Genomic DNA, 112,705 nt, shown 5'->3' with positions numbered 1-112,705 from the left:
TCAGTTTTCGTGGAATTGGCAGTTCGGCTTCCCCGGCCTGAGCCGCGGACTCCGTCCTGCGCCGGCCGCCTCAGCCCTCGGACCCAGCCTGGCCGCCGCAGCAACGCGGCGACACACCCACGTGTTGCAAGCAACCTTTGGACGACCCTGATCCAACCGGCTTTTGATCGGGTTTGGCTCTCAGCGCTCACCCCGCAGGACGCCGCGGCCGGCCCGGCCCGCTCCGGGGTCTGCCCCTGCCCTGGGGCCTGGGCACGCGCCGGCCGCCCGCGCCCTCTCCGGTCTCAGGTCGCCCCAAGTCCCGGGACCCTCCGGCGGGCCGGGCCGGCGGGGGCGGGAGCTCCGGGCGCGCCCGGCCCGGTCCCCGGGCCCGCAGGCTCGACCCCTCCGGCGCCGGCTCGCGACAGCCCCCGCCGAGCACCCCCGCGCCCGCCTCTGCGGCCGCGCCCCCCAGCTGTCCGCGCCCACCCGCCCGGCCGGCCGCCCGCAGGCCCGACTCCGCGGGGCCGCACCGCGCGGGAAGCAAAACCTCCCCGCGGCGGACGCCCCCGCGACGCCCCCGCCTCTCGCGGGTGTGGCCACGCGGGGCCGCGCGGGGGTGCTCCGGCGGCCCGGACCCAGGACGGGGTCGGACCGCGCGGGGTGGGAAGGGGCCGCTCGGCAAGCGCACGTCAGCGCCCCGCCCCGCCCCTCCCGGCCACGCCCCCTCCCCCGCCCCGCCCCGCCCGGCCCCGCGAGCGCGCCGGCGGAAGCGGCCGGGCCCCGGGGCCTGCTGGGAACTGTAGTTCTCGGAACCGGAAGTGGGCGGTGCGCGCTGACCCGGCGGCGGGGCCGTCCGAGGTCCGTCTCCGAAGCCCGTCCGACGCGGCCGACGCCTGCGTTCCGGAGAGACGCGCCGGGACGCGGCTGTCAGCGGAGGGCGACCCGATGCGGCCCGAGGGCGCGGCCGTGGAGCTCGGCGGCCGGGGGAGCCCGCCCGAGGAGAGCAGGTGCGCGGTGCGCCGGGGGCAGGGGACGCCGTCGGGGGGCAGCGGACGGCAGCCGCGGTGGGCAGGGCCGCGGGCCTTCGCCGGGCGCGCCCCGCCGCCCTGCTGCGTCCCCGGCCCGCAGTCAGGCCCGTCCCCTCTCCCCGCTGCCTCCCCGGCCCGTAGGAGACCCGTCCCCTCCCCCTCTACGTCCCCGGCCCACTGTCAGGCCCGTCCCCTCTCCCCCCTGCGTCCCCGTCCCCCACTGCCTCTGTGTGTCCCCCGCCCACAGCCGGGCCCGACCCCTCTCCCCCCTGCATCCCGTCCCATAGTAGACCCAACCCCTCTACCCTCTGCGTCCCCGGCCCGCAGTCAGGCCCGTCACCTCTACCCCCTGCGTCCCCCGCCCATAGTCAGACCCATCCCCGCTGCCCCCGTGTGCCCCGGCCCCGTAGTAGACCCGGCCCACCAACCCCCCTGCATGCCTCTGACCTGTGGTCAGACCCATCCCTCTTACCCCTGCCGTGCCCAGCTGTCAGTGACTGTCCCCCCACGCCCCCTCCTGTGCCCCGGCCCAGTCAGATCCATCCTTCCTACCCCCTGCCTTTCCCATCCCATAGTCAGACCCGCCCTCCCCCTCCCTCCTGTCATGCCCAGCCCATAGCCAGATCTGTTCCCCCTCCCCCCTGCATGCCTGACCTGTCGCCGCACCATCCCACTTCTGCCCTGCCCGCCCATAGACCCATTCTGCCTCCCCCCTGTCCTGCCCCTGGCCTGTCTTTGGGTCATCCTGCCTCCCCACAACACTCCCAAGCAATGCACGTTTCTGTACACGGAACTGTTGTCACTTTTAGAAGTTGGGAGATTTACGATAAAAACACAGTAACAACGGTTTGACTGGTGACTTTGGTATTTCCTGGCGCTTCCTTGGTTATTTCACTAGTAACTCTGGTTTTAACCTCGGAAGGCTATGGGATGGGAACAGGATAGAGCAGGAATGTGTATGTGGGAGTTTTGCTGGATATTTAAAAAATGAATAAAAATAAAAATAGATGGAGTTACTAGAGGCCAGAGACTGAAGATAACCCCTCGTTATGTCTGTCATCTGCTGTACAAAGCCTGGATTGAAAGACTTTGGGGCTTCCTTTGTGAAATCTATTAATGATAATGTTCAGTGAAGCAAACTCTTACTTCCTTTTTTATGTTTCAGTTTCTGCTTGTATGTATTGGCTATTTTTCTCCAGATGTCTTTGAAATGCTCCTTACATATGTGTGAGACAGGGATATTCTCCGAGGCAGATGGACTTGCACATGGACGCCCTTGGGCTTGATACCCAGTATCACAAAGAAGAAAATTCAAAGGTTCCATATAAATTCTAATAAACTCCTGATGGTGCTCACGGGACCATATGGGATGCTGGGAATTTAACCCAGGTCGGCCGTGTGGAATGCACATGCCCTACCCACTGTACTATAACTCCAGCCCCTGGATTTTTTTTTTTTTTAAGTCACACTAAGTCAGTATTTAGGAAATGGAGGATTTAGAAATCTTTTAGTTTTTCTCTACCAGTTCATATGGGAGAGACAGGGTCAGAATTCAAGTGGAAATTTCCTCCCCAACTAAGTGAACATCTCATTGGCTTACTTATTTATTGGTTTTTAGCAAATTCTTATTTACCACATGCCAGGCACTGCCTATGAACCTTGTATTAACTAACTGAATTCTCATATTGACGGCATGAGTTAAGTACTGTTATGATTACCACTTATCACATGAGGCACTGTGACATGGATAGATGGACAAATAAAGTGCCAGGCTCACAACCGTTATGGTGGAATCAGAGTCAAACTCCAGAGTCTTCATTTTCAATACTGACACTTGCACTTTCATTACTTCTTATGTGCTTAGCTACTGGAACAAAGAAACGTATGAGTTCGGGTATTTTTTTGTGGGGGGGCACACCCAGTGGTGCTCAGGACTCAGTCCTGGCTCTGTGCCCGGGAATCACTCTTGGTAGACTCAGGGAGCCATATAGGATGCTGGGATTGAACCTGGTTTGACTGTGTGCCAAGCAAATGCTCTACCTGCTGTACTATTGCTCCGGCCTCAGTGATGAACATTTTGAAAAGGAATGTGTAGGAATCAGTTCTGTAGCATTCTTTGCTTGTCATACAGATGAGCAGGACCGCCCTGTGCAGGTGTCATTTCTCCGTCCTGGTTCTTCCGTGCCTTCCTGGTAACTGAGAAGCTGCAGTCCACATTTCCTGCCAGTGTGGCATCACCCCCGAAGCGCCTCATTGCTGTGGCCTGTCCCCTGTTGGCAGCTGCTCAGAGTGTGTTGCTTCATGAGGTGGAGTGGCCCTGATGGCCTCCTCAGCTACTAGATAGGCATCTGGTAAACACGAGCCTCTGCCTGAGAATCAAGGGAGTGTGTCTTGGTCCCTGGAGACCTCACCTTTATGTGGTCAACAAAATAATTCAGAAAAAATCTTGATGGGATGGGATCATGTATATGTATGGGTACAACTATTGCACGCGTTTCTGAAAGCGATTGGTCTGATGGAGCTGTACAGACTAGCATTTTGTCTGCATCTCTGCTTGGCTTGGCTCCTTCTGTCCAAGCGGCGAGAATAATGCCTTCTTGGCTGCAGACTGAGTAAGATGATGTGCATGGAATTCTCACAGGGCGCCTGTTAGCTCTTAAAATAAGGAGAGTATGCGCTCATTCGGTTGCTGTTTGTAATGGTATAGCTTGAACTTTTTTGACTTAGTACTCCCCTTTTTCAGGAAAAAAAAGGACTCAGTAACCACCCTCTCCTTGAAATTTTATATATCTATGTATATATATATATATATATACTTATAGGGTCCCTTATGTTTTCAATTAGCTAGTTATCACCAGCAGAAAACTGCAGTGCTTAGGGGTGGTATTTAGTTTTCCCTGGAATTTCCTAAGTTTCTTTTGTTAGAGACTGTCTGGTGAGCCCTGAACAGTGGTAGGAATGGTGCCCTGGCAGTTCTGTCTTCTGGGCACCCTTTAGTTATGCACTCCTGAGCTTGGAGCACAGCTCCATGCACAGTTTCTGGTGTAGTGATAGAAATAGTCAGGATATGAGTATTAAGATAATTAAAAGGAATTTTTATTTTTGGTGTGTGTGTTTGGGGGGCACACCTAGCAATGCTCAGAGGTTACTCTTGGCTCTGCACTTAGGAACTAGTCCTGGCAGTGCTCAGGGACCATATGGAATGCTGGGGACTGAAGCCACGTCAGCTATGTGCACTCTGGCCCTTTAAGATAATTTTTACTATCCCCCAAATGAGCTCATATCATTCACCAAAACTTTTTCTTTCTCTGTTCTGTATTTCAGTTAATAGCATTTCCCCCTCCATCAGTCAAGCTAGAAGCCAGAGTGTAATTTGGTACTTCCCTCTTTATCATTTCTGATTTTTGAGACCAGTGAGATTGGTTCCTGAATAAATCTCTCTCTCTCTCTCTCTCTCTCTCTCATGTATTTTGGGCTACACCCGCAGTGCTCAAGGGTTACTCCAAGCTGTGCTCCAGAGTTTCTCCTGGTGGTGCTCAAAGGTTACTCCTGGTTCTGTACTCAGGAATTATTCCTGGCAGTGCTTAGGAGACCATATGGGACCCTGGGTATTGAGCCTGGATCAGCCGTGTGCAAGGTAAATGCCCTACCTGCTACACTGTCATTCTAGCCCTTGTTCCTGAATTTTCTCTTGAGGCTTCCCTCCCCACTACCTCCATTTCCTAAATACTGACTTAGTGTGACTTAAAAAAAAAAATCCAGGTGCTGGAGTTATAGTACAGCGGGTAGGGCATTTGCCTTGCATGTGGCCCACCCAGGCTAAATTCCCAGCATCCCATATGGTCCCCTGAGCACCATCAGGAGTAATTCCTGAGTGCAGAGTCAAGAGTAACCCCTGAGCATTGCTGAGTATGACCCAAAAAGAAAAAAAAAATCTAGGTCGTAGTATTTCTTCAGGCATGATCAAATGTAGGTTCTTAAAGAAGAACTTCTTCCATCTGAGGGTTCTGCTTCTTCTTCATTTTCAGGTAAATTTATCTGTAGGATAATTCTTGGCCTTTTTTAGCAGATCTGCCCTACCCTATGCCACATACCTTCCCGCCCCTCTGAAGTTGTAATCTCCATAGATGCAACAAAAGCAAAAATTCTGGGTTTGACTCTTCACGTTAACTGGTGTGAGTTTCCCTACTCTTGTAACAACCAGAGCATCAGGAGGTAGGTACGGGGACGCTGCTCACTCAGGCCTGGGTTCTGTGTCCAACCCTGAACCTTGGGGTAGGGGAATGCTTAGAATTTCACGGACCATATTCAGCGGCAGAGAATGTTTTCCCAATGCAAAATCAAAGTTGTTACCAAAGGATAGGGGCATAAATTCTGGGTCTCTATAAACAATATATTCACTGAAGACTCTAGTGTCCCTCATTATAGTCTGATTACCCATCTGAATTTAGCTCTGTTCTAGACAGCCTCCCTTCTTCAAGCTCAGTACCATGCAGTAGTTCCTTACTGTTAAAGAAATAGCCTACGTCTCAAACACCACTGGTTGTGGCCCTGCGGGACCATCGCACTATTGGGGAGGCCTCAGTAGTTCCCGAGCGTCACTGGGGTCATTGTGGTGCTCCCTGAATCTGTGGACCCAAGCAGCGTCATCTCCCTGGGCCCTAGCAGTGAACCGTCTGGCTCACTTGACTGAGCATCTCTAAGTGTGGCCCCTGCATTTTCTGTGTGTTGTTTGGAAGTACCACCACCACCAAAATTATAATAAAGAATTATAGTAAATTATAATAAAGAAGCAGTAGTCAAAACTCATTCAGTCTCTTCAGAGTTTTAGTCTCACTGAAGTTCCAGCCACAAAACCGTAGCTTCACTTACACACCCGTTGTGTCTGTACCATTCTCATTCTTGTTCTTCTACGTTCCCTGCAGTCCTCCTCCTTTGCCTGAGTGCCTAATCACCCTTTACATGGGTCTCCTTTCTAAATATCCCTGCCCTACTTCTCTCCATTCTTACGTTTTTCACTTCGTAGCATGGTTGTCTAAGTGCTCGATTTTCCACTGTGAATGTCCTGAGATGAGACTCTTCTTAATAACCAACCTTTGTTAACCAATCGACAGTTCCATGCCTGTGTTCAAGGTGTAGAATGAACAGTCCGGTCTTGTCCATAAGTTGGGCGTGGGACAGTGTAACTGTTGGCCCCTCCCTCCCCCATTCATTTCACTTTAATCATTTCTGTTCGCCCTTCTAGGGGTTGACGGTTCATATAGAATTAGTAGCAATGCAGGAGATCCACATGGTTGTTTTTTTTTTTATTTTTAAATTTTATTTTCATAAGGTTGTTCACATTAATTGATTACATTCAGTATTTCAACACCAATCCCACCACCATTACACCTTCCCACCACCATTATTTTGAATTTGCCCGCCAGTGTTCAAGCCTGCCTGCCAAAGGCAGATTCTAGTTATTTTATTTTCTGTTGCTTATTATGAATATCATTTTGCGGCCACGCACTCCTGGGATTCTGTGTAAGTGACCAGGGCCCAGACATCTCTGTACAGGCCTAGTCCATGCTGAGATTCATCTGGGAGTCTCTGGATCAAGGCCGGGACCCGAGGGGGCGGGCGGGGAGATGGGAAGGGACTGGTCTGGCATCTTCATACCTGGGTTTTTCTTCTGGAAGTTTGTGGCCATCGGGGGTTATCTGCAGTGGCGGAGAGGGGACCCTGCCCCATCTGTGGAGAGACCTCCGGGGGGTGTGTCCCCTGGGATTCCCTGCTGTGTCTCTGGTCCACATGATTTTTGAGCAGTCCATTTTAGATTTTTTTTAGTGAGTTCAAATATTCTCCACTCCCTCACTTCCCCCCCACCCCATATACACACAGGAGGATGTATCCATGCAATGTGTGGGGGAAATGCTATTGCTAGAACCTGAGGTAGTGGATCCTGAGTGATTCTTTCTCTCTGCCGGCAAGCTCAGACTCCAGCAGGCTCTGGCACGCAAGGCACATCCCCGGAAACGTCTGTGTTCCCCCCTCACCTCTGTTTCTTTTTTTTAAATATCTACTTCTTCCAATAAATGACTTTATTCTTACTCTTTTAGGTTTTGTTTTGTAGCCTTTCCGTAAGTTTCACCAACCTACTTAGATGGCTGAGAGGTAGATCATCTCTGTCCAACGTGGTGCCCACTGCCCATATGTAATAATTATTAAGTTTAAATTGATGGAAACAAAATAGAATTTAAAATTTCAGCTCTTTAAGTCATGCTGCTCAGATTTTAAGTGCTTAATGCCAGTACCTAGTGACTGTCATAATATAGCACAGATTTTCGTCATCATATAAAATTTAATTACAGTCTTAAATCTGAAAATTTCAGGAAACAGTAACATAACTATATATTTTCAGTTCCTCTGAATTAGACTTACTTGAAATTTAGCACATACTAAATATTTTATATTTTATAATTGATGGGCTGGAGCGATAGCACAGCAGTAGGGCGTTTGCCTTGCACGCAGCCAACATGGCCGACCCGAGTTCGATTCCTCCGCCCCTCTCGGAGAGCCCGGCAAGCTACCGAGAGTATCTCGCCCGCATGGCAAAGCCTGGCAAGCTCCCCGTGACGTATTCGATATGCCAGACACAGTAACAACAGATCCCGGAACCGCGCGGCCGCATTTGCGGCCGCGCGACATCTTATTACCTCATTCCTACTTTGGACAAACTTGCAGGCTATCCGAATGTAGCCTGCCCACAGGGCAGAGTCTGGCAAACTCCCCGTGGCCTACCAAATATGCCAAATACCAGTAACAATGATGGTTTTCATTCTCCTAAAGAGCCGTGAATATAATCTCAGGGTTAGGATGAAAGAGACGTTACTGGGGCCTGCTCGAGGCAATCGACGATTAACAGGATGATGAAATGAAAAATGAAAATGAAAAAAGTAACAACAAAGTCTCCAATGGAGATGTTACTGGGCCCACTCGAGCAAATTGATGAACAACGGGAGGACCGTGATACCGTGATAATTGATAGCATATATGATAGTGTAATTTAATATGTTTTAAAATATAATATGGCTTGGAGATCTACGCCCCAGGTCCCGCACACCTGGGTTCCTCTGCCGGTTCCTTCATGCGTGAGGCTCGTCCGAAAGTGTGGCGAGTGGCCTTAAGCATGGCTGTGGCTGGAACCGGAGGTCTTCAGCTGCCGGGGCTCTGCTCAGGGTGGGGAGAGAAACTCAACCCACCCTCCTCCAAGGGGCACCGATGAGGACCACCAGGCGCGAAGGCAGGAGACTCTGCGCTGTTCTCTTCCGGAAGCCGGTTTTATAGTCACTGGGTAGCCATTGATGGGATTACACGGCGCTGGGGGGCAGTTGGTGGGTGTAACGCCTACATACTGGAAGATGGGGGATCTGGGTGGAGGAGGCCCAGTCCAGAGCCGAGCAGGCTTGGAGACCTACTCCCTGGTTCCCACATACCTGGGCTCCCCTGCCGGTTCCTTCATGTGTGAGGCTCATCCAAACGTGTGGAGAGTGGTCCTAAGCATGGCTGTGGCTGGAACCGGAGGTCTTCAGCTGCCGGGGCTCTGCTCGGGGTGGGGAGAGAAACTCAACCCACCCTCCTTCAGGGGGCCTCAGTGAGGATCTCCAAGCCTGCTCGGATTGGGACTGGGGCCTCCTCCACCCAGATCCCCCATCTTCCAGTAAGTAGGCGTTACACCCACCAACTGTCCCCTGGCACCGTGTAATCCCATCAACGGCCAAGACCCAGAGACTATAAAACCCTGCTTCCGGAAGAGAACGTCACAGAGTCTCCTGCCTCCGTGCCTGGCTGTCCTCACAGATCTTGTGCTTTTCCTGCTGTGCTGTCTCCCCACCCCCCACCCCTTTTTGTGGTATCTCTTCTCCCCTGTGGGACAGTGAAGAATTCGTTCAGTTCCAGGGGTCACAGACACCAGAGTTTCAAGGGTCGTGCTGGGCATATAGGGGCCACCAGGGATTTGAACTCATGACTATATAGGATAGGTACGAAATCACTGCAGTATTCCATCAGACCTCTGCTAGATTTTAGAACTGAAGAGGCAATTGAGTTGTGATTTGATATGACCTTGATTGGATGGTTTCTTAAGGTCTCTACGATAGCCTCCCTGTCAACCCTTATTTGCTCTTTATTGGGAGGTGGGGAGCAGGTGGTTAGGCCTCATCTGGTGGTTCTCAGGAGCTATTCCTGGCTCTCTGCACAGGCCAGTCACTCATGGCCATGTTCAGGGGACCATACGTGATGCTGGGGAGGGAACCCAGGACAGCCATTTGCAAGGCAAGAGTCTTTAATCTCTGTACAATCTCTCTGGCCCTGAATTCTCTCATTATTTCTTGATTTATTCCACAATTTTTTTTCTTTTTTGGGTCACACCCGGCGATGCACAGGGGTTCCTCCTGGCTCGTGCACTCAGGAATTACCCCTGGCGGTGCTCAGGGGACCGTAGGGAATGCTGGGAATCAAACCTGGGGTCAGCCGCATGCAAGACAAATGTTCTACCCGCTGTGCTATTGCTCCAGCCCCACGAGTATATATTTTGAATCTAGTATCTGTTTGGTCTTAATTCTGTCATCCTTTAAAAGTAGCACTGTCCTCTCATTGTTCATCGATTTGCTTGAGTGGGCACCAGTAACGTCTCCATTGTGAGACTTGTTGTTACTGTTGAAAACACCACGGGGAGCTTGCCAGGCTCTGCCAGGCATATTGAATACACCACGAGCTTGCCAGGCATATTGAATACACCACGGGAAGTTTGCCAGGCTCTGCCATGTTGGCGGGATACTCTTGGTAGCTTGCTGGACTCTCTGAGAGGGACAGAGGAATCGAACCCGGGTCAGCTGTGTGCAAGGCAAATGCCCTATCCACTGTGCTATTGCTCATCCTTTAAAAGTAATTTTTGTAATACTCTTTTGCTGTTTCATTCCTTCTTAGATTTTTCTGTTTGTCTTTATTTTGGCGGCCACTCTTGGCTATGCCATATGTGGTGCCTGGGATTGAACTCAGGTGGGCCATGTGCAAGGCAAAGGCCATACCCACTGGACTATCTTTTCAGCCCCCCACAGAAGCTTTTAAGGTAGTCTTGCTTTAGTTCTAATGATAGTTACTTTTTTTGTTTGATTTTTAGAGGAGTGAGGGTTATGTTTTGGGCCACACAGGTGGTGCTCAGAGGCTAAATTTGGCTTTGTGCACAGGAGTGACCCTTGCTGATGCTCAGTGACCAGATGTGGTGCCAAGATTTGAAGCAGTTTTGGCTGCGTTCCGGGCAATTGCCTTTCCCTCTGTACTCTCTCTTTGGCCTCCTAAGAATGGTTATGTTTTACTTGAACATAGCACCCCCTAAAACAGGCTACTGAAGCACTGTCTTCCTCCAATGATTTTTTAAAAAATTTTATTGTCAAAGAGTTGTTCACAGTAATTGATTACATTCAATAGTTGAACATCAATCCCACCATCGTTACACCTTCCCACCGCCATTATTTTGTATTTTCCCACCATCCAAGTCTACCCCAAAGGCAGATGATAAATAATTTATTTTGTATTGCTTGTTATGAATAATTGACTAAAAATGATACAAAAAGGTTTTCTTAGAAAAAAAAGTATGTGAAAATTGTTGTATCTCATCTTGGAGCCATTAAGCCCCTGTGATGGATCACTGCCATGTTGTTAGAGTTTGCGTCTTGTGTGCTAATGCACACACACACACACACACATATAACATGTTTTTTTAATGAGGATAGGTTGTCTTCTATGTTACACTCCATCAAACGTGGTGTGCTGCTCTTGGTGTATCAGCGGCTTAATTGTATGAGAGGTCACGCTGCCACGTCTCCAGTGTTTTTGCTGTTAAAGTGGTGAAGCATGATTTACATTGTCTGATACTTTGACACCCAGACAACATAAGATGTGACTAGAAGGTGATGATATTAGCTTTCTTAAATAATTTATACAATTTGCCTTACTTTTTTTTTTATAGAAAAATCATGTATATTTCTTCCATTCTCTCAGGTAAAAGTATTTGAGTTTCTGTTATATATGAGGTTTACTTAGGGGCAGGAGAAGTGGTGCAGAGGGTAGGGCATTTGCCTTGCACGTGGCTGACCTGATTTTGATCTCTGGCATCCCACGTGATCCCCTATGCACCACCAGGAGTAATTCCTGAATGCAGATCCAGGAGTAGCCCCTGAGCACTGCTGGCCATGGCCCCCAAACCAAAACCAACAGACAAAAACCCTCCAGACATACAAGGTTTGTTTAATATGAGGAAGTCTTTTCTTACTTTTCCTATTTCGGGAAAACACCATGAGAATAAACAGGTCTTGGAATTTATGCTCACTAAGAGAATATTTAACCCTAGTTTAAATGTAAAGAAAAGTTTTGGATGTGGAGAAGTACTGTGACCAGTCTTAGTTATATTAAAGACTACCCAATCCAGGGCTGGAGCCATAGCACAGCGGGTAGGGCGTCTGCCTTGCACGCAGCCAACATGGCCGACCCGAGTTCGATTCCTCCGCCCCTCTCGGAGAGCCCGGCAAGCTACCGAGAGCATCTCGCCCGCACGGCAGAGCCTGGCAAGCTCCCCGTGACGTACTCGATATGCCAGACACAGTAACAACAAAGTCTCCAATGGAGACGTTACTGGGCCCGCTCGAGCAAATCGACGATCACCGGGAGGGCCTTTACCTTTACCTTTTACCCAATCCAAGATAATTTTTGGCAGAATTTTCTCAGAAGATGGATGAGTGATAAAGAGAGGATTTTTCCCTCTGGGTTTAGATGCATTTATTAGAACTGATCTAATTTATGAGCATGATCTAATTTAAATGGATTTATAAAATTTATGCCATGGAAATTCAGAGAGGAAAAAGAAGAAAGAAAACAATATGAATGGCATTGTTTTTTCCTTTTTAAAAATTATGTATATATGTTATTTTGATGAATCACCTTGAGAGATACAGTTGCAGACTTGCAGGCTTTCGTGATAGCGTTTCAGTCAACGTTCGAGTACCATCCCTCCACCAGTCCCGTTCCCCACCCGTGTTCCCAGTGTGGATTGTTTTCCCCTTGGTCTGTGGTGCTTTCTACATACAGTCAGTTTCACTCCAAGGAAACTGAAGTTTCAGGAGTTTGAGGTGCTACCCAAGTCTACACAGCTTGCTTGTGGAAAGCTAGGGTTCAACATCAGTCTGGTCTTTCTGTAAAGCTTTTCCTCTTTTCGCTGCCTGGCAGCCTCTCTGTGTGTTAAGCTAGAAAGGCTGTGAATGGGCCGAGAGGTAACTGAGGTGAGCGCATGCCTCCTCAGGGTCTCCTGGGCACTGCCAGGAGGAACCCCAGGCACAGAGCTGGCAGGAGTCCCCACCCAAGAGAAAAAAGAAAAGTTATGGTAGGTATATCGTCCCTGCCTTAAAAAAGCAAGCCCTGCCTGCTTGAAAAGAGTCATTAGGAGAATTCGGAAAGGTCTATATGAATAAAGTCATGAAAGGCGTGAATTTGGCATATTTGTATTAGAGTGTGGTTTTAAAAAGAGAGCACTTAAATTGAGGAAAGTTTGTTAATACAGGAAGTTGATCATTGCGTTGTCAGTTATGAGAATTTTTAAACTCCATGCTATGTAAGTTTATGTTTCTTTGGTGGTTAGATTTCTGACAAGTGATTTTCCCTCTTTTGTAAAATCTCATTGTTGAACAGCAGTATATTTGATGCCATTAAAACTTAGTTACAGGGCTGGAGCAATAGCACAGAGGGGACGGCGTTTGCCTTGCACGCAGCCGACCTGGGTTCGATTCCCAGCATCCCATATGGTCCCCTGAGCACTGCCGGGGTAATTTCTGAGTGCAGAGCCAGGAGTGCCTCCCCCCACCCCCCATGCGTTGCCGGGTGTGACTGAAAAAGCAAAAAAAAGAGTACAGTGGGCAGGGTCCTTGCTTTGCATGCAGCCAGCCAGGTTTATTTCCTGGCACCTCATATGGTCCCTGAACCCAAGAGAAGAGATCCCTGAGCACAGAATCAGGAGTAAGCCCTGAGCACTGCCAAGTGCGAACCAAAAAGAAAAAGTAAAATTTAGCGTGGAAGTGGGGGACTTGCTGAAAAGCCTGTAGAACATGTTTTGCCTATGGGAGACCAGGATTGGATTACTAGCACCACATGACCCCCCAGTACTGCTGGGAGTGACCCCCATAGCTGGCAGGAGTATCCTTTGGGCACGGCTGGATGTGTCTCAAAACCAAATTGAAATGAAGAAAAATATTTGGAGACCAGAGAGGTAGTACAGTGGGTGGGTCCTTCTTACCTTGCAGGCAGCTGGCTCATGTTTGATCCCCATACCATATACAGTCTCCCAAGCACTGTGAGGAGCAGCCCTTGAATTCAGAGCCAGTACTAAGCCTTGAGCACCACTGGGTATAACCCAGACCTCACCAACAAAAAGAAAAATTTACTATGATTGGTAAGGAAGTGGTTCAATAGATAGGAAGTTTCACAGCCTACCTACAAATATTGTTTACATTCCAGACAGTAAGATTCTGCTCTCTGCCATGAGAAGGAGACCTGTCAGAGGTTAGAGAGAGAGATTCAGTGACTGAGAGCTGAAAGACTATGGAATAAACTCCAGTGTGTTTTTCTCTAATCGTATTATTTATTTAAAAAGCACCATCAGGGGATGGAGCAATAGCACAGCGGGTAAGGCATTTGCCTTGCACGAGGCCGACCCGGGTTTGATTCCCAGCATCCCATATGGTCCCCCAAGTACTGCCAGGGATGATTCATGAGTGCTGAGCCAGGAGTAACCCCTGAGCATCACTGGGTGTGACCCAAAAAGCAAAATAAATAAATAAATAAATAAATTGGAAAAAAAAGGCACCATCAATATTTAATTATGCATTCAACAGGTTAAATGCTATGTAATTTAAAGCAGAATATATGGAGCCAGATAAGAGAAAAATTAAACAATAATTAAATGTGGTCGTCTCTCGTTCTCTCATGCTACCATTAATGATTTCACATAATTATGTTTTTCTCTACTTTAAGAAGAAACCCATTGTCTCTATCCAGGAAGTGCTTTTGGCATTCAAAGTCCCAGGTGCTTGCCTAAGAGCTCTTGAGTTTCAAAAAAACTTTGTATTGTTTTTCAACTTCTTATTTGCTAACTTTGTTTAGTTTTTTGATCACTTATTGTAAGCTTCAGGGAAGGTTTATACTTTAGCATAATACCAGTTAGCTTTGGAAACTTCCTAATAAAATTTTTTAATTTATTTTTTTGTGGATGTGGAGTTTGGGTGAGCAATGCTCAGGGGTTACTTCTAGCTCTGCAGTCAGGAATTACTCCTGGCTGTGCTCAGGGGACGATAAAGGATGTTGGGTTGGCCACATGCAAAGCCAGGTCCATGCCTTCTGGACTATTTCTCTTGCCCCACCTAATAACTTTTAATGATTTTATGATACTCCATTAAGTAATATCATAAACCTCTTCTCATATGTCAGTGACCAAGTCATTACCTGAATTGGGAAAGCCTGAACATCGGCTCTGATCTCAGTTTGATGCCATAGAGTAGAAGGGTGCCAGTAAATTGAAGCCAATTCTGTTTTGTCACAAAAAGAATATTGGTGCTCAAAGATACTCCAAATGTATATTTCTTATATGGAGTCTCACTCTCCAATTGCTCATACTTGCAATTTGTACTTGTTTTTAATAAGTATGATTAGTAAATCATAATTTATTTATTTATTTTTTGCTTTTTTGGGTCACACCGGCAATGCAGAGGAGTTACTCCTGGTTCATGCACTCAGGAATCACTCCTGGCAGTGCTCGGGGGACCATATGGGATGCTGGGAATCGAACCTGGGTCATCCATGTGCAAGGCAAATGCCCTACCCGCTGTGCTCCAGCCCCCATACTTATTTATTTTTAGTTGTTAGTTTTATGGTGTAACACTTTCAAAAATAACATTTGCAACTTCCTTGCCTTAACTTTGAGTGTCACTTCTGATTGTGATGTGGCAAGCCTAAGAAGACTGAGTTGGCATTTAGGAAAACTTTTTTTCTCAGGTCTCCTTAATTGAGTTGCATAAGCAATCCTGGTATCTCGTGTGTGTGTGTGTGTGTGTGTGTGTGTGTGTGTGTGTGTGTTGGGGGGGGTCAAACAGTGCTCAGCCTCACCAGGTGGTGATGCTCAGCGGGGCCAGGCCAGGAATGGAACTCAGAAACTGATGTACTCAAGACACATACTCCATACCTCAGTGCGGTCTCCCTGACTGCCCGCTCCTCTTTGGTAGGGGAATATAGTCAAAATCCCACCTGAACAGGTAGACATTCTGAGATTGGTTTTACTGGTTATTAGTGAAAGTGACTCAGATAGAGATGGTTTATGCTGTCCCTCACCACTCAGCCTTGGGTTTTCTTTGCAGTAAGATAGATTCATAAAAAGATTTGCCTTTAATTTGTAGTGTGTGTTGGGGGCGGGGTCAAACAGTGCTCAGCCTCACCAGGTGGTAATTAAACTTTAATTTGATTAAAGAAGAGCACTATATATTTGCAGAAATGGCTCTGCAGAGGGCTGCTTTATATCTTCGCTTCAAATGCTTTGTCTGTGGCCTCATTGAAGGTTAATGTGAACACAGGGTAAAGCCATCCAAATCATGACTACCAGACAGGTTTAACCTAGCAAAGATTCACCTTTCTAAAAATGTGATTAAGAAATGGGGAAGGACTGATTTCTTTCTTTCTTTCTTTCTTTTTTTCAATTAGTGAAACACCATGAGGTACAGTTGTAGGCTTACAAACTTTCGTGCTTGGGTTTCAGTTATACAATGATTGAGTACCCATCCCTCCACAAGTGCCCATTCTCTGCCACCAATGATCTCAGTAGCCCTCCCACCCAGGACTGATTTCTTGTAGTGTTTACTTGCATCTTGATTTCAGGTATGAATGAATTAATCCATGTGTATGAGCTTCAGTTGAATACTGTATTTCAACTTTATTAAAATGGTCACTATGTCAAGAGACTAAAGGATCGTAAAAATATAGACACTAAAACAGATTTAAATCTACTTTTCTTCTACATGGACATATACCAAATCTATGTGCTTTGGTATATCTTAGAGTAAGAATCCCCTTCTTTTATACCTTTGATATTGAAAGGATATTTTGTTATGGGGAAGTTACATTCTTTAGCTTTGTCCAGAAGAATTTATTAGTAGAGTTGAAAACTCAAGTTTCTAGGATTTTAATCCTGCTTCTATAATTTTTGAATCAAATTCTTAGGATAATAATGTACCTGGAAATCCATTTTCAGGATTTATCATGATGGTCTTTGACAGTTAAACTTGTAAAATCAATACAGAACGATTCAGAGATGCAGTGTTACCAGATCAGGCCTCAGGCTTATCAGCTTATCGTTACCAGTTAGAAGTAAAAGCAGCTCCAATCGGACCAAGCCACATCAGTGCCAAGAAAACAGAGGAGAGAGTCACGCAAGGAAAAGCTTGCCGTCAGTCAGCCTCTGTGATGGCAGTATTTCACAGCACAACAACAAATTTAGTCTTTTACTTAGTCTTTTATTTAAAAGACTTTTATTTCGTCTTTTATTAGTCTTTCATTTAAAAATGTAGTCTTTTGTTCTCATAAGGCTGTTCACAATAATTCAATATTCTAACACCAGTCCACACCATTACATCTTACCAGCACCATCATTTAGAATTTTCCCACTGAAACCCAAACCTGCCCTAAAGGCAGATCCTAAATAATTTATTTTGTATTGCTTATTATGAATAATCTTCTAAAAACGATCTAAAAAGTTTTCCTTAGAGGAAAGTTTATTAAGATTGTTGTATCTCACTTCGGAGCCATTAAGCCCTGGTATAAGAGATTACTAACACATTATTACAGGTTGAGTCTTGTGTGCTAATATATAAATATATATTTTGATCGAAGTTGGTTGCCTTCTACTTTACGCTCCATCAAATGTGGTGTGCTACTCTTGGTACATCAGTGGCATAGAGTATGAGATATCACGTGGCCTCAAATGTGGCCATGTGCTCCAGAAAATTAAAATTTTAAATAGGGTGATACAGCTGCAAATTTACTTTTAATGTCCTCAATTCTGTACATCTTAGTTACCTTATTTCTGACTGCTGTAGAAGTATAACTGGAAAATGGCCACAGAGTTCACAGATGTTCCACATTACCAGTCATCAGAGAAATGCAAATCAAAATTGCAACAAGATACCTTCTGAAACCTGGTAGAGAACTTCCGTCAAAAAGACAAGAGATAATACTCTCGGTTGAGGATGTGAAGGAACAGGAACCCTTGTGACTGTTTGGAGGAGTGTAAATTTGTATAGCCATTATGGAAAATGGAATGAGAGTCTTCAGAATATGAAAATTAGAATGTTATCTGAGTGGGCAGTTCTTCTCTGGCATGTCTCATTATATTGAACTTCAGTTATTATACCTTGTAAATAATGCTTTTTTTAAAAATTTTTTTAAAATGTAGACTAATGCTATTTACTCAGCCATTGATTAAGCTGATTGAATTTGGCATGAACTCCACATTACTTTTTTTTTAATTGAATCACTGTGAGATACAAAGCTTTCATGTTTGAGATTCAGCTGTACAGTGATCGAACACCCATCCTTCCACCAGTGCACACTTTCCACCACCAGTCCTCACCCTGCTTCCATGGCAGGCAGTTTCCCCAATACTCTCTACTTTTGGGCATTGGGCTGGAGCGATAGCACAGCGGGTAGGGCGTTCGCCTTACAAGCGGCCAACATGGCCGACCCGAGTTCGATTCCTCCGCCCCTCTCGGAGAGCCCGGCAAGCTCCCCATGACGTATTCGATATGCCAGACACAGTAACAACAAAGTCTCCAATGGAGACGTTACTGGGCCCGCTCGAGCAAATCGACGATCAACGGGAGGGCCTTTTTGGGCATTATGTTTTGCTCAAATTTTCCCACCACCATAGAAGCCTGCCTGCCAGGGGAAGATGCTAGATCGTTTATTGTCCATTGTTCATTTTGAATATCTTGTGTGCTGCGGCCGCACTTCTAGAATCCTAGATTGTAAATGGTTGGATTCCAAAGACATTTCTGTAGCGCACTAATCCATTTTGGGATTCAATTAAGAGTCTCTGGACCAGGACTGTTGGTGTGCTAAGATGGCGCCTGGGGGCACATTGTGGGTGTGACAGCCAGGCCAGCGAGCGGCAGAGCCCGGTGCTCTGTGGCCATGTGGCATGGAGATCTAGTCCTAGAAACCGCATGCCTGGGTTTGCTTGTGGAAGTGCTTGATCGCCAGGATTCCATCTGGAGCAGGGAGAGAGCGCAACTGCTCCGTCTGGGGTGCCCCAGTGAAATTGGCTCAGTATGGGGTCTGGAGAGCTCTCCGGCTCTGTGGTGTCTTCTGGGACTCACTGCTGTATCTCTGGCTTTTGATCTCTTTCTAGATTTATTTCACAAATGCCAGTGAATTGCTATGAAGGCCTTGACCTTTTCAGCAAGTGGAAAGACCTGCTCGGTCTCCACAAAGCTAGGATATCCTAGACAATAGAATGAGACCTTGATGCAGCAACCAGGTAGGCAAAACTGCAGGTGCTCGCTGGCAGCGTTCGGGACTCCCTCCCAGAAGCAGAATGCGGATTTGCTCTCTAGTCAGTGCTTCAGATGTGCTGTTGTCCAGCACCTTACCCAGAGGGGCAAGGGGAGGTGTTTAGCATGTGCCTTTACTGGCTCTCGTTTTGACTCCTAAATCAGCTGTGACTCATTCATATTTCAGTGGTGCTGCTGGAGACCCCAGCCTAGAGTAAGGACTCCTGAGCCCAGATCAGGGGAATGGCACAGCAGCAGCTGCTGATCATGGTGAGCGCCTCCTCAGTGACACAAGACCTCAGTGCCCCACACACGAGGCAGTACTGCCCTCTGCTGGTTGCTTTCCGGGCGCCCTTAGAGTCCTCGCACTTCGAGGTGCCTTTGCCTGTCAGCCAACTCTATTCCTGTGCATCTGCTGCATCTGTTCAGAGCCTACATTGTCTGCTCCACAGGGAAACATTTTGCATAATCAAGAGTTGAATTATTTTAAGGAAGTAAAAGAACTTCAGATCACCCTGCCTTCCCTGGTGGATGGCAGTGTATCAAGATTGCCACCCAGAGTTTAAAGACAGTCTCACTCTCATAAGTGAGACTGGGGCTGGCATTACTCTACCATGCTAGGGATTGAATTTAAGACTGACTTACATAAAGCGTATACTCTACCACTTGAGTCCTATCCTTAGTGTCCATCTTGGTTGTTTTTGCTTTTTCCCCAAAAAATATTTTTGGGATGTCTCTTTTATACAACAACTTAATCTGTTTGGTTAAGTTGGGGATGGAGCTGGGGATGGAGCTCCAAGCCTTTTATACATATTAATTATGCACTCTACGTCTTTTTTTAATTTTTAATTTTATTTTCATAAAGTTGTTCACAATAATTGTTTACGTTCAACATTTCGACACCAATCCCACCACCGTTACACCTTCCCACCACCATTATTTCAAGTTTTCCCACCAGCACCCAAGCCTGCCCCATAGGCAGATGCTAGACAGTTTATTCTGTACTGCTTGTTATGAATAGTAAGCGATGTTGGGTGGCTGCGAAAGTGGCTGAGCATTCATGGAATTCTAAAATCTTTTAAATATTTGGGGTCCAGAGGCATCTCTGCGGCATGCTGCTCTCCTTTGAGATTCATTTTTGAGCCTCTGGATCATGGCTGCTGATGCGCTTAAATGGCACCCAGAGGCAGTTCTTGAGCGTGACTGCCAGGAAAGCGGAAGCACAGGGAGATGGGGGAGGCCAACCATCCCTGACTCCAGCAAGCCTGGAGTTTTCAGTCCCTGGTCCCGCATACCTGGGTTTTTCAGCAAATTCATTCTCTGAGCCTGTGAAAGTAGGCCGTGAGCATGATGGTGATTGGGTTCTAGAGGCTTGGGCTCCCAGGGTTCATTTTGGACACCCCCCTCTGAGGTGCCCTTGTGAAATCAGCCTGGAGCAGGGTGGGGAGACATCTCTGCAGCATGCTGCCCTCTTCTGAGATTAATTTGTGAGTCTGAATCTTGGCTGTCAATATTCTTAAATGACCTGATTTGATCTCTTTTGAGATTTATTTATGGGTCTCTGAAGCAAGGCCGAGAGATGAGCTTTATACCTAACTTTTGGCTGTTTAATTTCTTGGGAAACTTGGCCCCACGATGTTGGGGTTTGGCCAGAGGCACAGTTGTTTTTGGTTGTCAGGAAGCCTGAAGGCATCATCAGGCTGCTGATGCACTCGCCCTGCGGGTACCGGTGACCTGCTGGTGGCTTGTACCTCCATGCACTCTGCTTCTGAGCTGCACCCACAGCTCCCTTAGATGACACTTTATTGAGACGTTAGTCCTTTCATTTTGTCTGTCTTTGCCTTTACTGTACTTATTTATATATTTTAACTACTCGAAGGAGGAGTTTGGGCCACAGCCAGCTGCGTTCAGGGGTTTTTGGCTCTTTGCACAGGGATTACTCCTGGCTATGCCGGGGAACATATGTGGAACAGGTGATTGAATCAGAATCAGCCACATGCAAAGCAAATACTTTATCTTAGTCACTGTGAAATTAGAAGTTTTCATGACTGGTTTTAGGCATGCAGTGTTTCAACACCTCTTCCTTCACCAGTGTCTACTTCCTTCCCTTCACCAGTGTCCCCTCCATCCCCATTTGCCCCCCCCCACCAGTCTGCTCTTATGACAGCACCTTGGTGTGTGTCTGTGTTGGTGTGTGTCTGTGTGTCTGCACTGTGCCGTACAGCACTGTTGCTGACAGGGATTCCTGCATGACCCTTTGCCGCCTTTCAGCATCGCCTCCTCCTGGCTGAACACGTCCCTCCACCATGACTGTCCAGTCCCCAGACCCCTCAAGTTGTCGTGGTTCCTGTTGAATGCCATTTCTCACTCTCTTATTTCCATTTTCTTTTGGTATTTGTTATTCTATCATTTTGTTTCTTTATATCCTAGGTATGAGAGAGAGCATTCTCTGTCGGCCTCTCTTCCTCTAATTTCACTCACTATGATAATCTCCAGGTTCCTTCAGTGGCAGCAAATTGTATAGCTTTTTCTTTTCTTATGGCTGGGTAATATTCTGTTGTATATATGTACCATAGTTTCTTTTTCCAGTCATCTATTTTTGTACTCTTGGGTTGTTTTCAGATATCTATTGTGTATAACGCTGCAAGGAACATAGGGGTGCAAATGCCTTTTCACAGTTTTGTTTTTGACCCTGGAAGGGACAAAAGATCCAGGAATTGGATTTACTAGGTCAAATGGAAGCTCAATTCCTAGAGTTTTTAGGAATATTCATGTTGTTTTCCAGAAAGGCTGGGCAAGTTGACATTCCTACCAGCAGTGGATAGAGTCCCTTTCTCCCTTCCTTCGTGCCAGCACTGGTTGTTCTTGTTTGTTTTTGATGGGTGCTGTGACGTGATATGAGATATTACTGTTTTGATTTGCATCTCCTTGATGATTAGTGGTGCAGAACTTTTTTTTTCATTTGCCTGAAATGAAAAATAATTTCTCCCATTTTGCGGGTTGGCTTTGTACCCTGGTCATCACTTCCTTTGTGGTATAGAAGCTTCTTAATTTAATCTAGTTTGAGTGCTATCTTTCTAGTCCCTTTTCTTTTTTAATGGCTCAAAGAGATTTTTATTTTCCTAAAGACTATTAAAACTTTTACCATTGTATTTAGGTAGCATGTTGACAGTAGTATTAATGTTTATGATCCTTTTCTTTGCGTGGGTGAGGGGCACACCCAGCAGTGCCCAGGCCTTACCTGGCTCTACAGTCAGGAATTACTTATGATGGTGTATAGGGGACAGATGGGATGCCAGGAATCAAACCCGGGTCAGACACATGCAAGGAAGATGCTGTACCTGCTGCCCTACCACTCAAGCTCTTTAATGTTTATGATCTTGATATCGCCTCTTGATAGTGTGTCTATCATGTCTCACCACCATCAAAGTTCTCCAGACCCTCTGCCAATGACGTAGTATTTATACCTCCTCCCTTTTGTCACTTACTCCTACTTCTCCTGTCATGACCTAATATAATTTATAATCCTTCTGCATCACTTACTCCTCCATCTCCCTGCCATTTGGTAAGCTAAATTTGTAATCCAAGGCCAGTAGCTTGTCACTGTTCAGTGCTGTACATTCCCATGTTTTATTTCTCTACGTACTGCAGATGGAAATATATATATATATATATAGAGAGAGAGAGAGAGAGAGACAGAGAGAGCGGGAAACATATATGGGGATATATATATATGTATTTCAGAGAGCCCGGCAAGCTACCGAGAGTATCCCGCTCTCACGGCAGAACCTGGCAAGCGACCCATGGTGTATCCGATATGCCGAAAACTAACATTAACGGGTCTCATTCCCCTGACCCTGAAAGAGCCTCCAATACGGCAGCGTTGGGAAAGACGAGTAAAGGGAGGCTGCTGAAATCTCAGGGCTGGCATGAATGGAGACATTACTTGTGCCCACTCGAGTAAATCATGAACAGTGGGATGAGACAGTGACAGTGACTGCAGATGAGTGAAGTCATCCAGTTTTTGCCTTTCTCCCTGTGATTTGTCTGCTTAACACAGTATCCTTCTGTTTTATCCAACTGACGGTAAATTGCATGATCTCTTCTTACAGATATATGTTATTGTGGACACATACCAGAACTTCTTTATCCAATCATCTCTTGCTGACATCTGGGTTGCTTCCATATCTTGGCTACGGTGTTAAGCATTGAACATAAGTATACATATTTTCTTTTCAATAAGGATTTTTGTATTTTTGGCATAGATACCAAGAAGTGTACTGACTAGGTCATATGGAAGCTTTTAGGAGAATTCCTCATACTGTTTTCCCTAGAGGCTGAGCTTAAGGCAGTCTCACCAACAGACATTGACTTTTTGTAAGTGGTCAGAAAAATCTACAGAATGTTCAAATGAGGTTTGTTTTGAGTGCTTATAGAATTAGAAAGGATTCTAATCCGGGCCCTCCTAATCCTGTATTTTAACATTATGTAAATTAGCATGGTGACATTTCCTTGAAGAAATGGTCATCACTCCCCTGATAGTCCTTGAAAAGAGGAAGGTTATTCTAATAGAAATTAAAAGACAAAGTGTTGAAATACAACATTGATGCCCCCAAAGAATTTGACACTTCATTTCCTCATGTTTTCTTTATCTAGTTTTATTAAGTGAATTTATTTATTTTCATTCAATTGCGGGCTGGAGCGATAGCACAACGGGTAGGGCGTTTGCCTTGCACTGGCCGAGGCGAGTTCTAATGATTCCTCCGCCCCCCCTCGGAGAGCCCAGCAAGCTACCGAGAGTGTCTCACCCACACGGCAGAGCCTGGCAAGCTACCCATGATGTATTTGATATGCCAAACACAGTAACAACAAGTCTCATGATGGAGACGTTACTGGGCCCGCTCGAGCAAATTGATGAACAACAGGAGGACCGTGACCTGACTCATTTAATTGCATTTGGTTTTGAGTTTTTATTTGTATTGTAAACTGTGTTGGAAAATAGCTAAGAGGAACCATGAAAATCATCTTAAGGTAGTTTTGCACTAATGTCCTTCAAATGATTCAGGAGAATAAGTCAGTAGTTCATTGATTTTAGGGTATAACTATAAGTGGCTCAGTTGATGTGTGTATACATGTAGATTTATATGCAGATATATAAAGTCACTTTGAATTGCAAAGTTATAAAGTTATTCGTGATTGAGTTTATATATAAAATAAGTTACAGAGTTATTTATAATTGAATTTATATATCACTTAATCACTTAACTTCCCGTTAGTTGGCAATTTGCTCGAGCGGGCGCCAGTAACGTCTCCATTTGTCCCTGTCGCGTGCTAGTGTAGCCCAATGGCATCTGTTCGCTCCGGGAACATGAAGGGCCTCAAACCGATCATTCATGATCTTGATGAAGAAGTCTGACCATCTGGTAGGTGGGCGGCCACGCAGTCTTTTGACATCCCGTGGAATCCAGTTGGTAACAGCTCTAGTCCAGCGGTCGTCTCTAAATCTCATTAAAAGACGACCGCTGGACTAGAGCTGTTACCAACTGGATTTATATATACATTGCTTTATAATTGCAGAGATACTGCACCCAGTCCTTCCCCCAGTGTTCCAGACCCCTCCAACGCTATTCCATAGTTTTCCCACATGACACACCTTTAGTTCCAAGTCCCGTTGATCATACTTCAGGCTTTGTTTCACTCTGTCTCTCTCTCTCATTTCTCTGTACTCCACATGTGGGTAAGAGCACCTGGTGTTTATCTTTCGGACTCACTTCACATCACAATACCTTCCAGTCCATTCAGGTTTCAGAAAATTGCAAAATTTCATTTTTTCTCGTAGCTGAGTAGTAGTCCATTGCCACAGTTTCTTTATCCACTTGTCTGTTGCCAAATACTTGGGTGGTTTCCAGATTTTGGCTATTTTACCTATGGTGTTGTGACCATAGGTGCATATGTGTCTTTTTAGATAAATGTTTTTGTATTCCAGGAGTGGAACTGCAGGATCTTCTGGAAGTTTGTTGGTAATGTTTTTTTTTTCTTTCTTTCTTTCTTTCTTTTTTAATTTTTGCTTTTTGGTTCACACCTGGCGATGCACAGGGGTTACTCCTGGCTCTGCACTCAGAAATCACTCCTGGCAGTGCTCAGGGGACCATATGGGATGCTGGGAATCGAACTTGGGTTGGCTGCGTGCAAGGCAAACGCCCTACCCGCTGTGCTATCTCTCTAGCCCCTGTTGGTAGTGTTTTGAGAGATATCCAAACCATTTTCTAGAGAGCCTGAACCATATAACAGTCTTATCAACAGTGACCGAGAGTTCCTTTTGCACTGCAGCCCTGCCAGCATTGATCATTTTGGTCTTTTTCATATAGACCATTTCAGTTGAGATACTTTTGTCTCAATTTTATTTAAAAATCATGGGTTCATTTTCCACTAGTTGAACCTCTCTCTCTCTCTCTCTCTCTCTCTCTCTCTCTCTCTCTCTCTCCCCTTCCCCCTCTTTATTTCCTGAATCAATTTTTTTAATTAGTGAAACACCATGAGATACAGTTGTAGACTTAGAAACTTTCGTGCTTCAGTTTCAATTATACAATGATCAAGTACCCATCCCTCCACTAGTGCCCATTCTCTACCACCAATGATCCTAGAAGCCCTCCCACCCCCACACCCCACCCCCCCGTACCCCACCCCGCCTCTGTAGCAAGGCATTCCATTTTGCTCACTCTTTCCTTTAGGGTGTTGTAGTTTGCAGTAGAGGTTTTGAGTGGCCATCGTGTTCGGTCTATGGTCTACTTTCAGCATGCATCTCGCATCCTGAGCAAGTCCTCCAAGCATCCTTTACTTGATGTTCTCTTCTCTATCTGAGCTGCCCCCAGCCTGTGAGGCTGACTTCTAAGCCCTGGAGCAGAACTCCTGGTACTTATCTCAATTATTCTTGGGTGTTCAACTCCCATTCTGTTACTTTATATTCCCCAGATGAGTGCAGTCTTTCTATGTCTCTCCAATTCTTTCTGGCTCATTTCACTTAGCATGATACTTTCCATATAGAACCACTTGTGTGTAAATTTCATGACTTCATCTTTTCTTACAGCTGCATAGTATTCCATTGTGTAGATGTACCAAAGTTTCTTTAACCAGTCATCTGTTCTTGGGCACTCGGGATTTTTCCAAGTTTTGGCTATTGTGAACAGTGCAGCAATGAACATAGAAGTGCAGATGTCATTCCAACTGTACTTTTTTGCCTCTCTGGGATATATTCCCAGGAGTGGTATTGCTGCGTCAAATGGGAGCTCAATTTCTAATTTTTTGAGAATCGTCCATACTGTTTTCCAAAAGGGCTGAACCAGTTGGCATTATTTCCTGAATCAATTTGTTATGCTTAATTTTTAATAAATTTTAAATTGTGGACATAAGCCTGCCAAATAGCTCAGCGCATATAGAACTTAATCTTGGTCTCTAGTGTTTCATTCCCCCTTAGTACTACTGGATGTGCCCTTGTGCCTCCACATTGCTGAGGTAACCTTTATAAAATAATGATAATTAAAATACATGAACACATTTTTATTCTTATTCTTAATCATTGTGTGCTAGCATTTGTACTTGTTAACCTGATATATATAGTGAAGGCCAAATGTGGCAGGAGATTTATGGTTTTAAATACATGATCCATTCTTTATCTGTATTGCCTGTGTACTGTCATTTTGAGGAATTTATCTTAATGAGTCCGACTTTCAGAAACACAGGGTTATACTTACGTATGAAAAGATTCCTAATAGATGGAGGATCTTACCAAGTCAGGATTATTATTATGCCAAGTAAAGGTGAGGGTTTTTTTGTTTGTTTTTTTAAATCATATGGTACCTTACAACTTCAGTCTTCTCAGATTTGGGTCGTAGGCCCAGTAAAAAATTAAAAATGAATAGGAGAGAGAATGTGAGGACATAGGCATAGAGGCTTTTTGGCTTGACTTTCTCTGGCACCATCAGAATCCAATGCAGCCAAGTTAACTGACCAATGTGTGGTTGGTGTCTTTGCAGGAGGGAGCACTGGCAGTTGCTCGGTAATTTGAAGACGACCGTGGAGGGTTTGGTGTCAGCCAACAGCCCCAATGTCTGGTCCAAGTATGGCGGCCTGGAGCGACTTTGCAGGGACATGCAGAGCATCCTCTATCATGGGCTCATCCGCGACCAGGTATGAAGATCTTCTTTTGTTTTGGCCAGATTCCCTGAATCTTTTGTTGGAAAGAAATAGTTGCATTAAGTTTTTAGTAGGGAGAAGATGATACTGCTAATTTATTTTAATTTGTTTTTGTTTTGGGGTCACACCCAGCGATGCTCAAGGGTTAATCTTGACTCTGCACTCAGGGATCACTCCTGCCAGTGCTCGGGGGACCATGGGGGATGCTGGGGATTGAACCTGGGTCAGCTGCATGCAACGCTAGTGTCTTACCTGGTGTATCATGCTGACTCCAAATGCTACTAATTTGAATTTATTAGTGTTGGTCTGTGATCCAAGAGGAAGGATATGAGTTCAAGCATGGGTGCAATTGGTGGCTGACGGCCTCCCAACAGTGACGGAAGGACAACAGACAAATGGACAAATGGGGCCACGGGCTAGTTGGTAGTCAGTGACTGTTTATTCAAGTCTAACAGTGTTATGTAGAAATCATGAAGGGTGGGGGTACACATACCATAACAATAAACAGAGGTAAAGCCGCTCCTTCAGGGGAATCTCTTCTAGGAGATTAGCTCAAGGACAAAATCTCATCTCTGGATTCAGCACTCCAAATTACTAGGAGATCTGCTCAAGGGTGGGATTCCATCTAGGGTGTATTGCTTTTTCCTTTCCTCAACTAGTAATCCATTTAAAAATTCATAGTAAATTTACTTTTCACTAATACTTTTAGTCATTTTGTATGGGCACAGTAAGATATATTGAGCTTAAAGGGTGGCTCTTCCTGGGCACATCTCACTATATATCCCAGACCACAGTCCTCAGGCCAGGTTAGTCTTTCCTAACCCCAGAAGGGTCCTTTTACAGTTAACTTCTTTTTGGGTCATGACAGACTTTGTCCCATGACTGTGCTCTTAACTTATTATATATCTTATGGTGCTTCGTTTAGCTTGTCCCTTTTCGATGCCAGGGTAGCTTTTGGCTTGCCCTGGGTCCATCCACATCCCTCACAGGTACCAGCTGTTTGGGGGTGTTAGGAAGTAAGGGCAACTGAGGCTTAAGTCAGGTAAGTATGATTGATGTCCAGGAGTAAATATTATTCAGAGCCAATTAACTCCTATCTTACAAAAGCATAGCACCCACTGTCTTCTGTGTCTATACAAAAAGGACATTGCTAAACCATGCAAGTGACATAGAGGAAAGAGAACAGCAATGTAGGATTATTAGTGCCTGATGGAATTGGGTGTGCCTCAGGGGCATTGTGATGGGTACAACTCAGTAAACCTAAGTTCCCTGCAGCAGGAGCAAGAAACAACCCAGTGTTACCCAACAGAAGATATTCATATCAGATTACTGAAATTTTACTCATAAGAGTGTTCTGGAACACATTGAGAAATATTTACAAAATTGTCATTTTGGGGGCTGGAGAGATAGCACAGCGGGTAGGGCGTTTGCCTGGCATGCGGCCGACCCGGGTTCGATTCCCAGCATCCCGTATGGTCCCCTGAGCACCGCCAGGAGTGGCTCCTGAGTGCAGAGCCAGGAGTAACTCTTGTGCATCGCCAGGTGTGACCCAAAAAGCAAAAAAAAAAAAAATTGTCATTTTGTGGCCATCAAGAGATGGCTCAGCTGGCCAAGAGCACATTTGCATGCAGGGGGCCCAGATTCCACCTCTAGGACCATGTGATCCCAGCACTGCTGGGAGTGACCCGGAAGCACAGAACCAGGTGTAGCCTGCAAGGACTTGCTTGGTGTTGCCCCTAAACCAAGCCAAGCCAAAGCAAAACCAAAGAAAATATTGTCTTTTTTAAGGGCTGAGGATGTAACTTGGGAGCACGTGAATGATCAACACCAAACCTTGGTTTGATCCCTAGTACAGCACTCCACCCCCACCACCAATATTGTCGCTTCTTAAAATAGCTTAAGGTTCATTCTGTAGACAAACTGTATGCCTATAAATGTCAGTTTTGGTTATAACTTTAATTTTTTTACCACTCCTTTTTGTTTGTTTGCCCCACGAGGGGTCAGGGCTTATTCCCGGCTCTGCACTCAGGGTTCTCTCCTGATGAGCCTCAGGGGACCATGCAGGGTGCTGGGGATTGAACCCAGGTTGGCCACTTGCAAGGCAAACACTCTACCTGCTGTACTATTGCTCGGCTCAGAGCTTAATTTAAAAAAATATCAGTCATGGGAGATAGTACAAAGGTTTGGCTGCGTGCCTTGTGTGAGACTGATCCTCGTTCAATTTCTGTCGCTACATGATCCCATGGGCTGGAGTGATAACACAGCGGGTAGGGCATTTTTGTCTTGTACACAGCCAACCTGGGTTTGATTTCTCCGTCTCTCGCGTAGAGCCCGGCAAGCTACCAAGAGTATCCTGCCCACACTACAGAGCCTGGCAAGCTCCCTGTGGCATATTCGATATGCCCAAAACAGTAACAACTAGTCTCACAATGGAGACGTAACTGGTGCCCACTCAAGCAAATCAGTGAACAACAGGAGGACAGTGCTACAGTGCTAATGATCCCCTGAGCATCTCTGGGTATAGTCCTGGTCCTTACAGTTCTTTGAGCACTTCCAGAGTGGCCTGGGGAATCCCTGGCACCCAGCAGCCTCAAACCCTCCCATTGAACCTAGGATTGGTTTGGCCAAGTGTTGCATGAATATTCGCTCAGTTGGAGGTGCTGAGATAAGGAACACCAGAGAAATTATTTTTCACAGGGGGGACCCAGATTCTCTCAGATCCTGTGACAAAGGTAGAGCGTCCTTAGATCTCCTTTTATTTCCTCCTCTGTCAAAGAAGTTCAGAAATTTGGAGGAACATTGAGGCATTAATGCATACATTGTTTTCTTATGTCCCCAAACCACTTAGTTTCAACCCTCAGGAAAGGAATACAAAGCCAAATGTTCTGACCTGTAAGTTACAACCTCAAGCACCCGGGGTCAAGCTGGGTCTGGAGTCATGCTGGGTCTGTGAGAAGAGGAAGACTGACTCCTTCGTTACACTAAGATTTAGGTTATTTACTGAAGGTAGCTTAAAGAAAGATTTGTTCAGCCTCATCCAAACCAGTCTTGACACACGAGTCTTGTCTCGCCCATTTTCATGGGTCTCTTGTTCCTGCCTGTTTGCGGGACAATCTCCACAGGCTCATCCTGATGGTCTAGCCCGGCCCCAAAAGCTAAGAATTGATGGGATGGCTCTGGACCCCCTGAACACTGCTTGGAAAACCCTCCAAAAATGACAAATGTTTACTATTGGTGTTGAGACCTTCTAAAGATTCTTAAACCTCTAATAAACTGTGACTATTAAAAAATGAGTGGAATCTAATAATATTAGTTTCAGCTTTATCATTGTTGGTTATCCACATTAATAGTGTTTTAAATTAGGTTTTGATGCTGAATAAAGTTGTCAAATGAGTTATTGAGGCTACTAACCTCACACTTTTACTAAGTCAGCTTTCACAGCTAAGAGCATAATCCCATGTCCCTAAATATTCAATCTTTTCCCTTCACTGGGACTAATCTTCCCTGGAGCTCTTTTCCCTAACCAGGCTTATTTTTCATAGAATTTATTCTGAATTAGCGTCACATTGGAAAATTCTAATTAATGAATGTTAAATTATATTCTAGGGCTGGAGCGATAGCACAGCGGGTAGGGCATTCGCCTTATAAGCGGCCAACATGGCCGACCCGAGTTCGATTCCTCCACCCCTCTCGGAGAGCCCGGCAAGCTACCGAGAGTATTCGATATGCCAGACACAGTAACAACAAAAGTCTCCAATGGAGACGTTACTGGGCCCGCTCGAGCAAATCGACGATCGGGCCTGTAAATTATATTCTAGGGCTGGAGCGATAGCACAGCGGTAGGGCATTTGCCTTGCACGCAGCCAACATGGCCGACCCGAGTTCGATTCCTCCGCCCCTCTCGGAGAGCCTGGCAAGCTGCCGAGAGTATCTCGCCCACACGGCAGAGCCTGGCAAGCCACCCGTGATGTATTCGATATGCCAGACACAGTAACAACAAGGTCTCCAATGGAGATGTTACTGGGCCCGCTCGAGCAAATCGATGAACAACGGGAGTGCCTCGAGCTCGAGCAAATTATATTCCATGATAGGACTTACAGTGGCCCACCTAAAACATGTGCATACTACTTCTGGATAATATCTTTGAACCAATAATTTTTTAAATTACACTTAATTTTTTAATTAATATATCATGATTTGCAAAGTTATTCATAGTTTGTTTTAGACATGCAGTGTTCCAGAACTAGTCCAGCGCCAGTGTCCGCTTCCCTCCACCAGCATTCCCAACTTCTTTCCCTCCATCCTCTTCACCCTCCAGCATACTTCTTGATGGGCACATTTTTTTGTTTTTGTTTTTGTTTCTTTTGTTTTGTTTTGTTTTGACCTCCGGGACCCAGCCAAAGCCATGCTGAGACCACTCTCCACATGCTTGGATGAGCCTCACTTATAAAGGAATCAGTCCAGGTGTGCAGGACCCATTATTCCATGCTAATAGATTTTTTAGGAGTTCTCCCTAACAGTGCTCGGGGCCCAGGCATCACTGTTGCCAATGCCGTGCCCAGCTGTGCTGTCAGGAGACTTGGTTCTCAGGCCTGGGTGCGCCAGGGCCTCCCTGGCAGTGCCTGGAGGACGGTGTGGTGCTGGGTATCAAAACTGGACTCTGCGAGCAAAGCATTCCTCACGGCCCTTCCATTCATCACCAGCACCCTCAGTCATTTATTGTGAATATTTTTCATTTCCTTGGTAAGTGGGTCTATATCTGGATTTATGCTGTGTTCTGTTCTCTGTTTGTGTACCAGTAGTAATTCAGCATTTTTTTTTCAGTTGTGTGTGTGTGTGTGTGTGTGTGTGTGTGTTTGGTAGAGGGGCTGGGGGGAGTTGGGGAGTGTTTGAGCCACACCTGCTGTGCTTTGGGCATATTCCTGGCTCTTTGCTCAGGAGTCACTTCTGGTGGTGGTGTGGTACTGGCCACTCAGCCTGAGTTGGCTGTGTGCGAGGCAAGTGCCTGAGCACTGCACGGTCTCTCGGCCCACTAGCATTCAGTTTTAGTTATTGTTGGTTTTCATTATGGTGTGAGAGGTACCTCTCAGGTGGTAGCTTCTATTGTGTTGTTGAGTTTCTCTCTAACGCACAGACATTTGTCCTTTCTTATTGACCACCACATATTTTTTCAGTAAGGATAGGAAGGTATAAAGGACTTTAAAATGCGTGCCTTTATTACTTTTTGATTTGTAATTGTGCTTTTCTATGTTGAACTTTTTTTTCTCTTTAAGAAATCTAATATTAGGGCCACAGATAATAGGGTTTTAGGTGCTTGCTCTGTATGTGGCTGAATCTGGTTTGACTCCCACCACCTCCAGGCCCCGAGTCAGAAGGGACCACCAAGCTGGGATTAGTACCTGAGCACTATTGAGTGTGGCACCAAAACCAAACCAACACAGTACAAAACAAAAAATCCAGTGTCTTGCGGTCAAAGCAAAGAGAGTATGAAGCTGACTCTGGAGGTTGTACTTCCCCACACTGAGCCCACTAGGGTGGCCAAGAATTGCCAGAAGGTCCAAAACAAACCAAACACAGTCTGCCTTGCCCCCACCCAATCCAATATCCTTACACTTTGTTTTCTTTTGCTGGATTTGAAAAATAAAACAAATTCGTTTTGTTGCATGGGTGGGTTGTGGAGAATGCTTATGTGATCGACTTCTACCTAGAAAATAATAGTTTATCAAAAGGCATCAATTTGCCTAAATTTTTTGGGGGGGATGGGGTTGAGTGGGAGTTCTCCCAAGCAGCGCTCAGGGTGCCTAGGGCCAGCTGGCCAGCTGGGCTGGGAAGGCCAGTGCAGACTGCTGCATCCCTGCGGTGCTGAGGATGGCCAGGACCACATTCATGGTGCTTGGTGGATGGGAAGGAAGCGTATGGCGCCAGGGACTGAACTCAGGTTTGCCCCGATCTCTCCCCAGCCTAGTTTTTCTAAATTTTTATAAGTTTTAAAAATAACAGTTCTAGTTCTCAGCAACAATAAGGGGGAACAATAAGGAGATTTCCCACCAGCTCCCGACCTTCACTCACGCATGACCTCCCCCAGCAAGGTACACACTTGCTACAGCTGATGAAGTGGCAGGGGCACGTCATTGTTAACCCAGAGTCCACATTTTACCTGACCCGTCAGAGTCATGTAGAATGCTTTTACTCAAAGTCCTCTCCACTTCGTGCTTCCCCAAACCCAGCCACTTACCTTTTTAGTGTCTCCATAATTGGGCCTTTTTCATAGTGTTCTTATTGAAATAATAATATAAATAGCTTGTTACGATCAGTTTCTTTTGTTTTTCTTGTTTGGGGGCCATATCCAAAATGTTCAGAGCTTTCTTCTGGCTCTGTGTTCAGGGATCATTCCTTGATGATGCTCAGGGACTGTATGCATCACCAAGGATTAAACCAGGGTCCACCACAAGAACCTTACTCCCTATTCTGTCTCACTGGCCTCCAGATGTGTATTTTGTAAATACTTTTTTTCTCGTCTATCGAGTCCTATCTCTGGAATTAATAAGTGAGACTCCCTATTTCATTTCTGAGTTTTCTTCAGATTTTGTTTGGAGAAGTCAAGATGCTTTTCGCATAGGAATGCCATTATCAGGAGAAGTGCTGGGGTTGGTAGCCTACTGAGCAGGCCGTAGCCTCTCAGTTACAATCCTCTAAAGCCAGTTGGATTGTAATTTCAGTTGGAATGGCACTTTCGACCTCTGACCAGTGGAGGTAAGTCACGGAGAATGAGACAGACACATAAGGAGACAAGCAAACACAAAAGGACTGTCCAAGCACTAGAATTCCCCCTCTGGCAATAAGTGAGTGCCCAGGCTGGCCACTTATTTGATACAGTGTTGCTTCCCTACCACCATTCCATTACGTGAATTATTGTTTAAGTGGCCAGAGTTAATAAGGATGGTTAATAAGCTCACCAAAGATCAGTGGGTACAGAGACTGGGATGTTTGACATAGCCAGAGAGTCTGCATCCTCAAGCTTAGAGAAAGGTCCTAAAAGTTTACTGTTCGCTGTCTTCCCTGTTGTCCTCTGCATCTAGAAGACCCTATCCTTTTTCTGTTATTTCCTGGGTGCATTTTTTGCTACCCATTTATATTCTAAGACATAAGCAGTTTTTGCCCCAGGGACTGTCCTGACTTCGAGATTATAGTTGGGGACAATTCCACACAACCTCTAGGCCTGCTGCCAGCATGCTGAAGGCTCTCATAGCTGGCAAACAGCATCTGAGTGTTCTCTTCTCACCTGTATCTTCCTACACTAGCTGAGAGGCCCTTTGACTTTTGAGTTGCTCCTTGGATCATATATCAAGTTGTAGTATATTTTATTGTATGTCTCCGTGATTGGTCTGTCTCTTAATAGGCTAGTTCTATATTTTAAAACTAAGTGGATTTCAGTTTTTTTTTTTAATTATTTATTGAATCACTGTGGGAAAGGTTACAAAGCTTTCAGGTTTAGGTCTCAGTCATGCAAATATCAAACACATTTCCCTTTACCAATACTTATTTTTTACCATGAAGAACCCCAATAAAACCCCACCCCCCACCCCTCCCCGTCCCTGTGAGGCAGATGAATTCTAGTTAACACTCTATCTGCTTTGATTAGATTCATTGTTTCAATAAAAGATTCACCACTATTATTTAGAGTTTACCGCCCCCCCCAAATCAGACATGCTGAAAAAGCATTGTGAAGTGATTTGCTTTCTACAGCTGGGTTCAAGAATTAGATGTTGGTTTTGGATTTCTGCTATTTTACCTATTGACCCTGGAAGTATTTCTACTGAAAGTCAGATAGTTAAGAAATTGGTTTCTGTGTTCTGGAGTCGTGGCCGTGCTGGAGAGCCGCTCGTGGGGGCAACTGGTGGCCTCGGTAGGGCGTGAAGGGCGGACCGAAACGCCCCCCTTCCCATGAGGTTTTAGTCGCCCCCACACTCCCGGCTCATACCTGCTGTCCACAAGGCTCCCATGTGGCCGCCATCTTTCTTTCCAGAGAGGAGAGGGCGAATGGGGCAACACCCTTGTGGATTTCAGTTTTAAGTTACACTCAGAAGTTATTTTTTCTCAAAAAAAAAAAGACCTAATTATTTTCATGATATCAGTGTTTGCTTTCATGTTTAGAGCTCTTCCAGTATAAGACTATTTTATCTAGACTGAGTATCTTTTTTTTAAACTAAATTCAGCCCCTCTTTGGCCTAGGTAAGATGGGTGGAGGTTATTTGACTATTTGATTCATTTTCAATGTATCAGTAAGAACTGAAGATGTTGATCTCTGACTTTTTAAAATAACCCTTTTTCAGTTTTAGGAATTTACTTCTCGGAAATCAAATTGTAGAAAAACAAGAGAAAACCAGGTTTTTTCACTATATAATGTATATGACTTTTATATCATTTTTTATCTGTCCAAAAGAATGATTAAAACCAAATGTAATTATTTTGTTTGCTTTTGGATCACAGCCACAGGCTCACTTATGGCTCTGTGCTCAGGAGAGTGTGTGTATGTGGTGCCAGGGCTTGAACTGGGCCTCTCTGTGCCTGGCAATACTTACTGTGTTCTCTCTGCAGTCCCTTCAGGGATGTCTTAATGGTCATGTGTTATGTATTCCTTTGATTGCTGCCAAGAACCTTTGAGGAAGCAAGGAAAGCGATGTTTCTTTGTCAACTCCAGAGCTAGATGTGGTCCTCAGTGGTTCCACTTTGTTCTTGTGTGTTTCTGTAGCAGGTGTGCTGCCGTCAGGCTGATTACTGGCAGTTCGTGAAGGACATACGCTGGCTCAGTCCCCACTCAGCCCTTCATGTGGAGAAGGTAAGAGACAAAGTAAGGATTCCTCACTTCCCTGTTTAGTGTTCTGGTGGAAGAGTCTTGTAGCTAAAAGGATGTTGTGTATCAAGTCTGCTATTATCTGAGAATAGGAAATTATCCCTAAGGACTGACTTTTGGAGGGGAAGATTATTCACTCTAAAATTCAGCCTTTAGGGGCCAGGGAAATAACTCAAAGACCAGGGGTTCATACCTTGGCACTGTATACCCCCAGCCCAAACACTGTCCATGTGACCCTTAGGGACCCGGAGCACCATGCAGGTGGCCCCAGCACCACGACCCAGGTTGGAAGCTTCCCCAAGAAAAACAAGTAAGCAGGCAAAAAATCTTACAGACACAATTGCTCCCTTGCTCTGGAGAAAGCTTTTCTGTTTCCAAAAATATTTGCATTTATGGGATCATAGTGAAGCTTTTCAAAATCCAAGGAAATGGCAAGAGATTCTCTAGAGTGGCTGGGTGAAAGGAGACTGTTTTGCTGGTTACTGTTTAGATGAGTATTCAGGGTTGGACAGTAACTTGAGCCTTAGGGAGGCCAGTGTTCTTGAGAGAGTAGCTGTCCTGTGCTCAAACCTGTCCTCCAGCTGAGCAGAGCAGCCCTGAGTCCACTCAGGGAAACTGGGCCAGGAGGTCAGGTGACGTGGTCAGTTACAAAGCCACTTAGCACCTTTATCTTTCTTTTATTTTTTATTTATGGGAAAATTTCTATCACAGAATCACTGTCACTGTCCTCCCATTGTTCATCGATTTGCAAGCGCCTACCTGCTGTGCTACCGCTCCAGCCCATGGAAAATTTCACGATAGCACAGCGGTAAGGCGTTTGCCTTGCACGCGGCCAACATGGCCGACCCGAGTTCGATTCCTCCGCCCCTCTCGGAGAGCCCGGCAAGCTACCGAGAGTATCTCGCCCGCACGGCAGAGCCTGGCAAGCTCCCCGTGATGTATTCGATATGCCAAACACAGTAACAACAAAGTCTCCAATGGAGACGTTACTGGGCCGCTCGAGCAAATCGATGAATAACAGGAGGACGGTGATCAGTGATCAGTGATATTTAAAATTACAGAGAACAGCAGAATGAATATTGCCTACCATCTCTGGTATTTGCTGTATGCAACCCATCTTGTTTCATGTATATCTCATCTCTGGTCAAGTACACTGATGAATGCCGCAAGAAAAGTCTTTTTTGTTTGTTTTTGCTTTGGGAATACACATGGTGGTGGCTATTCTTGGCCCTGTACTCAGAGGGAAGAGTTGGGGTGCCAGGGAGCAACCCTGAGTTAGCAGCATGCAAGGCAGGCCCCTTATTTTCTATACTGTCTCTCCCATCTCCAAATTCTCTGTTTTTGGGGGGGTGTCACACCCAGTGATGTACAGGGGTTATTCCTGGCTTTGCACTCAGGAATTACTCCTGGCAGTGCTCAGGGGGCCAAATGGGATGCTGGGAATCGAACCCTGGTCAGCCGCGTGCAAGGCAAACGCCCTCCCCACCCTGCTATTGCTCCAGCTCCAGGTTGTTTGTTTTTGTATTAGGGCCACATCCAGCTGTACTCAGGGGCTATTCCTGGCTCTGTGCTCAGGCTCAGTCCTAGTGGGTGTGGGGAACCATATGTAGAGGTGCGGGTCGAACCCTGGTTGACTGCTGGCTAAGCGGGTGCCTCCCTGATGTACTATCTCTGGCCCTGAAAAGTCGTTTGTTTTTACGTGATGAGAGAACCAAATCACAGGTATTAGATTGACCTTTGATTTTCTTACAAAGATTTCTGTGTCCTCGCTTTTTTTTCCCACATCAACTCCCCCTCCATCAACTGCCTTTTCTGCAGTATATTGCAATAGTCATTTTCTCTTAGAAACTGTCTGAAATTGCCCTGGTTTTGTGTTTGGTTGTTGTTTTGTTTTTGTACTATCCTCGACTGTGAGACCTTGCTTTGAGAAATGACAGGGTAGAAGGAGCTCCAGATAGAGAATGCTGCGACTAGAGGCAAAAGTCGGGTTATTTCTTCATCGGCAGGCTTTTCCCCGAGACCCGACCTCCCAGGTTTTTCTGACATTTTTTCCTGGCGGTGACTTGGAAGAAAGCACTCAGAGCGGCCGGAGAAGTCAGGCCCACCCTCCCCTGAGTACCCCGAGGAGTCGGAGCAGGAGGCCGGGTCAAGTGGCGGAGGCCTCTCCTGGGGCCCATCAGCCTTGTTTCCCTTCCCCTCTCCAGGAGCCAGGAGATGCTTGCTGGAGAAAAACATGCCCTGGTTGCCTCCTCTTACCGCTCTGGATTTGTCCTCCGATCATTCAGTCTCAGCCTTGAGTATTTGCCAGGAGACCTGTTTTGACTTTGACTTTTTTGTCGCCCAGTTCATTGACCTGCACGAGAATGAGCAGAGCAGCACCAACGGGGAGGATGAGCGTGCCGTGGCTGAGCTGTGGCTGCAGCACAGCCTGCAGAGCCACTGTCTCTCGGCCCAGCTCCGGCCCCTGCTCGGGGATAGGCAGTACATCAGGAAATTCTACACAGGTGGGTCAGACACGCCGAGGCTTTGCTCTTCCGTGTGGACTCCTCCTTTCCGATCCTCACTTTCACTTAGTGCGTTAAAGAGTCCATCAGAAATATGTCTGTGGTCTTTCCATCCTGTGAAACACAGCCCAGCACGACGCTATGTATCCTGCCACTTTGACGCATCCAGACTAGGTTTGCTGTGTGCCCATCACAGTTTTGCAGCAGCTCTGACAACTGGGTGTGAATCCCCATGTAGTTCAGCCAAGAAGCAGAGGTCAGGGGTCAGATGCACCGACGTCAAAGCCGCTGGCCGTGGCCTCCCTGCTGTATTGCACACTACGTGGACCTCCGTGTGCTTGTCTCCATGTCGTTCTCTGATTCCGCTTCTCTTCATAGTTGCATGATTCTCAGATCATTTCTACATTTTCCCTTCTCCTTGCCTGAACTTCTCCACGAGCCTACATGGAATCTACACAGGCTTCCTTACTGGGGTCACTTTTCTCTCCGCAGAGACTGCTTTTCTGCTAAGCGACGCACACGTCACAGCCATGCTTCAGTGCTTAGAAGCCGTGGAACAGAACAACCCCCGTCTCCTCGCTCAGATTGATGCTTCCATGGTAAAGGGGGCAAGGAAGGGTCTGTTTCTCTGCTGGGCTCCCAATCCTCTCAGTAGCAAACTGTCTCTTCACTGGGGCTGAAATCTTTTATTTAAGGAGCTGAAATCTTACATTTAAAAAACAAACAGCAACTTGGTCAAGTACAGTAAGTACCTATTGAAGTCAGAGGTCTAAAAGTAAGTCTATTTGAGAAGGAAGATGTCTATTTTTTAAAAAAAACTCTTTTTAAAAATCCTTCGTCTAAATACTTCCTCAAGTGCAAACTTGACAGAGAGTTGGGAAAAATAGGGATGATTTTGAATCAAGTGTATCTAGCATGTTGGGCCTTAATGTAGAATTACATAGAATCATTTTTGCCCTTGAAGTCTACAGAAGTGTCGTTGCTTGATGAGGTTTGGTACTAACCTTATCCTGTAAAACTGCTTCACCTAGAGGAAATAATTCTCTCCTCCTTTCCAGGGATCCTGAATCTACCCTGGTTTTCGAATTTCGATTCTTGGTTGCCATCTGTTGAATATTTTCTAGGGCCAGGCATGATGCTATGCATAATGCACGCCTAAGTAATCTCATTTAATTAATTCAAATTTGTAGGATAGGCATTTGTAAAAAACTAAGCACGCTGAATTTAGGTTGTGTGTTCGCGGGCTCTCTGGACGCTGGACGGCTCTATCTCACCGCCCTAGAGCCACTGTGTGTGGCCTAGATCGGGAGGGCTGTTGGCCAAGGGCAGACAAAGGAAGAGACGAGGGCCAGGCCGATTGATCTTTGTAGCAGTTTTATTACAAGGAAGTTTATCCCATAGAAGAAATTTATGTTATGGAGGGCCTAGGTTCTCTCAAGCACTTGTTCTCCTTAATAGTCTCTCCGTGGTCCATCTCGCAGCCCTGCTCTCTCTTTCTCCAGCTCCACTCTAGCCTGGGCTGACACTCCACCTGTCAGGTAGCCAAATCAACATAAGAAAGCCTTTCCTGACTGCCCCAGGCAAAATACCTCCTTAAGGTGTTTTTCTCTTTTCCGTAGTCCAATAAACTATCAACTATTCCTGAGGCTATGCAGGAAGGTCAGAACAATGTTATCCTACAGGCATTAGTTTCATTTAATAAAGGAGTAGGCAAGTCTCTGATAAAGATTTGGATTGAATAGTTTTTAAGTGATAGGACTTGGATTTGAACTCTGGTCTCTCTGACTCTGTTCGTGGTTTTGAGCAGTCTTTGTTCTGCCTTTATGATCAAGCATTCATGCATTCATGTTTTGCCACATACTGAAGGTGCTAGTAGCAGGTCTTCAGGCGTGGTCTACAGCCTGGCCACGGCCCCAGCTGGGAGAGGCCGGCGTCCTCAGCATTCCTGTGGTGCAGAGTGCTGCTCTCCAAGGGCTCTGTCCTTGGCTGTGACCGTGGCTTTCTGCTCTGCTTGTAGTTTGCCGGGAAGCAGGAGAGCCCGCTGCTCACCACGAAGAGCCAGAGCCTCACGGCCCTGCCTGTCTCCACACGTATGCCCCTGCCCGGCGGCACCCAGCCTTCCTACTTTGGGTCCTTCTCTGGCCTCCAGCCGGTCTCCAACAACAACTCAGGTAGGGGGACAGAGAGGGACAGTCACAATTAAGCCTGCGGTGTTCCCGGAAAGTAGAGATCTGGTGGGTTACCAGCAGTGGGCTATATACAGGTCTGTATAGGTTTTGTCAGATGCCACATTTTAATGTGGTATATCTAAAAAGTTATAGAAAACTGAATTAGGATAATTATTTAATCATTGAAGTAGCAGAAGAGAGATGTTTATAGATCTTGAACTCATTGCCAGGAGGCATTTCAGTAATAATAGCTGATTATTGAATGCTGACTATGTGTCACATTCTGTTGAATTATTTCATATATTTCATTTTACTGGATCCTCAGACCTATGAAGAGGTATTACTCAGTGTTCATTTAATTAATTTTTTAATTTAAACTTTGTTGTTGCTTTGGGGCCACACCCAGCAGTGCTCAGGGCTTATTCCTGGCTCTGCGCTCAGGCCTCGATCTTGGCGGCTTCAAGGGACCGCCCATGCTGAGGATTGAGCCCAGGCTGGCCACGTTCAAGGAATGACCCTGTCCTCAGGGCTATCTCTCTGGCTCCCGGTGCTTATTTACAGAGGAGGAATTCTGCTAATGAGCACTGAAGCTGCCATCTCAGAAGCGCATGCTCTTGGCCTCCTTGCAACTCAGTTTCCCTCCTTCAGGCTCCCTGCTTACCATTTGTCCTGCCTGTGTCAAAGCAGTGGGGGGTTGGGTCTTCATTTGTGGAGATGCCTTTTATTTGTGACTGAAGGATTTCATCACACCTTTCTTTTCCCTTTTTTCTACCCTAGAAAGAAGATCTACTTCCTTTTCACTTTCCAGTCCTCCCCAGGAGCCCCAGGAGACCAGAGGACACAGCTCACCCACAGAGGACCAGACCCCCCAGGCCCCGCTGCTCCCGGTCTCTCCTGCAGCCAGGGAGTCCCTCTCCACCCCACAGGAGATGAGCTCCAGCACCCTGACCAGCCCCACTGAGGCATCCTGGGTCAGCAGCCAGGACGAGTCTCCGAGTGAAGCCAGTGAGGGGCCTGAGTACTTGGCCATTGGGAACCTGGACCCCCGAGGCTGGACCGCCCGCTGTCAGAGTCTCGGTGGCAGTGAGGAGAGCAGTAGCTCCCAGAAGCTGGAGTCGGCGGCTGCTTCCCCCGGGGACCAGGAGGGAGGCGGGCAGAGCCAGCTGCCCAGCGTCCTGCGCAGGTCCAGCTTCTCAGAGGGACAGATTCTCACCGTTCCCAGTGGAACAAAGAAGAGCCACACTCGCTCCCATTCAGACACCAACATTGCCTCCAAGGGAGCCCCAGGTAACTGCAGTGACGAGCTCTTAGCGGCAGCTTCCTCGGTGCAGTGGGGAGTTGGTTTTGAAAGGTCTTTAGATGACGGACAGAGACAGGTTTGTGAAGACACGATGGGCATGCTGCTCAGAATGAGAAGTGTGCAGTCCGTTATGCATACCCAAGAAATCTCTCAGAGTATGTCCATTCCTTTGTACATGACTGAAGAGAAAGCACTGTCCTGGATTCTTCAGCAGTTTCTATGCATTAGGGCTTAGAGCAACTCATCATAGTTTAAATTTTAACAACATTTCTCAGGAGAATTAAAAAGAATTCCATGTTAGAGAAGTAGGACAGGGGCTAAGGCACCTGTCTGACATGCAGCTGACCCCAGTTCCATCCCTGGTACCACATCAGGTCCTTGGAGCCCTGCCTGGAGTGATCTCTGAGCACAGAACCAGAAGTAAGCCCTGAGCACCACTGGGAGTGGGCCCCCCTAACCACCGCCCCTAAATAATTCCATTAAATCCCCCCTCCTTGTGATTTCTGAGAACTTTGGCCAGGATATCATATCATGAGAGAGGCAGAGCCATAATAACAGGGCTTCCTCATTAAAGTCAGGGGCATAGTGAGTGTGGCACAGTGACGTGTTTTAGTGAGTGGTTGGACTGGTCGCTCTGCCAGTAATTCAGTTGGCCGGGCAGTGGGTTAGAGGCCCTGGCCACAGATTCCCCACAGGACTGCTCACAGTCAGGGCTGGGGAAGGTGGGTCTTGTTCCTTTGCTGCCTGCCATTATCTTTTCCGTGTGGATGATATCTGACAGGACTTGGTTGGGTTTCCTTTGAAGGAGAATCTGCATAAATAGCCAGTACAACCTGTGTGTCTGAACTCAGAGCTAGGTGAGGGTGAAGAGTCCCACCCAGGATAAAATACTTCCAAAATTCCACAAAAGGAGGATTCTTTAGCAACCAAGGCTGCCATTTCTTTTTCTTGGTAATTCTAGAAAGATGAGAGTTAAGGCACTCCTCTCAGATAGCTCAGTGATTTTTGTTTCTGTTTCCCTTTCAACAGTATGATTTGACTACCTGGAACAGATTTGACTACCCCTCCCAAATCACTGCCCATCTCCCAGGGGCTTCCTTTGGTGTGAAGGGTCCTGGCTTAGAGCCTTCTTTCTCCCCTGCTTCCAGGCCACAGGTTTGAGCTTGGGGGATGTCTGCCCCATTCTCAGGGCCGTGTGGATTCCAGAACCTCAGTGACCTGCTTGGGGAGAGGCGCCAGGGCACACTTACACTTCCATAGCGGGGCCTGAGGGGGGGGGGGTCTTGGTCATGTGTGACCATTCACAGGGTCGTCCCTCCTTCAGCACTAGGGTTCTCTTTCAGGAGTCCCCACTCTGTGAGAGAGAAGCTTACTCTTTCTCCCTCTCTGTATTCCCATTCCCTCTGCACTCGCCTCTGTGCCTGTCTGTCCACATACAGGAGGCCCTGGGAATGTCACCACCATAGTTGAAGATCCCATTGCAGGTTTGGGAGCTGGTGCTTCTCCTTTCTGTCTGTCTGTCTGTCCCTCCTCCTGTTCCTCTGTGGCCACCCTTCTCAGTGTACAACATCCCTTTCCATTCTGGTGTCAGATGAAGTCTGGTCCAGCTGGGAAGCTTGGGCCTTACTGTAAAAATTGTGCACAAATTGTGCACAAAATGTTTTCTGTTTTACAAGCTTGGGCCTTACTGTAAAAATTGTGCACCAAATTGTGCACAAAATGTTTTCTGTTTTACAACTTCCAAATGTCTTGTCCAGTCTCCCAAAAGCCTCCTGGAGGCAGACTTACCAATTCTGTTTTGTCCAAAAGTGAACAAGGCTTTCTGTTTGTCCAAAGCATCTTGATAAGTCCCTGGCACAGTTTTTTTCTAACTAAACAGTAACAATGAATCATTTGATTCTCCTTGCATTAGCACCAGAATGTGTCCTCTCCCTTTTCTGTGGTCTTGGGTATAAGTGCATGTTCTGTTTTTCTTGTTTGCTTTTTTTTTGGGGGGGGGTGGTATTCTTTGTCTTGCCTATAGTCCCATTTCCTTTATTCTTTCATCCAGCTTCCTTACCTTGTAAGACAGCCCTCCCCTGCTCCATCCTAGCTGTTGCACAGATTTTTCTAGTCACTTAAAGTCTATTTCTTAGCTTTTCATTGTGGTGTTCTCATTGTGTGATGTGTACCTTATTTTGGGTACCATCATTCACAGATTGTTAGGTCTAGAAAGTGTCTGCAAAACAGTGGTGAAGGAGAGCTGAAAACTAGTGCCTGATAATGAATGAAGCTGCCAGGGAAACTAGCTTAGAAGAGGGGAGATTAAAGAGTAATAAGTCTGTGTCCTCATTTAGAAGAGCGTTGTATGTCAGGAAATGAGAACTTGTGAGAAAGATTTCAAGTGAGTACAAGAAAATTCTAAGAATTAGAACTGTCCTGCTGAATGCACAGCAGAGACCGCTGTGTGGTGAGGGAGTAAGGTGCAGTGTTGGAATGTGCGTTGGGTCGTTTGGGACAACTGAAGTCCTTTCAAAGTCATGGATGTTTAACAAGATGTTTAGTGGCCACTGATTTGTCTCTGGTTCAGTAATAAGGAGCAGAACTCTGGTAGGACTAAATTATTTGAAACCTAAGACGAGTTACTTCTTACCGTGTGGTGGCGATTTTGGCGAGAGAAGTATCTGACAAGGGAATCCATCTGTCAAGGAAATGGGTTGGATGCAACATCCCAAGTTCACACTCTTGGCACAACCTGCTCATTTCTCAGGCTGCACCTGACTTTCTGCCAGGTCTTTCTCTGGCACCAGGCATTTTGTTTTTCCCTCAGAGAAGGTCAGTTTCTGCCTCCTGTGAGCCCTGTTGGAAGGTTTTCACCCTTGGCTTATGTAGCACTGCTTGATGCTTTTAAGGTCTTTGCTGGGTTTGTTCTTGTTCTCCTGACTCAGAAGTGTGTTGGATTTGTGGGTATAATCCAGTTTGCTTGGAAAGAGGCTATGTCCTAGCATTTTCTTAGTGCATGTAGTGTTTGTGATACTGTTTTAAAACCTGGTGTCATGGTATCAGAAAAGTGTCATTCTCTTTGTTTTGCCATCAGAAGATAGTTTTCCAAGTTGGCCAAGCAGGGTAGAAATTGGCTGATATTCTTGGAACTTACAGAGTATCATGGTAAGGATATAGAAGGAAAGGGAACAGAATTCATGCATCAACCTTGATTTTTTTTTTCTCCTTTGTGTGTTGCATCCCGGGTTCTGGTTTTTCTTCTGCCCTTAGACTGTGTTGACTTCCCGTCCTCTTCCCTCCATGTGTCCCTGCATTCTTGGACTGTCCCAAGTGGTGTGCTACCTCTCTCCTGTCTGGGAGGGCATTGGGAATGGGAGCAGTGAAATGTTGGAAACTCCGAAGTTGGGAATGTATCTGTTACTCACCTTGTATGTGTGTTTTTACTCCCTGGTGGTCACTGTCACTAGAATCCTGCAGTGATAAGGCGAAGTTGAGAGGCCCCTTGCCCTACTCTGGCCAGAGCAGTGAAGTCAGCATGCCCAGCTCTCGGCCGATGGAGTATGGTAAGTGAGAACGAGGCAGGCCAGGGTTCCAGGTGTGTCTTTTTTCCTGCTCTTCCCTTGTGGCTGCTGAGTCCCGAGCTCTGTAGAAGGTACACTCTCCAGTCTCATCCTCCCTGTCCTCATTTCCGCCCCAGTGCGAGAATTCACACTGCTCCGCCATTTCTCTTGACTCATTTCTCACTTAGGGATCCCACCCTCTTTGGTGCAATAGCTGTTTTCATTGTGCGTCTGTTAACCAAGATGGTTGGCTGTCTGAGTGAGAGGGATCTTGAAAAGAGGCTTTGGGCATCGGGGTTTAAATATCCGAAGATGGGTTCCACTAGGAAATCATCCACAGGAGGAAACCATTTATTTCCTTTCTGACTCAGCCCAGGTGTTTTGTTTTTTCTTTCTGTGTGGGGTAGGAGGGCCAGTGTGTTGTCTTTACATTTAGGTGATAAGAGGATCGTCTCTAGGCTTTTCCATGCCATTTCACCCTTCTCAACCAAGAGGTGTGGTGCTGTAGGATATGAGATTCAGAGACTTCCTGCAGGTGCACATCTTCCCGCCTGTGCCCGGGAGAGCTGGGGGTGTATCTCGGTAAGAGCACCCCCTTCTCGGAGAGCGGCTGTTACACAGCTCATCCCCTTTCCCCTTTCTGTAGAGAGTGGCCAGCACCTGTGCTCGGGGGAAGGCATGTTCCGGAGACCCTCGGAGGGCCAGTCTCTCATCAGCTACCTGTCTGAGCAAGACTTCGGCAGCTGCGCTGACCTAGAGAAGGTAAGAACCGGCTCAGGGCGGCCCGAGGGCAGGGCCGTTCTGACCTCAAGGGGCTCTGAGTACCCAGCAGGGATGGCATGGGCCATGCTCTTTTTCCAACCCGCTCCGCCCTTACGCTGGTCTCTCTCACACACAAGATCTTCACCTGCGACTCCCTGGAATAAGGTCCATATGGCCCCCAGTTGAAAAATGCTCTACAGGCAAGAGTGAAGAGATGTTCACAGTAAAGACAGACTTGCAGGTCATCTCTGGAGAGCTCTTCAAGGAGCAGCTGCTCCTCGCTGAGTCCAGAACTGTTACTGATTTTGTCTAGAAGCTGCTTTGGTCAGAGAGGCACAGGACACAGGCTTTGCGATTGTTACTCTCTTGACCTCAGGTAAAATCTTACCAGAATCTACTTTTACATTTTTTTCTAAGAATTTGTAACTAAAAAACAAACAACAACGACAAAACCAACACTATAGTAATCTATGGCTTATAAATCACTTTATTTTGAAACATTTTGTTTATATTATGTGTATAGGTGTATAACTTTAGGAAAAACCCAGATATAAAATCCAGAACTTCTTCTCTGTCATATTTGTATGTAGAAAGTGAGCCAGGCTTAGCCATGGAGAGAGCAAAGAAAATACGAAGCAGGTTTTCTGGCAATTAGCCTTCCCATAGTAGAAATGAACTTTCTATTTGTGTGTTTTGAATAAAAGCAGGTTTCGGAACTCTGCTTTCTAATGTTGTCCTTAGTTGCCTGTTATCCAGGGTCTCCAGCTCTCCTCAGCAATTTCAGTCAACTCTGGCTTGAAAATATTGTATGTGATAAGTTATTTTGGGAGAGTCACCTTTTATTACAGTATATTATTTATGACTGTTCTTTAAAAAATCTTTTATGTCATTAATCTCTTACTATGCCTAATTTATAAATTAAACTTTATAACATGGGTGTGGGGCTGGAGCGATAGCACAGCGGTAGGGCGTTTGCCTTGCACGCAGCCAACATGGCCAACCCGAGTTCGATTCCTCCGCCCCTCTCGGAGAGCCCGGCAAGCTACCAAGAGTGTCTCGCCCGCATGGCAGAGCCTGGCAAGCTACCCATGACGTACTCGATATGCCAAACACAGTAACAACAAGTCTCATGATGGAGACGTTATACTGGGCCCTTCTCGAGCAAATCGATGAACAACAAATGGGAGGACCGTGACCGTAACATGGGTGTATTGGCAGAGCCTGGCAAGCTCCCCATGGATATTTGATATGCCCAAAACAATAACAACAAGTCTCACAATGGGGACTGATGCCCACTCGAGCAAATCGATGAACAATGGGAGGGCAGTGCTACAACATGGGTGTATAGGGAAAAAAACAGGATATATAAGATTGCAAACTTAAGGCTTCAGGCACCCACCTGAGGGGCTGGTTTAGAATGGGTCCCCCCCCCCCAAGGAGGAGGGACCTCTGTGACCAGTGAGATGTTTAATGCCTCCTTGGTGTCTCCTGCTTTAGGAGAATGCCCACTTCAGCATCTCAGAGTCCCTGATTGCTGCCATTGAGCTGATGAAGTGCAACATGATGAGTCAGTGCCTGGAAGAGGAAGAGGATGGGGAGGAGGACAGTGATCGGGAGATCCAGGAGCTGAAGCAGAAGATACGCCTTCGCCGCCAGCAGATCCGCACCAAGAACCTGCTCCCTGTGTACCAGGAGGCCGAGCATGGCAGTGAGTGGCTGCGGGTGCTCTGACCTCTGCGTGCCTGCAGGACCCCCTCCCCCCTCCACACACACATGCGCACACTGTGGGGGCTCTCTCGCCTCTGCCTCTGTGTGCCTGCAGGACCCCCCCCCCCACACACACTGGGGGCATTCTCTCACCTCTGGCCTCTGCACACCTGCAGGACCCCGCCCCCCCGGCAACACACACACACACACTGGGGACTCTCTCTTGCCTCTGCACCCTTGTTGAATCCTCCCCCGCCCTTTTCTTGGTTTTAATAAGACATTATAACCAAACCCAGAGGTCCTCTGCTGTCAACAATTTTCCTATGTTCGAATTTTTTTTTCATACCACAGGAGAGTTCTAGAATACCATCCATTTTCTGTCATGATTGGCTTTTTATTGATTTATTTATTTATTTATCTATGACTGGCTTTTTAAAAGTAAGTTTCTTCTGAGGCCAGAGCAATGGTCCAGCAGGTAGGGCGTTGCCTTGCACACAGCCAACCCGGGTTTGCTTACCCAGCATCCCATAGGGTCCCCTGAGCACTGCAAGGAGTGATTCCTGAGTGCAGAGCCAGGAGTAACCTCTGAACATCGCTGGGTGTGACGCAAAAAGGAAAAAAAAATGCAGGTTCCTGGTAAGATCCGGTTCCGATAAAACCATCCTGATAAGATGAGCACAGTGCCTTCTGTTGATGTGCTACTTCCCCAATTTCATCAACAGAATGGGAGCCAGTCAGCAAGAAGAGCCGCTTCCCAGCCTCACCCCCAGCTGTGGTTCCTTTGCAGTTGCAGTCAGATCAGGTGTTTCTCATTAGGATCCTGTCGGATTGACCTCTTTCTGGTTCTCACTTTTTAAAATTTATTTTTATTTGAGCTTGTTTGGAGGTTCTAGCAGGGGAGCGCAGCTACTCGTATACCCTCGACCGAAGACCGGTCCGTCTCTATCGGGGAAGGCCGTCCTCTTTGACCGAGCGCGCAGCTTCGGGAGGGACGCACATGGAGCGGTGAGGGAGGAAGGGGACACCCGCCTAGCCAGCCAGATCAGCCGAATCAACCCTGGCGATCAATGGGGTGACAGATGTCGCAGCCAGATCGCCCTCACATTTATTTTTATTTTTTTGACAACAGGCTTTCGAGTCACTTCCAGCAGCTCCCAGTTTAGTTCACGGGACTCGACCCAATTCTCTGACTCTGGCTCTGCTGATGAGGTTGATGAGTTCGAAATTCAAGGTAAGAACTGACGAGCGTTTTCAGAGCTTTCATTTGCTTTGTTTCTTGAAGCAAATTGTCTTCATTATGCTTTTACTTTGGAAGCATAGGCTGAGAAACTTTCCCTCAATCGGGGACTTTAAGGTGCTGTTACTGTTGTAAGTGAAGTCGCTCTTTGCTAGAAACAACCCCCTTAAAACGCTGATGGTGCGCCAGAGAGACAGTATAGCGGGAGGGCATGTGCCCAACAGCGGCTGACCCGGCTCAGCCCCAGGCACCCCGCGTCTTCCCCTGAGCCTGCGGGAGTGATTCCTGAGTGCAGAGCCAGGAGTAAACTCTGAATATTGCCGGTGTGACCCCTCCACAATCCCCCCAAGGTTAAGTGGTTGAGAGACCCCCCCAAGCTCTCCCCCACAAAATCTAAGTGGAAGAGAGAGAACAGGGGTGTAGGTGCTTGCTTTGCATGTGGTGACCCCAGGTTTGATCCTGACATCATATATGGCCCCCCTGAGTTTGCCAGGAGAAAGCCCTGAGCACTGCCGGGAATGGCTCCAACCCCAAATAGTGGTCTAAGAGTTGACATGGAAAGATGCTGGTGGGAATGTTCTGGCGTGCAGGCTCCCTGCAGCACTCACCTGACACCGTTTCCAGTCACACCTCTTGCTGGAGCTTCTGAAGACGTCTGCCCACATGAAATCAGAATTCTCTTATGTTCTGTGATACAACAGAAATTACTCCTAAGTATTCAGAGGGAACATTATTATATTCCTAAAAGAAAAGGACAAAAAGAGTCACTGAAGGAAGTAAAAAAGGGAGGAAAATAATTTCTACCAAGTAGAGCAATAATATCAGTCTGTGACGTACCACCCTGCCTAGCGAGCCGCAACTCCTCCTGTCCGCATGTAATAAAACTGCCCCTTGGGGTTCTGATCTGGGAGTGGGGGCAGCTGCATAAAACTAGTGTAGCCCTCGATGAATCTAGTCCCATGAGTCCTAGGGCTTCCCCCCTCATTAGAGCAACAAGCAAACAGTTGAGAGACATAAGCTGCCCCCGTGGATGGCTTCCCTGGTTGCTAATGGCACTGCGTGCGTGGGATAGGACATTTAGATGGCTGGAGTCATCTGGGAATGAAGCAGTTCTGTCTCTCAAGCTGCAGAGGTCCTTTTATGAGCATACAAAATTTATTTTTATCTTTTGGAGCCAAAGCCAAGCCCTGATTTCAGGAAATGGTATGGAACTGTCCATCTCATCAGCTTGCTTCCTGCCTGGATACTGAAGGGCCTCCTTTACCATCATTGTCACACAGATGGTAGTGAAGGATCTAACCTGACTCCTGTGTCAGAGACCGGCCTCTCAGTGTCCATGGCCTCCATGTTTTCAGGTAGTCTGTGTTGGACTGTGGGTGTGCTTGTAAACGTATGTGTGTGAGTAAAAGTTTGCACCGCTTCTGTATGAATATTCTTTGTCGTGTATATCTGTCAAGGTTACAAGAACCACTGAGTCTGAAGACTAGTTGGAAATGGTCTTAAGCCAACTAGGAGCAATTGATGTTCCTTTTCTTCTTCCTCAGATGATCCCCATAGTCCACCTCACAGGGGTTATCCTTACTGAATCTCTCTGCAGTGATAACTGTAGATTATTTACTTTGTCGTTGTCTCTGACGGAAGTAGGGGACGGTTTGAAAGAAATAGCCAGGTAAAGAAATTTTCGTTTAAACCTATAACTTAAATCACTGCTACTAATTCAGAGAGAGAGAGAGCAGTGGTCTGAGGCTTCCTCTGACTTACAGTCAGCTTTTACAAAGGTATCTCTGCTGGGTACTTTGTATATAGTTAGGATTGATTGCCCAGGATTTGGCCTTCATCATTTATCTGTGTTCCAAACAAGTGGGCTCTGTAGGTGGGGGAAGAAAGTAGCATTTTCTACTAAGGTGACTTTATTTTTTATTTATTTATGTTTAACTACTAAGGTGACTTTAAAATATAAAATCAATCAACAACTCAAGACTTTTTAACATAGTTCATTTTAATGGTTAGTGTTATTATTAGAATACAATATAATCAAATAATACTGGGTTGAGCAAGAAATAAAAGTCATTTAGTGATCTTTTTCTCTATTATAAAAATAAATTTTCATAATTTATTCTAACATCTTTATCCTGCTTGAGAAAGAATCATACTAAGTAACTTTGTCATCTGGTTTCTAATATTTCTCACCACGATCCTTTACTGTTTCACTGTAGTATTTATTGGCGTAGCCTGTCTGCTTTCTAGTGTTCTTTTACCCCATTTTTAAAAATCATTATTACTTTATTTTAATGAATCACCGTGAGATACAGTTACAGACTTACAAACATTCGTGCTTACGTTTCAGTCATACAATGATCGAGCATTAATCCCTCCACCAGTGCCCATTCTCCACCACCAATGTTCCTAGTATTCCTCCCCGACTCCCCCCCACCCCTCACCTCTGTGGCGGGCAGATTCCCTGTTTATTCTCTCTCTCCTTTACGGTGTTGTGGTCTGCAATGCAGGTATTAAGTGGCCATCATGTTCGGTCTATAGTCTACTCTCTGTACATATTTCACATCCCTAACGGGTCTTCCAAGCATCCTTTATTGGTATACCCCATTTTTGAGACTTGCAGGTTTTTCCTTAAAAACACAAGAGTTTTAAAAAAAAAACACACGAGTTTTATGTAATTTTATATGTTTTATATTTTTTATGTCTTAAAAGTTTTATGTTTACATGTCACTGTCACTGACCTCCCGTTGTTCATCGATTTGCTTGAGCGGGCCCAGTAACGTCTCCATTGTGAGACTTGTTGTAACTGTGTTTGGCATATCGAATACGCCATGGGTAGCTTGCCAGGCTTTGCCATGTGGGCGAGATAATCTCGGTAGCTTGCTGGGCTCTCTAAGAGAGGCGGAGGAATTGAACTTGGGCCGACCAGGTCGGCCGCGTGAAAGGCAAATGCATATATATACGTGTGTATATAGTTTCATACAAGAATACAAAATGTTTTCAACTAAAAAATTTCTTTTTTCTGGGGCCTAAAAGAAAGTGGAAATGACTTGTATGCATCTTACCCTAGTTCAGTCCCTGGCACTGCACGTGGTCCCCCAAGCACCCCTGGGGGTGACTCCTGAGCATACAGAGCCAGAAGCAAGGGCCGAGCACCAGTTCCCCTCCTCACCCCACCTCCCAAGCAAACAGAAACAAAAGCCTTCTTTTTCTTGTGGCACACAATCTCAACGCATTGGGATTGGCACAAAAGTAATAAGAACAAACCTCTCTTTAATACGGTGACTTTCTTGCTAAACACAGATTATCTTTATCATGAAAGTATAATTTGCAGCCATCTGTCTCTATTACACAGTTATTGTTTTCTTTTTGTGTTTCTGTCTTCAATGAAGTTTATTAATAGTGCCAAATTCTTCTAAAAATGACATTAGTCTCCTCTTGGGTTCCCTTCCTGATTCTTTCCAGAGATTTGTAGACACCTCATTCTGATCACCTTATGTGATGTTTGCTATTGAGAGTCCCTTAGGGAGTTCCTCTGAGCCCATACCTTAGAGAAATCAAACTACTGAGTGTAATCTTAAGGACTTTATCTATGAACATATGCTCCACATGCTCTGCCTAACGGAATGAACCCCTTTCTTAGATCCTGGTTTCTTCCTTTCAGGAGGCCACAGGTGGTGTGGTGGGTGGGGAAGGGCCCTGGTGTCAGGTCTCTTTATGGGAGGTCTTATCAGCAGTCCTACTGGAAACTTTTCTCTGGGTCCTGAGGCGGCTGCCTCAGGGACTTTCCCTGCCCTAGGAGGTGCTGAAGGAAGCACTTCAGGAGAGGCCTTTCCCAGAGGAGATGCTGAGGGCAGCTGTTTATGAAAACTGCTGGAGAGCTAGGGGCCAGCCCAGCTGCAGGGGAAGCATGCGCTGGACACTGGAGAAATCCTCCCTTCGCCAGGCCCCTCCCTGCCCTCTGCATACAGAGCTGACCCCGCACCCACCCCGTGCTGCACCCAGCAAGCTCCATTAGCACCGAACTGACAACACAATTAAAATTAGAGTTACTACAACGCAGCAATTTTCTTCTTGGTCCCGAACACAAAGCGTCCATCCCAGAGCACACCAGCACCAGCACTCGGCATGGCGGCCGCTGTGCCCAGCGCGCAGTGTGTGTGCTAGCGTCTGTGTGACTGTTTCAGAATCCTTCGCTTCAGGGCTTTCCCCATTTTCTTTTCAGGATTTCATGCTTTTTCATTGCTAAGTGTGTGAGTTCTTTATATACTTCGAATATTAACCCTTTATGATACGCATATGTATATATACATATATATGTCTCCCATTGCTATGATGCCTTTCTAGTTTTTTGATAGTTTCTCTTGTTCATATCTACTCATCCCATTCCTTCTTCTTTTCCTATTTTGGAATTATACTCCTTGGTTCTCAGGGCTTTACTTCTGCTTCCTACTCGGAAATCACTGCTGGGTGGGCTTGGGGACCATGGAACTGGGGGGTCGAGCCTAGGTCCCAGCAAGGACCTCACCTGCTCTCATCTTTCTGACCTTCCCCCCACACACCCTTTTCCCCCCATACACCTCTTTTTAAATGATATTTTTCTCTTTATAAAACAAGAATAATCGTGTGCCTTCATTTTAAAGTGTTTCCCTTAGGATTAGCAAGTAGAGGAAAGGACTTCTAGATGTGCTGTGCATGACCTTACGTGCTCGAAGGGTGGCGGGTGGAAACCAGCCTCACTCCAGGGAGTTACTGTGAAGTTGGTGCTCTTCCTGTCCTTGCATATCGTGTTAGAAATTTTATACATTTTGCTAGGATTTTGCTATCTAAATCAGTTCTTCACTGATGATCTCAGTATCAGTGTGTGGACCTGCACGTTTTTTTCTTACGTCACTTTTTCACTCAGCAGTGACAGTCTCATCTAAGTCATCAGAGGCACTTGAAATCAGTTCTTTTATGGAATACAAGACTTGTTTATAATGCAAAGATTAAAAAATTTTATAATTATGTTGACTTTGACTTGGCAGGTAACCATCTCAGACCTGCCTAAGGGGAAGTCTGTCGAGTAGCTTCCTCTTCTTTTTACTGCTTAATTTTCTGTCTTAGGCTCTGGCCTCTTTATTTAGAACTTCGCCTAGTGTTGGAACCACCTTAATCTAATTATGTGTCTGAACTGATCAGAGGGCCAGCTGCAGGCCCAGTTCCCAAAGGGCATTTGTGGAACTTGGCCTTGTTGGTGGCAGTTGTGTCCCAGTCCTGGATGCTGCCTTCTGCTTCCACTTCTGAGATAAGATCAAGGTCTGAAGACCAAGCAACTTGAAATGGGCTCTGCTGGGTCTGAGTGGTGGGTTGAAGAAGAATTTACCAGGAGAATGAGGCAGTTTAAATGAGAGAAAAGTAAATTTATTAGAAAAGATTAGCTGATGGGGCCTGAGAGATAGTACAGTGAGTAGGACTCCTGCCTTGCACGCTGCCTACCTGGGTTCGATCCCCACATCTCACATGTTCCCCTACGCCCACCAGGAGTGATTCCTGAGTGCAAAGCCAGGAGCAACTCCTGACCACTGTCAGGTGTTACCCCAAAATTAAAAAAAGGGGAAAAAAAAGATTAACTGGTCAGACTGATACCACAGTGGAGACTGCCGAGGAAAAGAACTTCTCGGCATAGCCCTGGGAGTCCTCCTGCGTGTCTCTGGGTGGTATCTGCTTTTCTGCTTTCTTTAGCCAATTCCAGGAAATGGTTGAGCAGGAAATGTGCATTTAATTCTGGGAAGGGAGTGAATTGTGTCTAAAATGTTCAGAGCCATTCATAGGAAGGAGAGAGTAATATATATATAAATACATATTTATACAAATGCATACTACATGAACATGTGGGTATGTATGTATAAATACATGTATGTATATATTACATAATGTGTTATATACTATATATGTGTACATTATATATAAATATGTGTATATATTAGTATATGCATAGTATATTAATATAACCAATATAATAATTATATGATATACTATGTGATTATAATATATATTAGATGCAAAATATATATGTATTTATATGTATATACATGCATATATAATAGTTTTAGCCCATCCCAGGAAAGGAGAGTCTGGGCTGGTTTTAGGAATGGAGAGGCAGCAAGGTACATAACCTGTCTTGCTGAGTTCCCTCAGGAAGGGAGGGACTGAGTAGCAGAAATGAGAGACAGGCAGCCCAGGGACTGTTCGGGCATAGCTGATTGTTTTTGCAGGGACTAGTCAGGCCCAGGGTGTTAGACACGAGATTAAGGTCTCCTCCTCGGGCTTCTGCTAGGCGTGTTCAAGGTCCTCACACCCAAAGCACGTGGCCTTCTGCACGCTGGGAAGTTGTTTATGCTTAACCAGGAGTCCCTGCCCCATTGTCAAAAAAAAAAAAAAAAGGAGAAAACACCTGAAGAAGTATGACTTGAATCTGTTTCCAGAGAGAGAGGGGTTTTCTTGTTTTGTTTTGTTTTGGGGCCACACCCAATCCTGCTCGGGGGTTATTCCCTTCTCTGCTCAGGGATCACCCCTGATAGAGTTCTAAGACCAGACAAGGTGACAGGGCTTGAACCCAGAGCAACAGGCATGCCAGGCAAACACCCTGTCCTGCTCTCTCTCCAGTCTGAGGAGTGTGTTTCCCATCGGACTTCTCTGCGAAGACAAGCACTGCTAAGTGCCACTTAGGACAGCAGTCCCCTTAGCAGCCAGAGTGAGTGCCGCCCCCTCTCCGGGGAGAGCTCTCCTTAGGGAGCTTTTCTTGTCTGGGTACAGGCGCTGTAAGATTTTCTGTTTCCCTTCTCCATTATTCGCAAAAGGCTAACAGGGGCTTATTTTCAGCAATTATTCATTTACAGAATATATTCTGGAAACCTGTCACATTCAGAGCACTCTAAGGATTACAGGGACCAGACAATGTGCAATTCTAGGTAGCATCAGAGTTATCTAAATAAATGTTGCAAGCCAGATGGTCTTTGAAGCTCTGGTCTGTGAAAGCAGTAATTGCCAGCATTTTTAAAGGTTAGGTACTGGTTTTCTTCTTGTTGTTGCCCTGGCTGGGCGTCCCTCACATGCCTGTTGTGGTGCTGCACATGTAGCTGGGCTCAGGTTGCAGTGCTCCCATACTCTGATGCACCCCCACTGCAGCGTCTGGCGCACGGTTCCAGGGCTCACTCTCTTCTCTTCTGGGCTTGCGAGGGGGTCCCTTCCTGGTGACTCTGCCCACATGCCTTCAGGGTCTGCTTTTTGCTGAGGTCGAAGCCCTGCAGTTGCAAGCTGGCCTGTGGGTGCTGGAAGTCACTGACTCAGAGCCGCCAAGCATGTCAGAACTCGCTCAGTGGGTGCTGGGGCACTGCGGGTTGAACGTGTGGCTTTGTGCTTGTGCCCTAAGATGATCCTAAGCTGTGTATTTATTTCCACACCCCCAACTTTTTTTTTTTAATGTAGGAGTACTGGTATTTATCCAGCCATTGATTAAGCCAATTGAATTAGGCCTGAACTCCACATTACATTTTTTAAAAATTCAGAACGTTAATTTTATTATTATTATTTATTATTATTATTATTATTGTTATTATTATTGGGCTGGAGCAATATCACACCAGATAGGGCGTTTGCCTTGCACGCAGCCAACCCAGGTTCAAGTTCTCTGTCCCTCTCGGAGAGCCCATCGAGCTACTGAGAGTATCTTGCCCGCACTGCAGAGCCTGGCAAGCTCCTCGTGGTGTATTTGACATGCCAAAAACACTAACAACAAATCTCACAATGGAGACGTTACTGGGCCCGCTCGAGCAAATCGATGAACAACAGGAGGACAGTGCTACAGTGCAGTGCTATTATTATCATTAATCACCACGAGTTACAGTTGCAAAGCTTTCCTGTTTGAGTTTCAGTCATACAGTGATCGATCACCCAATTCTCTGCCAGTGCACATCTTTCACCACCAAGGTCCCCAGTCTTCCCCCTTTTCCAACCCTCCCCCTGCCTCTATGGCAGACAGTTTTCCCCATACTCTCTTTTGTATTGCTTGTTATGAATAGCATAAGATGTCCTAGAATTCTAAAATTTTAGATAATTGGGGTCTGGAGAAATCGCTGCAGTGAGTTGCTTGATTAGGAGATTCTTTTAGGTGTCTCTGGATCATGGCCATTAGGGAGCTTAAGTAGCAGCCAGAAGCAGTTGTGGGTGTGACTTCCAGGTCTCATGGGGGCAGGGGGGGTGAGAAGGGCTGGCCCTTTCCCTATCCCTTGAGGCCTGGAGTTTGCTGTCACCAAACCCACATATCTGCACTTCTCATTGGGCTCAGGAAGTTGGTGGCCACGGGGGTTCTTAGGGGCAGGTGGAGGGATGACGCCTGCCCCTGTCTGAGGCACCCCAGTCAAGTCAGCCTGGCTTGATGTTTGGAGGTATCTCTGATGCCCCCAATTTTTAATTTTATCACTTGTGGTATTTTAATTGGACTAGACAATTAGCAGAATATGGATATTGGTGGTTCAAGTTTGGGTAAAAACTATGATATACATGAATTTTTTTGTTAAATAAAAAAAGAATTTATTAATTACGGTCTGAATTTTTGTTCTCATCTTAAGTATTTCTGTGCTTGGCACACATACGAAAATTCATCAGCTTTCCATCTGTTCTTTTGTTCATACAGTTTTGAAGATAAGTGAGGAATATTTTTGAGTATGTGCTTATATTCAGGGTACTGTGTTAACTATTAAAGCACCAGCAAAAGAATGAGACACAATATTATTTCCTCAAAATGAGATTTTATTTTATTTATTTTTTGCTTTTTGAGTCACACCCGGCGATGTACAAGGGTTACTCTTGGCTCTTCACTCAGGAATTACTCCTGGCAGTGCTCGGCGGACCATATGGGATGCTGGGAATCAAACCAGGGTCGGCCGCATGCAAGGCAAATGCCCTACCCGCTGTGCTATCACTCCAGCCTCTCAAAAGGAGATTTTTAATCTAATGGGATACAGGAAATATATGTATGTAGAAAGGAAACATGCTGCAAAATTGAGCTGCCCGTGACCAACTGAGGGTGATGGCTTGTCAGATTACTGTTCATTGTACAGATTGGATTGGGCGGAGAGCTTCATTGCACTGGAGATTGAGAGCGAGGAATGAGACTTTTCAGATCAGTCTGTTTTCATGACATGAATAGGCTCTATTTGCCTTGAACATGACGCTGTATTTCACATTATTCCCATCAAAACCATTTGGGTAGAAATCTCTGTACTCTCAGTTATGTCATTACTAGAAATACTCTTCAAATACTCTCCTCTCGGAGAGCCTGGCAAGCTACCGAGAGTATCTCGCCCGCACGGCAGAGCCTGGCAAGCTCCCCGTGACATATTCGATATGCCAGACACAGTAACAACAAAGTCTCCAGTGGAGACGTTACTGGGCCTGCTCGAGCAAATCGACGAGCAACGGGAGGGCCTTTACCTTTACCTTTTACTCTTCAAAATCTCCTCTCAGAAAGTCTGCCATGGTTTACTGTAGGTCAAACGATGTGAATAGCTTCATGAAAGTTTGTTGGTTCCCAGGCATCTCCAGAGTTGCTGTCCATGGACAGGATTTTTGGGATTTTTTTTTGGTTTTGTGGGCCTTTACCCTGCCCCCCACAAAGAGGAAGGAAGTATTTCTTTGTGGCCTTTTCCCCCAAACACTATAGGTGGTAATAATAGTAGGGAGAGGTTGGAAGCGCAGTTCCAATCGCATACACATTATATGTGTTATATAATAAATAACTCTCATGTTCCAAGCTCTGTGTTAGGCATCACTTGATTAAAAAAAAAAAAAAAAGGACTAGATAGAGCAATAGTACAGCAGGGAGGGTGTTTGCCTTGCATGCGGCCAACCTGGGTTCGGTCCTGGCATCCCATACGGTCCCCTGAGCACCGCCAGGAATAATTCCTGCGTGCAGAGCCAGGCGTGACCCCTGAGCATCACCAGTGTGCCCCCAAAAGCCAAAAAGAGAGAGGGAGAGGGAAAGAGGGGGGAAGGGGGAGGAAGGGAGGGAGAGAGAGCACTAGCTAGAGTTCTTGCTCTGTAAGTTTCTCGTGTAAGAGAGCCAAGGTTTAGAGAAAGACAGAGAGATTGGAGTGTTTCTTCTGTGCCTGTGCATTGTAGAGGATGTGCCCTGAGTGCCTTAGGGCGCTTTCCTTTCTCCTTCACTGTATTGCACCAGACCTGAGTTTGTTTCCACTGGATTTGTAGCCACTCTGACTGTGTCTGTGTATGTCTAATGTCACTAACTTGGTCTGGTTGTGACTTTAACAGCCCAGCTCCGCTGTGTTTAGAGCTTTGCCTGGATTCTGCTCCTGACACTGCATGGAGCAGAAAACGTTTGCCCACCCTGTTGCCTAGCTGGAAATACCTGTAAATGGTCTCCATTGATATCCCTTTCTTACCAAATCTCTTCCATTTCCTGCTCCCCTTCCTACTGGTTTCCATCTAGATGCTGACATCAGAAGGAACACAGCCCCAAGCAGCAAATCCTTCATTTCTTCCCAGTCCTTGTAAGTATATTTTTAAGAAAATAAAACCTTGAGATATGTGGGTTCTTGATGTAGGGGTGGGAAAGGCCGTGGATGAAGCCATCCAAATTTACCAAAAGGCATGTTCAAGTGATGGGTCTTGCCGAGGGTGGGAGCCCAAGAGAAGGCAGCAGGAGTGGGTTGTGCGGAGTGGGCTGTGTGGAGGCCAAGCTCCTGGCACAGGTGGCCCTGCACTGCTGACTGATGAGAACAGAAGTCTGAGGTCAGGGGTCAGCAAGGAGACCAGGGGTCATGGCCTCTGCCTGTGAAGTTTGGTGGGATGTCTTTCTGGTTACAGACTCAAGTAGGGAAAATAACAGCTCATTCAAGTAATAGTCCACAAAGTGATGTTATTCACTTCTTTTTTATCTTTTTTATCATTTTTAAATGTTATTTTTATAAAGTTGTTCACAATAATGTATTACATTCAATATTTTATTTATTTATTTATTGCTTTTTGGGTCACACCCAGTGATGCACAGGGATCACTCCTGGCTCTGCACTCAGGAATTACTCCTGGTGGTGCTCAGGGGACCATATGGGATGCTGGGAATCGAACCTGGGTCAGCCACGTGCAAGCCCTGCCCACTGTGCTCCAGCCCCGTACATTCAAAATTTTAACACCAATCTCATCACCTTTATACCTTCCCACCAACATTATTTCAAATTTTCCCACTCATTATTTAGACAATTATTTCAAAACATCCCAATCCTGCCCCAAAGGCAGATACTGAATAATTTATTTTGTAATGCTTGTTATGAATAATTGACTAAGAATGATCAAAAAGGTTTCTTAGAGGAAAGTGTGAAAATTGTTGTATATCACCTTAGAGCCATTAAACCCCGGTATAAGAGATTACTAACATGTTTTTACAGGTTGAGCCTTGTGTGCTAATATACATATATATTAGCAATATCGATTGTCTTCTGCTTTACACCCCATCAAATGTGGTATGCTACTCTTGGTATATCAGTGGCACAGAGTGTGAGATGTTGCTCCAGGAATTCTAAAATTTTAATAGGGTGCTAGAGCTGGGTTTAAATTTTTAACTGGTCGGTGATTTGGGGGTCTGGAGGCATCTCTGCAGCATGTTGCTCTCTTCTGAGATTTATTTCTGAGTCTCTGGATGATGGCCGTTAATAAGCTTGTATGGTACTCAGACAGTTCGTGGGCATGACTGCAGGCCGCCCAAAGTAGAGCGGGATGCGGGGAGAGGGCCTATTCCTGGCTCAGTGTGAGCCTGGAGGTTTCAGTCCCAAAACCTGCATACCTGGGCTTTTCAGTGGATTCGTTCCTGTGGCGAGGGGCTCGTCCAGGTGGCAACAATAGGGTTCTGGAGTTTGTGGCTGCCAGGCTTCTGTTGGGGCAGGCTTCACGTCTTCTTAAAACTATTTTTAGACAAGCTTTTCACTGGCTTTAAATAAGCCTTCCCCCCCCAACTGGTTTTGCTTTCTATTTTACCAGTTAAGGCAGGGAAGTGATTCAGTGCTCGGTAACAGTGCTCCAGGGTGCATTCCTGCCTCGGGTGAGGCTGAGCGCCTCGTTCTTTTTCCATGGTTACAGTGTCTGGTAAGAAGGCCAGGTGGGCAGGGGCCCACGGTGCCAGAGCCTGATGGTCAGTGCTGCCACGGTGCCAGAGCCTGATGGTCAGTGCTGTCTCTTCAGCCACCCATGCGTCTCTCTTTGCAGCTCACACTGCTTCCTACACTCCACCTCTGCGGAGGCAGTGGCCATGGGGCTTCTGAAGCAGTTTGAGGGCATGCAGCTGCCGGCAGCCTCCGAGCTCGAGTGGTTAGTTGCAGAGCACGAAGCCCCTCAGAAGGTAAGTGCTGTAGCACTCCCGTGGTGTCGGGCTCCCAGAGGCGGGAGCCTTTCTGAGCACGTCCACACGTGTCACCTGTCCTGCCTGTAGTCATCCTGTTTCCTCCTTGCCCACAGAAGCCATTTCTCCTGTGTGCCGGGTGAACGTAAGTGTGTGCGTGACGCTAGACTTCCCACCACCGTCCCAGGGCAGCAGACAGTGGCCCCTTCACTCTCCCTCTGACGGCCTCCTCGTCAGACCAGAGGTGGAGACCATGGATGTGAACTGCTCAAACCCTTACTTGTTCTGCCATAGGGCAGGACACAGAGCACCCTGGGCTATCAGTGGCTGGCACGGGTTCGAGGTCAGCAGTGCGGTCACACTGGGACGCTGTTTCTTTCTGTTCTTTTTTTTTTATATATATATAATTTATTTATTTATTTATTGAATCACTGTGGGAAAAGTTACAGAGCTTTCGGGTTTAGGTCTCAGTCATGTAGATATCAAACACATTTCCCTTTACCAATACTTATTTTTAACCCCGAACCCCAATAGACCCCCACCTCCCACCCCTCCCAATTCTTGTGAGGCAGATGAGTTCTAGTTAATACTCTATCTACTTTGACTAGATAGATTGTTTCGATAGAAGATGCACGATTATTGTTTAGAGTTTACGACCCACCCCCCCCCCAATCAGACATGCTGAAACAGCGTTGTGAAATGATTTGCTTTCTACAACTTGGTTTAAGAATAAAAAGATGTTGCGCGGCCGCAATAGCGGCCGCGCAGTTTTGAATTTCTGCTATTTTACTTATTGACCCTGGAAGAATTTCTATTAAAAGTTAGATAGTTAAGAGATTGGTTTCTGTGCCCTGGAGTCGTGGCCGTGCCGGAGAGCCGCTCGTGGGGGGCAGCTGGAGACCTCGGTGGGGCGTGGGGGACGGCCCACAAAGCCCCCCTTCCCATGAGGTCCCTGCCGCTCCCGCCAACCCCGTTTCAAACCGGCTGTCCACAAGGCTCCCGTGCGGCCGCCATCTTTCTTTCCAGAGAGGAGCGGGCGGGCCGGTCAACGCCCTTTCCCCTCCGGGCAGGCTTGGTGGCGCGGTTTAACACATAGTCCATTTGCTTTTCTGCTCCAAGCGGCTGGTTCTCTGTGCTAAGTCCTTGTGCCTCCGGGGCCATGGCCGTGCCCGAGAGCTGCTCGTGGGGGGCAGCTGGAGACCTCGGTGGGGCGTGGGGGACGGCCCACAAAGCCTTTCTGTTCTTTTTGCTTCTTGAACCCCAAGGGCCTTGCTTATAGTATCCTGGTACCTTGTGGCTTGTTTTGAGGCCACACTGCCCTGAAACCTCACTCACAGTGTTCCTGGAATGTCTTTCAGTCTGCTGTGGCCAGAAGGGTGGCGCATGTGTGTCCTGCCAGACTGTCTGCGTTAGCTCTCCTTGTTCATTTCTCCTTAGCTCCTGCCCATCCCTGACTCACTGCCCATCTCACCGGATGATGGGCAACACGCAGACATCTACAAGCTACGTATTCGTGTCCGTGGGAACCTGGAGTGGGCGCCACCACGGCCTCAGATCATTTTTAATGTCCATCCGGCCCCCACGTGAGTTAGCCACCTGGGAAAATGGTTGTAGCCTCTGGGTTATCAGAGTTGTCACCTCAGCCACACAGTTCTGTCTCGCTAAAGGCCTCCGGGCTGCTCCAGTCCTCAGGGTCTCCTGGAGTTGGCAGCGCCCATTGCCTTCTCCCCAGTAGGTCCCTCCAGGCTTGGCAGAAGCCCCATGTTTGAGCCCTGTCTGTCTGTCTGCCGACCCCTCCTTGTCCTTTCCTCAGGAGGAAGATCGCTGTGGCCAAGCAGAATTACCGCTGTGCGGGCTGTGGCATCCGCACCGACCCTGGTGAGTGTCCCCTCTTGCCAGGGGCTGCAGGTGGCTTCCATGCCGACCCGGGTGAGTGTCCCTCTCGCAGAGGGGCCCAGGGTGGCCTCCGCGCCGACCTGGGTGAGTGTCCCTCTTGCCGGGGGGCCCAGGGCGGCCTCCATGCTGACCCAGGTGAGTGTCCGTTCTCACTAGGGGGCGGAGGCCGACACGGGTGAGTGTCCGCTCTTGCCGAGGGGCCCAGGGCGGCCTCCGCAGCGACACGGGTTAGTGTCCCCTCTTGCCAGGGGCCGCGGGTGGGTGCGGATGCCACCGGTGTGTCTCCTCTCGCCGGGGGCCACGGGCAGCCTCACCGGCTCCTAGGGCAGGAGCCACAGTTGCCTGCTGGCTTTCTGGTCTTTCTAGATTATATCAAGCGGCTGCGGTACTGTGAGTACTTGGGCAAGTACTTCTGTCAGTGCTGTCACGAGAACGCCCAGGTGGTCATCCCCAGCCGGATCCTGCGCAAGTGGGACTTCAGCAAGTACTATGTTAGCAACTTCTCCAAGGACCTGCTCCTCAAGATCTGGAACGACCCTCTCTTCAATGTGCAAGACATCAACAGCGCACTCTACCGGAAGGTCAAGCTGCTCAGTCAAGTCCGGGTGAGACCCTGGGAAGGGCCTCGTCAGAGATGCCCTGTATCCCCCCGCCCCTCCCTCTGTGGGCCTGCCCAGGGTCACTGTGTCAGAGCTGTAATGTCTCATCATTCCTCCTTCCTCTGGGTGCTTTTGATCTCTTGCCGTGCTTAGCTGCTGGTCTGGTCAGTGTCTCAGGTCTCCCACCAGTAGCCCCAAAGCTTTCGCCAGAGCTCATGACAGAGGCCAGGGTTCCTGAAGGTGGAAACCGAGCAGAGAAGAGGGCCCCAGGCGGGGGTTCCACTGCTGGATTTCTCACACCCAGATGTGTGCTTAGAGAGGCCAACCAAGGCCCACGGGGGGCTTGGACAGGCTGACCCAGGCCCATGGGGGGTGGACAGGCCGACCCAGGCCCATGGGTGGTGGACGGGCTGACCCAGACCAACAGGGGGGGTAAACAGGCTGACCCAGACCCATGGGTGTTGGACAGGCCGACCCAGGCCCATGGGTGGTGGACAGGCTGACCCAGGCCAACAGGGGGGGTGGACAGGCCGACCTAGTGGGGGACAGTGGGAGCTTCTCTGACCGAGGGCCACTGTTGTGGAATAGTCCAGCTTTGGCTTCTCCGTGTCTGGTTTCCATATCCAGGATTCAGAGATTCTGGTTTTTCTTTTCTGGGGAGAGGGCCTCTGCCCAGTGGTGCTGGGGGCCTCTTCTCGTGGTGTGCAGGGCCATGTAGTGGCCGACATTGATCCAGGGGCTCCCACCCTTTGAGCCATCTCCCGGGGCCTGGTGCTAAACTTCCTGTGGTCGTTTCTCCCTTCTTTTCTGCACCCCCTCCAACCACCACCAGTCACCAAAGTGTCGGTCTTTCTCTTCAGCTGCTGCGAATCCAGCTGTATCACATGAAGAACATGTTCAAGACGTGCCGCCTGGCCAAAGAGTAAGTCAGACCAGAGGCAGCTTCCCTGGTGAGAGCAGCTCTGAACGGGCTATGGAGCAGCAGGTGGCTTGTTAGGCAGAGGTGGGGAGTGGGGAAATCTTGCAGAGATGTCACAGGTGATAAGTGAGAAACCCCAGCAGTAACTGGGTCTGGGTTGTCTCCCGGGCAGGCCCTCTGCTCTCTGTAAGCTGGCATGCTTCACTCTGTGGATGGGAGCGAGAGCCCCAGGCAGTGTGAGGGGATGCTGGGCTGAGAGAAGCCCCCCCAGTGTGAGGGGACACTGGACTGAGAGAAGCCCCCCCCCAGTGTGAGGGGACACTGGACTGAGAGAGGGCCCCCCGGTAGTGTGAGGGGACACTGGACTGAGAGAAGCCCCCCCAGTGTCAGGGGACACTGGACTGAGAGAGGGCCCCCCCAGTAGTGTGAGGGGACACTGGACTGAGAGAAGCCCCCCCAGTGTCAGGGGACACTGGACTGAGAGAGGGCCCCCCCAGTAGTGTGAGGGGACACTGGACTGAGAGAGGCCCCCCCGGTAGTGTGAGGGGACACTGGACTGAGAGAGGGCCCCCCAGTGTGAGGGGATGCTGTACTGAGAGAGGGCCCCCCGGTAGTGTGAGGGGATGCTGGGCTGAGAGAGGGCCTCCCCAGTGTGAGGGGACACTGGGCTGAGAGAGGGCCCCCCAGTAGTGTGAGGGGACGCTGGGCTCGCAGAGGCCCCTCCTAGGCTGTCTTCCTTCTCTGGCCTCTGACGGGTCTCCTGTCTGCTGTGCACAGAGGCGCTCACTCTCTATCCCCTTTCCTGCCCCGCCTTTCCTCCAGGCTTCTGGATTCCTTTGACGTAGTTCCAGGCCACCTCACTGAGGATCTGCACCTGTACTCGCTGAATGATCTCACTGCAACCAAGAAGGGGGAGCTGGGGCCCCGGCTTGCCGAGCTCGCCAGGGCAGGGGCGGCCCACGTCGAGCGGTGCATGGTAATGGAGTCACTTTAGCATGGAACCGAATCTTGGCTAGTGAGTCAGGCAGTTGTTACTGTTGAGTTCCAGGAGGCTGAAGCGGCCTGTGAATTCCGTGAGAGAGACTGACAGGTGTACGGCTTCCTGGGCTCGTGAACAGCTAATTCATCAGTGTGTGCAGAGCCTAGAACTAGAAGAGGAATTAATTCTGGCACTGCCCTGGGTGAATGAAGGCAGATTGTCAGAATTGCCTTATGCTGGGAACCCTGGATTAGAATCAGAGACGGGGCTGGCTTTCTTTTCAGTTTCAATCCCTGTCATCAAAGATATTGCTCTCTGAGGTAAGCCTCAGTTCTGTTGACTCCAAAAAACAGATAATAGCATCAATTGTCTTTACCTTTTTTTTTTTTTTTTTTGAGAGTGAGACACTGTTACTTTCCTCTCTTGGTTTCTTCTTTGAGAACCTTTCCAACACAGGTTTCTCAGCCATGCCTCTGGGCTACGTCATGAGACTGCACACAGGGCTGTTGAGGGCTGTTGTGCTTCCCAGTGGGGCCAGGACAGCCCCTCGGAGTCCACTCGCCTTTTCTGGCCCTTTTGCTCCCCCCGTTTCTAGCCTCCTTTTGTACATACTCTCAGCGTGCTGCACCTCATTCCGCTCTTTGTCTTTCCCTCCAGCTTTGCCAAGCAAAGGGCTTCATCTGCGAGTTCTGTCAGAATGAGGATGACATCATCTTTCCTTTTGAACTCCACAAATGTCGGACCTGTGAAGGTGAGGGCTTCAACAGGAGTTAGGTCTGAGGGGCAGAGAGATAGCATGGGGTTAAGCACTTGCCTGGTATGCAGTCGACCATGGTTCAGTTCCAGGCACCTCATAGGGTCCCCTGAAAGCATCCAGGAGTGATCCCTGAGCATGCAGTAGGCAAGCTCTGAGCATCACTGCCTGTGGGCCCAAAGCAGTAGTAGTAGTAAGTAGTAGTAATGAGGAAGAGGGGTTGGGGAGGGGGCGGGAGAGGAGGAGGAAGAAGAGGAGGAAGGGGAAGTTAGATTTTGTTAGTCCCTATGTTGGAGCACTGAAGGAGGGCTCTGCTTCCAGCCTGTGACAGTGTTGAGTGATCCCCGCCCCCTCTCTTCCCATCCCAGAGTGTAAGGCATGCTATCATAAGGTCTGTTTCAAGTCCGGAAGCTGTCCACGCTGCGAGCGGCTGCAGGCGCGGCGGGAGCTGATGGCAAGGCAGAGCCTGGAGTCCTACATGTCGGACTACGAAGAGCCCACGGAAGCCTTGGAGCTGGAGGCCTCCGTGCTGGAGACCACCTGAGGGGCTCGGGCGCCTCTCTCAGCGCCGAGGAGCACAGCAATACGACATCAAGCCGCCCGTTGAAGGACTTGCCCCGCTTGGGATTTTTTTTAAATGATTATAACCATTATTATTTGTTTATGACTTGTGTAGTGTCCATGTATAGTCAGCTTTTATTAGGCTGCTGGGGTCCAGTCTGTGGTGATGGTTTGTAGGTACCAGGTCATTGTATCAAAGCTGGCAGTTGGGTCGTGTGGTGGAGCTCCTTGTGCTTCCATCCAGGCTGTGAACATTGAGACCCAGATCTTCTGACGCTCATGGCCGTGTCTGCTCAGACTGATGCTGTTTCAGCTGCATCTCAAGTACCACGTCCAGTTTTATTTTTAGTTCAGGAGCATCTGAGCTAGGCCCTCTCGGTCAACTCACTTCTCCTTTGCTGCTGAAACAGAATGAGGAGTTTGTTCCTTCTCCCAGCCCTGGAATAGGGGTGGCCTGTGCCCTGGGGAGAAGCGGCAGAAATCGGGGGGCTTCCTGGGCATGCTATTGAGTTTGTTGAGGTACTAGAGACGCTTTCTAAAGGGCGCCAGTGTTACCCTGAGACCCTCAGGGACCTCAAGGAGGCAGCTTTGATGGCCTCATCAGAAATATTCCAGGCATAGCTAGTATCATAAGCTCACTTTATTTGTTTACCCAAGTGGACTTGAAGCCAAGAATAGAATGGATTCTGGGCCTGGGCCCATTTTCAGCCTTAACACCAGAGTGAGGCTACACCTCTTTTTAAGGAATGTTGGAAAAGCTGTTGATTTCCTTCTAGGTGAGAAAGTCCCTTTTAAACAGCCCAACTCTTTGATGCAGATACAGTCTTTGAAGCTTACACAAATCCTCAGTGGTGTTCTAAGTTGAGAGAAATACCTTCTTTTGCCTCTGTGTCTTTTGCCTCTGTGTCATCTGTGAGGTGGTCACTGTAGTTCTGAGAAGCATGCTACCATGCTGGGACCTTTCTTGGAGACCTATCTCCTGTCTTTATTTTTTTGTGTTTGTGTCGAAGTTGGGGGAAAGCTTCCTGCTACCAGTGTTGGTAGAGAACTTGACAATTTGTGGATGTGAATGTGAATGTCCCTTTGTTCTTGGGGTAACAAGAGCCTCTATGCCAATTAAGCACTTAACTCTTTAGTCTGGCAATAGTCATATACTTCATCATATTTTTTATGTTACTAATTTTAACACACACACACACACCTCTATTTTGAATGTATGTTTATTTGATAGGGAAAGTTTTTTAACAGGATCGTGTATGTTTTAGTGGTGCTCTAAGTTTATAGCTCCTAAACTTTTCATAGAACACTGGACAGGCTCCCTGTTCTGAAGGCTAGTAGTTTTACAAACGCAAGCCCACAGCCTTTTGTTCTTGGACTGACTTCAGCCTGTTTTCCCTTCTTTCCACGGCTGCTAGTAGACAACTTAGTGTGGGCACTTCTCTGGGAGGCTGAACCAAAATTCTCACTTCAAGGCAGCTCCTGAGTTGAGGTCCCTAAAGCTCACAGAAAAAGTAGGAGGGGTGGCAGGTTCTGTCCAGAGCTCCAGCTCCCCGAGGCAAGAAGCAGCAGGGAGGACTTAACTCCTGGAGTTGGTCCCTCTGCCTCAGACTTGGAATACCATGAGACTATCCTCTCTCCAGGTCCTGGGGAGGGTTCTGGAAGCCAGTGCCTTTGGCCCATCCTTATGTTGGATGTTTAAGGGATTAACTCCGTCTTCAGACTCAGGGCGTGATGAAGCTCTACTTTCAGTTTTGGTTTCCTTGCAAATCCTGCTCCTTAGTCGCGACACTGGAGGAGAAAGTACCCTCATACTGTCTTCCTGTTCTGTATCCGCGTAGGACCAAAGGATGGAGCCTGCGGCATGGCTCCCACGCAGAGCCCAGCTGCCGATGCACTCCTGTCTTCACTGGGCTCCCCGCCCTCACCCCCCTCCCCAGCCCGACTGTGTGTGTGTTTAGTGACCCTGACACTGCTGTCACACTGTCCAATGCCCCTTGATCTGTGTGAGCGCAGGGGAGGGAAAACATGCATGGGATGTTTTGAAAGCACTTTGCAACGTAACAGTATATGAAAATCCCCTCCTATTGCGGGGAGAAGCTTTGACTGCACTGAAGAGATCCTTTTGAGTGAAAGGGGGAAGAGAAGTGTTTCTTTTCTAAAATAAAGGGAAAAGTATTTGCTTACAAGGTGGAGACAAGATTCAAGACATTGCAGAAGAGTGGAAGGTAAATGTTTTCCACTTAAATGAGGCTGTTATTGAATTTCTCTGCCAAGACTTTAAAACTTGCATTAAGTCAACATGAAAGGAGCAAGGGTCTAAATAGAGATGTTCAATATGTGTACAGCTTGTGTTCTCAATTGGAGTTCTACTGACTGTAGTTCATGTACATACCCTAACAGTTCATTGTCATACTTAATAAATGAAGGAAATGAAATTTATGTTTTGCGTTTTGCTGCCTTGACAGTCAGGGAACAAACAATACTGAGTGTTTATTGTCAAGCTATATTATAAGTATGTCTGAAATTCAAAAGTGACTATTTTATAATACAAGGAAAACTTGAGCTGTCAGGAAAAGTGGGTTTGGAATGCTGCCGTGCTGGCTGGCTATGATATCTTGCATGAATTTCGCCCCTTTGCGGGTATCTGTTTCTTTGAGGGTAAAGACTTTGTTGTGTGGATTCTCTCCAGTGCAGGGGGCATTTCCCTTGGGGGACCCCCTTGGTAAGTACTTCATCTCAGTGCACTTGCCTGCTTTGGTTCCACTCCTGAACATCTGTCTCCGATTTCTCTCTTATTTAGGGGAGGAGAGGCTGAGCCACAAGCATCAGGGACTACTGATGGGTGCTCAGGGGCTACTCTGGGATCTGTACTCAGGGGTTCTTGGGGGACCACATGTGGTGCCTAGGATCAAACTGACGTGTAACATTTCAAGGCTGTGCTCTCTCCAGCCCTGGTTTCTCTCTTATCCACTGGCGTTCCAGCTCCACCTTGATTATCCTGGATCATTTTCAGCCCATTTGTGTAAGGGCAGTGTATTCCCCTACCAGAGAGCCTCCTGATTTGAAACTGTCTATATACAACTTGGTGACAGACAGGTGTCTTCTAACCCTCCCAGTCAGGCAGTAGGTTGGCCTAGTAATATCACCTTCCCTCCACCACTTGTCATCAAAGTTTGTTCATATTTCTCTTTATTCTCACTCCTTTTCTAACAGTACACATTTTACATTCTTACTTCTTAGCCAGTCATGCAAATGTCTTTTTATTAGCTCTGTCACCAAATATTTTAGTACCTACTCTATCCTTGGGCTGAAGCGATGGCACAGTGGGTAGGGTGTTTGCCTTGCACGCAGCCAACCTCACTGACCCGAGTTTGATTCCTCTGCCCCTCTCGGAGAGCCCGGCAAGCTACCGAGAGTATCTCGCCCGCACGGCAAAGCCTGGCAAGCTCCCCGTGACATATTGGATATGCCAGACACAGTAACAAGTCTCACAATGTTACTGGGCCCGCTTGAGAAAATTGATGAACAATGGGAGGACAGTGACAGTGACTCTATCCTTGTGTCTGGTAGGCTTTGGGGTGACTACAGCGAGCATCCTGAAACTGCTCTGCCCCAAAGAAGCTTAGAATATGTGAGGATGTCAGACATTGTCCAAAGTTACCAAAATGAATGTGTGGTTACAAGCTATAATTCAAGCTATGAAGGAAACAAACATTAAGAGTAAATAAATAACATGAACATAAAGGGAAATTGAAGGAAGAATATATGGGACTCTCTTGCAACTTTTCTGTAAATGTTCCAAATACTTATTACAAAATCTCCAAGAGTTAAAAAATGAAAATAATAGTGTTTCATACATTAAAAAAGTAAACAAGTAACAATAATGTTTCATATATTTAAAAAAAAGTAACAAGGGGACTTAATTTAAATGGGAGACAAAAATCAGACCCCTGAGAAAGTGAAACTTCAACCAAGATCCAAAGGTCCAGGTCAGAGAAGGGAGAAGAGGGCTCCAAACAGAAGTGAGCATTAGGATAGTCTAGATATAGGAACCTTTGGGCTGGGAGTTTAAGCAGGGCTTCCTAAAGAGTTTAAGTTTATGTAAGAACACCAGAAAGCCAGTGAAGCATTTCCATCAAGTCAGGGAGATGGGTCATGGTAAAGCACATGCCTAGCACATGTGAGTGTCTAATCTCCAGCACCTCATGGCCCCTGAGCACTGCATATCAGGCCTAGAAAGATCTGGGGCAGAAGAGATAGTACAGCAGGATAGAACACTTGCCATGCACGTAGCCAGACCAGGTTTGGTCTTCGGCATTCCCATATGGTCTCCTCAGCACTGCCAGGTATGATTCCTGAGTGCCAAGCCAGGAGTAAGTCCCAAGCATCACCAGCTGTGGCCCAAAAATAGCAAAAATAGTACAGTAGTGAGGAATTTGCCTTGGATATGGCCAACCTGGGTTACATCCTTAGCTCTACATATGGTCCCTTGAACTAGGAGTGGCTCCTGAGCATAGCCAGGTGTGGCCCAAAATCCAGAAAAAGAAGAAAAAATGTTTTAATTCTGGTTAAAATGCCAATGTTCTTACAAGCACTACACTGTCCTCCCATTGTTCATCGATTTGCTCGAGTGGGCCCAGTAACGTCTCCACTGTGAGACTTATTGTTACTGTGTTTGGCATATTGAATACGTCACAGGGAGCTTGCCAGGCTTTGCCGTGTGGGCAAGATACTCTCGGTAGCTTGCCAGGCTCTCCGAGGGGTGTAGGAATCGAACCTGGGTCGCCAGGTTGGCCACATGCAAGGCAAACGCCCTACCCACTGTGCTACCGCTCCAGCCCATGTTCCTACCAAACAGAAAATAATTGAGTAGAGCAAGAAGAGGCGGGCGTGTTCTGCAGAGATGGCATCAGTGGTTCAGCAGAGAAATATTTGGACTAGCATGTGACATCATTACCATTGCTGCTCCATTCAGATCCAGCCATTCTTTTTTCTTTTTTTGATCTTTTTAAAAAGATTAAAAATTTTTTAAATTAAAAAAAATTTTATTGAGTCACCATGAGATACAGTTACAAAGCTTTCATGTTTGAGTTTTAGTCACACAATGATTGAACACCTATCCCTCCAAGAGTATATACATTGTCCTCCACCAATGTTCCCAGTATCCATCCCCACCCCACCCCCCCTACCTCTATGGCAGACAATTTCCTCCATACTCTCTCTCTACTTTCGGGCACTAGGGTTTGCAATACAGATACTGAGAGGTTATCATGTTTGGTCCTTCATCTACTTTCAGCACACATCTTCCATCCCAATCGATCCCCCTCAACCATCATTTTCTTAGTGATCCCTTCTCTATTCCAACTTCCCTCTCCCCCAGCTCATGAGGGAGGCTGTACTGAGCAATATATAAGCTATATTCCTGGCTCTTGTCTCTACTATCCTTGGATGTTAGTCTCATTTTATATTCCAGAAATGAGTGCAGTCATCCTATGTCTGTCCCTCTCTTTCTGACTCTTTTCCCTTAGCATGAGACTCTTCATGACTATCCACTTATGAGCAAATTTCATGACTTTGTCTTTCCTTTAACAGCTGCCTAGTATTCCATTGTGTAGATGTACAAAAGTTTCTTTAACCAGTTGTTTGTTCTTTGGCACTTGGGTTGTTTCCAGATTCTGGCCATTGTGAACAGTGCTGCAATGAACATACAGGTGCAGGTGTCATTTCTGATCTGCTTTTCTGCACCCTTGGGATATATTCCCAGAAGTGGTATTGTGGGGTCATATGGAACCTCAATTTCTAGTTTCTTAAGGAATGCCCATATTGTTTTCCAAAAAGTGAGCAGTTCTTAAAAACAAGACACATTCTTAATGTTCACTCTGAAATTTTAAAGTAGAAAATAGAAGGCTGATGTCACACTATTGAAAGGATACTGGGATAAATGACAGAATCCAAGGGAAGTTAACAACTAAATCTCAGGAAGGACAGAGACATTGGGTTCTGGGTAGCTCAGTTGCAGAATTTGCAGATCTGTGGGGGCACATCCCAGAGGGGGCATGTGAGTTAGCCATCCAGTGTTGCGTCACTAAATTATTCACCAATCTCTGTTCATCTGAGTGTTTAAAGAGTATCGCCTCATTGATATAAAGGGTGGGGGGGAGTGTTGGAATTTGAATCCCAGGCCTCATACATGCCTCTGAGCAGCCCTGACCTGTGGTGTGATCATCTCAGCGTCCCAGTTAAGAGACACAATGCTGCTTCCTCTGTTTCTTTGAACTTTTGACTTTAGGAATGGGTGAAAGGGGACATCTGTGCCTCCATTTCACGCTTGTCCTTCTGCCCTGACCAGCCGCAGTTGTCTCCTGGGTCCTGTCAAACGCCATCCAGACTCTTAGACAGTTTTAGTGATCACAGCTGCTAGATGGGCCAAACTTCCCCATTGTGAGTAAAGGTGATTATACAGGAAAGAGAATCTACCGCTGCGGAGGGCTTCTTGCTCCCTCATCACTTCAGTTCTGGCAACTGCTTCTGGTCAAGAAGTGAAAAAAAAAAAAGTAAGGTGGAGTTCATGCGCAATTCAATCAGCTTAATCAATGGCTGAATAAATAGCAATACTCCTACCTTAAAAAAAATAGCATGCAGGCTGGAGCAATAGCACAGCGGGTAGGGCGTTTGCCTTGCACGCAGCCGACCCAGGTTCAATTCCCAGCATCCTATATGGTCCCCTGAGCACCGCCAAGGACAATTCCTGAGCACAGAGCCAGGAGTAACCCCTGTGCATTGCCGGGTGTGACCCAAAAAGCAAAAAAAAAAAAAAAAGCATGCTATATATAAATTTCTATGCCTTTTTTTTTTTAATTTTTTTCTTTTTTATAAATTTATTGAATCACCATGAGAGCAGTTACAAAGCTTTTGGGTTTAAGTCTCGGTCATACAATGATGAAACACCTGTCCCTTCACCAGTGCCCATTATCCACCAAAAGACACCCCAGTATACCCCCCATCCCACACCCTCCCCCTACCTGTGGGGCAGATGATTTCCACATTACTCTCTACTTTGATTACGTTCAATATTTTGACACCAAATCCACCATTATTATTTGGGATTTTACCCCAATACTCAGATCTGCCGAAAAGGCAACCATAGACAATTTGTTTTCTCTTGCTGGTTATAAATAACATATGATTTTGGATTTCTGAAATTTTAACAATTAAATCTGGAGGAATTTCTGCCAAAACCTGCTGGGTTCTGAGATTTGTTCCTGAGTCTCTGGGATCATGGCCATTAAGCAGCTTGATCAGGAACCAGAGAGACCTTGCCTCCAATTATATAGCTGAGCCGGAGGTAGTTTGTGGGTGTGTCTCCCACATACCTGACTTTTGGCCATTTACTTTCTTCGTAAACTTGGCCCCAAGTTGTTGGGGTCTGGCCAAAGGCACAGCAGCAATTTTGGGGATCTAGAAGTCTGAAGGTACCATCAGACTGCTGATGCATTTGCCTCACATGTACAGATTGACCTGCTGGCAGCACCATACCCTGGTATGCCTTTCTTTTTAGTCATATCAGAAAATTTTTTATATCACACATGGAGAGCTCCCTTATTCTTTTTTTTATAGCTGCACTTTTTTTTTGAGAATAGCTTATTCGGCCAGTTAACTGTTGATGGGCGTTAACATAAGAATTCACGGCCACAGTCCTCCCGTTATTCATGGATTTGCTCGAGTGGGCCCAGTAACATCTCCATCGTGAGACTAGTTGTTACTGTATTTGGCATATTGAATACGTCACAGAGAGCTTGCCAGGCTTTGCCATGTGGGCGAGATACTCTCGGTAGCTTGCCGGGCTCTCCAAGAGGGGCGGAGGAATTGAACTTGGGTTGGCCATATTGGTCGCTTGCAAGGCAAACGCCTTACCCGCTGTGCTATCGCTCCAGCCAACATAAGAATAATACAATATTATTTGTATTAACAAAGGCATTCACTCTTTTGTAGCACTGTAGCACTGTCCTCCCATTGTTCATTGATTTGCTCGAGTGGGCGCCAGTAATGTCTCCATTGTGAGACTTGTTACTATTCTTGGCATATCAAATATGCCATGGGGAGCTTGCCAGGCTCTGCCATGTGGGTGGGGTACTCTCGGTAGCTTGCCGGCCTCTCCGAGAGGAACAGAAGAATCGAACCTGGGTCGGCCATGTGCAAGGAAAATACCCTACCCACTGTGCTATCATTCCAGCCCAATAATGCCATGAAAAACTTGCTCATATATCACTTCATGTGGGTATAAATGTATCTGTAGGGTAAGCTATCTAAAGTGGAACTAGGCTGGAGCAATGAGAGTATGTCAAGTATTGCACTTACATGCAGCTGACCCTGGTTTTATCCCCGGCACCCCATAGGGTCACCCAAGTCCCACCAAGAGTGATCCCTGAGTATCAAGCCAGGAGTAACCCAAAACAAAACAACAAAACCAAGTGGAACAGATTGCAAATAAGACTGTATTTAACATTTTGATGAATGCTTCCAACTTGCCTCCATAGTGTGGAGGAGACCAGAAGAGGATGACAAACACATCTCCCTCACCTAAAGCTCACCTGTGTTCCCTTGGAAAAAATGCTTTAAAATTTATTTTAATGTAGGGGGCTGGAGCGATAGCACAGCGGGTAGGGCGTTTGCCTTGCACGCGGCCGACCCGGGTTCGATTCCCAGCATCCCATATGGTCCCCTGAGCACCGCCAGGGGTAATTCCTGAGCACAGAGCCAGGAGTGACCCCTTTGCATTGCTGGGTGTGACCCAAAAAGCAAAAAAAAATTATTTTAATGTAGACAAAAAGCCACAACTCTTTTTTTTTTTTTTACTATTTTTTTAAATGAATCACCATGAGGTACAGTTACAGACTTACAAACTTTCATGATTACATTTCAGTCACACAATGTTCGAGTACCCGTCCCTCCACCAGAGCCCATTCTCCACCACCAATGTCCCAGCTTCCCTCCCGCCATCCCCCACACCACCCCCACTTCTGTGGCAGGCATATTCCTTTTAATCTCTTTTTGGGTGTTAAGGTTTGTAATACGGGTACTAAGTGGCCATCATGTTTGGTCCATAGTCTACGTCCAGCACACATCTCCCATCCTAAGTGAGCCCTCCAAACATCATTTACTTGGTGGTCCCTTCTCTATCCCAGCTGCCTTTTATAAGTCACAGCTCAATACAGTTCTACAAAGGTCTAATATTAAAATTGATAAATATGAGAATAATTTTATGTGAAAATTGTTATATCTCATTATGAGGTTTGAGCCTTCTGTGTTATTGTTTGTTTGTTTTATGGCTTTTTGGATCACACCCAGCAATGCTCAGGGTTACTCCTGGCTCTTCATTTGTTGCTCATAGGTCCATTTGGGATGTTGGGGATTGAACCCGGGTTAGCTGCATGCAAGATAAATGCCCTACCCGCTGTACTGTCTCTTGGGCCCCTTGTTTTTGTTTATTCAGTTTAGTTGGCTTCTATGTCACTTTCCCATCTAATTTTGTGTGCTCCTACTGGAATTTCAGTATTGAGGAGTTATGAGGTGTCATGTGTTCCAAAGACTTCGGGATCTATGGTCTGAGCCAATGAGTTGGCATGGTGGAGGCTGTGGGAGGTGGGAGTGGATGCTGGGGCTTCCAGAAGTGCAGGGTTGGTGGGGGAGGCTGCCCACCCCCACTCCAAGAAGATCCCAGAGTGCTCAGCCTGGGCATCGGGTACCTGAACTTATTCATAGCTTGTTGCCTTTGCAGAGAATATTAGTGAAGTGGTAGAGTTGAGCTGGTGCCGTGGCTGCAGTTGTGGGCCTGAGTGTGGGCTGGGCCCACCCACCTCCCAAGGGTGCCCCAGAGTTCCCACCCTGGGGATGGGTGTATCTGAATTTTAGCTGCCTGCTCTGCATCTCGGAGAGTTGGTCCTGGATTGGGTGAGCCCAAATGGTGGGTGACCTTGGGAGGTGGGCCTTACCCACACTTCTTACTCGAAAATAAAGATGCATTCCTCCCCTGACACCTAAAGGCTCTTCCATACACGGGCATACTTTAGTCCTTCTTCTCGTCTCTCCATCTCCTGGCATTCCCTGAACAAAGTGTAGTTTCCTGAGCCTTCTGTTAAAGCACTTCTCCTACGATCTTGTCATTTGGTGTTGGCCCTAAGAGGACCAGAAACAGGTGAATGAACGGAGTAAACAAATTTATTTCTGGTGGTCATTTGAGGGTGAGAAGTGCCCATTCTACATGATGTGAGAAGACCTTTTGAAGAACTGGGATCTTCCTTCCCTCTCAACCACCCGTTCTCTTGAACCCCATTGAGTTTACAGCTCACCCTCTGCACCCCTCTGGGGTGCCCCCAGAGGCCCTGCCCAGATCCTTCCTGAGAAGGCAGAGGGAGCCCTTGAGCAGGCTCCTGCAGAGAGCACCTGCCAGGGAGAGCCCACACTGGCTCTTCCTATGGCCTCCCTTCCCCCTGTTTCACTAGGGCCTGTTCATGAGTCAGTTTCCTCATTTCCAGTCACTGCATTCTTCTTTGTATCAGCTCAAGCAGGTCTGAGTTCCTCCGACCTAGCTTGGGCTTGAGCATAACGTCCACCCCCGCCTGAGATGAGTATGAAGCCCATTGCCCCGATTCAGCATCTCCTAAGGTGGGCAATACTGCCCCCACCCTAAGGGGGACAAACCGGACTGATCCAGGGGGTGGTTGCTGCTTTGGGTGCAAGACACTTTCCAGTTGTGTAATTAAAGAAGGTAGATTTCTGGAGGTGACAGAATAATTTGTTTGGGGGCCATACTTTGGCTGGAGCGATAGCACAGCGGTAGGGCATTTGCCTTGCATGCAGCCAACATGGCCGACCCGAGTTCGATTCCTCCGCCCCTCTCGGAGAGCCCGGCAAGCTACCGAGAGTATCTTGCCCACACGGCAGAGCCTGGCAAGCTGCCCGTGACGTATTCGATATGCCAAACACAGTAACAACAAAGTCTCCAATGGAGACGTTACTGGGCCCGCTCGAGCAAATCGACGAACAACAGGAGGGCCTTTACTTTACTTACTTTACCTTGTTCAAAATTTCCTCCTGGCTCTTTGCTCAGGGATCAGGTCTCTTGGGTCTGGACACCATATGGGTACCAGGGATTGAGCCCAGGTCAGGTGTATCAAGAGTATTTCTCCTGCCCATGAATAATTTTTTCATGAAAAGAGGATAATAATCCAAATAAATGTGGGACCCATTTCCAGTCTAATTGCACAACCCACTTTAAAGGAAACCCTGCGGTGTCCTCCCAGATCAGGTTCCACAGAGGACTAATAGGAACAAACTCCATGGGTGCCCACCCCTCAGAGTCTATTCAACTAGTCATTACCTCACTGAGAAATTGACCTGACTTCCTGGAGTGGAGGGGAGCACCTCTCAGTGAATGTTTGTTCCTGGAAGTATTATTTCCCTCCATTCCTCTCAATGGGAACAAGAATTATCAGAAGAACATCATGGAAGGAGTGACAAGGATGACCTTGCCTCTGGCCTCTCCCTGCAGAGCGCCCATCTGTTCTTACCACCAAGTCTCTGCGGTGGTTACTCCCCCAGAGTGACAGAAATGTCCCCCCTCTCCCTTCTAACTCAGACACTTTGCAACTATTTCTGCTCTGTATTGTTCAGCAGTTATCAGAGAAGATAACATTCAAAATGACCTTCACTCATTTTATTATGAAACTGCCAACAGTTTCCTTGTCAGGGATTAAATTGGGAGATAGAATGATATTTATAAGCTCTAAAACCACTCTAGTTATTTATAATCTTCATGCCTGTGGGGTGAGCTGGGAGAAGACTGAGAAAGCCACGGGAAAAATGGCTCACAGTACAAGATTGCTACTCTGTTCTTAGGGCCTTTGTCTACTGTTACAAGCTAGGTGTAGTTCATAGGAACACTGAAAACTCTCAAGTTTTTCTTTCCCACATTTAACTTAAGCAAGTTGGCCCAAGTCACCCATCTATCCACCCATCCACCCATCCACCCATCCATCCACCCATCCATCCATCCATCCATCCATCCACCCATCCACCCATCCACCCATCCATCCATCCATCCATCCATCCATCCATCCATCCACCCACCCATCCACCCATCCATCCATCCATCCATCCATCCATCCACCCATCCACCCATCCACCCATCCATCCATCCATCCATCCATCCATCCATCCATCCATCCATCCCAAACATGAATCAACATTTACAGTGTTTCCTTGTTTCAGATACCAAGCCCGAGCTGGAATGCAAAGAACCATAGAATACTGTTTCAGAGATATTTGCCACAACATAATTTATCAGAGAGTGTAACTTAATGGGAAAGGAAAATACCCAAAAAGTAGATGCAGCCACTGAAATGATAATATAAAGGACATGAAAGTAACGTGGAAAAATTATCTCACAGCACAGTTATGTGGGACAAGGGAGGGGCATATTTATAACGTACACGATCCTACCGATGGAATGAATCAGTAAGTGGGAATAAGGGACAATTCTTCTTCATGAAATTCCGAACAATGTTTGTAAATTATTTCCTCCAGGAGACAGAGCTTTAACCTCTCTCCCTTGACTGGAATAAAAAGTTCAGTTGATGGAACAAAGGGCAGGCAGGAGGAGGCTCAGTGGCAGAGAACCCACTTGGCGCGTGTGGCGCGTGGGTTCAACCCCTGCTGCTGCAGAGAAAAAATTCCTTTACGTGAAGACTAACTGATACCACCTTAACCAAGGCATCTCGGTTAACGTCATCAGGGGCATCATGTAGATGATGTGCAAACTTTTCATAAGGTGTAATGAGAGAGCACAGAATTTCTGTGGTATTCTTTCCAAAAACCTGAATCTAATCATGAGAAAAGCACGAGACAGACCCAGCTGGATTTTTCACAAAATGCCTAACCACAAAACTGACAAGGACATGGAAAAGAAAAAAAAAACTGAGGACCAGCCACTGAGCAGAGGGGCCTCAGGACAGTGCTGCAGGGTACAGAAGGCTCAGGACCATGCAGCTGGGAGCAGAGAAAGGGCCGGTTCCTTTATCTGCTTGTGAAATAGCTATAAAGAAACCATTCTTCTTATATTCTACGGAGTTTATTTGGGGACATAGGAGAGGAATAAGGAATTTGCCTTGTTTCTGGCCGACGTTGGTTTGATCTCTGCCACTACACCTCCAGAGCAGACGGGGTTGCACTGGAATGGGGTGAGTCCTAAGTCCACTGAAGCAACTTCCAAGGTGTCCTTATTGGAAGAGGAAGAACAGAGAGACAAAGTGAACGGGTGAGGCAGTGTGAGAGCACTGCCCCCATACACCAGGGACATAGAGGACAGCAGCCCCACGGAGACCAGGCAGAAGGCCAGGAAGGGCCTGCCCAGAGCCTCCTGAGGCAGCATGGCCTGTGTCAGACTCCCAGTTTCTGAAACTGTAAGAGAGTCACTTCTCTGAGGCAAGCCATCCATGTGTGGGGTGTCTTTTCTTGGCACATTGTCCGTCCCGTGTGACTAAGTCCTCCTCAGTGCCCAAGGCTTGAAGGAAGCAAGAGAGTCCTTTCAGCTCACCCGTCTTCATCGCCTCCAGGGCTCTGTCGGGCCTGTCCTCTGTCTCACTCAACCTTCGCCATGGGTGGCTCTATCAGTGTGAACCCCTTCTTTCCCTCTAGACTAAGCCCTGTGGGGGCAGAACTGTGCCTGTATTGCTCATTGTATGATTTTAGGTTTTGGAGAGTGCACACCCAGCAGTGCTTGCAAGTTAGTCCTGGCTCAGTGCTCGAAAACCATGCAGTGCCAGGGATTGAACATGGGTCCTCCTGATCTGCCCACTGAGCCATCCCTCAGTCTCTAGTCTTGTCACTGTTGGCTCCTGGGAGTTTCCTGAGAGTAGATGTTCAAATAGAACTTTTACATCAATTGATGTGCTAAGGATGTGTCAAATAGTAGAAGCATCTATACTTCCGAACTCCCCTGAGGCTCCCTGTGTCCAAGTGACTCTTAGAGAGTGACGACGAGTCCCTGTTTCCGAGCCCTTCGGGGTCTCTCCCTGGAAGGGACTGGCATGTATCATGGTATGTCCTATCATCCAGTCTCCCACAGGGCGCCGCCTCCACCCTGGCACCCCTGAGAGTGAGTGTACCAGCCTGATCGAGTACTGCCAAAGATCACCAGATGGTCACCCTTTCCTTTTGCACCTTACAGGAACCCCAACAAAGAGCGACAAGGAAAGGAAGGCTTATTTCCCTCGCAACCAAGAAGCCCAAAGTACAGATTCTGGTTCCATGTCCAGCAATGCCTTTGGGACACCGGGTTCTTCCGGTCCTTCTGCCCCCCTCCCCCCAAGCTGTCTTCTCATCCTTGAGCAGTTGTTGGCTCCTGGCTGAGGAACGGCTACCAGAGGCCTAGGCGTCACATCCAATAAAGACAGAAAACGGGAGCAGGAGGGAACCAACAAAATACTCTCCTCGGCCTGGCCTTTTGGGGCAGTGCTCAGTGGCCATGCCTAGCAGCGTGATCAAGAGCTGCTCCTGGCAGTGCTCAAGGGCACATGTATTCTAGGTCTCGCTGGGGGTCTCCGCGTGCTGCCGCCTGCTGAGTTCTCCCTGCTTGTTCCAGGAGGGAAAGTGCGGCTTGAGAAGTTCCCCGCGCCTTTCCCTGTGCTTCAGCACCAGGTTGATCACTATGGGAAGGGAGCTGGGGAAGTAAGATTTCATTTTTCTGGTCTCTGAACCAGGTGACGGGGAGTGGTTAGGAATGGTTACTGAGTCTGGCTGCTCTTAAATTAATCATTTCAGCTTGGGGCTGCACCTGGCAGTGCTCAGGGCTGCAGGGCTGAGGGCGAGACGGGATTCCCCCATGCCCAGAGCAGGGGTTCCAGTCTGGGAGCTGCCCCCTGACTCCTCACTGTCTCATTTATCTATTTTATTTGTTTTGTTTATCTGTTTGGCTGGAGCGATAGCACAGCGGTAGGGCATTTGCCTTACAAGCGGCCAACATGGCCGACCCGAGTTCGATTCCTCCGCCCCTCTCGGAGAGCCCGGCAAGCTACCGAGAGTATCTTGCCCGCACGGCAGGGCCTGGCAAGCTCTCCATGATGTATTAGATATGCCACACACAGTAACAACAAGTCTCACGATGGAGACGTTACTGGGCCCGCTCAAGCAAATTGATGAACAACGGGAGGACCGTGATTTGTCTATTTCTTTTGGGGTTTGGGGCCACACCCAGAAGTGCTCAGGGCTGGCTTTGCACCTCTGCAATATCTCCCTGTGGGTCTCAGGGGACCGTATGGGGCTGGGCATTGATCCCAGGCTGATGGCATGCAAGGAAGTGCCTTACCTGATGAACTATTGCTCCAACTTCCGCTGCCTCTTTAGAAGCAAATCCTCTGCCACACTCAGGGAAGGAGGTTGAGCTGGACGGGCTGAAGGAATCGCCAGCGCCGGACTCTGGGTAGGCACTTCCCCAGTGGCCAGTGACTTCGCTTTACTTTTTCCTGTTTTCTTGCACTTTCTTGCCAGCCTTCTAATAGCTTGGGGAGTGGACCCTTTGGGGGGCTAGAGTAGGCCCGCAGAGGACCCTAACTGAGGGGACTTGGCCAGGCTTGTCTCTGGACACCTCCAGCAGCATGCTGGAGACCAGGGTTCTGGCCTCTCCGATAGCCTCCTGGAGGCCTCTCAGCAGCCTTTCTGTGCCCTGGAAGGTTCTGGATCGCTCTAAATGCCTGACAGCAACTTTGTCTATTCCTCTGCTCTGGCCGTTCACAGGCCTGGAGCCCAAGGCAGGGGAAATGAGTTTCTCCCTGGACCACTTCTGTTTGGGAAGGATTCCAAGCAGCTGGGACACCTGTGCCACTCTCTTGGCTTACGTTTGTCCTCCCCCGGAAGGTGCGTGGCTCCCCTGGCCCGTCCCCAGGGTGCAGACCTCAGAGGAGCTTCCCAGGAGAGATGGGCATTAAAGTCAGGGAGCGCCCCAGGCACCATCTCTGAAGGATGCCTGTAGCCTGCAGCTGGGGCTCCTCCTCCAAGGACCAGGTGCCTATGAGGAGCCAGGCGCCTGGGGTCGGAGACCCTCTAGTCTCTCATTCATTCAATCTTTTTGTCCCTGGTGCGATTTACTTCCTTGTGGTTAGTGTTTGTGAGTTAATTCACGAAACAATTCACCTGTTAAGACATTTATTTACTAAGCACCTCTAGTGCCTAACATGGTTTTCTGTAGATCGTGCTGATCTGCTCTCCTTGGGAAAGTGAATCTTGGTGAGGAACCTGGAGAAACAGAGATGTTCCCTGTGCGTGGAGGCAGTGAGTGCAGGAGTCACACCGTGTGCATAGGGGGTGGGGGTGCGGGGCAAGTACAGATCCATGGTGATTCACTGGGCAATTGCCAGATACGACCCTTTAGGTTGCTCCAACATCCCTGGAAACTCAATGAGATTAGATAAAATTATACATAGAAAAAAATTATTATTATTATTATTATTTTGGTGATTGGGCAGGGGAGGGGGGTGTGGTCACTCCTGGCTTTGTACTCAAGGATCATGACTGACAGAGGTCAGGGGACCACATGCAGTGCTGAAAACCAAACTGGGGGTGGTCCTACGCCAGGCAACACTTTGACACCTGTATTATCTCTCTGGGCCCTATAGAACTACGTTTGAGAAGAACTAGGTAAGTCCTTGGTAGGAATACTTCTTAGGTTGGTGGGAGCCTCAGAATGATCACTTAAGTTGCAGCATGCTATTAAATTGCTTGTCAAAATGGACTTCTGGGGAAATATGGGAGAACTTCCATTTTGCTGAAGTGAGTTTGCAGTTCTGGAGGGCAGCAAGTCTGCTGGGTATGCCGGGAGGACCTGGGTGGCGAGCAAGATTGAAGTCCGAGCCAGCAGGGGAAGGCAGGGAGACCAGCTTGCCGGCCTGGCTCCACCTCATCACACAAGATCCCTGGGAAGATTCGTTCCATGTCTACATCTGTGACTTTCACACTTTCCTGCCATATTCTCCATTGATAAATATACTAGCACTGTGACTCTGTATACTCGTACCTGCAGATAAAAACAAAAATTTCTGAGTACTTCACTTATACTTACACAGTCAGTGCATGTGGAGAGTGTTTATCATTTCCTGTCCTGTTCTTATCTAGTTCATCTATTGTGTCAGGGCTGGAGAGTAATTGCAATGGACTAAACACATGTATTTTATGCAGGAGGCTTGGGTTTGAAGCCCAGCCCACAAGGTCACTTGAGAGCTGCTGAGAAGGATCTCTGAGTGCAGAGTCAGGAGTAGCTCCAAGCAGCCCAGAGTAGGCCCCAAACGAACTAATGTGAATGCTGGCATGACCACTGAGGTGGTTTATCAATCACAAATGGGCTGCAATCCAACTCTCTGGTTCTGGGGGTGCTTGGACAGTGCTGGTCCTCTGACACATCCTTGTTTTGGTGACAACTCCAGGAGTGAGGTACCTGGGACTAAGTGAACAATCATTTATAGGAGGCAGAAGCAGGACACACTCAGAGGAAACAGCCCAGCTGAGCCAACCCAGCCGAGCCCCTCACCTGGAAAGGGGCTCAAGGAGCCCCTTTGTTGTTTCCCCAACAGGCTGGGCTGGCCACACCCCACCCTCATCCTCTCAGAGGCCAGCCCTCTGTTGATCCTGTCAACTGTGGGAATCCCTCACATTTACCCCTAAACCAAGCTGGGCAGCTGCTAACCAAAGGGAAGGAAGTGGAAGGCCAAGGTGACCCAGAGAGGTAGGGCCTCGGGGCCTGGGGGTGAGCGTGCCTGGCACCCCTGCCTGCCCAAGCCACAGACTCGCCAGGCAGCCTGGCCCTGGTGCCTAGCCACCAATTTCTGCTGGCCCCATCTCTTAAACTCCAGGACTGGGAGAGAGCACAAAGGGTGGGAGAGGATGCCAGGGACACTCAGGTCCTGGGCTGGACCCCAACAGAGTGTGACTTTCTGAACACTGCCTCGAGAGTTAGTAAGTGCCCCCATCAATTTTTTTTTTTTTAGCAAGTAATAATGTTGCTGGTGGCTCAGTAAAGTGGGGACGAGGGAGGTGGGCTCTAGGAAGAGTGCTCCTACCTCTCTGGGTTCACCTGCCCTCTGGGAAATGCCTGGCTGGGATCAAGCCTGGGAAAGTCAGAGGGCTGCCGGCCCCCTGAGGCAGCACCAAGCTGTGCCTGAAGTCCACTTGTCCTCTGCCGCATGGAAGATGACACTGCCCCCAAGTTCTCGGGGAGTCATGGACCCAGGCTGGTGCGAGGAACTGCAGGAAAGCCAGTCCCAACCTCTGCAAAAGCATTCTGGGTCTGTCGCTTTCCCTCGCAGAAAAGAATTCCAGGAGACAACACGGGGAAGCGAGAGTTTTTACTGAAACTTAGTAGAAAGATGTGAGTGGGAAAAGCAGCAAAGAGACGGAGAGCCAAGCAAGTGAGATACACAGGCTTGAAGAACGAGCCCCAAGTGACTTTCAGGGGGAGCTTTTATATAATTCTTCCCATTTTTTCCTCCCTGGATTTTGCATATATAAAAGTTAATCTGGGTGTTGTCACAGGAAAGATTTACAGTGTTAATAGAAGGTCTTTTCCTAATCTCAGATTATTTTGTAATTTCTTCTTTTCTAAGGAATCCACCCTTCTCTAGGTGGTGCCTCAATCCTTAAAGATTTGTACTTTTGGTTTTCACATCCCCAGGCTACTTCAGGGCTAGGGAATCTCTTCTTAAATTTTATTATTCCTCAAAAGTGCATTACCAGAGTGCCCTAACTATCTTCCTACAACAATTAAAAAAAAGAAAATTAACCTCAGTGGATGGGCAATGAGCAGACTCCCCAGGGTGACTGGGAGAATGGGAAGAGTCAGGCTGCGTGGTCCGTGAAAGGGCTGCAGGGGTCTGAGCTTCCTGTCTCCTGTGCTCCGAGACCCTCCTCTCCTCAGTGTCCCTCACTTCCTTGCCATTCTGGCTCTCCTTTTAATGATTTTATTAATGAACAGGTTTATTGAGTTATAACTTACTAGATATAAAATTCATCTTTTAAGGTGGACAGCTCAGCAATTTTTAGTACAGTCACATGTTTGTGACTGTACTAAAACCAGCACCACTAATTTCAGAACATTTCATCATCCTGAAATAAGCCTCAATCCCAGTAACAGTTGCGCCGATGCCCGGCCCTTCCCAGTTCCTGGTAATCTAATTTCTGTTGTTGGTTTTTTCAGCTGGTGTTTTGGGTTCGACCCAGCAGTGCTCAGAGCTTACTCCTGGCTCTGCATTCAGAGACTACTCTTGTCAGTGCTCACGGGACCACATGGGGTGCCAGGGTTTGAACTGGGGTCAACTCTGTGCAAAGCAGGCTTCTTACTACCTCAAACCATCTCTTGGGCTCCTAACTCCATCTTTGTTTCTTCTGGGACCACATTGAGCAATGCTTAGGGTTTACTGCTGGCTCTAGCTCAGAGGTCTCTCTTGGTGCGGTTCAGGAACCACATGTGGTGTCTAGGATCGTACCTGCGGCTGCCATATGCGAGGCAAGTGCTCCACCTGCTGTATTATCTCTCTCGCCCAATAAATCTCATTTTAACACCCTTTCTTCTCCAGGCAGCTGCTCCCTCCCCCGGCCAGTCTCCTGAGTCCCCGACATTCTGAAATCCTTGGATTCTATCCATTTTGTGTCAAGAGCTCCTGCATTTCCTCGGCTTCGCTTCCCCACTCCTCACCCCTGCTGCTCCCCTCAGAGTCAGCCTGCAGGCCACAGGGAGGAGTGAAGTGGGGGAATGGGGAGTTGGCCTCCACCCAGGGTGGAAATTTTGGGACCAGTCCTGATTGTGGATGTTGTGGGGCAGACAGTCTGCAGAGAGGAGCTGGGGCTGGGGAACTGCAGGAGAGGCAGCTGTGGTACTCTCACCTGTCTCTTTCTCAGCTCCTCAGAGCACCAAGAGGGTGTGCCGATGGTGCTGAGGATGAGAGCCACCCGGCCCTGCCAGCAGCACTCTGGACAGGATGCAGAGCATGGTGAGTGCCAGAGGGACTCCCGGAGGCTGCTGCGTGGCACGTGCTTCCCCTCCCCCCATCAGGAAACAGTAACCTGCAGTGGGAAAGAGATCTGAGCTGGTCAAGTTCTACTGTGACTATGGCTACAGGAGAAAGGCCAGCGTCCCTGTGTGTGGGCACCAGCACTCCAATATTACGATGGCATTTTATGGTCATGAGTGTTAATTTTTTTTAATTTAAAAAATTTTAATTTTTCATAAAATTACTGTTTACATTCAACATTTCAACACTAATCCCACCACCATTACACCTTCCCACCTCCATTACTTTGAATTTTCCCACCACCACCCCAGCCTGCCCCTTAGGCAGATGCTACGTAAGTAATTTTGTGTTGCTTACCATGAATAGTCTGAGGTGTCATGCAGCTGTGAAAGTGGCTGTGATCTCCGGGAATTCTAAAATTTTTAAACATTTGGGCTTCAGAGACATCCCTGTGGCATGCTGCTCTCTTCTGAGATTCATCTGTGAGTCTCTGGATCATGGCCGATAATGAGCTTAACTGGTCTGCTTTTGTTTTCTTTTGAGATTTATTTATGGGTCTCTGAGGCAAGGCTGATAAATGAGCGTGTGTAGCTGAGCTTATAGCTCCTGCCCCCGCGCCTGGCTGTCTTCACCAGAACCCCTTGGAGGGGGGCGGGTTGAGTTTCCCTCCCCGCCCCCAGCAGAGCCCCAGCAGCTGAAGACCTCTGGAATCCAGCCACAGCCATGCTCAAAACCACTCGCCACACGCTCAGACAAGCTTTACGCATGAAGGAACCAGCAGAGGAACCCAGATGTACAGGTCCTGGGGCTGAGATCTCTAAGCCTGATCAGATCAGGATTGGGCCTCCTCCACCCAGATTCCCCAACTTCCAGTAGCTAGACAGTTACACCCACCAACTGCCCCCGGCACCATGTAATCCCATCAACGGCCAAGATCCAGAGACTGTAAAACCAAGCTCCCGGAAGCATGTGGCTGCATTCGAGGCTGCATGACCTCTTATTGTCTAGTTCTTGTTCTCAGAGAACCCGGCAGGCTACCGAGAATATCCTGCCCACCCGGCAGAATCTGGCAATCTCCCTGTGGCATATTTGATATGCCAAAACCCAGTAACAATGATAGGTCTCATTCCCCTGACTCTGAAAGGGCCTCCAATGTGGCACTTGCTAAAATCTCAGTACTAGGACGAATGGAGACATTACTGGTGCCTGCTCGAGGAAATCAATGAACAATGGGATGACAGTGATACAGTGATACAGATCTTCTTGTGGAGAGTGGGGGCAGGCAGCCTCTCTGATCTGGGCTAGCTGAAGGTAAAAGGAAGGAATTGAGGGTTCTCCAGTAATTTCCTTCAGGTCCTTTTTGTAGGGAGGGGCCAAGTCTCCTCAGGGTCTTCTGCTGGAGAAGGTCTTCTCAGGTCTTACTCTGTGCATCCACAAGGTGGGTCAGTCTTAGTCAGCCACTGGTGGCTTTATTACTTCCCAGAAATTTCACTGCCATGATGGGGGAGGGGGCTTCCCTAATCTACCTGCCTACATCAAGAGATGATCATGTTTGCCCTTTCAGCTCCTGTCAGCACTCACTTCTTGTCCAGAGTGATCATATCCTGATGTCACTGCCCTAGTGGCCTCTTGTCTTTGCTAACTGTCCTCCCTCCACCTCTTGTAGCAAGCTTCCAGCTATCAGGTAGTCCTCCTGGTCCTCATTTCTACTGTCCTTGGGTATTACTCACATATTATATGTTTTATATCCAACAAATGAGTGTCATCATTCTGTATCTGTCGCTCTCCTTGGACTCATTTCACTCAGCATGAAGTTCTCCATATGTATCCATCTATAAGCAAATTTCATGACCTCATTTTTCTTGGTGGCTGCATATGTGTAGATGTACCATTGTTTCCTTATCCAGTCATCTGTTCTTGAGCACATGGGCTGTTTCCAGATTCTGGCTACTATGAGTTTCATTTCATCATCCTGTTATTTGTCGATTGCCTCGAGCAGGCCCCAGTAACGTCTCTTTCATCCTAACCCTGAGATTATAGTCAAGGCTCTTTAGGAAAATGAGACCCATCATTGTTACTGGTATTTGGCATATTTGGTATGCCACGGGGAGTTTGCCAGACTCTGCCCTGTGGGCAGGCTACATTCGATAGCCTGCAAGTTTGTCCAAAGTAGGAATGAGATAATAAGATGTCATGAGTATTATGAGTAGTGATACAAAAAACATAGACATGCAGGTGGCATTTCTGTTGTATATGGTTTGGGCCCTAGGTTATATACCCAGAGGGTATTGCTGAGTCATATGAAAACTCTATTTCTAGTTTTTTAAGAATACCCATGTTGTTTTCAAAAAAAGACTGAACCAATCAGCACTGCAACCAGCAATGAATGAGAGTCTTTCTCTCCACATCTGTGCCAGCAGTGTTTGTTGTTCTTTTTGATGTGATTGCCCTCATTTGCTACACAGTCGCCCCTGCGAAACTTCTAAGATCCATCTCTCCTTGGGCCAAACTTCTCTGGTGGGGGCTCCCACATCACTCAGGCTAACAGTCCACAGCCTGTCCCTTCTCTCCTGTAACAGCTCACCGTCTGTTTGTTCTCTCCTGTAACACCTGTCTCTTCTACCCTCCTCACCTCAACTGTGCCCAGTATATTGGTTCTTTGGTATCCTTCGTTGCTTCTGCTTAAGATCTCTCAGAGCCTTTTTTAGTAGTTTCCAGTTTCTGGTATGCTTTCCCCAGATAGCAACTTGACTAGCTTTCTCACCAACGTGGGATCATTGCTGAAATTCACAATTACATAAGGCTATGTTATACTTCATCCACCTCCAAAAAGACATTTGCATACCTATATTCATTGCAGCATTATTCACTGTCACCGTCCTCCCGTTGTTCATCGATTTTCTCCAGCAGGCCCAGTAATGTCTCCATTGTGAGACTTTGTTGTTACTGTGTTTGGCATATTGAATACGTCACGGGGAGCGTGCCAGGCTTTGCTGTGCAGGTGAGAGACTCTCAGTAGCTTGCTGGGCTCTCCAAGAGGGGTGGAGTAAATGCTTCACGGAAGTGAGGGAATAATGCCATGAAAAGGATTTGGAGGAATTCACTGCCGGTGAGAATTATGTCTGGTTCAACCTGGTGGAAACAGTATGAAGTGTTCTCAGTAAACTAAAAATTGAGCTGCTTTGGGGTATGTAACCCCCATGAGGGAAAAATATTCATTCCAACGGTCGTAAGCACACCACTATTCATGGCTGGACTCAGTAAAAGAGCTAAGGTATGTCATCAACCTAGATATTCAACAGCAGATCAGTGGATCATGAAGACCTCTATAATATTAATGGTGTATATATGCTACTCAGCTATACGAAATGATGAAGTCATGCAATTTGCTGCAGCCTGAAAGAGAACTGGAAAATACCGTGTTCACTGGAGAAAGGGAGAAGAAGGATAAACACAGGCTGATATCACTTATATGTGGTATTTAGAGTAACTGGATGAGGAAATGCAATGTTTTAAAGGAGAGAGAGATGCTTGGTCCCATGGACCAGAATATAGAGAGGGAAGAAGGAAAGAGAGAGAAGAGGTGGATGAGAAAAAAATGAGGCACAGGTTAAGGGATCTCAGGTACCTCAGCGGTATTAAGGAGCAAAGATAGAGCGAACTATCCAAACCAGAGTCAGTAACACTGAACTTCCAAGACTCAAACTTGAATAACAAGATTTGAAAGGTGCCTGTCAAGATGACAGGCAAGGAGTGGGGGACAGGTGTAGGAGAGAGAATCCGGAAACACTGGTGGAGGGATTGGTGAAGGAACATTGTACATCAAAAGCCCAACTATGAGGAACTTCGTGATGCCCGGTGCTTTAGCACTGCACACTGTCCTCCCATTGTTCATCAATTTGCTTGAGTGGGCCCAGTAATGTCTCCGTTTTGAGACTTGTTTGGTACTGTATTTGGCATATCGAATATGTCTCGGGTAGCTTGCCAGGCTTTGCCGTGCGGGCGGGACACTCTCGGTAGCTTGCCGAGCTCTCCAAGAGGGGCGAAGGAACTGAACCCGGCTCGGCAGGGCCAGCTGCGTGCAAGGCAAACGCCCTACTGCTGTGCTATCACTCCAGCCTCCAAATCCTCCAAATCCTCCAAATCCTCCAAATCCTTTTCATGGCATTATTCCCTCACTTCCAATAGCCCAAATCTGGAAAGAACCCAAATGTCCAAGAATAGATGAGTGGATAAAGAAACTCTGGTACATCTACACAAATGGAATACTACTTGCTACATAATTTGCTGAGTGAATCTGGAGATTATCAGGTTGAGTCAGAAGAAGAACAGATGCAGAATGGCTCCTTTTCTATGTGGGATATAAAGAAATGCAGCAAGGGATTGATTAGTTGGCAAAGATAATTGAACATTAGAACTGGTCTAGGTGCAAGAACGTTACAACAGGTAATATGTTTGCCTCACATGCGGCCGACATGGAATGCCGATCCCTATCATCCCATATTGTCTCCTGAGTGGCTCTGAGTGTAGAGCCAAGTGTAACCCCTGAGCATCACTGGGTTAGGCCCAAATATCAAAAGCAGAACCCCCCCCCAAAAAAACCCCTAAAAAACCAAGATTACCCCTGACCTCTGATCTGTAGAAGTGAGTGAGCACAGGGATAAGGAGTGGGGGTGGGGGGCATCCTGACAACGGTGAAAGAAGGAAGCTGAAACTCTGGGGGAGGATGCGGTGTCACAACTTGTTTGCATAGGGACTGGAGCGATAGTACAGCAGGGAGAGCATTTGCCTTGCACGCAGCCGACCCAGGTTTGATTCCCAGCATCCCATATGGTCCCCTGAGCACCACCAGGAGTGATTCCTGAGTGCAGAGCCAGGAGTAACCCCTGTGCATTGTTGGGTGTGACCCAAAAGTTTAAAAAAAAACTTGTTTGCATAAAGTATTATCATCTACAGTATTGTAAATCATGGTGCTCTGAAAAAAATGTTTTAAGTAGAGGATTGAGACATAGTACAGTGGGTAAGGTGCTTGTCTTGCACCTAGATTCAATCCCTGGCACCACATACAGTACCCTGAACACCACCAGAAGTGATTCCTGAGCACAGAGCCAGGAATAAGCCCTGAGCACTGCTGGATGTGGCCCCAAACCCAAATATATACTTTTTTTTTCTTCCACCACACTTTTCTCACCTTTCAGTTTTTCTTTTTTTTTTTCATCACATTTATTCCCAACACAACCCAATTGTTTATTATGTTAACTGCTTTCAACCTCTCCTTACTAGGAAGTTAATTCCCTGAGATGGTACTTAGTTTTATTTAGTTTCTGGAACAGAGTTTGATGTAGTGTTGGGTTTCATGGATGCTCATTAAATGAATGAAACAAACCTCTTTTTTTAAATTTTAATACACTTTATTTTCATAAGTAAGTACAAGCGGCCAACATGGCCGACCCGAGTTCGATTCCTCCACCCCTCTCGGAGAGCCCGGCAAGCTACCAGAGTATTCGATATGCCAAACACAGTAACAACAAAGTCTCCAATAGAGACGTTACTGGGCCCGCTCGAGCAAATTGACGATCAACGGGAGGGCCTTTACCTTTTACCTTTTATTTTCATAAAGTCGTTCACAATAGTTAATTACAGATACTATTTAAACACCCACCCCACCAGCGAGCATCTTCCCACCACAATAAGAGGGAGGTGTGTGAAGGTTGTTGTGTTTCATTCTTGAGTCTTTTAAGCCCATATATAACAGAATACAAACAAATATGTTAAAACCAAACAAATGTGTGCTACTTTAGGTACATCAGTGGCCACACGCTCCAGGAAATACTGCATCGCTCTCTTCGGGAGCTTTATTTTATAGTCTGTGAATTTTGGCCACTGATGAGTTTACATGGCGCCAGGGACAGTTTGTGGGTGTGACTGCCTAGCTACTGGAAAACTGGGGAGCTGGGTAGGGGAGGCCCAGTCCCGATCCGAGCAGGCTTGGAGATCTCAGCCACAGGTCCTGTATACCTGGATTCCTCTGCCAGTTCCTTCATGGGTGAGACTCGTCTGAGTGTGTGGAGTGTGGCCTTGAGCATGGCTGTGGCTGGGTTCTGGAGGTTTTTGGCTGCCAGGATTCTGCTTGGGGCAGGGAGGGAAACTCAACCCCCCGCCCCACCCCCACACCTCTGAGGTGAAACTAACCTCTTCTGCTTATTCATGATGAGAGTTGAGCTGGCAAGGGGGGGAAAGCCCCCGCAATTTCTGGTAAATGTGGGCCAGGGAGGTGCTTTGCATGTGGGAACCCTGGTCCAGTTGCTGGCACCACGTGGCCCCTAGCACTTCTGGGAGTCTTCCCTTCCCCAACATTGGGTGTGGCCAAAAGACAAAAAAAAAAAAGAAAGAAAGAAAGAAAAGAAAAAAGAGAATAAGAAAAGGAAAGGAAAGGAAAGGAAAGAAAAATCTTATGATCCCAGAGCAACAGTGCTGTGTTGGTCACCCTCAGACACACAGGAATCGGTGCGGGAAAAACTGAGGAAGCGGGTAGCAAAGACAGGGGAGCACGCAACCAGGCTTCCCTGTCCAGCCTGTTGCTCCCTGGACCTGTGCTGTCCTTCACATACATGATGAAAAGGAAAAGGAAATCGAGGCAGTGGGTGTCCCTGGTGGGGTTGAATGCCTGGAATTCCCCTAAGGGTGAAGACACTGGAATGAGGAAGTGCCTCTCCCTAAGGAGGGCCGCGTGGGTGTGGGGAGGTGGCAAAGGGACAGGCTGCTGAGCAGGACAGACAGACTCCAGGCCATGAAACTGTGGTTCTGTGAAGTGGGGCGTGAGGGAGATAGGAAAGGGCGTTTCACCTCTCTGCTTGACCCACTCCAGCCACCAGTGCTCAGAGAAGCGTCTGGCCTAGATCAGGGCATGTGGTCTTCATTGCCTTCTCTCAGAGAAAATAATTCCAGGAGGAGGTAAAATGGTGAAGCAAGACAGTTCTGTTGAAGCTTAGAAAGGTGTGAGGGGAGAGAAAGACAGGAAGCACGTGCTCAAGAGAGTATCCAGGCTTCTCCGGAGTGGAAAAAGCAAGCAGGGACAGAGAAACAAGCAGGTGAGACGTGTTCAAGGGTGCACACGTGCTTGAAGAGTGAACTCCACTGGGCTTGCAGGGAGCTTTTACCCAGTTCTTCCAGATGTCCCGTCCCCCCCACCCCCTGGAGTTTTGCATATGTGAAGTGAACCTGGGTGTTGTTACACTCTTGATGGTCTCTCATTATACCCTATGTACTGCGATGATCTCTTCAACCTCCTTTAAGGGATCTGCCCTTCTCCACCTGAGCACCTGAGTTGCCTGTAGAGATGTGTGAGTGTGGGGTAGAGCAGTGGGACCCGGGAAGGCACTTGCCTGGCACATGTCCAGTCCTTGGTTGATCCCCAGCAATGAATATATGTCCCCCCCAAGTATCACTAGGAGTGAGCTTTGAGCACAGAGCTAGGAGTAGTCCCTGAGCACTATCAGGTGTGACTCAACACTCTCCCCCAATAAAGATGTGTGTGTGTGTGTGTGTGCATGTGTGTGTGTGTGTGTTTGACGAGCACCACTGGAATTGCGGCACTATGCACAACACTGTTTCATATAATCCATGCGAAGTAGCCCTTGTGAGGCAGAGATTAGGCCCATTGTATAACTTAGATAGTTAAGGCTCAGATGAGGGCTGGAATGACAGTACAGCAGGTAGGGTGTTTGTCTTGCACGTGGCCGGGTTTGATTCCCAGCATCCCATATGGTCTCCTGAGCACCACCATGGGTAATTCCTGAGTACAAAGCCAGGAGTATCTCCTGTGCATTGCTGGGTGTGACCCAAAAAAAGCAAAAAAAAAAAAAGCAAAAAAAGAAAAAAAGAAAGTTAAGGCTCAGAAAGTTTCTCTTATTGCTGAAAAATACCACTGGTGGGTCACATTTGAATGTAGCTTAATTAACACTAATTGCAGTGCCATCAGTGTGGTTGTATTAATTTTCCCTAGTTCCAGAATTCATAAGGCCTAGAATTAAAAACAAAATACGCCTCTACCCTTGTGGGGATTGGCTCAGTGGCGAAAAGCACTTGCCTTGTAAGCATGAGGTCTTGAGTTTGATTCCGGTGCCACCCACATGGACCGACTATGCCTATCCCGCACCCCCTCCCCAACTTAGGCACACTCTGCTTTGGAATCCCTGGTGCTGATCCCTGGTACACAGCAGGTATGTACAAGCACAACTCACAGTGTGACCTCAGGCAAACACCGTAACCTTGTGTGTCTGTCCCACTGCAACAGCTACAAAGGGAAGGGAAGTAGTGGAGGCAAGAATTAACCCCAGGTCTATCTGAGCAAGGGCCCCAGGTGCAGAAAGCAGAGGTGGGCTCTGAGAAGGCCTGGGAGCACATCTGCCACACACCCTGGAAATGGTGAAAGCGATTCCACAGCTACTTCTGTTGTTTTATTTGGGGGCCACACGCAGTGGCGCCCAGGGCTTCCTCCTGGCTCTGTGGTCAGGGATTACTCCAGGCAGTGCTGGGGGACCAAGGCCATGGCCGGGGTTGAACCCTGGTTGGCAAGGTGCGAGTAAACACCCTCCCGCTAGGCTCTCTCCGAACCTATTGGTCTACACCCCTGGAGTGGAGCGGGTTACAGGCCCAGTTGCCCAGCCCCCAGCTCCCTGCCGTCACCTGGCTGCCTGCGGATGCCACCAGGCACACCTGGACCCGCAGCGCCGCCCCTCCCGGGAGGAGGCAGCCGGAAGAGGCAGCGGGCCGCGCAGTGGGCAGCGGGCTGGCAGCGGTGGGCACAGCACCGCCGGAATGGGCCGTCTCTGGAGCCGGGCTCTGCCCCTTCTCCTGTGCTGCTGGGGGGTGGCAGGTAAGCCGTCGCTCCCGGGTGGGCATGTGTGTCCTTGTGGGTGTGGGGAGCCGGTGTCCCCTCCACCCCCGGCCCGCGGCTCAGGGCTGCCTGGGTCATTGTGGGGGAGAGGGCTGACAAGGCAAGAATGTGGCTTAACAAGATCCTCTGGGGTTCTTTGGCAGGTTTTTGTGTGCCTGGCACAGCGGTGGCGGGAGGGGCTGCAAGGAGAGGCCGCTAGGGAAGAGGAGGAGGAGCTGGGAGGGATCCGGTGTTCGATTTACTCACAGGTCGCACTGCAGCCCTGTCCTCCCGCTGTTCATCGATTTGCTAGAGCCAGCACCAGTAACGTCTCCACGGTGAGACTTGTTGTTACTGTTTTTGTCCTATCGAATTCGCCCCGAGGAGCTTGCCAGGCTCTGCCAAGCGGGCGGGATACTCTCGTAGCTTGCTGGGCTCGCTGAGAGGGACAGAGGAATCGAACCCGGGTCGGTCGCGAGCAAGGCAAACGTCCTATCCGCTGTGCTATCGCTCCAGCGATTTACTCACATGCGAATATTGATATATTCACTATTTTAGAGCAGTGTTTCCGTTCACAATAAAATGGAATGAGAAGCGCCCCATGTCCTTTGCCTGCTACTCCCAGCCCTGGGCCCCGCCTGCTGGCCGCGGCGCAGAGCCAGAGCCGCGCATCTCCTGCACGCCCTCCCCCCGCCCCCCATCACCTGGGCCTGCACGGCCTCCCCCCCACCCCCATCACCTGCACGCCTGCACGGCCTCCGCCCCTCGCATCACCTACACGGCTCCGCCCCCTCGCATCACCTTGCACGGCCCCGTCCCCGCACATTACCTGCAGGCCCCGCCCCCTCATCTGCACGGCCCTGCCCCTCGCACGACCCGCGTGGCCCCCTCACCTGCACGCCCCCCCCCACTCGCATCACCTGCACTGCCCTGCCCCTCGCAGCGGCCAGACCCCCCAGCTGACCACCCCAGGAGACCCAGGACGCACGGGCCAAGAGCCAGAACCCAGACCTCGGGCGCCTGTGGCACTCTCTCCTCCTGCTTTCTCCTCTGGTTTCTGGAGATGAAAGCTGGGGCCAGAGCATCCCCGGAGAGACCCTGAGGACCGGGGAGGGGCCTGGCCTCGCACGAGTGATCTCATCCCACACAGGCCCTTTGGTGCCCACTCGTGGCACAGCAGCACCTGCGATGACGCCAGGGGTGGACGCCTGCGCTGAGGACGGCTTCCAGACCCGCAGCCTGGACACGAGCACTCCCGCGGGACGCCCCCCTCTGCACGTGCCCACCCCAATCCCCGCCGTCACCGCCCTGGAAGACGGGATCATTTCCCCTTCTCCGAAGCCTGCCGAGGACAGTTCCGAGGAGGTGCCGGCCACCCCGGCCGGGGGGCGCAGCGTCGCCTCTGGGGGCCAGGCCCCCACCTCACCTGGCCCCGCCGGCCCGGCCAGAGCCCCGCTGCTCTCCACCACCACCCACGAAGGGGCGACCCACTGCGATATCATAGACGTAGAAGCAGCGCCCCCCCGGGTCACCCCACCTGCAGATCCCAGCCCCCCAGTGGGAAGAGGGGCCTGGCCTGCTCCCGGGACAGCGCTGCCGGAATCCTCCAAAGAGAAGTCGCAGCCCCCCAGGACCACCCCCACCCTCCAGAACTGGTCAGCGGCCACGGCCACACCTAGTCCCCCAGTCGCAGGCCCGCTGCCTGCCGAGAGCCCCAGGGCAGGAGAAGGAGCAACAGTCCAGACATCCGAGCTTGCTGGAACTCTGAGGGCACCCAGCATGAGTCCCCTGAGGGGGACCACAGATTGCGAGGACTCGCTGACCCCTGCGGGGGCCTCGGGAGCAGTGAGTTTCCCCCCAGAGGCAGGCCCCTCTGAGACCAGAGCCATAGCCCATGCAGGGTCCTCAGTGACCCCGGTCTACAGCTTCCAGGGGAGAGACCCCTCTCCAAGCTGCAGCCCCCCAGTTCATGTCCCGGTGGGCAGGAGCCCTCTTCCTCCAGCCGGCAGCAGTGCTGAGCCCACCACCGCCTCGGCCAAGTCCTCCTCAGCGAACACCTGGGGGCAGCCTCCAACAGCTGTGCCCACCTCTGCTCCTCCAAAGCTGACCCCAGGAGTTTTCCCAGGTGAGTAGATTCCCCATCTGTGATCTTTGGGGATTTAGGCTTTGCAATGGCCATGATTTAAAAAACAAATTTAAAAAATTTCCTCCTCCACTTCCTTGTTGTGGTTGATGAGTTTGGGGGTCAGACCCACCCCTGGCTATGTGCTTGTATGTGTTTCACCGAGGTGCTCACTGAAGGTTGCCCATCAGGCTAGGTGCTCACCTGCTCCTTTGCGGTGCTCTCAGGGGCCTGTGTTCTTTTAGCTGAGGCATACGCACACATGCTTGTGGGGGGCCTTCTTGGTTGAGGTGGGCACACTTGGTGTGGGCTTGCAGGGGTCTGTCCTTCCTGACCCTGCCACTCACACTACTTTTACTTCTCTAGAATGACTTTTTAGGGGGCTGGTTATTGAGTCACACTTTGTGGTGCCCAAGAATTACTCCTGCATCTGAGCTCAAGGGTCACTCTTGATGGTGCTCAGGGGACCATATGGGTGATAGGGATTAAACTGGGGTTCGCTGTGTGCAAGACAAGCTCCTTACTTCCTGTCGTATCTCTCCAGCCTCTTGCCATGAGGTTCTTTTTATAATTTTTTTTTTTTTTGCTTTTTTGGGTCACACCCGGCGTTGCACAGGGGTTACTGCTGGCTCTGCACTCAGGAGTTACTCCTGGCAGTGCTCAGGGGACCATATGGGATGCTGGGAATCGAACTAGGTTGGCCGCGTGCAAAGCAAACGCCCTACCCTCTGTGCTATCTCTCCAGCCCCCGCCATGAGGTTCTTAAGGAGAGGGAGAAGGGAAGAAGCTGGGGTCTAGCCTGAACCTTGTTTCTGATGTTGCTGTTCTGGGTTTCAAGACTCTTTGGCTCCCTGTGCAAATAGAAATGGAACAAGAATTACAGTTCTTTAATTAAATTTTTAAAAATGAAAAAGAGAGAAAGAAATGGATAAAGGCCAAGGGCAGAATGAGGCGGTGCTTATTGCCTGCAAACCCCTGCACAGGAGAGACACAGGACAGGGCCCGGGCTGACCTCCACACAGAGGCTGGGGGAGGTTTGAAGGGACAGAGGTGGGGAAGAGAGACGCAGAGCAGAGGTGGGACAGCTCAGTGGGCAGAGCATGACTGTCTTTCAATCCACCCCCGGCTGTGATTTTTTTTTTTTTAACTTTCGGTCACACCCAGTGATGCTCAGGGGTTACTCCTGACTCTTTACTCAGGAGTTACTTCTGGCGGTACTTGGGGGACCATATGGGATTCCGGGGATTGAACTCAGTTTAATGTGTGCAAGGTAAATGCTCTACCTGCTGTACTATTGCTCTGGTCCCATTTTTTTTCTAAATTTTTATTAGTGAAACACCATGAGGTACAGTTGTAGACTTACAAATTTTTGTGCTTGGGTTTCAGTTATACAATGATCGAGTACCCATCCCTCCACCAGTGCCCATTCTCCACCACCACTGATCCCAGTATCCCTCCCACCCCCCATCCCCGCATTCCACCCCGCCTCTGTGGCAGGGCATTCCCTTTTGTTCTCTCTCTCCTTTTGGATGCTGTGGTTTGCAAAAGAGGCACTGAGTAGCAATCATGTTTGGTCTATAGTCTACTTTCAGTATACATCTCCCATCCTGGGAGGATCCTCCCAACACCCTTTATTTGGTGCTCCCTTCTCTATCTGAGCTGCCTTTTCCCCTAGCATGTGCAGTTTTCCTCCAAGCCATGGAGTAAACCTCCTGGTACTTATTTCGGCTATTCTTGGGTATTAGTCTCTTATTTTGTTACTTTATATACCCCAGATGAATGCAATCTTTCTATGTCTGTCCCTCTCTTTCTGACTCATTTCGCTTAGCATAATACTTTCCATGTAGTACCACTTGTATGTAAATTTCATGACTTCATCTTTTCTAACAGCTGCATAGTACTGCATTGTGTAGATGTACCAAAGTTTCTTTAACCAGTCATCTGTTCTCAGGCACTCAGGTTTTTTCCAGATTCTAGATATTGTAAACAGTGCTGCAATGAACAAACAAATGCATATGTCACTTTGACTATACTTTTTTGCCTCTCTGGGATATAGTCCCAGGAGTAGTATTGTTGAGTCAAATGGGAGCTCAATTTCTAATTTTTGGAGAATCGTCCATACTGTTTTCCAGAAGGGCTGAACCAGTGGACATTCCCACCAGCAATGAAGGAGGGTCCCTTTCTCGCCACATCTGCGCCAACACCGGTTGCTTTTGTTCTTGTGGATGTGGGCCAGTCTCTGAGGTGTGAGATGGTATCTCATTGTGGTTTTGATCTGCATCTCCCTGATGATTAATGATGTAGAGCATTTTCTCATGTGCTTTTTTGCCATTCGGACTTCTTCTTTGAGAAAGTCTCTGTTCATTTCATTGCCCCATTTTTTGATGGGGTTGGATGTTTTCTTCTTGTGGAGTTTAACCAGTACTTTGTATATCCTTGATATCAACCCCTTGTCAGATGTATATTAGGCGAATATCCTTTCCCATTCTGTAGACTGTCTTTGTATTTTGGTCACTGTTTCTTTTGAGGTGCAGAAGCTTCTTAGTTTAAGATAGTCCCATTTATCTATCTCTGTTTTCACTTGATCGGCCAGTGGCGTGTCATCTTTGAAAATACCATTAGCTTCAATGTCATGGAGGGTTTTGCCAACTTTGTCTTCAATGTACCTTATGGTTTCTGGTCTGATGTTGAGGTCTTTAATCCATTTTGATCTTACTTTTGTACACGGTGTTAGGCAGAGTTCTGAGCCCATTTTTTTTTTGCATGCAGCCATCCAGTGATGCCAGCACAATTTGTTGAAGAGGCTTTCCTTACTCGACTTCACATTTCTTGCACCTTTATCAAAGATTAGATGATCATATGATTGAGGGGAGATGTCAGTATATTCAACCCTGTTCCATTGGTCTGCAGTTCTGCCTTTGTTCCAGTACCATGCTGTTTTAATTATTACTGCTTTGTAGTAGAGCTTGAAGTTAGGGAGGTTGATTCCTCCCGTTTTCTTTTTCCCAAGAATTGCTTTAGCTATTCGTGGGGGCTTATTATTCCATATAAATTTCAGGAGTGTTTGAGGAGCTTAATATTATCTTTTGCTGTGTCCATACAAAATGACTAGAAAGATTATTAAGAAGTAAATCTAAGATGATGGTTTATGGACTAAGGGGGAAAAAGTATATCCATAGATATCCATAGACCCTTGAGCTGGTCTCCTAGTAGGAGGAGATCTTTTTCTCGAAGGAAGGGCTTTCATATGTTGATTGTGCTATCTCACCTATGTATACTTGCTACCCCCAACCTTGAAGGTTGGGCTCTAGACTAAGGCAGTGAGATTGGGTGTGGGAAGGTGAGCATGAGGGACAGGAGGAGATGGGAATGAGTGTAGTGTGAGATGGGAATGGGGCACTCAGTGAGACTGGAACAGGTGTGTGGGGAGAATGGAGTAAATGGCGGGACGGAGATTAGAATAAACGGAGAACGATCACCAACCAGCCTGGTGCCCTGTTCGCTCCATCATGCATCTGTTGGCAGCGGCTACAGGCTGGGGTGGGGAAGCGGCTCATGGCCACCGAGTGTACGTGGTGGGAGAGAAGGCACACTCTTACTTATGACTACACAACACTAGGGTCATCTCCAGCATGTTGTGATGACACAGACAGCAGTGAACCACCATTTCTCACAGGTGTACCCTTACCAAGAGGATCAATTTCCAGGGTGCAATTGCGGCATCGATTCGAATAGAATTTGGCTGGGAGGGGCTGGATACAGGGGCAGGCTCAAGGCAGCAGGCAGGAGGGACTTCCCCAAAGATTGTTCGTGTAGACCTTCTACACTGGAAAGACTGGATTAAAAATTCTCCACATTTTTGAGCAAATTTTGTGGGCTGAAGAGAGAGCTGTTTTCTCCCTGTCATTCTGAGCTGGGCCCTTTCTCAGCAGCCCCGTCCCAGGCCCCAGGTCTCAGGAATATCCCTGATCTCACAGCACACCCCCTGCCTCTCCCCTCCGCTCACTGCTGTGATGGCATGTCTGTCTCACACACGCCGGTTGTGGCACTGGCACCCCCACACTCTGCCAGCATGCTCCCTTAGTGCCAGTGCTTTCATGTGTTCTCATTGCAGTGCTCGTACATGTGCCTGCCAGGGGCTGTGATCCCTGTTCCCGTGTTCACGTGTGTTTAGTTGCGGAACCTCAGGGCATAGGCGGAGAGCAGCCAAAGCTCAGGGGAACCTGCAGCCTCGCACCTGCAACAAGGAGCTCATCTCCAGACCCCTGGCTTAGGCGCCTTCAGCTGTGGGTGGTGCTTTTACCCCCTTTCCTCGCCTCCTGTTGGGAAGACAGTCCAGCGAGCCCAATTCTCTGAGAGAGGGAGTCCTCTTTATCTTGGGGGAGGGGAGGTTTACCAGGGCTGTCCCCAGTGGTGCTTGAGACATCAGGGAATCCTCTTTTGTCTTTGTAATGAATAAATGTAGGATACTGTGTGAATGGAGACACACTTAGACATGCAGTGCCCACCTATGTGAAGGAGAGGACGGGGTGACAGCTCTCTGAGCCAGCTTGATTCTGAACTACTTAATCCTATTTGTAAACTCTTCCTGTTCTCAACTTGCAGGTGAGGGTGCAGGCTTCCTCCTCCTGCGGCTCACTGTCCTTTCCAGGGAAGACCTTCTTGAGTCCAGGGTGGTAGAGCGGCTGATGCAGCAGGTGAGCAAGCCCTGGGGTCAGGGAAGCAGAGGATAGCAGAAGAACAGCACTGGTGTGGGCTTAGTTTCTCTTTTGTCTTCTCCTTCCCTCCCTCGCTCCCTCCCTCCCTCCATCCCTCCCTCGCTCCCTCCCTCCCTTTCTCCCTCCCTTCCTCCCTCTCTCCCTTTCTCCCTCCCTCCCTCCTTCCTTCCCTCCCTCCCTTCCTCCCTCTCTCCCTCCCTTCTTCCTCCCTCCCTTTTTCCCTCCCTCCCTCCTTCCTTCCTTCCTTCCTTCCTTCCTTCCTTCCTTCCTTCCTTTCTTCCTTCCTTCTTTCCTTCCTTCTTTCCTTTCTTCCTTCCTCCCTCACTCCATTCCTTCCTCCCTTCCTTTTTCCTTCCCTCTCTTCCTTCCTTCCTTCCTTCCTTCCTTCCTTCCTTCCTTCCTTCCTTCCTTTCTTGCTTTTTTCCTTCCTGCTAAGGTGGTGGTAGTTGTGTAAATCATTGAAAGGTTACAATGAGTGAGCTCAGCCACACTCTTGGAACCCAAATATCTTTGCCATGGGATAAGAAGAGCAAATATCTGGGTCCCTGATGCTCTTAATGGAAGGAAGTCCCCTCTGGATCCCATGATGAGGAGTTATATGAGCACAGTTTTGTTTGCTTTTGCAGCACTGGTAATCAAACTCAAGGATTTCCAGACATTCAAGTCCTTGCTCTGACATGAGCCACATCTCCAGTCCAACATGGGCATTCTGAAGAATGGCAGCAAAATCCACTGCATTTAGTAGTCAAAGTAACAGTGTGACCCCTGAAGGGGAGAGTCAGGGTAGTGACAGAGCTGAACTTCCAAACTGGACAGTCTCTCAGGGAGATCAGAGCAGGCGAGGAGCTGAGGGGCAAGGTCAGATGGGCCGCTGGTGTTGAACATCTCTTCCTGTTGGGAGCTGCCCGCTGAGAGAGGGCTCAGGTGCCAGGCAAACTGTGAACTTTGGAGCCAGAATAGTGTGAATTCTATTCCTAAGAGTGTAACTTTGATTAAATTGTTCTCTATTATTTTCTTCCCTTCTGAAATGAGCGTATTACTCCCTGTGTGATTAGGTTTCTGGGTAATTGTGAAGTTTAATGACATAATGGACAGAGCCTAGGGCAAGGTGAGCATCTACAGCACCTACAGCATGAGGCTGTGAGTTGGGTCCCAGGGGACCCCCATATACTGAGCGTGGCCTCTGTGGCTGTACTATCTGGGCCCCCAGTGCCACAACAGAGTGTGTGATCTCCAGCACCTAGCCAGGTGTGTGCAAGTGCCAGAACTCCAGGTGTGTGAGCCCTTGCAGCCAGGAGTTTGCCCCCGGTGAGCACATGTGTGGATGCTACAATAGAACGTGCACAGGTACCACAACTGAAGGGGTGTGCAATGCCTCATGCACTGAGGGGTCTGTACAAGCACCTCGACCAAGTGTGTGAAACCTCTGGTCACTGCAACAACAGCAGCAACAAAGGGCATGGCACAGGGAAGCCCATGCCAAGCCCCAGCAAGCCCAGGAAGCGCTGGTGCCTCCTCCTGGTTCTCCCCACCATCCTTTCCAGTCCATGACAGGGGGGCGAGCTCATGGCTCATAGCAGTGAGAAGAGTCACCTGCTTCTCTTGTCTTCCAGCTTCGCTGTGAACTGTATGCCCACATGCCTCTCACCGAAGTCTCTCTGCTGCGCATCACAAGGAGTTAGAGAACGTCAGCTCCAGCCATCTTAACAGGGCCAGTTCTACCCACAGACTGGAGCCAAGATCTTCCTGGAAGGTGTCCATGAAGGTCAGCGGGCCTTTGTCTCTTACTCCAGATCTGTCACAGGCCCCTGGCTTATCAGTGCCTGACAGTGGAGTCCCCTCCTCTGGGGTGTCTTTTATCAGCACATGTGCTATGTTTCAGTAAAGGTTCAAAAAGCCCAATCACACTGCTCAAAATAAAAGTACCAACAGAGTTCTATACAATCCAGTAGTTCCATTTCTTGGTATCTGCCCCTAAGACACAAAAACTATGTGAAAGAATATATGCACATCTGTTTGAAAGAATACACACACCATTATTTATTACATCACCTAGCAAAATAGACAGGATATGGAGTCATTTCAGAGGTGTATGGGTAATGAAACTGTGTACACAATGGGCTACTATGCAGCTGCAATGAAGGATGAAATCATGCAGCTCACTGCAACATGGATGGGCTGGAGGAAAGCATGTTAAGCGAGTCAGAAGAAGGACATATCTCACTCATCCATGGTACGCAGAACAACCTGACAAGACAGTGCGAGGTGTCAAAGGTGGGCAAGCGTATGGCCCTACATTGCAGAAATGAGAGAAATTGAGGGGAAGTAAGAAGAGGTGAACGGGACAGATGGACAGGGTGAAGGACCTTGGGCCCATTGTGGTGCAGATGTGAGGTCTATCTATACAGCTGACCTCAGAGCCAACAGTATTGCAGGCACTGGACCCACTGGACCAAGCTGCAGCAATCAAACTGAACGGTGTGCCTGTTAAGGAGGAGGGCTGGGGTGGCAGGAAGCCAGGGGAGTTTGGTGAGGGAGGTTGACAACGCTGGTGGAACCAATTTGGAACATTATTTGCCTGAAATACTGTTATGGGCAAATTTGTAAATCACAGTGTATCAATAAAAACAAATCAACAACACCCTGTTCACCTGTTTGTCCTCTGCTGTTTGTCCACCAAAAGGGCACTCAGATTGTCTGGAGATGATTTCTTTACCTGCAGACTTTTTCACTTTCTGTTGTTTTTAAGGTACAGTGATCTAGTTTCTCCCCTCACTAACTTTCTCTTTCAAGCTCCCCCCGTTCTTGGAGCCTGGCGATCCTCTCCTGGGCAGAAACCATATTTGTTCCTCCTGAGCTTAGCTGAGTCCCTGCCAATAGTCAGCTCAAGGATGTAGTTTTATTAATGCCCAAAAGTAGAGAGTTTGGGGAATATTGTCTGCCATGGAGGCAGGGGGAGGGTAGGAAAGGGGGGGTATACCGGAGGATATTGGTGTTGGGGAATGTGCACTGGTGGAGGGATGGGTGTTTGAGCATTGTGTGATTGTAACCCAAACATGAAAGCTTGTAACTATCTCACGGTGATTCAATAAAAATTTTTTAAAAAAGGACGTTGTTTTCTGAATTTACTTGCGCTCCAAGTTCTGAAGGAACAGATATAAAAGAAAATCTGTAAACTTATTATTTTATTACTCCCTCATAACTCATAACATGTCATTAGTTTTCAATTAAATGTATTTTTTTTTCTTTTTGGGTCACACCCAGCAATGCACAGGGCTTACTCCTGACTCATGCACTCAGGAATTACTCCTGGCAGAGCTCAGGGGACCATATGGGATGCTGGGGAACAAACCCGGGTCGGCCATGTGCAAGGCAAATGCCCTACCCGCTGTGCTATCACTCCAGCCCCTAAATGTAACCCTTAACGATATTGTTAAACTGCTTGTAATTTGAAAAATTAGAAAAATGTGAAAGCATCAAGAAGACAAAATAATGGGAAAAGGAGAAGAAAAAAGAAAAAGTTTAATATTCCCTGTCCTATATCCAACTATTGTCAAGGTACATGTTCAATCTCTCTGAGGTCATTTGCACATAATATTTTCAAAACCCATCTTCAACTTGGTAGCAAGTATTTGGGAAATGCCTTCGATCAACTTTCTCAGCTTCATCTCCTGAGGTTTCTCCAACAGGGTGCTTCTCACAACTTCCTCATCATGCTTGTCTTTATCCTGAGTATGAACATCACCGCTTCTTCCCTGGAACCAGTTTCCTCATGAAGTCAGGAAGGCTTCCTGGCAGCAAGCATCGTCTCTTGTTTACTCCAAAAAACACCTATGTGCAAGTCTTGAGGGGACCCAGTAGGACCACTCTGGCTCCCCTAGACACTGCTCGTGGCTGTCATTTTAATCCCGTCTGCAGCCTGTCCTGGATTTCCTGTCCTCCTTATCCTCCTGCTTTCCCTGGGGTAGGAGGCTCTGACCTCCATCTGGAATTCAAATCTAACAGCGCCTGGGACACAGAGCAGACAGCCACAAGGGGAGGCCCTCTGGAAGCTGCGAGCCTGTCTCACCACATGGCCAGGCAGCTCTCAGCAAGGTGCCTACTTCTGCTTGGGAGGCATTTTCCTTCTCACCCGTGAGAGCTGGATGACTTGAGGGAATCTCGGGATGGGTGAAGGGGATTTCCAAGGTCACGTGTTACTCAGGAGACTGGGTAACACGTGAAGGAACAGATATAAAAGAAAATCTGTAAACTTATTATTTTATTACTCCCTCATAACTCATAACATGTCATTAGTTTTCAATTAAATGTATTTTTTTTCTGGCCAGTACCGGTCTCTACTGTCATTGCTTACGGGGTCAGGAGAGGCTTCCGAGTCTGCTGACCTCTCGCACCTCTCCAGGGACTCAGCACCTGTCCCTCCTTCTCATTTGCAAGGTCTCCTTGGGTCTCCCCTTAGTAGAACCTCAGGCCCATGGTTTATGGGTGAATGACAGTTGCTCCACTAGCTCCCAACACCTACAACCTCAGCACTAGATGGAAACCTGGGTTCTGTTCTGGGTTTAGGAAACCTAGCCTTGCCCTCCGTGACCCCCACCTCCACCCAGGCTGAGAGAACTGTGGAGATGGGGCTTGTGGGGAGTCCGGCCTCACAGGGTGAAACTTCCCAGCCAGGAAGCAGTGGGCCTCTCTGAAGGCCGGCAGGCAGGTTCGGGAGATGAAGCAGTGACCACCATTGCTGCTGTAGTTCATGGGTAGGTCTTGTTCTGACACGGGACAGAACCTTCCAGAGCTGCAGGGGGAGCAGAGACATCAGCAAAACCCCCCTTTGGTGGAAGGGGAGACCCTTTCCCCATCCATATCTATGGAAAACTGTTTCCAAACTCCTGGGGGTGTCTTTCCCCCCAAAGCCCACTCAAGCAGCTTTTGACTTGTGGGCCACTCTGAACCCCAAACTATCCTTCTGTCTATTCCAGACGTTTCTTGGCAATCCATCTATGTGCATGGGTCAGTATTCTCCAGCTTCTGTAAAGAGATCCGAGTGCTGAGATGCCTTTTTGTAGTGATGCGATGTCCAGCCTCCTTCCCGCTCACATCTACCCTGCTCCACCTGAAGTGACTGTGGTTCTCCCAACTCTGGACTCTGCATGGAAGTCACCGGGACACTGTGGCCTTCCTCATCCAGAGTCTGATGGTTCAGAAGTAAGGGAGCAGATGACGGGAATTGGGGGTGAGGAAAAGACTTGTGTGAACAAGGCTGGGTCCTCTGGCCTCCCTGTGCTCGTCAGGGCGAATGTCTGACTGGGGCGTGGAAACCTTGGGCCTTTCATCTCTGAAGAGACCTCAGGCACCCAATGGCCTTTGCTGGCTCCCCTCTGCTGTGGGAAGCCGGAAGCCGCCCCCTCCAAGCTCTCTGGTTTGTCACCCGGAGCTGGCCCATCAGTGCTTTTAGACCCCTCCTCACACCAGTTCTGTCTCTTCCTCCTCAGTCCATTCTCAGATGGAGCCTTGTGAGGAGTCTTGGGAAAGGGAAGGGGATGGCTCATCCAGACAGATGGCATCTGTTTGAGGTTCTCCAGATGCCACTGGCCCTTAGGACCCTCTTGGCGAGGGCAGAGCTCCTGGCCCACCTGCAGGGCACCTGTCCTGGGGCATGTCACACTGGGGAAGCACTGCTCCTTGCAGGTGTCCTTGCTGTGTGTGCCGGAGGCCCCAAGAGCTCTTGTCACAGCGGCAACTGGCCTCCTGGAGAGGGTGCTGATTGGGGGCCAGAAGACATCACAAAGGCTTCCAGGTGTTGCTGGAGGCACTGCTCAGACCTGGGAACTGGGAGTGGGGGCAGTGTGGGGGAGCCCTTATCTAATTTCTCTAGCCTCCTCAGACAGCACTGTCCAAAAACACACGCCATCCTCTTCTCTCTGGAATATTCTTCCTTCTTCTCTTGCATGGCCCCTCCCCACAGGAAAGCCCATCTCTGTTTTTTGCACTCTATCTTTTTGGATGAAATTAAAAAAAATTATTTAGGGGCTGGAGCAATAGCACAGCAGGTAGGGCATTTGCCTTGCACGAGGCCAACCCGGGTTCGATTCCCAGCATCCCATATGGTCCCCGGAGCACCACCAGGAGTAATTCCTGAGTGCATAAGCCAGGAGTAATCCCTGAGCATTGCCAGGTGTGACCCAAAAAGCAAAAATAAATAAATAAAATGAAAAAATGAAAAATAAAGAAATAAAATAAAAAATAAAAAATTATTTATTTGGGTGAGGGCATTGGGGCCCCCCTGGCACACAGGAGCTAACCCAGCACTTTGCTGGCCAGGGGGACCGTGCAGAGCGGAGGGTCAAGTTTGAGCATTCTCCATACAAAGTACATGCACTGTCTTCCCCCTGGAGCGATCTCACAGCCCAGGGTGACCACTGAGCAACACCAGGTGTGACCCAAAAACTAAAAGCAGGAGCTGGAGCAATAGCACAGAGGGTAGAGCGTTTGTCTTACATGCGGCCAACCGGGGTTCGAATTTCAGCATCCCATATGGTCCCCTGAGCATCACCAGGAGGAATTCCTGAGTGCAGAGCCAGAAGTAAACCCTGAGCATAGCCAGGTGTGATCCAAAAAGCAAAACAAACAAACAAACAAACAAAAAAATCCAAAACACTAAAAGCAAGAAAATAGAGTGAGAGAGGGGCAAACGTCACACCACCCCGTGACAGCTCCATCTCCACTGCCCTGCTGATCCCGGACTAAGGGGACAGTCCCGCTGCTGGGTGAGGATGTGCAGGAGCTAGAACGGGGGCCCAGGGAAGTCCATGTGCTCTGGAAGCCTCCTCCAGCTCCCGGCCTCTCCTTCCCGACTCTCCTCAGATAGCTCTGGACGTTTGCCCAAACAAACGTCCTATTACTTTCTATTTCCAAGAGTAACTCTTTGGGGATGATCTCTTGATTTTAAATTCCCACTTCACGGGGCTGGAGTGATAGCACAGTGGGTAGGGCACTTGCCTTGCACTCGGCCGACCTGGGTTCTATTCCCAGCATCCCATATGGTCCCCCAAGCATTGCCAGGAGTAATTCCTGAAAGCAGAGCCAGGAGTAACCGCTGAGCATCAGTAGGTGTGACCCAAAAAGCAAAAAAATAAAAAAAAATTCCACTTCCTTTCCCCTCCCCCTCCTCCCAACACTCACCTCCAAAGTGGAGTTGTTCACTCTGCTGGTCTGGTTGTATGAAAGCTGTGTCTTTTTCCTACAAAAGCACACCATTTTGAGCTGGAGCACAGAGGACAGGGTGTTCTCAGAGTTTCTTGCTAGAATCTCCGGATTACATGTTTCAGTGACCTCAGTGTCCACGGCAATGTTCCATTTCCAGTATGGAACAATGAAAAAAAATACATCTACGCATGATGATGATGTGTTATATTCTTTATATAAATAAAAAAAAGAAATAAGAAAGTGAATAGGAAGCATGGGTGAATATGAAGTCTTAGACATGGCAGCCAAGAAGACATGGTGAGAGCGGGAGCCTGTCAACTCTGCCGGCTGACACTACTGCTTGGCCTCTGACATTCCTGCATGCCCCCATCCCTCTCTGGATGTTCCCCCCCAACTCTCAGCAGGCATTTCTTTGAACAATGCTGATTTCCTGAGGTGATCCTGGTCACTCTTCAAATTGGAAGTAGCACTGGCCCAACCAGCACCACAGAACCACAGATGGGAGAATGAGCCTCACCAAAGGGAAGGCATCCCTGCACCCCCCCCTCCTGGACACACACTCAGAATCCTGAGAGCAGCACTGCCAAACCTGTGCCAGGCCGGGTCACCCTGGAAGATGGGAGAGGAGACAAGACTCCTCCCCTCGGGACACTCCCAAGGCTGCCTGCAGGTTGTGCCCGTTTCTCTTAGACAGCGGCAAATCTCCCCTCCTGGACTTGGGACTCTTCACTCCTCAGCTGTAGACGGCTACAAACAAGGACTCTCTTCATTACACTTGTCTTGGTTTTCTCTCTCTTTTTTTTTTCAAGAAAAGAAAAAACCCTCCTTTCAACAGCAGCCTGAAAGAAGTTGAGAGTAGGAAACAGACAAAATCACCTTCCAAGACGTCAGACTTACAGAGAAGAAAGATGGCATGCATGGTCTCAGGAAGGAGGGCACAGAGAGTGAAACGGTGCCAACAAAGAGTCCCTAAGTGGTGTTGAGGGGGTCCAGAGGCCGCTGTCAGTGATGCTTGACCATTTGAGCTGGAGGCTCAACTTGCGGGTTCAAGGATGTGGAGCTGCCCAGCTCTGCAGTGCCGGGGTGGGTGGGGGGTTGCGGTGGCCCTGCAGGCCCACACTTCACTATTCGCCTATTTCAGTTATAGGAATTGTTCCTTGAAATACTGGTTCTGAATCATCAAAGGAAAAAGTGATAGGAAATTACACTTAGGTAGAGAGTTGCAGACTTGTCCACAGCTGGATTCTGTCCCCACCTTGACTCCTGTAGCCAAACCTTCTGACCAAAGATGTAGAAGTCAGGGAACTTGTTCTGAGCATGGATGAGACGGCCCTGTTCAGCCCTGGTAGGCTCGGAGCTCGTGAGCACCAATGACAGAGGGCAGGTCAGGGTCTGAAACACGAAGATCAGGGGCGCAGACAGGGCACTCATTTTTGTTCTAATCTTCTGATCTGTGTGAGTGATTTTAGGTCTCACACCCAACACCAGAGCAGGAATTCGTCTGAGTATCTACTCTTAAACACTATGCAAAACAGGCTGAGGCTATGTGTAATGCTCCCTGGCAAATCTTTCATTTTGTTTTTCTATCTCTTCCTCAGATAAGCTTCCTTTCAAGTGCTTTCCTGAATAGAATGCAAGGTGCCTGAAACAAAATGAATCAAAGAACAGGATGTTCAAATCACCACTCAATGTGAGGGGAGAGAAAGAGATTCATGTTTAAGAGTTTTGTCTTTGGAAGAGAACTGAAGACCGTGAGGGTTGAATCTAGATGGTTATGACATTTATCAAGAAATAGAGAAAGGAGTCAGAGAGATGATACAGTGGGTAAGGCATTTGCCTTCCAAGCAGCCAATGAGGGTCCAATCCATATTGTCTCTCCAGCTTTTCCAGGAATGATCCTTGAGCACAGAAGCAAGAGAAAGTCCTGAGCAAGCCTGGTGTATCCTTCTATCCTCCTGCCCCAGTTCACAAGCCCCCCAAATAAAGAACTAGAGAAAGAGGCCGGAGAGATAGTATAGCAGGTAGGAAGCTTTGCATTTGGCCAACTCCAGCAGCCTAGGCTAACAAGAGTGATTCCTGAGCACAGCCAGGACTTACAAAACAAAAGAACAAATAAAAATAACAGATAAAAATTAAGTATTTTTATTAAATAGCTTTGGAGCCTTGTTATTTACGTTCAGTCATTTCAGTATGGAACAATGAAAAAAATACATCTACGCATGATGATGATGTGTTATATTCTTTATATAAATAAAAAAAAAGAAATAAGAAAGTGAATAGGAAGCATGGGTGAATATGAAGTCTTAGACATGGCAGCCAAGAAGGCATTATTGAGGCAGTGATATATAAATATCACTGAAGGATGTACGGGAAAGGCCATAGCTATCTGGGGGCAGGGGTGGGGTGTGTTCCTGAAAAAGAGAACAACATGTGTGGAGCCTCAGGTTAGGAGTGAGATGGGGGCGTTTGAAGAACTCCAAGAAGCAGGTGGAGAGAAGTGGAGGGAGTGGAGGGGGAGTGCTAAGAGAAGCAGGGGCAAGGGGCCATGGAGGTCGTCCGAGGGCTGTGAGGGAGCTGGGAGTCATGGGAAGGTGAGTAAAACAAAGAACCTGATACAATTTTATTAATTTTTCACAGTGAAGTAAAATAGCTTTATTTAAATAAATTTACTTAGAGGAATGTGAGGGGAGAGAAAAAGACTCATGTTTAAGGAAACATGGGCTTCTCCTGAAGGGG

At 47.9% G+C, this 112,705-nt stretch overlaps 1 protein-coding gene across 4 annotated transcripts; it reads left to right on the top strand.

Annotated features, from left to right (window-relative positions):
* The first annotated feature begins 843 nt into the window (after positions 1-843).
* Positions 844-66,998, top strand: RUBCN (rubicon autophagy regulator). Of its 4 annotated transcripts, none has more exons than XM_056127138.1 (20): positions 844-989; positions 26,662-26,815; positions 35,577-35,660; positions 38,020-38,179; positions 38,672-38,778; positions 40,197-40,350; positions 41,125-41,634; positions 45,836-45,951; positions 47,449-47,659; positions 48,788-48,889; positions 50,176-50,250; positions 59,385-59,445; positions 61,154-61,286; positions 62,724-62,869; positions 63,100-63,164; positions 63,549-63,787; positions 64,642-64,703; positions 65,523-65,676; positions 66,337-66,430; positions 66,802-66,998. In XM_056127138.1, exons 1-20 carry the CDS (start codon positions 928-930, stop codon positions 66,975-66,977), a joined length of 2,865 nt encoding a protein of 954 aa, XP_055983113.1. In that variant the 5' UTR covers positions 844-927; the 3' UTR covers positions 66,978-66,998. The 4 variants fall into 4 exon arrangements, with proteins under 4 accessions (XP_055983113.1, XP_055983112.1, XP_055983115.1 ...); XM_056127137.1 differs by having other exon boundaries at positions 35,574-35,660; XM_056127140.1 differs by lacking the exon at positions 50,176-50,250.
* Positions 66,999-112,705: the final 45,707 nt, after the last annotated feature.

Source organism: Sorex fumeus, unplaced genomic scaffold (assembly GCF_029834395.1).
Source record: "Sorex fumeus unplaced genomic scaffold, SorFum_2.1 ptg000063l, whole genome shotgun sequence".
Taxonomy (NCBI): Eukaryota; Metazoa; Chordata; class Mammalia; order Eulipotyphla; family Soricidae; genus Sorex; species Sorex fumeus.
Note: the sequence above shows the minus strand (reverse complement) of the source record. Positions and strands in the feature narration are given on the sequence as shown.

Bases quoted from the DNA above. Each gene is read 5' to 3' on its own strand.
- RUBCN (XM_056127137.1), top strand. From the start codon at position 928: ATGCGGCCCGAGGGCGCGGCCGTGGAGCTCGGCGGCCGGGGGAGCCCG. The intron at 990-26,661 runs GTGCGCGGTGCG...GTGTCTTTGCAG, and splicing joins AGCCCGCCCGAGGAGAGCAG to GAGGGAGCACTGGCAGTTGC. The intron at 26,816-35,573 runs GTATGAAGATCT...GTGTTTCTGTAG, and splicing joins ATGGGCTCATCCGCGACCAG to CAGGTGTGCTGCCGTCAGGC.